Source organism: Choloepus didactylus, chromosome 2 (genome assembly GCF_015220235.1).
Source record: "Choloepus didactylus isolate mChoDid1 chromosome 2, mChoDid1.pri, whole genome shotgun sequence".
NCBI classification, from domain to species: Eukaryota; Metazoa; Chordata; class Mammalia; order Pilosa; family Megalonychidae; genus Choloepus; species Choloepus didactylus.
In genome coordinates, this window is record NC_051308.1 from 90,553,077 (window position 1) to 90,657,235 (window position 104,159).

At 37.8% G+C, this 104,159-nt stretch overlaps 2 protein-coding genes across 6 annotated transcripts; one reads left to right on the forward strand and one right to left on the reverse strand.

Annotated features, from left to right (window-relative positions):
* Positions 1-7,689: 7,689 nt before the first annotated feature.
* Positions 7,690-102,425, forward strand: ANKRD45 (ankyrin repeat domain 45). 5 transcript variants are annotated; one of them, XR_005215162.1, is made up of 7 exons: positions 7,690-7,726; positions 25,055-25,391; positions 35,574-35,741; positions 44,568-44,662; positions 95,040-95,178; positions 98,046-98,334; positions 100,342-102,425. XR_005215162.1 is itself a non-coding variant. In XM_037825326.1 (6 exons), exons 2-6 carry the CDS (start codon positions 25,070-25,072, stop codon positions 98,078-98,080), a joined length of 759 nt encoding a protein of 252 aa, XP_037681254.1. In that variant the 5' UTR covers positions 7,690-7,726; positions 25,055-25,069; the 3' UTR covers positions 98,081-102,425. The 5 variants fall into 5 exon arrangements, 2 of the variants coding, with proteins under 2 accessions (XP_037681254.1, XP_037681255.1); XR_005215163.1 differs by having other exon boundaries at positions 100,373-102,425; XR_005215164.1 differs by having other exon boundaries at positions 102,025-102,425.
* Positions 40,047-41,498, reverse strand: TEX50 (testis expressed 50). The gene is made up of 2 exons (XM_037825328.1): positions 41,175-41,498; positions 40,047-40,256 (listed from the first exon to the last, which is right to left on the reverse strand). Exons 1-2 carry the CDS (start codon positions 41,496-41,498, stop codon positions 40,047-40,049), a joined length of 534 nt encoding a protein of 177 aa, XP_037681256.1.
* Positions 102,426-104,159: the final 1,734 nt, after the last annotated feature.

Consider the following 104,159-nt stretch of genomic DNA (forward strand, 5'->3'; position numbering starts at 1 on the left):
CATAGAGAATATTGATAGGGAGATGGAAATTATGAAAAGGAACCAAGCAGAGCTGAAGACCACAGTAATAGAAATTAAAAATGCCCTAGAGGGGTTCAACAACAGAAATAATTAGCAAACCTGAAGATAAGACATTTGAAATTGTACAGTCTGAGGAGAAGGAGGAGGAAAGAATGATGAAAAGTGCATACAGCCTAAGGAACCTGTGGGACACCATCAAGCATACTAATACATGCATTGTAAAAGTCCCAGAAGGAGAAGAAAGGTGCAGAGAGAACACTGAAAGAAATAATGGCTGAAAATGACTGAAATTTGGTGAAAGACAGGAATATACACACCCAAGATGCTTAACAAACTCTGAATAGGATAATCACAAACAGTTCCATGCTGCCCTAAGTTGTAATCCAACTGTGAAATGCCAAAGATAGAGAGAGAATTCAGAAAGCCACAAGAGAGAAGCAACATGCACATATAAGGGAGTCTAAATAAGATTAAATGCTGAATTCTCTCCAGAAACCATGGAGGCAACAAGGCAGTGGGAAAATATCTCTGGTAAAGATAAAGACATGGGCAAGTATAAATACCAAAACTACAGTATTTTTGATTTGTAATTCCACTTTTTATTTCCTACAGGATCTAAAAGGCCAATGCATAAAATGTAATGATAAGTTAATGGTTTTTGACTCTTAATGTATAAATATGTAAGAAGAACTACATAAAGGTTGGGTGACAGAGGGATATAGGAACATAATTTATGTATGCTATTGAAGTTAAGTTGGTATCAAATCAAATGTGATTGTTATAGATTTAGGATGATAAAAATAAACCCCATGGTAACCACAAAATATAAACAATATGCAAACTCATAGGGACAGCAAATAGAGTACAGATTATCAGGAGTGGGTGGAAAGGGCAATAAGGAGTTACTGCAAAATGAATATTGAGTTTCTGTTTGGGGTGGAGAGAAAATTATAGTAATGGATGGTGGTGAGGGTATGATAATGTTGTGAATGTGATTAATCCCACTGAATGGTATGCTTGGAAGGGATTGGGATGGAAAGATTTATGCTGTATGTATGTTTCCACAATTAAAAAAGAAAGAAAGAAAGAGAAACTAAAGAGATAATAACAATTAAATGCAATACATGATACTGGATGGGATCTAAGAATAGAGGAGAAAAGGCTGAAAAGGACATTATTGGGATGTAAGAAAAATTGGAATATAGAATGTAAGCTTTATATCAATGTTAAATTTCTTGAACTTGATAACTGCACATAAGGTGATCACATAAGTGAATATCCCTGTTATGGTTTCCTTGGCTGCTCAAACAAATGTCATGCAATGGATTGGCATAAACAATGGGAATTTATTAGTTCACAGTTTTGAGGTTAGAAGAAGGTTCAAGTCAATGCATCATTAAAGTGATGCTTTCTTCCTGAAGACTGGCATTCTGTGCCTGTTGAACCTTGTTCATGGACTTCTCTGTCACATGACAAATGCATACAGCAGTCTCTTTCCCTTCTCTTCTGAGTTCTGTTGACCTTCAGTTTCTTGCTTCCTGTGGCTTTCTCTCTATCTGTCTAAGTTTCATTCTGCTTATAAAGGGGCAGATCATAACTGAAATAACCTCATCAAAACATCTTACAATGGGTTCACATACCCAGGAATGGATTAAGTTTAAGGACATGTTTTCTAGGGGTATGTGCAGCTCCAAACCACCACAGCTTAGGAAATGTACATGGAAGTATTATGTATTCAAGGAGTATGATGTGTGCTCTCAAATGTTCATAAAATAGATAGATGATAGGATGACATGGCAAAGGTTGCAAAATGTTAACATTGGTGGATCAGGGTATCTGGGGTCTGGTGGTGAGGGTATGTTGTAATTCTCTGTATTGGGTTTTCACAATAACACAGTCACACTGCAGAAGCTATATAATTATACAATTATCTTCAAGAATCAAGGATACTGAATTGCAGTTCAACAGTTTCAGGTATTTCCTTCTAGCTATTCTAGTACACTAAAAACTAAAATGGGATATCTATATAACACATAAGAATATCCTCCAGAATGTTCTCTGGACTCCATTTGAGATCTCTCAGCCACTGAAACTTTATTTTGTTTGATTTCTCTTCCCCCTTTTTGGTCAGGAAGCTTTCTCAATCCCATGATGCCAGATCAAGGTTCATCCCTGGGGTCATGTTACATGTTGCCAGGGAGATTTACATCCCTGGGAGTCATGTCTCACACGGGGGGGAGGGCAGTGAGTTCACTTGCCAAGTGGGCTTAGAGAGAGGCTGCATCTGAGCAACAAAATAGATTCTCTGGGGGTGACTCTAAGTCACCATTATAAGTAGGCTTAGCCTCTCCTTTGCAGTAACAAGCTTCATAAGGGCAAGCCCAAAGATTGAGGACTTGGCCTACTACAATGATAGTCCCCATTGCTTCTAAGAATATCAGGAATTCCCCAGGCGGGGAAGTTTAATGTCTCCATGTTTTTCTCAGGCCCTCAAGGGGGTCCTACAAATATTCCTTACTCTCTGTCCAAATTACTCTGGGACGTATTGGGGTTTCATGCTAACCTGTACAAATCAACCAGATCTCACCCCCATTCAAGGTTCCATTGTAATTATGGTGTTTGAATAAACTGACATACAAGTTAAATTATATAGCATGCTACAGAAAGTACAGATTTTGCACCAAATAAACATCTCTTCCTTGTCTCATACAGAAGTTGAGGTTTTAAAGCACAGTCAATATCACCCTTTATATTTTAGTCTGGTTTACCTTAGTTCTAATCAAGCCCATATCATTCATATCTCTAATTGAAGTCTGATCTCTTTTTCAGCTTTTTTTTTTTTTTAACATTTGCTGTATGGAGTAATGCTGACATTCATAGCTGCTGAACTCTGGCTTTGAGTCTCAGGTGTCACACGGATACCCAAAGTTACAGGGAGTGACCAGGTTGTACACAAACAGCTCAGCATCTCAGAATTTAGAGATAGCCACTACAAGTCATGAATAGATGCTATGCTGTAAGAGCTTACAATCTAGGAACCTTTACCGTAAGCCTTCCCCTGATAATCTGTGCTCTCAGATTCAATTCTCAGAGATTGCACATTGTAGTTAGTCCATATTAGTGAGGCATTATAATGTTTGTCTTTTTGATTCTGGCTTATTTCACCCAACATAATATCCTCAAGGTCCATTCACCTAGGTGTATACCTAACAACTGCATTTCTTCTTGCTGCTGCTTGATATTTGATTGTATGTATACACCACAATTCACCATTCCATTTATCAGTCAATGTACCCTCAGGCCACCTCCATCCTTTGTGAATCATGAATAAGGCTGCCATAAACACCAGTGTGCAATGTCCATTCATGTCCCTGCTCTCTGTTCTTCCAAGTATATACCCAATAACGAGGTTGCAGGACCATATAGCAAGCCCATTGTTAACTTCCTGTGGACCACCACACTGCCCTCCAGCTGGGATGCACCATCCTACTTCCCAACTAACAGGGAATAGGTACATCCTTCTCTCCACATTTTCTCCAGCACTTGTATCCCTCTGATAATTTCTTTTTATTGAGATTGTTCACATACCACACAATTATCCAAAGCTCCAAAGTATACAATCAATTGCCCACGGTACCATCATCCAGCTGTGCATCCATCACCACAATTAAAATTTTTTTTTCAAATTTTTAGAACATTTAATTACTCCAGAAAAGAAATAATGACAAAAAAAGGAAACTCAAATCCTCACATCCCTAACCACCCTCCTCCATTGTTGACTCATAGTATTGGTATAGTACATTTGTTACTGTTGGTGAAAGAATGTTAAAATACTACTAACTGTAGTACGTAGTTTGCAATAGGTATATATTTTTTCCCTATATAACCCTCTATTATTAACTTCTGGTTATAGTGTCATACATTTGTTCTAGTTCATGAAAGAGATTTCTAATATTTGTATAGTTAATCAAGGACATTGCCTACTACAAGATTCAAGATCTGTTCTTTTGTGTGTAGGATTTCAGATGTCCTGTTCTTCAGTTCATGAATCCTTTCTTCTGCCTCTTCAAACCTGTTGTTGTAAGTCTCCACTTTATTTTTCATCTCTTCTATCGTACCTTTCATTCCGATAAGTTCTGCCTATTGTTTTCTCAAACTTGTGAGTTCTTCATTATGTTTGCCCAATGTCCTTGTTGTATCCTTCATCTATTTTGCCGTATCTTCCCTCAACTTGTTGATTTGATTTTTGAATTGATTTTGGTTTGTTTCATTAATAATCAGCTGTTTCAATTCCTGTTTCTCAGTTGAAGTGCAAGTTTCTTCCTTTGACTGGGCCATAGCTTCACTCTTCCTAGTATGATCTGTAATTTTCTGTTGTCTAGGCATCTTGTTTCCTTGATTATCACAATCAGATTTTCCCAGACCAGATGGGCCCAGGTCTCAGGAGGAGGCTGTATTCAGTATCAGGTTTCCCTGAGGGTGGATCTACAGAATGTCAGACTTTCTTTCCTGTGAGGCCTCTAGACCCTGTGCTTTTCCTTTCCTGCCCAGCAGGTGGCACTTGTCAGCCTGCAGCTCCCCACTGGTGTAAAGAGGTGAGGTGTATTTAATTCTTAGTGGACTCTTTCCTGGCCAGGGACTGAGGGTGTCAGAAGCCAAACTTAAACTGTTTCTGTTTTTTTTTTCTTCCCCCCAGGCCCTGGGGTATGAGTTCTCTGAGGGAGAACTTGAGCTGGGCCATGCCCACCCCTTTTCTTAGGGAATTTAAGCCTCTTAGGGAATTGTCTTCTACACTTGAGGTTTTCCTTTGACTCTCTATCTTAACTCCAGCCTTTCCTGATTCAGTGCTGACAACTGAAAATGTCTGAGGCTTTCTCTAATGAGCTACTTAGAATGAGAGAGAAAAAAAAAATAGAAAAAAACAAGAAGTCCCCCTTTCAGAGCCAGTCCCCAGCACTCCAGTTTACCAGGCAACAACCACAGTTGGTACCCAGTTCTGTGTTCCCCTTTTCTTGGGACACAGCACTTTTCCAGTATTCTGAAATCAGTGCACTCCAAAAGCCTCTGTTTTTATTTATTTATGTATTTTTTTTTTCATCAGCCCCATCTCCTTTCTGTCAGGATAAACCTCTGGGTTCCTTTCCTGCTTGCTCTGGGTTTATCTGTGCTCATAGCATGTTTTGAGTAGTCCAAGTTTGTTAAGTAAAACTGCAATTGGAGCTTGGTTGAGCTACATTCCCTTGCTCCTGGCAGGGACTGTTTCTTTTGCCCACAGCAATGTTTTGCAACTCAGCCTGCCATGCCAGTTGGGGAGGGGTGCCAGCTCCACAGTTTGGGGAGATTTACTTACAGTTCTATGCTGTGATGTCAGCCTTTCCACCCAGTCCTGACTGGTATATGATGTCCAGTCATGGATATCAGCCCATCAGTTTTTTCCAGACTATTTTCTGATAGTTCCTGGCTATTTACCAGTTGCTAAAGGGGACTAACTAAATTCCACACCTCCTTATGCCACCATCTTGCCCTGCCTCAAATCTGGAAACATCTTTTTACTCCTTCTATGTTTGTACTGCAGCTAGGAATTTCATCTTTTTAGACCCTCTAAGAACAGGGAAGATGAAAACTCAAGATACTTTAGCATGCAACTTCCTGGAGGATTTATTGGAGCTAATGGATGAGGAACTGTCCAAGAGCCAAGAAACAAGTTTGTTTTCTGCTCCTTTTGCCCTAAGGGCTTATGGCCATGTTCTAGTTTGCTAATGCTGCTGGAATGCAAAACACCAGAAATGGATTGGCTTTTATAAAGGGGGTTTATCTGGTTACACAGTTACAGTCTTAAGGTCATAAAGTGTCCAAGGTAACACATCAACAATCAGGTACCTTCACTGGAGGATGGCCAATGGCATCTGGAAAAACTCTGTTAGTCCTTTATATGCTGCAATTTTATCAGTCATTTGAAACATAAATGTTTATTATTACAAGAATAATAAACATTATTATGCTGTTAATTTAATGAATAAAAATAAGTATGAATTTTCAAACAGCTAAAGAGGGAAATAGATTGAGAGTTAATACCATAATTAAGAGGGATTTCATTAGCTACATAAATTTAAGGAAACTCATTGTATCCCTTTTGAGCTTGCAAATGTTATCTTAACATATACTATAAGGCAGCACAAGAAATTATGACTCTAATAGTTGTAAAGTTGATATCACATTTAGAATATTAAAAACAATCCTTTAAGATTTAAGATTAAATAATTTGTAGTAGATTAATTCCATTTATGATTTTCAATAAACAGTTATATTTGAGAATTCTTCACATCTTATGAAGATTAACTAAAAACATAATCATGTACAGTCAGGTACAATTATCCATCATAAGTCATCTTCCATACAGACATAATAAAACACACACACACACCCCATTAAAAAAAAGTACTGGAAATGAATTACCTAAAATAAGTCTTGTTCTTCCACCAACTTCAGTAGAAAATGAGGGTTTATTAGAGCAAATGTGTTGTATAGTGAACATTTTTTAAAAACTTTCAAATTTATTCTTGTATTCCAGAAATTCAGATTATGATGGTGATATTTTGCTTGGGGTTTTGGCCAAATATTTATTTTAAAACTGGGCTATTCAGCCTTCAGCCCCAATATCCAGAGGTCCTCTAAAATATTACCTCCTCCTTAACAATTTCTTTGTAGAAATAATAAAGTAATGAATGCTTTCCTTCATACTTGCCTTCAGTACAAAAACTTCTGGGGCTTCACTCTGATGTAAGCACAGCTTGGCCCTTATCCATTGCTTTCTTTTGGTGGCTCCCTCACATCTTTTTTTTTTCTTTCAACTATAACACATTTTTACTAAAGGAGCACGTAGGGTTAAAGGAACAAGTTTACAATGTAAAAATAAATTGATAAATTACCAAGCCTTGGTACTTCTGCCTCTTCCAGAGGCAGCTGGATATGAGATCAGAGGGTTTCCTCCTAAGTTGCAGAGTATTTATAGAACTTTTGATTTAGGATACATTCAATTAAATCATATTCCATTTTTATATCAACCAGGGGTGATGAACTACAGGTGCACTCCTTTTTTATTTGTTGTCTGCTTTAGATCTTAAATTCCTGAATCAGGAGGAATATGGTTTAAAAGTTCCTTTGTCTCATGCCACGGCTGGCACTTGTGGGGGTACCTGTGAGTGAGGAAACTGCGGGCAGGTGACTATGACCATAAACCACAAGAAAAAAATGACCATAGGCTAGAAAAATAAGCAAGCTGTCCGTTAAAATTACTATCTTTTGTAGTTTTTAGAATGCATCCTCGTATTTCTGGAAAATTCTTTGGTTTAAAGGCCTACGATAAGACTAAGAAGGGCCATGCAACCACTGTATACATCTTATTTTCAAAACATTATTTTTTTAAATTTAAAATAAATATAAACCATATTACAGAATATTACAAAAATAAAGACAAAGCAGCTCGCCGCCGCCGTCTGAATGGAACGTCTTTAACCATCTTGAAGAGCTGCTCTCGGCTTTCTCCCTTTGCTTCCCGCGCCTTTCTTTGCAGCACCTTTGACCTTGGCGCGCAACCGGAATCGCGGCGCCTGGCTAGTGCTGCAGCTCACTGCGTGCGACGTCGCCATGGTAACCGCGGAAGCCCGCGGCCCCGGGAGCTGGGAGTCGGCAGTCGTGGCGCTGGGTAGGCGGTGGGCTGGGTTGGGGTTCGGGTGGCGGGCGGGCATCCATCTGTCGGGCGTCTCGGGCAGCGGCTGGGGGTGGTGAGGCCGACTGGGCTCCAATCGCGGCGTCCTCGGGCTCTGCGTCCGCCGCGAGCCTTGCATACGCGGTCAAGCCTCGCGGCCACCGTCTGGGCTCTCGGAAGGTTCCCCGGGGATTTAGGCCTTAAGGGCGAAGTCCGGAGCCCAGAAGTGACCAGTAACTTCCCCCGCAGGGCTCCCCACGGCCTCCTGGGTCGCACCGCCGGGCTGCTACTATCCGCATCCTTTCCTCAGGCCTTCTCTTTCTGTAACCCTGGAAGCCCAGGACTGCCTTTGGGGGCCTTCTCTTTGAGCTGGGACGTAGATCTTTAAGGGACTACATTTTTTGAAGATAAAATTCAGTTGACTTAAAAGGCCCTTTAGGATTTTATTACTGCTCCTCCACCGCAACTTCAGGCTGCTTTGTCTAGCTCCTTGCCTTTTATTTATTCTTTTCCCATTACCTGGATTTCCCCTCTCTTCTGTTTTAAAAAAATCCTTTTACTCTTCAGTACTCAAATGTCATCTCTTCTGGGAAGCCTTTCCCCGACTTTCCTACCCCCAGTCCATCCTCTTTACTCTCAAAGCACTCTTATTTACTTGACTGCGAAGGCCTGTAGGTCAGGGAACATGCCTTGCAGCTTCAAAAGATTTCACACTTTATAGTTAAAAAGAAAAGTTTATAGACTTGTTTTCCCACACCAATTCAGAAGGGCAGAGCAGTTGGTATCCTCCTTTCATAAATGCGACTGAATTCAGAAACGTTGCATAGTTAATAAATCACAGAGTCAGGACTAAAGCAAGAGTCTTTGGACTCATAGTTCAATATGCCTTCTTGCCTTCATAGTTCCATCCCTCTGTGTCCCTTCCCCATGCTCATATTCTGCATGAAATTCCTGGTTATAAATGGAATATTTTCCTTAATTTCTGATAGCTGGGTTACAATTTTGAGTCATGTTATAATTTATGGGTAAAGAAAATATAATGTATTTTTGTCTATGATCTAATTGCTTTCATGAACACTTACTTATTAGTTATCAGGAAAAAAAACTAAATGTCTAGTCCATTTTAAAATTCAGCTAAATCTGTAATTTGTCTCTTTGGTTGGTGTTTACTCTCTCTTATATAAAAATTTTTAGTTCTCAGATAGTTTCTCCCCTTTTTCTCTCCTTGAGGTGGCATTCTGGATATGGGGATAGGTGTGGATGACTCATGTAATCAGTTTGTGGGGAAGTATCTGGGATCCCTTGGCTGTCTCTGGGCTCTGGAGAAAGGTTACTTGTTCACTGGGCACTCCTGTCTTTATGTCATTCTTGGCTGTAGTTCTGTGGCTCTGATAATTTGAACAGGTCTTTCTGGGTTTGGTGAGGGTTTCGGGAGTTCTCGCAGGCTCTGGTGCTCTCTGCTCCCTCAGCTTACTGAGCTCCTGCCTGATTCAGTGCTGACTGGAGTGTGGTTTTCCCCACAGCCCTCCCTATAGTTTCCTCACACCACAGTAGCAACCTTATGGGACAAGCCCCCCAGCAAGACTCTCTGCTACTGCTACTTCAGTGACTCATATGTCCTAAAGTAGTGGTCCTCAGACTTTTTTGGTCTCAAGGTTCTATTACACTCTTATGTAATGGATCCCAAAAGAGGATCCCAAAGAGCTTTCCTTTATATGGGTTGTAACTATTGATATAGTAAATATTAGAAATATTAGGAATTAAAAAAGAAATTTTGAAATGTTTATTAATTCATTTAAAAATAGCAAAAATAAACCCATTACATGTTAACACAAATAACATATTTCTCATGGAAAATATTTTCTAAAACTAAAAAAAGTTAGCGGGAAAGTGGTATTATTTTTAGATCTCTAATTTCTGGCTTAGTAGGAGACATTCTCGTTGATGTTTCTGCATTCATTTTGTTGTAATATGTTGCTTTGGTTGAAATATATAAAGAAAATTTAGCCTCACATAAATATGTAGTTGGAAAAAGGAGTATTTTAATAGCTTTTTAAAGATAATTGCGTATATATTTCTTATCGACCACACCAAAACTTGGCAAGTGGTAATTTCTTAAAGGCTAGTTGCAATGTGGAATCTGAAAGTGTATCAATGAACTTTTCATACTCTGTTACGTTAAAATCTGTCTGTCTGTCCTAGACTTTGAATGGATCATTGCCCATTTCTGATTTTGTAACATCAAACATTGGTCACTGGAAAAATACCGGTTCATTAAATTATACAGCTCTTCCAATTGTTAACATGTTTCGTGATCTACTATTAAAAAAAACCAGTCATTAATATCATAACTGATTCATCAGAAAAGTATTAGAAGTTGTCAAGTTCACAACGATCCATATATAGCCAATCAGGTTTTCTAAAATATTAATAGTTGCTTGAAATCTTGGATTGGTAGCATATACTGTCAGTTGTTTTCTTTGAAATGACAGGCTCGCTTCATTCATTTTCAAGAAAATGTTTGCCAGATATCGAAGTCTGGGTAGCCAGTTTGTCAATTCTTTCAAGTAAAACTGATGTTTTTTGAGAAAAATGGCTAGTTCAACTCTTAACCCAACAATCAAATACTTTTCCTTTAGACAGTTGCTGTGTTTTGCTACACAGAAGTGCTTGATGTATATTTCCTGTTTTGTCATGCAAAATCTTAAGATGTGTACTTGAGAATTGAGATTTAGTGAAATTAATTTATACTGCTTCGTTGAGAACGTTCTTAAGTGAGACTGACATTTTTTACTGCAAGTATGTGGCGGTGATGAATACAGTCACTACTAGTCAGTTTGGTGCCACTGTCTTTTTTTTAAATGCAATTTTATTGATATGTATTCACATACCAGATAATCATCCAGAGTGTATAATCAGTGGTTCGTGGTATCATCATATAGCTGTGCATTAATCACCACAATTTTTGAACACTTTCATTACTCCCCCAAAAAATAAGAATAAAAAATTAAAAAGAATACCCCAAATATCCCATACCCCTTATCCCCTATTATTTATTTATTTTTGTCTTTGTTTTCTTACTCATCTGCCCATATACTGGATGAAGGGAGTGTCAGCCACAAGGTTTTCACAATTACACAGTCACACCATAAAAGCTATACAGTTATACAATCATCTTCAAGAATCAGGGCTACTGGATTATAGTTCAACAGATTCAGATATTTTCTTCTAGCTATTCCAATACTCTAACAACTAAAAAGGGATATCTATATAATGCATAAGAATAACCTCCAGAATGACCTCTTCTCTATTTGAAATCTCTTTGCTAGTGAAACTCTATTTTGTTTCGTTTCTCTTCCCCCTTTTGGTCCAAGAGGCTTTCTCAATTCTACAATTCCGGAGCCAGGCTCAACCCTGGGAGTCATGCCCCGCATTGCCAGCGAGATTTACACCCCTGGGAGTCATGTCCCACATAGGTGGGGGAGGGCAGTGAGTTTATTGGCAGAGTTGTCTAAGAGAGAGAGGCCACATCTGAGTAACAAAAGAGGTTCTCTGGGGGTGACCCTTAGGCGTAACTGTAAGTAGACCCAGCTTCTCCTTTGCGGGAATAAGTTTCTTAAGGGCAAGCCCCAAGATTGAGTGCTTGGGTGCCACTGTCTTGATTAATGCCAAAGTGCCAACAGTTTTACCCATCCTTGTCCTTGTACCATTGATATTGTCTTGTCACTGTGCTCTTCACCGTGATTTTGGACAATTCAGTTGACCTATCTGAACCTTACCTGTGAAAGAGGGATACTGTCTACCCCACAGAATGGTTCTGAGAGAACAAGTATGAAGTGTTAGCACTTTACAGTTTTCATAGTATTAAAATCATGTAGATCATTACTTTGGGCAAGGTCATGACAGTATTACCTTTTCCATTTTACAATTGATTAGATGGTAGTGTATTACTGATTATTTAACACTTTATCTAGTGTGCAGGAGCTTGGTGAAGCACAGGGTCTGAAGACAGATGTTCTGCTTTTGTCCAAGCCATGTGACTCTCTGAACCTTAATTTTCTTTTCCATAAAATAAGAATTTTAAACTAAACCATATCTAATTGGTTATTTATTATATTTGGTTCTTTGTTATTGTTATATTGTTTGTTGTTGTTATGTTGTTCTCAGGAATGTCAGGAATATCTCTTCATGTTCTGGTCTCTTGAGTTAAGTTTTTTCAATATATAGAAAATAGAAGGAATAAGGGAAAAATTACATTATTATGATTATCCCATTCGTATTTATAGTCACAGTAAAATACTTTAAATATTCAAAAACTTCTGTGTTACAAGAAAAGAAAAATAAAAGAATTTTTGTCCTGTCTTCAAAAGATAGATGATGAAGAGCATAATCAGTAATAGACCACTAAACACATGACAGGAAAGTTTAATTTTATTCTCCTAATCAGATATACTCTTTTAAAAGTCAGGCCTAAGGATAAATGCCCTGGAAGATTTCATTTTGTTCTTTTATTCAAAAAGGCTGATCCTAGTTTGGTCTACATTTGGACTGGGGCAATCTTGAGGGTTTGACTATAGACTAGATTGGCTTGGGTGTTATCCCTAGTCTAGTAGTTCTCAAAGTGTGGTCTAGGGACCTCTGGAGATTCCCCAAATCCTTTCAGGGAGTCTGGCAGTCAAAACTGTTTTCATTATTAATAGTAAGTTGTTATTTGCCTTTGTAACCTCATACTTTCACGTGTGTACAGTGAAGTTTTCTAGAGGCTGCATGATATATGACATCGTAATATCACACATCATTGTAGATTGAATGCAGAGGCACATATGAGAATACATTTCTCTTCCATCAAGCAAGACATTAGACACATAAAGAGATTAGCAATGCTACTTGTTCTAGTTTGCTAATGCTGCCAGAATGCAAAACGCCAGAAATGGATTGGCTTTTATAAAAGGGGGTTTATTTGGTTACACAGTTACGGTTTTAAGGCCACAAAGTGTCCAGGGTAATGCATCAACAATCAAGTACCTTCACTGGAGAAAGGCCTTTGGCATCCGGAAAACCTCTGTTAGCTGGGAAGGCACATGGCTGGCATCTGCTTGCTCCTAGGTTGTGTTTCAAAATGGTGTTCTCCAAAATGTGTGCATCAGCTTCCAACGGCTGTCTTCAAAATGTCTGTCTCAGCTCCAGCTCGCTATGAGCTCCTTCTGTCTGAGCTTATATAGTGTTCCAGTAAACTAAACAAGGCCCACGCTGAATGGGCAGGGCCACGCCTCTGTGGAAATTATCCAATCAGTTGGGTGGGGTGCATCTCCATGGACACTGAACCAATAGGTTGCAACCCAGTCCACACTAATACATCTGCCCTCACAAGAATGCATTAAAAAATATGGCTTTTTCTGGAGGACATAAGTATACAAACTGGCATGTTACTCTTCTCATTTTTTTTGCTTCGGAAAGTATAGTTGTATTTTATAAGGTATTTTTTATGTTAACGTAATTATTTTAAGATAAATACTTGTAAGATTTCTCAGTTTTAATTTCTAATATGGTAAATATTGATTGATGTAATCCACATAAATAAAAGTTCTTTGGTGTTCTCAATTTTTAAGTGTGTAAAGGAGTCCAGAGATCAGAATTCAAGGACTACAGCCCTAATTATGTTAGTTCTGGGCTGACATGGAAATTAAACACTGTTCAAGGATGTACATATGGTAGCTGTGAGTATTCTGGCCTGATTCATAGTTTGGCCTCAAACCTCTGAATTAACCTCAAATCAGACTATCTCTAAATGCAGGAGAATCTTATCTATAATCAAGCATCTGTTGGTAGAGTAGACAATCATTTAGTCAGGCCCCAAGTAAGAATGCCGCATATTCAAAAAATAATACCATTGTCCTCTTTTCTTTATGCTTCCTGGGTGATTTTGCTGGAGGGATGATGATGATGGTGATTGGTTCCTTTTATTAAGTGCTCACTATGTGCCTGGCATATGCATCATCTAATTTATTTTAATTCTCAGAATGATAATATAAGTGAGGTTCTAATGTTATTCCATTAGAGATTAGGTAAATTGCCCAGTATTATGCAGCTAACGAGTTGCAGAATTGGATTGTGAACTAAAGTCTGTCTGACTCCAAAACCAGTTGTCCTTGGCTGTGAAGAAAAGCTGAGCACATTGTAAGCCTGCTTTAAGAGTTTTTGACCACATAGGGCCTACCTGTCAAGAATTGTGATACATCTAAAAGTGATGCAAAATAACATAATGCTTGATCCCTGATCCCAGCAAATTTGTGATCTAATTAGGCAGATATCTTACATACTTGAAGCAATTAGAAAATAATATAATACCATAATTTTGTTGTATAGACTACCTTTAGAGTTAGTCAGGAAAGGTGCTACAAGAGTACATTTTATGGGGGCATCATGAAAACATTTAGGAGGAAGGTGGGTTTATAGCTTGGCCTAAATAGCTGGCTGTTTGGAAGGGAAGAGAAAGATGCTTTGCTAGTCCTAGTAGCAGCAGGAATCTGTATGAAATGCAAATATGATTTTTCTCTATATCTTTAAGTCTTATGTCTGGGCTCCCCAAGGTTTGACTGTGTATGTCGTTAACAGAAATGTTCCAGAAGACTACAACTGATATTACTACAGTGACCACATAAATTTATTTTCCAGTAGTAATGGACACTTTAGAGAGTTAAAGATGAATTAAATGAAAATCTATTTAAATGAAATTAAGTTAAAGTCTCTTAAAATCACAACAAGGGAACAGATGTAACTGGAACTGTCCGGGGTACATTGGGCCATAGGTTACCCAAGCTGTTAACCATAAGCAAATGCTAACATCTTTTAGATTCACTCTTGTTGCCTTCCTGCTATAGTCTCTATAATGGTTATTCAAGACTAATGTTTTTTCAGACTGTGGGTTACAATCCATTAGTGGGTCGTGAAATCAGTTTAGTGAGTGACACCCAGCTTAGTAAAAAAAAAAAGACAGCATGTTACATAGGATAAATATTATTTTTTTCTTTGAAATAAATTCAAACTTACAGTAACAGTTGCAAAAATTATATAAATCCCATACACAGAGCTCCAGCATACCCCATCCCCTCTCCACCAATACCCCAATCTACCATCTTTAATATTTTGTCACTTTACCATTTCTTTCTTTCCCTCCCTTCCTCCGTCCCTCCCTGTCTATCATCCATCATCTATTGCTCTGTCGTCTGAACATATGAGAGCAAGTTGCACACATCCTTGAACAAATAATATAATTCACATATACATTTCCTATGAACAAGAATATTCATTTATGTAATCACATTAAGTGTAGTTAAGAAGCACAAGAAGTTTAGCATTGTTATAAAGCATACATTCTATATTTCATTTTTTTCTTATGTACAAATTGTGTTCTTTTGAGCCTTTTCTCCTCTATTCTTAGATCTCATCCAGGATCATCTATGGCATTTAATTGTCTTTATCTATTTAGACTGTCTTTTTTTTCAATTGTGGAAACATATATACAGCATAAATCTTCCCATTCCAACCCCTCCCAAGCTTTCATTTAGTGGGATTAATCACATTCACAATTTTGCAAAACCATCACCTTCCCACCATCCATTACTAGAAATTTCCCTTCACCCCAAACAGAAACCCTGTACTCCCTTATTATTAACTCCCCATTGCCCCTTCCCCCACTTCTTGTAACCCATAATCTACTTTTCATCTCTATGATCATATTCTCTGATACTTTCTTTGTGTTTACCATGGGGCTTAAATTTAACATCTTAAATCTGTAACAATCTTGTTTTTCTTTGATACCAACTTAACTTTAACAGGACACATAAACTGTGTTCCTATACTCCCTCATTCCCCCACCTTTATGTAGTTCTTGTCAAAAATTACATATTTTACATTGAGTCCAAAACGACTAATTTATCATTACAGTTTATGTATTTTAGATCCTGTAGGAAGTAAATAGTGGAGTTACAAATCAAAAATACAGTAGTATTGGTATTTATATTTACCATGTGATCTTTACTGGAAATCTTTATTTCTTCATGTGGTTTTAGTCAATTGTTTAGTGTCCCTTCCTTTCAGCCTGCACAATTCCCTTTAACATTTCTTATAGGACTGATCTACTGATGACGAAGTCCCTCAGCGTCTGATTATCTGGGAATGTTTTCATCTCCCCCTCATTTTTAACCTCTAGGTGTTTGTGAATTTTCTAAGTCTCTGATGGTTATTGACTTCTATTTGTATTCCATTGTGGTCAGAGAATGTGCTTTGAATAATTTCAATTTTTTAAAAAAATTTATTGATGCTTATTTTATGTCCCAGCCTATGGTCTATTCTAGAGAAAGTTCCGTGGTCACTAGAGAAGAATGTGTATCCTGGTGATTTGGGATGTAATGTTCCATATATGTCTGTTAAATTTCTCTATATCTCTCTCTCCTTCATTTGTTTTTCTGTCAGTAGGGCTCTCTTTAGTATCTGAAGTAGGGCAGGTCTTTTATTAGCAAAATCTGTGAGCATTTGTTTGTCTGTGAAACATTTAAGTTCTCCCTCAAATTTGAAGGAGAGTTTGCTGGATAAAGTTATTCTTGGTTGGAAATTTTTCTCTCTCAGAATTTTAAATATGTCATGCCACTGCCTTCTTGCCTCCATGGTGGCCGCTGAGTAGTCACTACTTAGTCTTATGTTGTTTGTTTGTGGTGAATTGCTTTTCTCTTGCTGCTTTCAGAACTTGCTCCTTCTCTTCAGTATTTGAGAGTCTGATCAGAATATGTCTTGGGGTGGGTTTATTTGGATTTATTCTATTTGGAGTTTGCTGGGCATTTGTGCTATGTGTATTTATATTGTGTAGAAGGTTTGGGAAGTTTTCCCCAATAATTTCTTTGAATACTCTTTCTAGACCTTTACCCTTCTCTTCCCTTTCTGGGACACCAATGAGTCTTAAATTTGGACATTTTATTTTATCTATCATATCCCTGAGATCCATTTCAATTTTTTCATTTTTTTCCCCATTCTTTCTTTTGTTCTTTCATTTTCCATTCTGTGATTCTTGAGGTTGCTGAGTCATCATTCAGCTTCCTCTGGTCTTGTACTATGAGTATCCAGAATCTTTTTAATTTGGCCAGCCATTTCTTTTATTTCCATAAGATCATCTATTTTTTTATTTACTCTCGCAGTTTCTTCTTTATGCTCTTCTAGGGTCTTCTTCATGTCCTTTATATCCTGTGCCATGCTCTCATTGTTTGTCTTTAGTGCTTTGATTAATTGCTCCAAGTACTGTGTCTCCTCTGATCTTTTGATTTGGGTGTTTGGGTTTGGGTTATCCATATCGTCTGGTTTTATCATATTCTTTAAAATTTTCTGTTGTTTTTGGGCTCTTGGCATTTACTTTACTTGATAGGATTTTTTTAGGATATGAAGGATTATTCAGACACCAGTCTCTAATTTGTCAGATCTACAGCTTGGTGGCGTACAATTTCTCTAACTAACCGGCAGATGGCATCCATGAGTCACCTATTCCCCTCAAGTCAGTTCTCCCCAACTTTGTCTTTGTGGTGTGTGGGGGTCTGGTTCTTGTGGGGTCCAGTTTGTGCACCAAGTTTGGGTGTGTTGTTGGTGCTGTTCACCCTGGATGTGGGGCATGTGTCTGAGTGGTTAGGGAGGCAGGCAGCTTTAATAATCAAACCTCCCAGGTGTTCTTGGAGTTTTAAGGCTGTTGCAAGAGTCTAAACCTTCATTTCAGTCTCGCCACAGATTGTCTCTGCCGCTGACCCACAAGTCCTTGGTATTGGGTTAGGGTCCCTGGGATTTCCAGGTGGGTTCCTCTTCCCAGCCATGCCGTTCTAGGGCCTCTGCCCTGGCAAACAGATGCACCAGTGTGTCCCTCTGGCTCATTTTCTCTCCCGTGTGTCCTCCAGGTGCTGAGGCAGGACACAGATTCGGCCACCCGCTAAGACCTGTGGCTTTGGTCTCAGACTAGAGACCACAGCGGCCCAGGGACCACAAGGAGAGCGAGCAGAAACACAGCTGCAGTAAGCAGCCCCTCATAATGGCGCTCTAGCCATGCTGCCTTGTATTCTAGCTCGGTGCTCCTCCTAGAGCCTCTATTTTGTTTAATTATATAAATGCAAATATAACCTTATATGCAGTGTATCTAGAACAAAGTGTCCATTGTTACTAGACAATAAATTATTATTTATTAATAGAAGTTATATGTTTGTATATATAATTAAAAACAAAATCATAAAATAATATATAGAGTATATTATAATATAAATAGACATCCACCTAATAGTCTAAATTAGTTTTGCAAGTTCTGGCCATCATGTCTGCAGTCCAGTGAGAAAGAATTATACTTCCTACAAGTTGCCTACTACACATCTATTAACATCTTTTTGGCCACTACTTGGACATATGGCCACACCATATTGCCAGGGAGACTGGGAAATAGTCTTACTCCATCATTAAAATTGGTAAAATAAAATGCCTGGTGTTTGAAAAAAAAGGGGGGAGATTTGATTTTGGGGAAGATAACTAGTAGTCGCTGTTTCAGTACTATATCAAGGGCCCATATAATCATTGGAGGACTGGAGATGAGACAGAACCAGGGGAACCACAGCATATTCTGGCAGGAAGTTTGAGCTTCATACTGCTGCTGTCACGTGTGATGAGACCTTCTACTAACCGCATATTCTTGTGTTTCTTGTTCAGGATTCAAGATCCTGAGAGTAAACAGCTGATTGATTGAGCCTAACTCATGTTTCTGTCCAGAGGCTTGTGCTCAGATGGAGATATCTTGCCTCTTTGACTCTTGTAGAGGGAAGTTAGCTTTACCTTCCATTATAAGAATTCTCCAAAAGGGAGATTGGGATTCTTTAAGTGTGTATGTTGGTGTGAATGTGTATGTTGGGAGGGTGGGAAGTGGGATGCTGGAAACCCAAAAGTTTTGTTTCTTCTTTATTTCTAAAATGAAGGAATTTGACTAAATAATCTCAAAGATAAAATTTGGACCAAATCTTTTGATGGTAGTTGTCTTAGTTTGCTAATGCTGCAGAATGCAAAACACCAGAGATGGATAGGCTTTTATAAAACGGGGGTTTATTTCACTACACAGTTACAGTCTTAAGGCCACAGAACGTCCAAGGTAACACCTCAGCAATCGGGTACCTTCACCGGAGGATGGCCAATGGCGTCTGGAAAACCTCTGCCAGCTAGGAAGGCAGCTGGCGTCTGCTCCAAAGCTCCGGCCTCAAAACGGCTTTCTCCCAGGACATTCCTTTCTAGCAAGCTTACTTCTCTTCAAAACATCACTCCCAGCTGCACTCTGTTTCCTCTCTTTGAGTCAGCTCATTTATATAGCTCCACTGATCAAGGCACACCCTGAATGGGCAGGGCCACACCTCCTTGGGAACATCTCATCAGAATCATCTCCCACAGCTGGGTGGGGCACATTCCAAGCAAATCCAACCAGCACCAAAAATGTCTGTCCCACAAGACCACAAAGATAATGGCATTTGGGGGACACAGTACATTCAAACCGGCACATTCCACCCCCTGGACCCCAAAATGACATCATCTTTCCAAATACAAAATACCACAGTATAAATCATTTCAGTAACAAAAGTTAAGTACAAAATCCCATCAAAATCAATTTAGGCCTGGTCAGTCCTGAGGCATAATTCCCCTCTAGCTGTGGATCTGTGAACTTAGAACAAGTTATGTGCTCCCAATGTACAAAGGAGAGACATTCATAGGATAAACATTTCCATTGCCATAAGGAGAAAGAGTAAGGAAAACAGGGTTAACAAGAGCAAAACAGTTCCTAAAACCCACAGGACAAACTCCATTAGATTTCAAAGTCCGAGAGTCATTTACAGAACAATGTTGCATCCTTTGGGCTTGAGAGAGCGGGAGCCTAACCCTTCCCAAGGGCCTTTTTGGCAGCTGTTTCCTCTCCAAATGCTTGGGTGAGTGCTCCAACATATCCACACATTGGGGAGACCACCTTCTCGGCCCCACCCTCCTCAAACATTGGGGCAGCTCCCGGATTCCTTTCCATCTCCGGGGCACACGCTCAACCCCTTCAGAACAGTGGGGTGGCAGCCAGGCTCTCCCCAATTCCCTGGAAATGTGCTCCACCCTCTTTGGGACCTGAGGTGGCAAAACTCTTCCAGAGCATCAAGGCGGAAAGCCCACCCTCGACCTCCAGGGCAAACTCACCCTTTCCATGCATGTGGGCTGCTCTGCTCTCCCAGCCTGAGACCTCTTGACTCCAGACCTCAACCTCCATGGCTCTGTCTTTGAAGAAATTTTTCCTTTAATTTTTTCCTTGTCTGTCTCCTCCAGTCCAGACCGGCAATGGCTCTGTCTATAAAGATCTTGCAAAAATTCTGTTGGCTTTGCATGAAGCACACAGGGGTCAAAGCCATCAGACAATTGGACTTTCCACAAATCCCTTCTGGATAATTCCATCTCCAATCTTGGCTTGCACTGAAACGGCGGCTGGGCTCCACGTTTGGTTACATCCTCATGTTGGGCTGTAGCTTCTGGGATTCCACCCCCTGGAAGCCTGTAATTTTCCAAGCCATTAACTTCTGGTTTCTTTGAACCCAAGAGTTCAGTTCTAAGTTTATCTCTCTCCGCTCGCCTTTTACTATAAGCTGCAAGGAGAAGCCAGGGTACGTCCTCCACATGTAGTCTGGAGATCTCCTCAGCTAAGTATTCCAGGTTGTCACTTTCAAATTCTTCCTTCCATCCAACACCAGGACTCAATTTTGCCAAATTCTTTGCCACTTTAAAACAAGGATCACCTTTCTTCCAGTTTGCAACAACACATTCATCATTTCTGCTTAAGTCCTTATCAGAAGTATCTTTAGACTCCATATTTCCATAAACAGTCTCTTTAAAGCAGTTTTGGCCTTTTCTATCAAGCTCCTCACAATTCTTCCAGAATCTTCCCCTTATCCACTTAAAAAGCCGTTCCAACATGTTTGGTATTTGCAAAGTCAGCAGCAAAAGCACCCCACTCCTGGTACCAAAATCTGTCTTAGTTTGCTAATGCTGCAGAATGCAAAACACCTGAGATGGATAGGCTTTTATAAAACGGGGGTTTATTTCACTACACAGTTACAGTCTTAAGGCCACAAAACGTCCAAGGTAACACCTCAGCAATCGGGTACCTTCACCGGAGGATGGCCAATGGTGTCCAGAAGACCTCTGCCAGCTAGGAAGGCAGCTGGCGTCTGCTCCAAAGCTCCGGCCTCAAAGCAGCTTTCTCCCAGGACATTCCTTTCCAGCAAGCTTGCTTCTCTTCAAAACATCACTCCCAGCTGCACTCCGTTTCCTCTCTTTGAGTCAGCTCATTTATATAGCTCCACCGATCAAGGCCCACCCTGAATGGGCAGGGCCACACCTCCTTGGGAACATCTCATCAGAATCATCTCCCACAGCTGGGTGGGGCACATTCCAAGCAAATCCAACCAGCACCAAAAATGTCTGTCCCACAAGACCACAAAGATAATGGCATTTGGGGGACACAATACATTCAAACCGGCACAGTAGTCATGGTTGATTGGCTAGCCCAACACCCATTGCCAATCCTCATCTTCCTTGTTTGCTTCCTTTATAGAAGCTGGAAAGTTGAGATACTTGGTTTTTTGGCTCTTTTAAAGATAGGGGTAGCCACACGGCACAGTTCTAGCCTTTGACATATGAGTAAAGTTGCTGGTTCTTGTTAGGAAAGCTTTCATTTTGCTTTTGTCTTAAAAGGGATGGATGTCACTGGTATGGAGGATCCTCCCTTCTTCCTGCCTTGAATGCAGACATGATGCTAGGAGTTATGATATTTATGTTGTTACCATGAGGCAACAACCATTTAGGTGAAAGGTTTATGCAATAAGTATGATGGAATAGAAAGAAAAAAGAGGTTGGGTCTTCAATTATATTTTTCAGCTGTTGAACCATCTCTACCTTTAGATTTCTTTTATGTGAGAATATAATCTCCTACTTTTTAAAGCCAGTCTTATTTGGCTTTTCTATTATTTGCAATCTGAGAATTCCTAACTTCAATACCTTACAAATATTATATACATATAGAGAAGATTCTAACATTCTGTCAGTTTTAAAATGCATACCACAATTATCTTTCCTCTATTATCTTATTTCTTTTCTTTACTTCACCATGGAATTACATGATAGTTTTTTCAGCACTTTATTCTGTTCCTTGAGAACTTGGTATGAAAACTATGGCCTGCCAGCTGGCTGCCTATTTGTAGTGTTTTATTTCAACACAGGTATGTCCATTCATTTATGTATTGTCTACAACTGCTTTCAGGTTATAATGGCAGAGGCGAGTAGTTACAATAGAGATGGTATATCCTACAAGCGTAAATTATTTATTCTTTGGCCCTTTACAGAAAAAGTTTGCTGACTCCACTTTAGAATGTTGTTCCATTGTCCTCTGACCTTCATTGTCCTTTTCATCCTCTAAAATGTTGCCTCAATGTCATCTTCTTGGAGAAGGCTTCCTTGACCTCCTTATTCAAGATATTTCTCTTTAATCTCCTCTTACTCCCTAATACTTCATCTAAAATTATTTTATTTTGTTTTATTGTCTATGTCCAATCACTAGAGTACAAGCTTTATGATAGCAGAAACCTTTTCTATCTTGTTGACTCCCCAGGCAGGGCCTAACACAGTGCCTAGCATATAGGAAAGTATTCAATAAATATTTATTGAATTACATGAGTGAGTAATTTGAGCCCTTGCTCTCACTAATTCAGACTATTGTAATAACTATTGTAATAACTGCCTCCTTGGTCTTTTTTTTTCCTTTTGCCTCTAGTCTCTTATTCCTCTAACGTATCAGATAAATCTTCTTGAACCACACCTCTCACCATTTTAGTTCCTGCACAAAAACCTTCCAGTGGCTTCCCAGTTATCTACAGAATAAAGTTCACACTTACTGATGTAATCTCAACCTACTTTAAGAGTATACATCCTACTTATCTTGAATGACCTGTGCTTCACCAAATTGACCAATTTGCTCACTTCCAAATATACCTTGTGTTTTTTGTTTTGGTATTTTTTTTTACTTACGTTATTCCACCTGTAGTAGGTTGAGTTATGTAGCCCAGAAAAAAATATGTTCTTAATCTTAATCATTTCTGTGGGTGGAAACCCATTGTAAATAGGATCTTTTGGAGATGTTATTTTTGGTTCATGTGTAGTCCAACTGAATGAGGTTGTGCGTTAATCCCACTGAATGAGGTTATGCGTTAATCCTAAAACTGGAGACTTTAAGAAGACACAGCCACATGAAGGAGAAAGAGTCTGGAAGTCAGTGGAACTGGAAGAGAAAGAAGAGGCTACTACGTGCATTGCCATGTGAGGGGAAAAACAAGGACTTTCTTGCAGGAAGCCACCCCCTGAATGCCACAGTTTTCAGAGAGAAAGCACTGCCTTGCTAATGTCTTGATTTTGGACTTCCCCTAGCCTCAAAACCATTAGCCAATAAGTTCTGTTGTTTAAGCCAATGCACTGTATTATATTTGTTTTAGTGGCCAGGGAAGTAAGACACCAAGTATCTAGAATTCCCTTCCCTCTGACTTCTGAATGACCAAGTCTTTCCCAATCCTTTATGGCCCAGCTTAAATGCTATTTCTTTACTGAATATATGATTCCCTTCTCATCCCATTTCCTGCCTCTGCCCTTCTTCCCCTACCCCTGGTAAACATTTGAATCTTGAATCTTCTGTTCAATCTTGCTTTTCTTCTTCTCCTCCTGCTCCTCCTCCTCCTTTTTAAATAATGTTATTGCATCTACATATATTCCTAAAAGGTCTAATTTTAATTGCTTTTAACTTTATTCAAAGTTTATCTTGAAATCTTTTGGATTTACTTTTTTCAATTAATATTATATTGCTAAGATTTATCCATATTGTTGATGTCTTAGTTATCTATTGCTGTGTAACAAATTACCCCCAAATTTAGTTTTAAAACAACATACATTTGTTATCTCACAATTTGGGTGGAACTGGAATCCGGACAAGATTTAGCTGAGTCTTCCTATTCATGGTCTCTCATGAGGCTGCAATCAAGGAGTTGCTTGGAACCACAGTCTTCTCAAGGTTCAAGTGGGGCAGAGCCACTTCCAGGCTCACTCAATGTTTATTGGCAGAATTAAGTCCTTCAGGTCTTTGCTGGCTGTTGGGCAGAGGTTACTGGTTCCTTGACAGGTGGTTCTCTCCATCAGAGCACATGAGAAAACACCAGCGAGGCAAAAGTCACAGTCTACTGTAAGCGAATCATGGATGTGATATCCCTTCACTGTTCCTGTATTCTCTTGTAAGATAGTCCACACTTAAGGAGAGAGGATTATGTAAGAGTGTGAATGCCTACCACATTGTATATCACAATAATTTGTTCATTTTAACTGCTATATACAATTTTGTGTGAATATATGACAGTTTATGCACCTGTTCATGGGCGTCCACCCCCGCCTCGCCCCAGGTTTTTGCGACTGTGAGCAGTAATACCACAAAACCTTCTTGTACATATGAGGGAGCATGCTACTCTTCTCGGAACCATTCCCAATTTAATGTGTTCTGGCAGAACACACACTATTGAGACTTTCTTGATTAACTCTACCTGGAATTGATCTTGTTCCTTCTAAATGCCTGTAATCTCTTATGATACTTACCACTTGTCACCTTTTATTACACTTATTTTGTGCATACCACATTTTCCTCCTTGAAATATAATTCTTCTTCTAATTTACATGATGCCTACACAGCATTTAGTATATTAGTAATATTTCAGTAAGTATTACTAAATGAATGAATTCTGTCTCATAATTTACATGATGCTTACACAGCATTTAGTATATTAGTAATATTTCAGTAAGTATTACTAAATGAATTAATTCTGTCTCAACATCCCTGCCTGATTTTTATGGTTTTCATTATCTGGCTCAAGTGACCCAACTATATTTCTCACTTCTCCCCAACATGGACCTCTGTTTAGGCAGGTAGGTCTCTTTAACATATTCTTTCAATCTTTTCCTAAACAATCTAGCCCACATTGATTTCTTTATTCTCCTGTTCCTATTGAATTTGCTGTTTATATCACATTTTTAGCACTTTATATTTTCAGGCAATATATTTACTCTTAGTAGTTGCATGAAGTATCTTATTTTATAATTCCTTTCAACCAGTTAAGTATTTTCTTCCCACTTATATTGTTAGTCCACTGAGCAAATAAATAAATACCTATTTGTTTGAGTAGATTTCTACTACCTTTTTTTTGATCTCAGGTATTTCTGGAGTTAATGGAGTCAGAAGGTCCCCCAGAGTCAGAAAGTTCAGAAAAATCAGTAGTTTTTTCACAGCAAGAAGAAGCAGCTGAAGAACTTGAGGTAACAGACACTGTAAACCCCCTCTTACAGCCTGCTCTCACAGGGGATGTAGAAGGTCTGCAGAAGATTTTTGAAGATCCTGAGAATCCTCATCACGAACAGGCCATGGAGCTACTCTTGGAAGAAGACATTGTTGGGAGAAATTTGTTGTATGCAGCCTGCATGGCTGGGCAAAGTGACGTGATTAGATCTTTGGCAAAATATGGTGTGAATCTGAATGAAAAAACTGCCAGAGGTATTTTGTTTTTTTCTCTCATTATTACTGCTTAAGAATAGCTATAACTTACTAAAGATGCCATGTGCTACCTTTGGAGTTGGATAAAATTGATGTGCCTGCTTAATATTTTGCATGTACTGTTTTACATATGTATACATATATATGAATATATGTGTATGCATGCATTTGTATCTATGTTAATGCAATATAACATAGATATAATATAGCATACTCTTAAGAATACAGACTTCCCTATTTATTAGTTGTGTGACTTGGGGATGTTTCTTCCTGGGCAAAATGGGGATAATAATTGCATTTTCCTTATAGGTGTTAAGAAGATTGAATAAAATAACATATAACTATCTTATACAATGCTTGGTACACAGTAAGTTGGTACATAGGAAATGCTCAATAGTATTACTGTTCTTCTTGGAGACTTATTAGTTTTAGTAGACATTATCTGATCGGCTCTTTAATTCAGTAATTTGGTTTTTTCAGATTGCAAATATATGATCATTGTAGAAAGTAATGATTTCCAGTAAGTAAAGAATATCCATTCTCTTTGTGCTCATGTGAAACATTTTAAAAAATTGACCATAAAGAAAGGTTCGGTAAATACCAAAGAATCTACAGCATGCAGTTCATAGTCTCTGACTGCAATAAAATAAAATTTTATTCTATTTTAAAATAAATAATTTATTTTTAAATAAATTTAAAATAAATAATTTATTTTTAAATAAATTTAAAATAAATAATTTATTTTTAAATAAATTTAAAATAAATAAAAATTTATTTTTAAACACAATAAAATTATTATAAAATTAACGAAAAGATAACATCAGTGGGTCACAGATGGTATAATGGTAATTATGAAATAGTTAAGTGGCAAGTGTGTAATTCACTGGCATTTAGTGCATTCTCATTGTGACACCTCTTTCTAGTTAAATAACTTCAAAATGTAAAAATTTTAAATTTCTGAAAAAGTAAATAGAGTATTGTTATATTCTTGAGGTATCATGGGATTTCTTAACATGATACACAGAACACAAATTATTAAGGGAAAAGATTAATATATTATTTTTTTAATTTAAAATACCATAAGCAAAGTGAACGGGAAAGCCACTGAAGATATTTGTAATATCTTCTCAAGTGACAAAGGGTGTATCTATATAAAGACTACTAATATATCTATATAAATACAGATACATTGATATATCTGTATCTATATAAGGACAGCCTATTAATAAATAAGAATTCAACCCAATAGGAAAATAGGCAAAGGATATGAATGAGCAGTGCATGGAAGAGAAACCTCGTGGCCAATAAATATATGAAAATATGCTCAACTTCACTATTAAAATGCAAATATAAACAGTGAATTACCACTACTCATCAGATTGGCAAAAATGTAAATATCTGGCACTGTCTGACAGCATTAAATATTGGTAAGATATGGGATTTGGAAACTCTTGTGCTTTGCTGGAGGGAGTGTAAATAGTAACAACCACTTTGGAGAACTTATACAAAGTTGCAAATGGACATAAGCTATGATCTAGCTAGGGTTAGAAGAGAGTCCATAGAAGTCAGAGAGATTTGAAGGGTGAGAAGAGCTCATGTTGCTTGTCTGAAGACAGAAGAGACAATGTGATAAGGGATGTAGGCAACATTAGGAAGATGAGAGAGGCTCCCAGCTGAGACCCAATAAGGAAATGGGGATCTTGGGAATACAACTGCAAGGGACAAAACTGTGCCAACAATCTGAATGGGCTTGGAAGCAAGATTCTCCCCCCAAGTCTTCAGATAAAAACCCAGGCTTGCTGGCACCTTGATTTTGGCCCTTTGAGTCTCTAGGCAGAGGACCAGCTGAGCTATGCTGTATCTGCACTCCCACAGAACTGTGACATGATCAACAGATGTTGTTTTTAGCTGGTAAATTTGTGGTCATTTGTTTCGGCAGCAGTAGAGAATTAATACAGAAATCTCCTCAGCTATACTTCTGATACTGTTTGTTTCTGGTATAGAGTTTCTTATAGGAAATGGAATATGTTAAGCGGTATTCTGGGCATGAGATGTAATGACTTGGCATTCCATGAAGATGATTCTGCAGTGGAAAGTGTGCCTGAACTGGTCAGTCTATTTATACCAGTCAACTTAGCAGTTATCATTATAAAATAATAAAGTACATTAAGGTTGACCAGTCAATTTCTTGTTTAATTGGTATGATTCAGTTTCCATGATGTTATTCACCTGAGAGAATGAATCAAATCAAGTTCTTTTTTTTTATCTTCATTTTATTGAGATATATTCACATACCACACAGTCATACAAAACAAATCGTACATTCGATTGTTCACAGTACCATTACATAGTTGTACATTCATCACCTAAATCACTCCCTGACACCTTCATTAGCACACACACAAAAATAACAAGAATAATAATTAAAGTGAAAAAGAGCAATTAAAGTAAAAAAGAACACTGGGTACCTTTGTCTGTTTGTTTGTTTCCTTCCCCTATTTTTCTACTCATCCATCCATAAACTAGACAAAGTGGAGTGTGGTCCTTTTGGCTTTCCCAATCCCATTGTCACCCCTCATAAGCTACATTTTTATACAATTGTCTTCGAGATTCATGGGTTCTGGGTTGTAGTTTGATAGTTTCAGGTATCCACCACCAGCTACCCCAATTCTTTAGAACCTAAAAAGGGTTGTCTAAATTGTGCATAAGAGTGCCCACCAGAGTGACCTCTCAGCTTCTTTTGGAATCTCTCTGCCACTGAAGCTTATTTCATTTTCTTTCACATCCCCCTTTTGGTCAAGAAGATGTTCTCCGTCCCACGATGCCAGGTCTACATTCCTCCCCGGGAGTCATGAAGTCAAGTTCTTAAACATGCAAATTTGGGACCAGATCCTCTGTTTGCATTCATTAAAGTGTAGATTGGTACTCTGACAGACATAAGGTGAAGTGATTTTGACATCGCCAAGCCATATAAATACTTCCATATTTACTTGCATAATTACCATTTGGTGCTTAAAGTATAAGTGAGAGATTCGTACAAATCTCTGGATTCTTAACACCTAAACCTCTTGACATAGAACAGAGATTCTTAATCTTGTCCAGGTGTGGAAAAATCCAGAAAATGTAATTCTCTTTAGAGAGGAGCTTATAGTTTTTGGAACAATGTGAAATATTTTCTTCTCTCATATAAATAGATTATACAGAACTTGATAATAGAAATTTTTGATACTAGAAAACAACTATTGTTTGTATAGATAACAAAAATCACAAAATGAGCACCTCTCCATAAAAGGGCTTCCTTTCCTTTTAAATACTAGTTTTAGGGAATTGAATACTTGATCCAAAGAAGGAGGATGAAACCGCTCTTATAGCACCAGTTCTCTGTACTGCTGACCTTTGGCCTGTTTGGAAGTGCCTTGTTTTTTGATTGAGCCAAGGACAGGACTCTGTAGACTGAAGCTTACTGATAATGGAACCCACTCTGGCCCTGGCAAGGCTTTGGTCCAAACCTGACCACACCCACAGGGGCATAATCAGACCTAATTACCATTTCCAATTCTATCTTTCTTTATGATCAGCGAAGTGAATGTTTGTTAAGGGTGAAGGAATAGCCAGGCCTTGTGTGGAAAATGGGGAAATAAAGATGAATCAGTTCAGCCTTTGAGGAGTTCACAGTTTAGCAGAAAACAGATATGTAAACAAACAGTTTTATATATATATATATATATATATATATATATATATATGATAAGTACAGTGGTATCTCAGAGAGATAAGTCAGCTTTATCTGAAAGTGTTGGACTTGGTCAGGAAAAGTTTCACAGAGGAGTCAATATTTATGTCCATTCTTGAAGAATGACTAAGAATGAGTGCTGTGCAGAGAATGAGAGTTGTTGGAGGCAGGCTGTAGTGATTGTATTATCAGGTCTTAGTGTTGCAGTATTTTTGGGATTTTGTTATACTTACTATTTTAAAGACTGAAATACTAGTCTTTTTTAAAATAAGTATAATAGTATTTGGCACTTAAAAAAATCTGAAATCCCAATCATTCAAGGATTGAGCACTAGAGCAAGAATTTAATTATTCGACATATACAAAAAGACAAACTGAAGTCTCCAAATTAGATGGGCCATATTGGAGTATTACAAAGTTAGTGCTATAAGAATAATTCTTAAAATTCAAAACTTCCCAGTCAATTAGAATATGAAACGGATGGTTTTGAAATTGATCAGATAACTGAAATGGAATCTCTCTCTGTACATGATGAAACTAAAAATGCCAAAGATGAGCCAGTAGTGTTTTTGGGGGGTGTGGGTGGGAGGGAAATACACCTTACTCTCAATAAAAGGGATTGCAGCACTAGCAAAAATCCCAAAAAGCTGTTCAAAAAGAGCTCTCTCTTTTCAAAGTAGAGATGGGATAATTTGAAGATAATCTGAAGGGAAAAAATTGATGTTTTTACTTACGTTCTAACCATACTGCCCAACTAATGATGAGTCAGAAAAATTTCAGTAACTGAAAAAATTTGTATAAAAATATCTTTGTGATACCATTAACACATTTAAAAGATCAAATATTTCATTTGAAATTTCATGATTAGTTACATTTTCTTCATTTTTAGAATTAGTTGTTTTTTCAATCCTTAATTTTTGTTTCATCTGGCAATTAATATTGCTAATAGAATGATAATATAAACTTAACATTTATATTTTATAAATTATGCTTTTGTTTTTGTAATTTTTATATATTTTCATATTTAAAAATATATTCTAATTAAATGAATTCTGAACCCTATTTTATAACATGCCAGTATTAATATTAAGTAAACATAAAATATACACTAGTATTATTTTATTCCTCTACTTTAATCACTCTTCTATGCAGAGAAAACAGTCTATACAAAGTTATGGAGGCATGAAACAACATGATTTGGGGAATTCGAAGAGTCTGGTACATCTGGTAGCAGGCAAGTTGTGAGAAATGTTATAGATAGGTAAATGTTTGCTCCATTGCCTACTACTTGTTCACAAGTGTCATTTCACTTCTTGGATTTTGACCTTATCATTGCACACTTGTTAGTTTATAGCAACCTTGAGAAAACTACTGATCTTCTCTGTGGTTCTGTTTCCTCATCTGTAATGGGAACAATACTAGTTACCTTCCTCATAGATCATTGTGAGGCTTAAATGAGCCAATAGTGGTGGAACACACAGAACAGTGCCTGCATAGAGGGAAAGATTCCTTTTCTTCTTGTCGGATTTTTGCTCACTGAATTATCTGCTCAATTGACTCTTTTCCAAAAAGGATTTTTTTTTTTTCTTATTAGAGTAAACCTCAATCCTCCCCAGTTCCATTAATGGTCCCTTTCTTCCAGGTAGGGTTTCCATCATGCAACTTTATGCAGATCTTTCCTGGGAGCCAACACTCATTATTAATATTATGGAAAAATCCCTCTGGTCTGGATGCAGCCTGACAGCATCTTATTTAAATGGTTTCTTTCTCCTGGGAAGCTGAAGAGGTTAATATACCACAAGGATCTATGTGCTTCCTTCTAGAAGACAGTGTCCAACAAGGGAAAAAACATAAAGATTGTAAATTCCTTGGTAAAAGCCTCTCTTTGTTTAGAAAGCTTGTCTTCTTGCTTTTTAAAATATTTATATTTTAAAAAATAGGGGAAAAAACACTGCCTTTCAGTATTAAATGAATTCAAAGCATTGTGATTAGATGTTACCACTGACCTATACTTCAGCCTTGAGGAATGCCAGGCAAGGAGCTAGACCATCTCCCCATTTGCAGTGGTCTCCTACTAGCAGTGTTTTGTCTGTACATAGTGTCCCAGCAAATCAGGGGCCCTGGACTGTTTGGCTGATTGAAGATTTCCATCTTCAGGCAGAAGGCAGGAACAACAAGGGGAGTATCTGGGAATTTCTTGGCTTTACATTTTGTAAGGAATAAAGGCACAGAAATATTCTTGAGCCAGTCTCTGTGTTAGGTGTTTTGAAATTTCTTGTTTGTTGTGATACAAAAAATAAAATTAGGTTGGCCCAAAGAGGGGAAACAATTGTATTTTGGCTGTTCCTAAAGAAGTTCACATTATGTTCTTTCTGATTCCTTTTTAACCCTTTATTAATCCCTTCTGATTATGATATCCTCAAGACAAAGACAGTTCACAACTTGGCCCAAGACAGGCCCAAGATTGTAGGAATGTGGCACACAAATAGTGAGCCAAGGAGAGGTTTCTGGAAGAAAGTAGAGGAATCATTATTCTCTCTCCTCTTTCGTCATCATAGACAGAGGCAAAAGTTTGGGTGCTGTTTTCTGCTCCTTAGAAATCCTCTATCTGGCAACAGACCTGGGTTTGAATCTTGCTCTGGCTACTTTATACCATTGTGGTCTTGGGCAAGGTATAACCTCTCTGACCTTCAGTTTCCATTGTATCCTTTATTGGGGCTAATAGTATGTACCTCATAGGGTTACTGGAAGGATTAAAAGAACTAATCCAAAGTGCCTAGTACTCAATAGATTCAATTAATTGTTAGTTTATTCTCTTGCTCATCTCTTCTTAAAGTGCTAGGACTTGCCTCTTTGGCTAGTTTGGTTAGTCATAATAGTGAATATAATGATATCCTTAAGTTAAGCTAATCTTTTGACTTGATTTTTTTTAAACCAGTGTGAAAAAAATGTAAAAATGCCTCCCATATTTTTCGCCCTTATAATTATATCTGATGGTAGTCATTTCGCTAAATCTGTAAGAAATAACTTTACAATGTGATAAGTAATAATTTCGGTTTTAATTCAAATGATTAATTTTTTAATGATTAATTTCCAAAGCAAAGGCATATGCAGTTATAGTAGTTTATATGACTGTATTAACAATAAGGCTAGAGAATTGGATGGAAATTCCCTACATTAAAATCATGGTTTCAGTTGTATTTCAAAATAGATAACTGCTGGGGAGATTGCTGTCTTCTTTAGAAAATGTTGAAGAGTTCAGACTGTTCAGACCTTAGACTGCCTGTTTTGGTAAATTGGGGCAGGTTTTTTAACCTCTCTGGACCTCAGTTTCTTCATCTGTAAAATAGAGATGATAAAAATTCTGATCTAATAGGGATTTTTTTTTATTAGAGAAGTTGTAGAAGAATCATGCATAAAATACAGGATTCACGTATACCACCCTATTATTAACAACTTGCATTGACGTGGAGCATGTTACAATTGATGAAAGTGCATTTTTGTTATGTACTATTACATAACATGGTTTATAAACCATGTTATGTCCATGGTTTAACCTAAGATTCACTGTTTGTGTTGTGCAATAAAAGATTTTATTTTAGTAATATATATACAACCTAAAATTTCCCTTTTTAGCCACATTCAAATGTATAATTCAGTACTGTTAATTATATTCACAATGTTGTGTTACCATTACCACCATATATTACCAAAATTTTTCCATCATTTTAAATAGAAAGTCAGTATATTTCAAGCCTTAACTCCCTATTCCCTACCCTCACCCCATTCCCTGGTAATCTATATTCTAGATTCTGATGCTATGAGTTTGCTTATTCTATTTATTTCATATCAGTGGGATCATACACTATTTGTGCTTTTCTGCCTGGCTTATTTCACTCAAAATGATGTCTTCAAGGTTATTCCATGTCATCACATGTATCAGAACTTCCTTTCTTTTTAAAGCTGAATAATATTTCATTTTGTGTATGTACCACATTTTGTTTATCCATTCATTGATTGTTGGAGACTTGGGTTGCTTCCTTTTTTTTTTGGCAGTTGTGAATAATATTCACAATGTAAAATGTGAACATTGGTATGCGAGTCCCTCATATCACATCTTTTGGGTATATACCTAGAATTGGAATTGCCTAGTTATATGTTAATTCTGTACTTTCTGAGGTACCGCCAAACTGTCTTCTCCAGAGGCTGTACCATTTTACATTCCCAACAACAATGAATGAGTGTTCTTATTTCTCCACATCCTCTCCAACACTTGTAATTTTCTGTTTATTTTTTTAAATAGTAGCCATTCTAGTGGGTGTGAAATGGTATCTCATTGTGGTTTTGATTTGCATTTCCCTAGTAGCTAGTGATGTTGAGCATCCTTTCACGTGCTTTGGGCTATTTGTATATCTTCTTTGCAGAAATGTCTATTCAGATTTTTGCCCATTTTTAAATTGGGTTGTTTATCTTGTTGAGAAACCTCCCAACAAAAAAAGCCCTGGACCAGATGGCTTCACAGGGGAATTTTACCAAGCATTCCAAGAACAGTTAATACCAATCCTGATCAAACTCTTCCAAAAAACTGAAGAGGAGAGAACACTTCTTAATTCATTCTGTAAGGCCAACACCATCCTCATACCAATGCTAGATAAAGATACAAGAAAAGAAAACTACAGACCAATATCTCTTATGAATATGGATGTAAAAATCCTCAACATAATTCTAGGAAACAGAATCCGAAAGCACATTAAAAAAATTTTACACCATGATCAAGTGGAATTTATCCCAAATATGCAAAGGTGATTCAACATAAGAAAATCAATTAATGTAATACACCACATTAACCAAAGGAAGGAAGAACCCACATGATCATCTCAATTGATACAGAAAAGGGCATTTGACAAAATAGCACCATTTCTTGATTAAAAAAAAGTACTTAGAACACTAGGAATAGAAGTAAACTTTCTCAACATGATAAAGGGTATATATGAAAAACCAACAGCTAACATCATACTCAATGGTGATAGACTAAAACTTTTCCTTCTAAGATCAGGAACAAGACAAGTATGCCCACTGTCACTTCTGTTATTCAACATGGTACTGTAATTTGTAGCCAGAGCATTTAGGTAAGATAAAGAAATGAGACATCCAAGTTGGAAATAAAACTTTCCCTATTTGCAGATGACATGGTCCTATATACAGAAAATCCTAAAAAATCCACAGCAAAGCTCCTAGAGCTAACACATGATTCAGCAAAGTGGCAGGGTATAAGATCAACACCCACAAATTCAGTAGTATTTCTATATGCAAGCAATGCAGAATTGGAAGAAGAAATCAAGAAAAAAAATCCATTCATAATAGCAACTAAAAGAATCTAATATCTAAGAATAAATCTAACCAAGGATGTAAAGGACTTGTACACAGAAAACTATAAAATATTGCTAAATCAAAGAAGATTTACATAAAAGGAAGGCCATTCCGTGCTCATAGACTGGAAGACTAAATATTGTTAAGGTGTCATTTCTACCCAAAGTGATTTACAGGTTCAATGCTATCCCAGTCAAAATTCCAACATCCTTCTTTGTGAAATGGAAAAGCCAATTATCCAGTTTTGAGGGTTGAGGGGCCCGGAATAGCCAAAGCCATCTTGAAAAAGAAGTATGAAGTTGGAGGAATCACACTTCCCAATCTTAAAACTTATTACAAAGCCACAGTAATCAAAACAGCCTACTGGCACAAGGACAGACATACAGACTAATGGAAATGAATTGAGAGTTCAGAAGTCAACCCTCACATTTATGGTCAACTGATTTTTGACAAGGAGACAAAGCCCAATCAATTGGGAAAAAATAGTCTTTTCAACAAATGGTGCTGGGAAAACTGGATGTCCATCTGCAAAAGATTGAAGGTGGGCCCCTACCTCACACCAAACGCAAAAAATTAAAAATGGATCAAAGGCCTAAATGTACAGGTCAGAGCTATAATACTCCTGGAAGAAAACATAGGGAAGCATCTTCAGGACTTTGTGTTAGGCAATGGTTTCTTAAACTTTATATCCAAAACACAAGGGACTTTGTGTTAGGCAATGGTTTCTTAAACTTTATATCCAAAACACAGTGACAAAGGAAAAAATGGATAAATGGCTCCTCATCAAAATAAAAAAACTTTTGTTCCTCAAAGGACTTTTCATGAGAGTAAAATGACATCCTACAGAACGAGAGAAAATATTGGGAAACAACATATTATCTGAAAAGGGTTTAATATCCAGAATATGTAAAGAAATCCTAATGGTTTTTATGTAACTAAATGAGTTTAATGTGTATAAAGCACTTAGAATAGTGCCTGGCACACAATAATTGTTCAGTACTTACCGCTATTATGATCTACTGCTTAAAATAGTCTAAAAACAATATAGTGTGTTTGACTTGATCATCTTTGTTTTGTTAGGCTACACACTCTTACACTGTGCTGCAGCCTGGGGTCGGTTGGAAACTTTGAAAGCACTAGTGGACTTGGATGTTGATATAGAGGCTCTGAACTTCCGGGAAGAAAGAGCTCGGGATGTTGCTGCTCGGTATTCCCAGACCGAGTGTGTTGAATTCCTGGACTGGGCAGGTAAGAAAAGCTCACGGGTATTAACAAACTGGTTGATGTGATGGATTCTTTCCTATGAATTGTAGACTATGTCTTCAGCAAAGCAAAGGTATGATTGACGTTTTCACCTTACATCAAGATGTTTTATTTGTAGATAAAATCAATTGCTGTTTGTGTTAATATATGAAATCTGCCTCTTCTCTTCGTATTTCACTGTTGGCCTTAAACAATGTACTTAATAGGAACTGTACATATTGGAAACTGGCTTATTTATCAACTTTTAAGAATTTCACCAACAGTTTCTTTAAGATTTATATAATATGTATGTTCAAGGCCATTTTCTGAGAGACTGAGTCAGAGTGGACGATTCCTCAAATGTTTGAACAGTTAAATACTGGAATAATACATTTGATTTCTCTAGGTAGGAACATTTGCAATAATAATTGTAAAATTGTTCCTCAGACAAAGTTAATCTTTGAAGTTAGAAATCCAAATAGTAGTTGTGGTATGAGAGGGACAAGTGGGGTGTAATGTTCTTTTACTTGATCTGGTTGCTGGTTGCATGAGTGGGTTCATTTGTTAAAATTTATGGAGCAGTGCACTTATGACTTTGATGTTTTTTTGTAAGAAAGACATCAAAGTCATAAGTGTACTGCTCAATAAATTGTTATATTTCAAAACAAAATTCAAAAACCTATTTGCTTTTGAGTTTTGCTAATATTTTCCTTAAGTGCTATAGAATGTAGCTGAAAAAGACTTCAAGAGATATACTTTTGTAACTGTATGTGTATAAACTTTTGTTACTGATGTGCTCACAGACATTGGGGACTGGCGGTTTGATGGGCTGAGCCCTCTATCACGGGACTTGCCCTTGGGAAAACTGTTACCGCAAAGGAGAGGCTAGGCCTGCTTATAATTGCGCCTAAGTGTCTCCTCCTGAATGCCTCCTTGTTGCTCAGATGTGGCCCTCTCTCTCTAGCTAAGACAACTTGGCAGGTGAAATCACTGCCCTCCCCCATATATGGGATCTGACTCCCAGGGGTGTAAATCTCCTTGGCAACGTGGAATATGACTCCCGGGGAGGAATCTAGACCCAGCATCGTGGGATGGAGAACATCTTCTTGACCAAAAGGGGGATGTGAAATGAAATGCAGTAAGTTTCAGTGGCTGAGAGACTCTTCAAAAGGAGCTGAGAGGTCACTCTGGTGGGCACTCTTACGCACAATATAGATAACCCTTTTTAGGTTTTAATGAATTGGAATCACTAGCAGTAAATATCTGAAACTATCAGACTACAACCCAGAACCCTTGAATCTTGAAGACGATTGTATAACAATGTAGCTTATGAGGGGTGACAATGTGATTGGGAAAGCTATATGGACCACACTCCCCTTTGTCCAGTGTGTGGATGGATGAGTAGAAAAACGGGGGCAAAAAACAAAACAAAACAAAACAAAAAACTAAAGGAAGACTGGAGGGGGGCACAATTTGGGTGTTCTGTTTTTACTCTTGTTTTTTTTTATTCTTGCTTTCACTTTTTCTGGTACAAGGAAAATGTTAAAAGATTGATTGGGGTGGTGGATGAAAAACTATATGATAGTAATGTGATCAGTGGATTTGTACTTTGGATGATTGTATGGTATGTGAATAAATCTTAATAAAAAAAGGAAAAAATAAACAGCAAAAAAAATTAATGCTTATCAAGTTTGCAGCATTTATTTTAAAAGCATGTTTTTCTGCATTCATATGTTTAGCAAGCATTTAGCAAGCACTATGAGTATAGCATTGTTGTATGCATAATTGATTGTCTCTGCTCTTTGGATATTTTTTAGTAAGGGGGTGATAAGTTGTAGACACATTCAATATCTAACAATATCAAAAAGACTATGATTAAGTGTTAAAATAGGCAGAGCAGGCAACATGTGCTATAGGGTGGTCAGAGAACATGAAGTTAGAATATGTTGGGGTTGAGCTGGGCCTTGAAGAATGGATGGGATTTAAATACACAATAGAAGGAGGAAAGGCATGAGCAAAATCTGGGAATGGAAGTGATTATGTTGTGGGATAGTGACAAGATTGCCTGACTGGAGCATGCGTCATTGTTTGCACAGGTAGGTTACAGCACAGATGGAATAATAAAAGGGTTAAGTGCATGGGCTCTAGAATCAGACTGCCCGTGTTTAAATACTGGTGTCTCCACTTGTAACCTATGTGACCTTGGATAAGGTACTTAAATTCTCTATGTCTCAATTTTGTTTTCTGAAAGGGGGGGATAATAATAGTTCCTACCTCTTAGGGTTGATGTGAAAATTAGATGAGATAGTGTAAAATACTTAGCACAATGTCTGTCATGTCGTCTATACTTGAAAAATGATGCTGTTATTATTACAGCCGGATTGTACCCTTAAATACCAGGCAAAGGAATTTTCATTTAATTGTGTAGCCACTGAAAATTTTATGTAGAAGAGGAAGAGGATGAAAGTGATTTTTAAGAAGATTCATCTGGTAGCAATAAGGAGCTTTTGCTCATCAGTAAAATGAGAAAGAGACTAGAAACGCTGGTAGAAATAAGGCAATTGAGATAAAGAAGCACATTTGGGCAGAAAGAGATGAGAAGGACTTTGTAGATTATTGTATAGATGATTGGCCACTTGGAGTAAATGCTTTCTAGAAGCAATCTTTCTAGATGTCTTCAATTTTATGATTAGCTCTATAAGTGAAAGAAAACAAAAGAACAAAAAACTACTCATGAATAGTTACTGCAGGTGAAATTCACATTCTTTAATTTAAAATCCATTTTTTGAAGAATGAATGACTCTGGCACTTAAAAATCATAGTCTTGGGACAAAGTTTGCTCAAGATTTTTGAAAAGAAACAGTTTGAGGCTTATAGGTTTAAGGTTTCATTGGTGGTTTCCTTTCCCAGAATATCCATCCGTTTCATTTGGGTCCTTAAGTTTTTGGAAGAATTGTGCTTAACATGTCCTCATGATGAAGGTAATAGAATACTATCAAAAGTAACCTAATTTTTGTTTCCAGATATGGAATTGGGAGAATTGGAGCTTCATGGTAATGCATTTGTCATGTAATATTGTCAGAAACACAAACTGCACAACATGAAATTTAACATTTAATTCAGACTTGACAGGAATACAAATCACTTCCATTCTAGTTCTAGCAATTAGTGTAGGCACCTGCTGATGAGATTTAAGGGGTTGAGGACTCCCTACTTCAACCTCCAGACTGCTGAAACTCCCACTGTTAGAGATAAATTTCTTTGGATTTTAGAGATTTGGGAACTACCCCGCCACCTCAAGTCTTCAAGAGTTCTCCATAAAAATAAATCTGTATCTGTGTTGTCTTAGAGGTGATCAGTTGACAGCTCAGAACTCTGAAGGGATGGATCGGAATATTTATGGAAATATGGGGTGGGTTGTGCTAAGGAGGGGTGGAGCAGGGTAAGGACAGTCTGGAAAGTGAAACCAGAAGTAGACTTTTAATAATCCATAATGGTCCAGGGCGGCCACTGTTCTTTTCCATTCCTTGTAAAGACTGTAAAGTTATCAATTATTCTTTTAAAGATTGTTTCTGAAGTTTTTTCCTTATAGATATGGCATGTTGTTTTGTAAGAATTTTCAAGATATTTAAAATCAAATCTGTCCTACTCTCAGACAGGTCTTGCAGTTTTTGTTTGGAAAATATGCTAACCATACATTTTAAAATTGAGGTGACTGATCAACAAAAGCCTGAAATACTTTTTTTTAAAAATTGAGGTTTCTTACCAACAAAAGCCTAAAATTTAAAAAAGGTTAATATGTAATTCACCATTTATTACATGAAGACTGAAAAACGTATATAGTATTTTTATTAATCCACTTCTAGTATTTCCATGTTATCTTAGCAATTTGAAATTGGAAATTAAGTCTCCTTGTGGCCGTAAAATTTGCTTAGGAAAATAAAAAAAAAAAATCCACTAATATTATTTAAATTAGATTTATTAAAACGCTAAATTAAAATTCTAGTCTACAGATTGGATAATGCTTGGTAGTCTAACACATTAAAAAGAACAGAATACTTGAACATGTAGCAGTGATAGTATACAATCTTTTTCCTAGTACTTTAGTAAGTATGGACTCCTTTTTTAGATGAATGGAAGAAAAATTTTCCAATCCAGATTTTGAAGAATTTCTGTAAAGTATATGACAAAAAAAAAAAAAAAAATCACAAAGGCTCCCAAAGAATAATTTTTATCCTTAGATGAGTCCTCTCAGTAGATTTCTTTTGTAATCTCCATATTAGACTGAGCTACATTTGTGTATGCATACATTTAGTATCCTCTGGCTCCTCCTCCTTCATTCTTCTTCCTCTTTAATTTGCGGTGCTTAACTTTGTTAGAGGAAGGATGGTGGGATACCTGCTTCAGGTACTCAGTCATCAGTGATGTTGTGGCTACCAGTCTGCAGAGTATTTGGTCAATGTCATAGACAGACTGGCTTTCTAGATTACCAGAGGTATCCAAAGAGGCTTTTTTTTTCAGCTGAAACAAGAAAAACAAAAAAATATGTATTTTTTGAGGTTCAAATTAAATTTGTTTTCTGAATATATCAGCATAAACTCTATTAAAACACCCTACATCAATTATTTCTACAAGAAAAAGGTTACTAGAGAAGAAAGAAGTACAGAAGAAATGCTCTTCTGTATATTCCTAAATAAGATTACAGTGATCATTATTGTCATCATCAGTAAACAGTTAATATTTTTCTGTGGTTAGTGCATTCTGCTGGGAGAAAGTATTTGAATATTAGCAAAATATTTTCTTTTACTAAACAACCTCAAGGTATAATAAAATCACAGTCATTTTAAAAATAAGAAAACATATGTAAACATATAATTGTTCTGGATGTCAGTGAGCTTTTAAGATTGCTGCAAACTATGGTGTTGCCTCTTGGCAAAGGTGAGAAATTAGTTTAAGAACTCCATTTCCCAGAAAGTTACCCTAACATTGGAAATTAGGTTATAATGTATTTTAAAAAAGCATGCCAATTTTTGTATGCTTTTTAAAGATAGATCTCAAAGGGATCTGAGAGATATTTTGTTCCAGGTTCTTTATTTTATGGATGAGGCAGCCGAGAAAAGATTAAATAACTTATGTAAGGGTACAGACAGATGACTTCATTTCCTATACCTTTCACTCACCATAGCTCACCATTTTCTTGATGTGTTTTATCACTTGAAATGGGTGGGTTAGAACAGATGGTTTTAAGGACCTTCTAATTTAATAGACGTTTCTTGAGCACCTAGAATGTGCAAGGCACTGTGCTAGATGCTGGGAATGAATGGGGAAAGGTGAAGGTTACAAAGATAAAGAAGACATGGTACCTGTCCTCCAAGAAGCTAATAATCTTATGTTCTAAACTCTTTGAAATCTATGATTATTACTATTTGCCTAATTTACCTTTTTTTTGTGTTTCTTCCATTTCATCCACAGGTAATGCACAGATAAAACAGACAGGATTAAAAAGAGAGCTTGTACTGAAATATAAAAGATTTGTAAAAAACCCTGAAATATATCCATGTTAGCTAAATTGCAGCATAGTTTGTCCAGAGGATAGGGTAGACAGTGAGATGGAGAAAGTTTAAATTTCAGATAGTGCACTTCTTCTGGAAAAATCTCCCATCCAACTTTTGTCCAGGTAGTTCCATCACAAATACAGAAGCCCTCTCTGAAGAAGCAGATAAGTAAAAGAGGAAAAATCAGAGATAGTCTATGGGTAGACATCTTTCTCAATTGGAAAAAAAAAAAAATCTAGAGCCAAAAAATTTATCAAACAGAGCAGAAAAATGCCCTGAGTTTTAGTTAATATAGTGCTTCTGTCAAGGCATTTCAGATAATCTTGCTAGTCATCAGAATATACACTGATGATTAATGTAACATCATCAGTCATACTGATTCAGGGATAAGTTTAGTGACATCATAAAGAACCACATTGGAATTAAAAGATGTCACCTAGCAACCTTGGGTTTCTTAGGGATGCTTTTTGTTAGTTTTTGCCAGAATGGTTTGAGTGTCTTCAATTTTCTGAAAGAATGAAGACTTAACTAGTATTTTTCCAGCTAATACATTCAAACTGTAATCATATTAATTGAATATGATGGAGACACTTTACGCGTATCCCTCCAATTTTTCTTCTGAAATATGGCAGTTTTACATCTTCTTGAAAAATAGCCATTCCATTTTCACACAGCCTAGCATCTATGTCTTCTATTTTCGCACTCTGAAATGCCTTCCTTTCAAATAATTAAACTAAACATTGAGTGCCTCTCCCCTTTATAACTTATGTTCCTTTGGTGGTGGTGTGGTTACTAAGAAGTGGAGGAGGGGTGGTGAGTTGACATGGTGTGAAAAACAGATAAGACATAGACCTTGCCTTTAAAGAGCTTACAATCTAGAGGTAGAAGCAAAGAACATGATAGTAATAAAAATTACAGGATAGAGCAACATGAGAGCTAAATCAAATTATAATCATGTAACAGTTGATAGAGCAATGAATTTTATTTGTGGGAACTGGAAAGTTTCACAAAGTGTATTTGAGCTGGGCCTTGAAGAATGAGTAGAATTTTTATAAGTGGCACATGCAGAAAGGGGCATCTCAGATTGAGGAAACATGATAAGCAAAGACGTGCTGTGTAAACATTAATAAGACAAATATTTATTAAGCAGCTATTATGTGCTAAATACTGTTCTAGAAGCTGAGGATACACAACTGGACAAAAACCGTTGTGGAGCATATTTTCTAGTAGGGAGACACAGACAATAATTATATCTATATAAATTTATATATCACATCTATAGAATGTTATGGAGAAAAAAAGAGTATTAAGGGGTTAGGAGATTTTTAGTGAGCAGTGTGTGTGTGTGTCATAGAGGGCAGTCAAGAAAGGCCTCTCTAATACGGTGACGCTTGAGCAGAGACCTGAAGGAGCTGAAGGCATGAGCTCTGTTGGTATCTGGGGGCAGAGGAAACAGGAAGTGAATTATGGGTAGAGTCTATGGATGAATGTTGGAGTAGATGAAGCTGGAAAGATAGTTTGTGGCTAGATAGCTCTCGGAAGGCCCCTTATTTTATGTGCTAGGCAATAGGGAGTTATTTATACAGAAGTCATTTATGAGAAGAGAAAAGATATATTAAACATTTATTGAGTACTTTACCATGTGTCAGGAATTGTGCCAAGATATTTGCATGAATTATAATATATTTTGTTTAATCCTCACAACCACCCTATGAGGACTGTACTACTTCCATTTTATAGGTGGGGGACCTGAGATTAGAGCGTTTAAATAACTTAAGGTATGGTAGCATTAAAGGGATGCTTGGAGTAAGCTCCCTCCTCTGCCAAGCTACACAAAGTAAATATGTGTTCTCAGGTAAAAACAGTGTGCTTGTTATGAAAATGAAGTTTCAAGAGAAGCCCCTTAATCTCTCGCTTCCAACTGACTCCTCTCATATGCCTCCTCCTCTATTGAAATTCTGAACCACCATTCAATCCAAGTTACCCAGTTATTGGAGTCAAGGCCTAAACCTTGGATTCCAGTTTAGGAAATTAATTCTGCTTGCAACAAGAATTATGGGGTTTGAAGCCATGAAGAGTTGGAAGCAGGAAAACCAGTCAGCTGGTCCGTGTACATTAATCCCATTTCAGACATGAGTGACTATTTTTATTATTTCCACTTTGCAGATAGGCAAATGAGGCCTAGAAATATTGATTTAGTTGCTAAAGGAGACTTAATTGGGTTTTAGAGTGATTTCATCAAGTCTCTCAAAAATTCCTGTTTGGAGTTTTAGGAGAATGTATATATCAACTATGGTAGTCTGAAAAATGGCCTCCATAATCCCTGGAACCTCTACATGTTACTTTATTTAGCAAAAGGGCTTTTGCAGATGGAGAGATTATCCTGGATTATCTGGGTGGACCCTAAATTGAATCACAACTATCCTTTAAGACGGAAGCAGAGGAAGATGATGCTGAAGAAGAGAAGGCATTGTGATAATAGAAAGATAGATTGGAGTGTTGTGTTTTGAAGATGGACCAAGGAATACAGGCTGCCTTTAGAAGCTGAAATAGGCAAGAAAATGGATTCTTCCCTCAGAGCCTCCGGAAAAAATCAGTACTGCCCATACCTTGACTTTAGCCCAGTAAAGCTGATTTCAGACTTCTAGCCTCCAGAATTGTAAGATAAAAAATTTGTGGTAATTTGTTATAGGATCCATAGGAAACTAATACACAAACTTTTAAATTAATTTTGGATCATTTGTCTCATCTAGGAATTTGTTATGTATCTCCATTTGTCTTCTGTTTTTCTCAGCAAAGTAGTTTAATGTTATTAAAACAGTTCTTGCATATTTTTTGATAATATTATTATGGATGCTATGATGAAAGGAGTTATTTTAAACACTGTTTTTTACAAAAAGGAAAGTTGTTTTTAAAATTTATTTTGAAGGATCAAGAAGGGTAAAACAAGTGGCAGTTTGTCTACTGGAAATATTTTTTGGTGTTCTTTGGCTCCAGAATAGACATTTTAATAGAATATGGTCCTTTGGGAACAGGTAGCATGTTTGATACTTCATTTGCTCTTCAAAAATTTTAGCTCAATCCTAGGAACACAGTGAATGCTCCCAAGTGCTGTTTTAATTGTTATCTTTGTTGGGATTCGATGAAAACAGCCAAAACAAATCTCCTACACACAGTGTTTATAAAGCTCTGGATATATAATAGTATATTACAAACAGTTGAGCATATTTTTTGATCTTTTCTTACCATTGTATGTTTTACTGTCCTCTTTTTTCAGATGCAAGGCTGGCTCTGAAAAAATACATTGCAAAGGCCTATGCAGCCATTACAGACTCAGAAAAGGGACCAGGAAAGCTCCTTAAGGAAGACAGGGTATTGTATTATGCTTATTCTTATTCTAAAGTCTTTTGAGATTTTTGCCTTATATCTTTAATTTCTACATTGATGCTCTAGAGGTAGGTGGTGGTCCTTCTGTTTCCTGTCCTCCCTTCTGCCTGCCCCCCTCCTTCCCTTTCCTTCTTTCCTTCTGATAAGGGATAGATTTTTTTAAATTAATTAAGTTCAATGAAATTAGGTGAAATGATATTAAAGAGTGACATAGAGATATATTAATATCATATCTAACAACGTGAATGAGTCTTAGAAGTGTAATATTGAGTGAGAAAAATAAATCACTGAAAACTACATAGATTTTTATGAAGCTAATGAACTAGCAAATTAAACAGTGTATTATTTAGGGATGCCTGCATATGGCGTAAACCTATTTTAAAAGCAAAGCAAAGGGAAGAGCACAGATCATGTTATCTCTTGTGGGCAGGTAGAGAGATGGTATAGAAGAGGGGCACAGAAGTTTTAATAGTGTTGGCGATGCTCTAGTTCTGTTGGGAGGTGTGGTCCTTGGATTTTTATTGCATTATTTTGCTTCCATACATGACATATTTTAGTATCTATGTGTTATACATATAAATTACGTATTTTTCATGTATCAAATTTTATATAATGGGAAAAAAAGGTGCAAAGATATACAGATAGCTGATTGTAAAGCCAGGTTGCCACATTTACTATACACTAATTATGCATATGGCCTGGTTTATTGCTTTGGTTGTACAATTTAAGAAAAGATATGCCCAAGATGTCTGAGATGTGTTTTGTTTTAATTATTTCCTGCATTTCTATGCAGGATGCTCTGTGAATTTCCTGTGATTTATAATTCTGATGAAAAAGAATTAGCTATTGCTAAAAGTGTAAGACATCACCAAGTCTGAGAACATGACAAGTTATACATTGCACTTGTGGTTTGTAAAACACTCTACAAAACCTCTTGTGAAATACAAAATATAAGCAAAATTTTATTAGAATAGACATTTCAGCCATTAGATCTGAAAAACAAATTTTTTTTCCTGGCACAAAAAAGTACCTTGTCAATCTAATTACTATAAAATTTCAATTTTCAAATATTTTGATTATTTGAACTAGAAAATATTATGTACTCTAGTAATAATTAGAACAAACTTGAAATGTCTAAAGCAAACTTAATAGTTTTCCCTTTTCCATTTCCATTTCCATTCTCATTCACCTTTGGTTCTGATAACAATTTTGCATTCATTTTTCCATACTTTTCTCTTCACTTTTGTAAATATGTATACACACATATGGGGGTTTTATAAGAAAGGTTTTGTTTTTATAAAAATGGGACCATACTGTACATATTATTCTCTAATTTTCTTTTTTCCTCTTAATATATTATGAACATCTTTCTAAATCCTTTCTACATATTTTTGCATATTCTAGTTTTTGTTATTTATGGTATGGACATATCATAAACTTTATTCTTTTCCTTTGTTATTACTAACCACAGTAAATAAACATCCATAAGTGTTTAATTTTGTTTACTTATCCTCTACATTTTTCTATTTTCTTAAATTCCAGGAGTAAGAATGCTGAATCATAGAATATGTACATTTTTTTTCAGGATTGAAAGAAAACATTTATTGAGTTAAAATCAATAAATTAAAATTAAAATAAATTATTAAATATTAATAAATTAATAAATATTTTATTAAATAAAATAAAAAATAAATTAAAATCTTTTTAATATCTACAAGCTGACACTGATCTTATTCAAGAATGAATACAATGTACAAAAAAGTATGCTTATATTATAAAAATATATCAATTTTATCTTCTGGGCACTGAGCAGATGTCATTTGAAAGAAAATCAAGGAAGACTTGATCTCTGTAATGTAACTTAATAACAAAAGTGAAAGCTAATGAACTCACAAAGTATTTTTAATGTCCCACAGATAATGCTGCATTGGGAATGCCAAACCCAAATCACTACAGTTAACATTATGCTTTATGTATTGGTACCGCTTCACACCTGTGTCATGGAAAAGGACCTCTGTTAACAAGAATCCATGTGATTAGTTAAATCTTTATTCAGTTCCTCTTGCTTATCAGTTGTTAACATGTATTTCAGCAAAGTTTTAATAGCCTAATAAATTTTGAGTAGGAAAATCCTATTTGTTTAATTAGCTTTCATTTAAAAACAAGATACATTGCTGTAAGGGGGAAAATGATCTCCTAAGATTTATAATCCACATTATGAATGTGGGAAAGCTGCTTCCCCTTTGTACTCTCAAATATCCTCACGCTTCCTTAAAAATATATGCCCAAGATTAATATCTTATCTTTTTTTTTTTGTCATTTTCTTCTTTCTTGCATTGATGGCACCTTCCCAGGAGCCCTTCACAGGTGCTCTTGTGTAGAGTGTAGTTGCCATGCCTGTGAAGTTGGTGGCAGCTGCAGAACAGTTACAGGCTGAATAGTCCAGCCTTTTACTTTACCATGGAGATAATACTTCATCACTCATGAGGATATATGGTCCTTGGAGAAGCAGAAAGGATAGCAAAATAATCAAATCAAATCATAAATTGGGAGAAAGGGACCATAGCCCCTTTATCATTGTTGCAGGAGTTATGTGAGAAGTACAAAAATTGCACTAATTTTAAATGTCAAAATAGAAGTAGGCTAAATAGTATCAGTACTGACAATGCCAATAAAATGCAGTCTGTCTTTTAAAGAGGTTACACACAGAACTGTTACTGGCAGGAAACTGATTCTGGCTGGGCAGAATGACAATAGTACTTGGGCAAATTCCAGAGTACAAGGCCCACACGGTGAGTTAGTGACAACAGATGAATTAAAGTGTAGAAGTTACTGAACAAATTGCAAAATGCCTATTTTGACCAATAAGGATGTGATTCCTGAGAGTCCAAATGTTTTCTCTAGACTGGTTCTGTCTGTGTTTAGGACTGACACCTCTGAAGGCTGAAAGCTGCAGAAACACAAGGGTAGAGTAATCTGGATCCCCACTGTACTGGGTTAATTGACTTCAAAAGAACTGAAGGAGAAATCCTTTCATGTTTTGCCTACATAAAACATTACATTTGTTCAGTTACCTGTCTCATCGGGGCATGGCATTAAGGTGAGGGGAAAAGGGCAAAAGGAGGCAAAAGAGAAAATGAGCACTGTTTTTTTATTCAATTACTTGATTCCTTAAAGCTCTCTAAATAAGTTTTCAACTAAGCCCAGTTTGCTATGTGAAATGTTAATCTCATCTAGTTAGATATGGCTGAATTGGACATATGATTTAAACATTTTAGTGAGAACATAAACCACTGCCTGTTTTAATACTACCCTTATGGAAAAGGAGAAACATTTCCAGAAATATTTGAACAGGTATAATATTAAAATACACTGTTCACAATTTGTGGAAGAATAAGCATATTTTGGAACCTGAGCAAAGGCTTCTCACCAATACCATAAAAAGTGACTATATAGGTTGTTTTCACTGGCAATGATTTAGCCAGGTCAGTGTGTTGTTCTTGGCAACTTCCACAGCCCCCCAAATATGTAGAATACAGAAAGGCCAACGACTGTGGAGGTCTACAGTTAGTAGTAGTGACCAGAAGTTCAACACACTGCCACTGTCAACAAGTAGATACCATAATATTAAAGAAAAATAAAATCAAATTACAATAAGAGAATGAGTCCAGAAAGAAATAAACAGTTAATAAGATGATGTCATTCAGAATCAGGCTGGATGAGAGGATTACCACAACATTCAGATATATAACCATGCCTGTCTACAATTATAGATCCTTACTCTCAAATTAAATATATTGAACATTTACAACAGAATGAACACATTATGAATGCAAGCATTTTTCTGTAATTCAAATCAAACAGACCCAATACTCATACTTCTAAAATAATGAAGCTGCAGTTTCTTTTCCTTTGAAACTCATGTGACTTGGAACCATAGTTAAACCGTCTCTATCTAATAGCAGTATAATCAGCCTATGGCAGCAAAGAAATGTTAATTTCTTACACCCCATGGGCTCCCATACAAAGCAACTTCATGGAGCAGATGGTTTTCTACTCTGTTAAAGTTCCAAATGAATAAAAATAATCATCAAACTGTAGGTTTCATACCTTCCAAAATATATGTAAATGATGACAAGTTAACAATAATAGGTCCTCGCTTACCAATAAAGTCATGAGGCAAAGAGTGGAAGGTGGAGAGAAATGTTTAAAATGAAAAAAAAATTCAAAATGATGCTAGCATTCATGGAAAAGGTCAATTTAAAAATCAAATATTAAGCTGGAATCCAAAGAATTCTGTCTTATGAGTCCAAAGGCACGCATGCCAGCTGAAGAAAATTCAATATTCACCTGACAATAGCTCCCTCAGAGCAGAACAGTAATGTCTCACTGGAGTAATCATAAATGGGTGAATAAGTGGCCATCACACTTTGAAGAAGGGCCCCTGGGGCTTTCCTCCCTTGGTGTCCATGAACTGCACACATTCCACCTCCCTAGCCTCCCTTGAACTGCATTTGATTCTGAATGGAGCTAACTGAACTCATTCCACTCAACAGGTCTCATCATCCTACAGGAGCCACATGTACAAAGTCTGTTGGCTCTTGGTACATACTTTGGTCAATCTGCCATTGCCTTTAAGGCTGAAGCTGTTGTGTAATCCAGCAGTTGAAATATAGCCAGAATTCACTCATGCTTGTAGTTCAAGGTATAAATGAGACCAACTGTATTAGTCACTGTTCTCTAGGGAAACAGAACCGACAGGAGATAACTGTAAATATTATAATATTTTTGTAAGAATTGTCTCACATGACTGTGGGGATGAGCAAGTCCAAATTCTGTAGGATAGGCTGCAAACTGGGAATGCTGATGAAGGTTTTTGATGAATACCTGAGGAAAAGCTGGCTGGCTGAAATGGAGGTGGAAATTCTGTCTTCTAACTGCAGAAATCATCACTTCTTTTAAAACCTTCAACTGTTTGGATGAGGGACTTCTCTCATTGTTGAAGACATTCTCTTCAGTTGATTGTAGATGGAATCAGCCATAGATGCAATCAACCTACTGATGATTTAAGTCCACAAAATATCCTCACAGTAATAGTCAAGCCAGTGCTTGCTTTACCAAACAACTGGACACTGTAAGCTAGCCAAATTGACATGTGAACTTAATCATCACACCGATAAAGTTCCAAATCAGGAATCTCCACAGAGCAGCATCCTCAATATGGTCCTATGGAGAGTCATTTCTGAACCACCAGGAAGGTATGGTATAAAAATTGTCTTGTAGTGAAATCATCAACATGGTGAAGTAAGCAGCTACTGAAAACCTCCCCTCACTAAAATTCAGTTATAAAAGGGAAATTCTCACTTGTTCAGAACTCTGGAGAAAGGTATAGACTGGAGAATGATCCCACAAATGCTGAATCAAAGAAAGGGAAAATTATCAGGTAGGAAATTTCCATCCCAGACTGCCTGGTCCTCTTCTCCCCCTCACTGTGTCTCACACACTTCAGAAAGTGCATAGAGGCAGCAGCCCAGAAACCTCCCACCTCCCACCAAGGACACAGGCTATAAAATCTCTCACAGCAGTGAGACAGATCCCCACCTAAATCCAGAAACAGAGACCCAAGCACATGGGAATGCATGGCAGGAATTAAGCCATGGGGGAGGGTGGAATACAAAAGGGCAGCTAGGAAGAGCTTCCGAAAAGGTGGATCAGGGAGCTGAACACAAAATCTTGCCCAAAGCAGCAAATAGCCAGGCAGAAACTACCCAAATCAACTATTTAGGGACCTCAGGGACAAGGGGACACATTTCAAGGCACAGGTCAGTGTGAGATGAAGAGTCTGAGAAAACATGGACAGAGACGGTGTTTCCAGCCTTGGTTCCTGGTGCCTATCCCCCACCCTTGAGGATGACAGCAGCTGGAGAACTGATCCTTACCTGGGGGATTGCTGCAGACTGGGGCAGCTGGGGAAGTCCTCTGCTAAAGTACAGTGGGGGACACAGCCCCACACTGAGCCAGACTTTGGCTGGCAAAGTCAGAGCACAGGAACCCCATAGTTTCAGTCCCACCAAGTCAGATACTCCCAGGGCTCCAGGAGGTAAACAGCTTCTGAGGATGATTAAGTCACCATACAGACCATCTTCTGGGCAGGCTGGAAAGTGCAGGGAAACTACAGGGTTTTTCAGAGCCTCTCCAGACCCTATCCCAGGCCCACTGGAGCTGCAAGTGTACCTGGCCTAGTTTTGGATGAGAAATACAGATAACCCGACTGTTAAAGCAGTGCCCTAAAACAAACCCAGGCAACAACCAAACCCTAGACAGGAGAGAGAAGTTAACTTTCAGAATAGACCCATCAAGATAATCAGATGACCAGGTATCAGCAAAAAATCACAAGGCATACAAAAACTCATAAAGAAATGGTCTAGTTGAAGGAACAGAACAAGAAGTTGGAGGAGATACAGAATCTGGAACAACTAATTGAAGATGTGCAAATAGATCTCCTAAATCAATTCAAAGAAATGAAGGAAATCTGTATAAAGAGATAAATGATATTAAGAAGACACTAGAAGAGCATAAAGAAGAATTTGAAAAATAACAGATATTATGGAAATAGAAGACACTGTAGATGAAATAAGAAATATACTGGAGACACACAATAGCAGATTTGAAGAGGTAGAAGAAAGAATCAGTGAGCTAGAAGACAGATCAACTGAATTTGAACAGACAAAAGAACAAATGGAAAAATAATGGAAAAATTTGGGCAGGGTCTCAGAGAAATGAGACACACAAAACCACAGAAATAGATGCATTATGTGTGTCCCAGAAGGAGAAGAGAAGGGAAAAGACCAGGAAAGGAAGAATATTTGAAGAAATAATGACTGAAAATTTCCCAACCCTTATAAGAGACATAAATATGCAAAGCTAAGAAGCTCAGTGTACTCCAAACAGAATAAATCTGAATAGACCCACTCCAAGACACATAGTAATCAGACTGTCAAATGCTGAAGAGAAGGAGAAAATTCTGAAAGCAGCAAGAGAAAAGTGATTCACTGCATACAACGGAAGCCAAATAAGACTAAGTGCTGATTTCTCATTAGACCCATGGAGGCGAGAAGGCAGCGGTATGATTTATTTAAGACACTGAACAGAAAAATTGCCAGCCAAGAATTCTCTGTGCAGCAGAGCTGTTCTTAAAAAATGAGGGAGAGTTTAAAATATTCACAGATAAACAGAAGCTGAGAGACTTCATTAATAAGAGACTGGCCCTATGAGAACTACTAAAGGGAGCCCTGCTGGATGAAAAGAAAAGACAGGAGAGAAGTCTGGAGAAGGGTACAGAATTGAGGACTATTAGTAAAGGTAACTTAAAGTATAAAAAGAGAGAAAAATTAGATCTGACAAATAAAAACTAATGGACAAGATGGTTGAATCACCTGCCTTTTGTGTAATAACTTTGAATGTTAATGGATTAAACTCCCCAATCAAAAGACACAGATTGACAGAATTGATTAGAAAATATGATCCCTCTATATGCTGTTTACAAGAGGTATAAGATGATGCAAATAGGTTGAAAGTGAAAGGATGGAAAAAGATTTTCCATGCAAGTAGTAAAGACAAAATAGACTTCAAATGCAAAAATGTTATAAGAGATAAAGAAGGATATCATATAGTAATAAACGGTGCAATGCAACAAGAAGAAATAACAATCATAAATAGCTGTGCTGCTTATCAAGGTGCCCCAAAGTACATCAGGCAAACACTGGTAAAACTGGAGGGAGTAACTGATGACTCTACTATAATAGTGGGAGACTTCAACACACCTCACTTTCCAATAGATAGAACAACTAAACAGAGGATCAATAAGGAAACAGAGAACTTAAATAATACGATAAATGAACTAGACCTAACAGATATATATAGTATATGACATCCCAAAACATCAGGATACACATTCTTCTCAAGTGCTCATGGGACATTCTCAAGGATAGACCATGTGCTGAGGCACAAACAGGTTTTAAAAAATTTAAAGAGATTGAAATTATACAAAGTACTTTCTCTAATCATAATGTAATGAAGCTGGAAGTCAATAAGAAATGGAGAACTGGAAAATACACAAATATGTGGAGGTTAAACAACACATTCTTAAACAATCAGTGGGTCAAAGAAGAAATTACAAGAGAAATCAGTAAATATCTTGAGACAAAATGAGAACACAAAGTGTCAGAACTTATGGGGTGAAGCAAGGGCATTGCTAAGAGGGAAATTTATAGCCCTAAATGCCTACATTAAAAAGGAGGAAAGAGCTAAAATCAATGACCTAACTGAACAACTGGAGAAACTGAAGAAAGAACAGCAAACTAATCCCAAAGCAAGCAGAAGGAAAGAAATAACTAAGATTAGAGCAGAAATTAATGAAATGGAGAATAAAAAAAATAGAATCAATAAAACCGAGAGTTGCTTCTTTGAGAAAATCAATAAAATAGACAAACCCTTGGCTAGACTGAGAAAGACAAAAAGAGAAAAGCTGCAAATGAAGAAAATCAGAAACGTGTGGTGGAGGTGGGGGTGGGGGAATTACCGTGGACCCAGAAGAAATAAAAAAGAGCATAAGTGGTTACTATGAACAACTGTATGCCTACAAACTGGACAACTTATATGAAATGGACAACTTCCTACAAACACACAAACAACCTACACTGATTCAAGAAGAAATAGAAGACCTCAGCAATCCAATCACAAGTAAAGAGATCAAATCAGTTATAAAAACCTATCAACAAATGAAAGCCCAGGACCGGATGGCTTCACAGGTGAGTTTTACCAAGCATTCCAAGAAGAACTAATACCATTCCTGCTCAAACTCTTCCAAAAAATTGAAGAATAGGGAACACAATCTAACTCATTCTATGAAGCCAACATTACCCTAATACCAAAGCCAGATAAAGTTACTATAAGATCAATCTCTCTAATGGATATAGATGTAAAAATCCTCAGAAAATATTTGCAAATAGACTCCAACAGCATATTAAAAGAATTATATACCATGACCAAGTGGGTTTCATTCCAGGTATTCAAGGGTGGATCAACACAAGAAAATCAATTAATGTAATACACCACAATAATATGTTAAAAGGGAAAAACCGCATAATCATCTCAATTGAAGCAGAAAAGGCATTTGACAAAATTCAGCTTCCTTTCATGATAAAAACTCTTCAAAAGGTGAGAATCAAAGGAAACTTCCTCAACATGTTAAAGGGCATATATGAAAAAATCCACAGCTAATATATTCAATGATGAGTGACTGAAAGCTTTCCCTATAAGATCAGGAACAAGACAGAGATGCCCACTGTAACAACTGATATTCAACTACAGCAATTTGGCAAGAAAAAGAAATAAAAGGCATCAAAATTGGAAAGGAAAAAGTAAAACTGTCACTATTTGCAGACAACATGATCCTGTATTTAGAAAATCCTGAAAAAACAGCAACAAAACTACTTGAACTAATAAGCAATTTCAGCAAAGTGATGGTGTACCAGTTTGGATGTATTATGTCCCCCCAAACGCCATGTTTTTTGATGCAGTCTTATGGGGGTGGACGTATTAGTGTTGATTAAATTGGAATCCTTTGATTGAGTGTTTCCATGGAGATGTGACTCAATTCAACTGTTAGTGAAACATTTGATTGGATTATTTCCGTGGAGATATGGACCATGCCCATTCAGGATGGGTCTTGATTTAATCACTGGAGTTCTGTAGAAGAGCTCTCAAACAGAAGGACCTCAGAGCAGCTGAGAGTGACATTTTGGAGACAGCCATTGAAAGCAGACTTTTGCTGACACCTTGGAGATGCTAGCCCAGAGTTTGCTCTGGAGAAGCGAATAGAGGACGAAACACCCCAAGAGTAACATTTTGAAGAATGCACAGGAGCTGAAAGAGGAGCTGGAACACAACCCAGGATCAGCAGATGCCAGATACATGCCTTCCCAGCTAACAGAGGTTTTCCGGATGCCATTGGCCTTCCTTTGGTGAAGGTATACTCGTGTTGATGCCTTAATTTGGACATTTTCATGGCCTTCATATCATAAATTTGTAACCAAATAAACCCCGTTTATAAAAGCCAATCCATTTCTGGTATTTTGCCTAACAGCAGCGTTAACAAACCAGAACAGACGGTATACGAGATCAACATGCAAAACTTAATGGTGTTTCTATACACTAATAATGAGCTATCTGAGGAGGTAATCAAGAAAAAATTCCATTTACTATAGCAACTAAAAGATTCAAATATCTAGAAATAAACCTAACCAAGGATATAAAGACTTGTACAAAGAAAACTATAAAACATTGCTAAAAGAAATTAAAGACCTGAATAAATGGAAAGACATCCTGTGTTTATTCATTGGAAGGCTAAATGTCATTAAGATGTCAGTTTTACTCAAATTGATCTATAGATTCAATGCAATACCAATCAAAATTCCAACAAACTACTTTGCAGAAATGGAGAAGCTAATTATCAATTTTATTTGGAAGGGTAAGGGGCCTCGAATAGCCAGAATCATCTTGAAAAAGAAGAATGAAGTGGGAGGTATCATAATTCCTGACTTTAAAGCATATTGTAAAGCCACAGTGGTCAAAACAGCATGGTACTGGCATGAAAATCAGTGGAATCGAATTGAGAGCTCAGAAATAGACCCTCAGATCTATGGTCAGTTGATTTTTTTTACAATTAAATTCAGTTTTGTTGAGATATATTCACATACCATACAATCATCAATGGTGTACAATCAGCTGTTCACAGTACTGTCATATGGTTATGAATTGATCACCCCAGTCCATCTTCGAACATTTTCCTTACACCAGAAAGAATCAGAATAAGAATAATGGTCAATTGATTTTTTGATAAGGTTCCCAAGCCCACTCAACTGGAACAGAACAGTCTCTTCAATAAATGGTGTTGGGAGAACTGGATATCCTTAACCAAAAGAATGAAAGAGGACCCCTATCTCACACCCTATTCAAAAATTAACTCAAAATGGATCAAAGACCTAAATATAAGAACCAGTACCATAAAACTCCTAGAAGAAAATATAGCGAAACATCTTCAAGTTCCAGTGATAGTGGTAGTTTCTTAGACTTTACACCCAAAGCACAAGCAGGCACTTTGGGAAGTCCTCAAAATCAAATACTTCAGTGCTTCAAAAGACTTTGTCAAAAAGATAAAAAGGCAACTGACTCAGTGGGAGAAAATATTTGGAAACCACATATTTGGTAAGGATTTAATATCTAGTAGATATAAAAAAACCCTACAAATCAGCAATAAAAAGACAGCCCATTTTAAAAATAGGCAAAAGGCTTGACTAGACATTTCTCCAAGGAAGACATACAAATCACCTAAAGGCATGTGAAAAGATGTTCAGTGTCACTAGCTATTAGGGAAATGCAAATCAAAACCACAATGAGATAACATCTTCGGTCTACTAGAATGGCTGCTATTAAACAAACTGGCAACTGCACATGTTGGAGAGGATGTAGAAAAGTTGGAACACTTATTCATTGCTGGTGGAAATGTAAAATGGTACGGCTAGATCATTTTACATTTTTTAGGTGCTATTGAAAATGGTATCTTTTTCTTGAGTGTCTCTTCAGTTTATTCATTTCTAGTATATAGAAACATTACTGACTTATATGCATTAATCTTGTATCCCGCTACTTTGCTAAATTTTTTTATTAGCTCTAGTAGCTGTATCGTCGATTTCTCAGGGTTTTCTAGATATAAGATAATATCATCTGCAAACAATGACAGTTTTACTTCTTCTTTTCCAATTTGGATGCCATTTATTTCTTTGTCTTGCCGGATTGCCGTGGCTAGCACTTCGAGCACAATGTTGAATAACAGTGGTGATAGCGGGCATCCTTGTCTTGTTCCTGATCTTAGAGGGAAGGCTTTCAGTCTCTCACCATTGAGTACTATGCTGGCTGTGGGTTTTTCATATATGCTCTTTATCATATTGAGGAAGTTTCCTTCAATTCCTACCTTTTGAAGTGTTTTTATCAAAAACGGATGTTGGATTTTATCAAATGCTTTTTCAGCATCTATTGAGATGATCATTTGATTTTTCCATTTCGAATTTTTAATGTGTTGTAATACATTGATTTTCTTATGTTGAACCATCCTTGCATGCCTGGAATGAACCCCACTTTGTCATGGTGTATGATTTTTTTAATGTGTCTTTGGATTCGTTTTGCAAGTATTTTGTTGAGGATTTTTGCATCTATATTCATTAGGGAGATTGGCCGGTAGTTTTCCTTTTGTGTAGCATCTTTGCCTGGTTTTGGTATTAGATTGATGTTAGCTTCATAAAATGAGTTAGGTAGTGTTCCATTTTCTTCAATGTTTTGAAAGGTTTGAGTAAGATTGGTATCAGATCTTTCTGGAAAGTTTGGTAGAATTCCCCTGTGAAGCCATCTGGCCCTGGGCATTTATTTGTGGGAAGATTTTTGATGACTGATTGGATTTCTTTGCTTGTGATGGGTTGGTTGAAGTCTTCTATTTCTTCTCTGGTCAGTCTAGGTTGTCCACATGTTTCCAGGAAATTGTCCATTTCTTCTACATTATCCAGTTTGTTGCCGTACAGTTGTTCATAGTATCCTCTTATATTTTTTTTAATTTCTTCAGGATCTGCAGTTATGTCACCTTTTTCATTCATTATTTTGTTTATATGGGTCTTCTCTCTTTTTGATTTTGTCAGTCTAGCTAGGGGCTTGTCAATCTTGTCAAAGAACCAACTTTTGGTGATATTTATCCTCTCTATTGTTTTTTTGTTCTCTTTGTCGTTTATTTCTGCTTTAATCCTTGTTATTTCTTTTCTTCTACTTGGTTTAGGATTAGTTTGCTGTTCATTTTCTAGCTTCTTCAGTTGATCCATTAGTTCTTTGATTTTGGCTTTTTCTTCCTTTTTAATATATGCGTTTAGTGCTATAAATTTCCCCCTCAGTACTGCTTTTGTTGCATCCCATAGGTTTTGGTATGTTGTGTTCTCATTTTCATTCGTCTCTATATATTTAGCAATTTCTCTTGCTATTTCTTCTTTAACCCACTGTGTTTAGGAGTGTGTTGTTTAACCTCCAGGTATTTGTGAATTTTCTAAGTTTCTGATGGTTATTGACTTCTAATTGTATTCCATTGTGGTCAGAGAATGTGCTTTGAATAATTTCAATCTTTTTAAATTTATTGAGGCTTGTTTTATGTCCCAGCATATGATCTATTTTGGAGAAAGTTCCGTGAGCATTAGAGAAGTATGTGTATCCTGGTGATTTGGGATGTAATGTCCTATATATGTCTGTTAAATCTAATTCATTTATCAGATCGTTTAGGTTTTCAATTTCCTTATTGGTCTTCTGTCTGGTTGATCTATCTATAGGAGAGAGTGATGTGTTGAAGTCTCCCACATTTATTGTGGAAACATCAATTGCTTCCTTTAGTTTTGCCAGTGTTTCTCTCATGTATTTTGTGGCATCTTGATTGGGTGCGTAAACATTTATGATTGTTATTTCATCTTGTTGAATTGCCCCTTTTTTTAGTATGTAGTGGCCTTCTTTGTCTCTCAAAACATCCCTGCATTTAAAGTCTATTTTATCTGAGATTAATATTGCTAACCTGCTTTCTTTTGGCTGTAGCTTGCATGAAATATTTTTTTCCATCCTTTCACTTTCAATTTCTTTGTGTCCCTGTGTCTAAGATGAGTCTCTTGTATGCAACATATTGATGGTTCATTTTTTTAAATCCATTCTGCAAATCTATATCTTTTAATTGGGGAGTTTAATCCATTTACATTCAATGTTATAACCGTGAAGGCATTTCTTGAATCAGCTTTCTTATCCTTTGGTTTATGTTCGTCATATATATTTTTCCCCTCTCTCTATTAATATCCTTTAATGTACCCTACCGAATCTCTTTAGTACTGAACCTTTCTCCAAGTCTGTCTCTCCTTTCTTTGTTTCTCTCTCTGTAGGGCTCCTTTAGTATCTCCAGTAGGGCAGGTCTCTTGTTAGCAAATTCTCTCAGCATTTGTTTGTCTGTGAAAAATTTAAGCTCTCCCTCAAATTTGAAGGAGAGCTTTGCTGGATAAAGTATTCTTGGTTGAAAATTGTTCTCACTCAGAATTTTAAATATATCGTGCCACTGCCTTCTCGCATCCATGGTGGCTGCTGAGTAGTCACTACTTAATCTTATGCTGTTTCCTTTGTATGTAGTGAATTGCTTTCCTCTTGCTGCTTTCAGAACTTGCTCCTTCTCTTCCATGTTTGACAGTGTGATCAGAATATGTCTCGGAGTGAGTTTATTTGGATTGATTCTATTTGGAGTTCACTGGGCATTTATGATTTGTGTATTTATGGTGTTTAGAAGATTTGGGACTTTGGCGCCCAGGCCTCCACCGACGGCGCAGGTAAAGGCCCCTAGGCTGCAGAAGTGGCGGTGGGGAGTAGCCAAGCTCTGGAGACCCGGTTACTCCTCCAGGAAAGTAGGTAAAAAGCCAGGAACTGCGTGGACTGGACACCACAGAGCAATCTGTCTTTGGGCATACTTCATACAACACTCATGAAAACGTGGAACTGCTGAGATCAGCGAAATCTGTAAGTTTTTGCGGCCAGGGGACCCGCGCCCCTCCCTGCCAGGCTCAGTCCCGGGGGAGGAGGGGCTGTCAGCTCCAGGAAGGAGAAGGGAGAATTGCAGTGGCTGCTCTTACCGGAAACTCATTCTACTGATTCAAACTCCAACCATAGATAGACTGAGGCCAGACACCAGAGACTCTGAGAGCAGCCAGCCCAGCAGAGAGGAGACAGGCATAGAAAAAAAACAACACGAAAAACTCCAAAATAAAAGCAGAGGATTTTTGGAGTTCTGGTGAACACAGAAAGGGGAAGGGCGGAGATCAGGCCTTGAGGCGCATATGCAAATCCCGAAGCAAGGCTGATCTCTCTGCCCTGGGCACCTTTCCTTAATGGCCCTGGTTGCTTTGTCTATTAGCATTTCAATAACCCATTAGATCTCTGAGGAGGGCCGTTTTTTTTTTTTTTTTTTAAATCCTTTTTGCTTTTTCTAAAACAATTACTCTAAGAAGCTCAATACAGAAAGCTTCAAAGAATTGAAATTTGGGCACGTCAAGTCAAGAGCAGAACTAAGAGAGCTCTGAGACAAAAGGCAATAATCCAGTGGCTGAGAAAATTCACTAAACAACACAACTTCCCAAGAAAAGGGGGGTGTCCGCTCACAGCCACCATCCTGGTGGACAGGAAACACTCCTGCCCATCGCCAGCCCCATAGCCCAGAGCTGCCCCAGACAACCCAGTGTGACGGAAGTGCTTCAAATAACAGGCACACACCACAAAACTGGGCGTGGACATTAGCCTTCCCTGCAACCTCAGCTGAATGTCCCAGAGCTGGGAAGGGGGAGCAGTGTGAATTAACAGAGCCCCATTCAGCCATCATTTGAGCAGACTGGGAGCCTCCCAACACAGCCCAGCAGCCCAGAACTGCCCTGGGGGGACGGCACTCACCTGCGACATAGCACAGTCATCCCTCAACAGAGGACCCGGGGTGCACAGCCTGGAAGAGGGGCCCACTTGCAAGTCTCAGGAGCCATACGCCAATACCAAAGACTTGTGGGTCAGTGGCAGAGACAAACTGTGGCAGGACTGAACTGAAGGATTAGACTATTGCAGTAGCTTTAAAACTCTAGGATCATCAGGGAGATTTGATTGTTAGGGCCACCCCCCCTCCCCGACTGCCCAGAAACACGCCCCACATACAGGGCAGGCAACACCAACTACACACGCAAGCTTGGGACACCAATTGGGCCCCACAAGACTCACTCCCCCACTCACCAAAAAGGCTAAGCAGGGGAGATCTGGCTTGTGGAGAACAGGTGGCTCGTGGACGCCACCTGCTGGTTAGTTAGAGAAAGTGTACTCCACGAAGCTGTAGATCTGATAAATTAGAGATAAGGACTTCAACTGGTCTACAAACCCTAAAAGAACCCTATCAAGGTCAGCAAATGCCACGAGGCCAAAAACAACAGAAAATTATAAAGCATATGAAAAAACCAGACGATATGGATAACCCAAGCCCAAGCACCCAAATCAAAAGACCAGAAGAGACACACCTAGAGCAGCTACTCAAAGAACTAAAGATGAACAATGAGACCCTAGTACGGGATATGAAGGAAATCAAGAAGACCCTAGAAGAGCATAAAGAAGACATTGCAAGACTAAATAAAAAAATGGATGATCTTATGGAAATTAAAGAAACTGTTGACCAAATTAAAAAGATTCTGGACACTCATAGTACAAGATTAGAGGAAGTTGAACAACGAATCAGTGACCTGGAAGATGACAGAATGGAAAATGAAAACATAAAAGAAAGAATGGGGAAAAAAATTGAAAAACTCGAAATGGACCTCAGGGATATGATAGATAATATGAAACGTCCGAATATAAGACTCATTGGTGTCCCAGAAGGGGAAGAAAAGGGTAAAGGTCTAGGAAGAGTATTCAAAGAAATTGTTGGGGAAAACTTCCCAAATCTTCTAAACAACATAAATACACAAATCATAAATGCTCAGCGAACTCCAAATAGAATAAATCCAAAAAAACCCACTCCGAGACATATACTGATCACACTGTCAAACATAGAAGAGAAGGAGCAAGTTCTGAAAGCAGCAAGAGAAAAGCAATTCACCACATACAAATAAACAGCATAAGACTAAGTAGTGACTACTCAGCAGCCACCATGGAGGCGAGAAGGCAGTGGCACGATATATTTAAAATTCTGAGTGAGAGGAATTTCCAGCCAAGAATACTTTATCCAGCAAAGCTCTCCTTCAAATTTGAGGGAGAGCTTAAATTTTTCACAGACAAAGAAATGCTGAGAGAATTTGCTAACAAGAGACCTGCCCTACTGGAGATACTAAAGGGAGCCCTACAGACAGAGAAACAAAGACAGGACAGAGAGACTTGGAGAAAGGTTCAGTACTAAAGAGATTCGGTATGGGTACAATAAAGGATATTAATAGAGAGAGGGAAAAATATGGCAAACATAATCCAAAGGATAAGATGGCCGATTCAAGAAATGCCTTCACGGTTTTAACGTTGAATGTAAATGGATTAAACTCCCCAATTAAAAGATATAGATTCGCAGAATGGATCAAAAAAAATGAACCATCAATATGTTGCATACAAGAGACTCATCTTAGACACAGGGACACAAAGAAACTGAAAGTGAAAGGATGGAAAAAAATATTTCATGCAAGCTACAGCCAAAAGAAAGCAGGTGTAGCAATATTAATCTCAGATAAAATAGACTTCAAATGCAGGGATGTTTTGAGAGACAAAGAAGGCCACTACATACTAATAAAAGGGGCAATTCAGCAAGAAGAAATAACAATCGTAAATGTCTATGCACCCAATCAAGGTGCCACAAAATACATGAGAGAAACATTGGCAAAACTAAAGGAAGCAATTGATGTTTCCACAATAATTGTGGGAGACTTCAACACATCACTCTCTCCTATAGATAGATCAACCAGACAGAAGACCAATAAGGAAATTGAAAACCTAAACAATCTGATAAATGAATTAGATTTAACAGACATCTACAGAACATTACATCCCAAATCACCAGGATACACATACTTTTCTAGTGCTCACGGAACTTTCTCCAGAATAGATCATATGCTGGGACATAAAACAAGCCTCAATAAATTTAAAAAGATTGAAATTATTCAAAGCACATTCTCTGACCACAATGGAATACAATTAGAAGTCAATAACCATCAGAGACTTAGAAAATTCACAAATACCTGGAGGTTAAACAACACACTCCTAAACAATCAGTGGGTTAAAGAAGAAATAGCAAGAGAAATTGCTAAATATATAGAGACGAATGAAAATGAGAACACAACATACCAAAACCTATGGGATGCAGCAAAAGCAGTGCTAAGGGGGAAATTTATAGCACTAAACGCATATATTAAAAAGGAAGAAAGAGCCAAAATCAAAGAACTAATGGATCAACTGAAGAAGCTAGAAAATGAACAGCAAACCAATCCTAAACCAAGTACAAGAAAAGAAATAACAAGGATTAAAGCAGAAATAAATGACATAGAGAACAAAAAAACAATAGAAAGGATAAATATCACCAAAAGTTGGTTCTTTGAGAAGATCAACAAGATTGACAAGCCCCTAGCTAGACTGACAAAATCAAAAAGAGAGAAGACCCATATAAACAAAATAATGAATGAAAAAGGTGACATAACTGCAGATCCTGAAGAAATTAAAAAAATTATAAGAGGATATTATGAACAACTGTATGGCAACAAACTGGATAATGTAGAAGAAATGGACAATTTCCTGGAAACATATGAACAACCTAGACTGACCAGAGAAGAAATAGAAGACCTCAACCAACCCATCACAAGCAAAGAAATCCAATCAGTCATCAAAAATCTTCCCACAAATAAATGCCCAGGGCCAGATGGCTTCACAGGGGAATTCTACCAAACTTTCCAGAAAGAACTGACACCAATCTTACTCAAACTCTTTCAAAACATTGAAAAAAATGGAACACTACCTAACTCATTTTATGAAGCTAACATCAATCTAATACCAAAACCAGGCAAAGATGCTACAAAAAAGGAAAACTACCGGCCAATCTCCCTAATGAATATAGATGCAAAAATCCTCAACAAAATACTTGCAAATCGAATCCAAAGACACATTAAAAAAATCATACACCATGACCAAGTGGGGTTCATTCCAGGCATGCAAGGATGGTTCAACATAAGAAAAACAATCAATGTATTACAACACATTAAAAACTCGAAAGGGAAAAATCAATTGATCATCTCAATAGATGCTGAAAAAGCATTTGACAAAATCCAACATCCGTTTTTGATAAAAACACTTCAAAAGGTAGGAATTGAAGGAAACTTCCTCAACATGATAAAGAGCATATATGAAAAACCCACAGCCAGCATAGTACTCAATGGTGAGAGACTGAAAGCCTTCCCACTAAGATCAGGAACAAGACAAGGATGCCCGCTGTCACCACTGTTATTCAACATTGTGCTGGAAGTGCTAGCCAGGGCAATCCGGCAAGACAAAGAAATAAAAGGCATCCAAATTGGAAAAGAAGAAGTAAAACTGTCATTGTTTGCAGATGATATGATCTTATATCTAGAAAACCCTGAGAAATCGACGATACACCTACTAGAGCTAATAAACAAATTTAGCAAAGTAGCGGGATACAAGATTAATGCACATAAGTCAGTAATGTTTCTATATGCTAGAAATGAACAAACTGAAGAGACACTCAAGAAAAAGATACCATTTTCAATAGCAACTAAAAAAATCAAGTACCTAGGAATAAACTTAACCAAAGATGTAAAAGACCTATACAAAGAAAACTACATAACTCTACTAAAAGAAATAGAAGGGGACCTTAAAAGATGGAAAAATATTCCATGTTCATGGATAGGAAGGCTAAATGTCATTAAGATGTCAATTCTACCCAAACTCATCTACAGATTCAATGCAATCCCAATCAAAATTCCAACAACCTACTTTGCAGACTTGGAAAAGCTAGTTATCAAATTTATTTGGAAAGGGAAGATGCCTCGAATTGCTAAAGACACTTTAAAAAAGAAAAACGAAGTGGGAGGACTTACACTCCCTGACTTTGAAGCTTATTATAAAGCCACAGTTGCCAAAACAGCATGGTACTGGCACAAAGACAGACATATAGATCAATGGAATCGAATTGAGAATTCAGAGATAGACCCTCAGATCTATGGCCGACTGATCTTTGATAAGGCCCCCAAAGTCACCGAACTGAGTCATAATGGTCTTTTCAACAAATGGGGCTGGGAGAGTTGGATATCCATATCCAAAAGAATGAAAGAGGACCCCTACCTCACCCCCTACACAAAAATTAACTCAAAATGGACCAAAGATCTCAATATAAAAGAAAGTACCATTAAACTCCTAGAAGATAATGTAGGAAAACATCTTCAAGACCTTGTATTAGGAGGCCACTTCCTAGACTTTACACCCAAAGCACAAGCAACAAAAGAGAAAATAGATAAATGGGAACTCCTCAAGCTTAGAAGTTTCTGCACCTCAAAGGAATTTCTCAAAAAGGTAAAGAGGCAGCCAACTCAATGGGAAAAAATTTTTGGAAACCATGTATCTGACAAAAGACTGATATCTTGCATATACAAAGAAATCCTACAACTCAATGACAATAGTACAGACAGCCCAATTATAAAATGGGCAAAAGATATGAAAAGACAGTTCTCTGAAGAGGAAATACAAATGGCCAAGAAACACATGAAAAAATGTTCAGCTTCACTAGCTATTAGAGAGATGCAAATTAAGACCACAATGAGATACCATCTAACACCGGTTAGAATGGCTGCCATTAAACAAACAGGAAACTACAAATGCTGGAGGGGATGTGGAGAAATTGGAACTCTTATTCATTGTTGGTGGGACTGTATAATGGTTCAGCCACTCTGGAAGTCAGTCTGGCAGCTCCTTAGAAAACTAGAGATAGAGCTACCATTCGATCCAGCGATTGCACTTCTCGGGATATACCCGGAAGATCGGAAAGCAGTGACACGAACAGATATCTGCACGCCAATGTTCATAGCAGCATTATTCACAATTGCCAAGAGATGGAAACAACCCAAATGTCCATCAACAGATGAGTGGATAACTAAAATGTGGTATATACACACGATGGAATACTACGCGGCAGTAAGAAGGAACGATCTGGTGAAACATATGACAACATGGATGAACCTTGAAGACATAATGCTGAGCGAAATAAGCCAGGCACAAAAAGAGAAATATTATATGCTACCACTAATGTGAACTTTGAAAAATGTAAAACAAATGGTTTATAATGTAGAATGTAGGGGAACTAGCAGTAGAGAGCAATTAAGGAAGGGGGAACAATAATCCAAGAAGAACAGATAAGCTATTTAACGTTCTGGGGATGCCCAGAAATGACTATGGTCTGTTAATTTCTGATGGATGTAGTAGGAACAAGTTCACTGAAATGTTGCTATAGTATGTAACTTTCTTGGGGTAAAGTAGGAACATGTTGGAAGTTAAGCAGTTATCTTAGGTTAGTTGTCTTTTTCTTACTCCCTTGGTATGGTCTCTTTGAAATGTTCTTTTATTGTATGTTTGTTTTCTTTTTAACTTTTTTTTTCATACAGTTGATTTGAAAAAAGAAGGGAAAGTTAAAAAAAAAAAAAAAAGAAAAAAGACAAACAAGGAAAAAAAAAAAAAAAACAAAACGATGTAGTGCCCCCTTGAGGAGCCTGTGGAGAATGCAGGGGTATTCGCCTACCCCACCTCCATGGTTGCTAACATGACCACAGACATAGGGGACTGGTGGTTTGATGGGTTGAGCCCTCTACCATAAGTTTTACCCTTGGGAAGACGGTTGCTGCAAAGGAGAGGCTAGGCCTCCCTGTATTTGTGCCTAAGAGTCTCCTCCTGAATGCCTCTTTGTTGCTCAGATGTGGCCCTCTCTCTCTGGCTAAGCCAACTTGAAAGGTGAAATCACTGCCCTCCCCCCTACGTGGGATCAGACACCCAGGGAAGTGAATCTCCCTGGCAACGTGGAATATGACTCCCGGGGAGGAATGTAGACCCGGCATCGTGGGATGGAGAACATCTTCTTGACCAAAAGGGGGATGTGAAAGGAAATGAAATAAGCTTCAGTGGCAGAGAGATTCCAAAACGAGCCGAGAGATCACTCTGGTGGGCACTCTTACGCACACTTTAGACAACCTTTTTTAGGTTCTAAAGAATTGGGGTAGCTGGTGGTGGATACCTGAAACTATTAAACTACAACCCAGAACCCATGAATCTCGAAGACAGTTGTATAAAAATGTAGCTTATGAGGGGTGACAGTGGGATTGGGAATGCCATAAGGACCAAACTCCACTTTGTCTAGTTTATGGATGGATGTGTAGAAAAGTAGGGGAAGCAAACAAACAGACAAAGGTACCTAGTGTTCTTTTTTACTTCAATTGCTCTTTTTCACTCTAATTATTATTCTTGTTATTTTTGTGTGTGTGCTAATGAAGGTGTCAGGGATTGATTTAGGTGATGAATGTACAACTATGTAATGGTACTGTAAACAATCGAAAGTACAATTTGTTTTGTATGACTGCGTGGTATGTGAATATATCTCAATAAAATGATGATTAAAAAAAAAAAAAAAAAAAAAAGAAGATTTGGGAAGTTTTCCCCAACAATTTCTTTGAATACTCTTCCTAGACCTTTACCCTTTTCTTCCCCTTCTGGAACACCAATGAGTCTTATATTCGGATGGTTTATATTATCTATCATATCCCTGAGGTCCATTTCGATTTTTTCGATTTTTTTCCCCATTCTTTCTTTTGTGCTTTCATTTTCCATTCTGTCATCTTCCAGGTCACTGATTTGTTATTCAACTTCCTCTAGTCTTGTACTATGAGTATCCAGAATCTTTCTAATTTGGTCAATAGTTTCTTTAATTTCCATAAGATCATCTATTTTTTTATTTAGTCTTGCAATGTCTTCTTTATGCTCTTCTAGGGTCTTCTTGATATCCTTTGTATCCTGTACTATGGTCTCGTTGTTCATCTTTAGTTCTTTGGTTAGTTGCTCTAGGTACTGTGTCTCTTCTGATCTTTTGATTTGGGTGCTTGGGCTTGGGTTATCCATGTCATCTGGTTTTTTCATATGCTTTATAATTTTCTGTTGTTTTTGGCCTCGTGGCATTTGCTGAACTTGATAGGGTTCTTTTAGGATTTGTAGACCAATTGAAGTCCTTATCTCTAATTTATCAGATCTACAGCTTCGTGGAGTACACTTTCTCTAACTAACCAGCAGGTGGCGTCCACGAGCCACCTGTTCTCCACAAGCCAGTTCTCCCCTACTTTACGTTTGTGTTGAGTGGGGGAGTGAGTCTTGTGGGGTCCAGTTGGTGTACCAAGCTTGCGTGTGTAGTTGGTGTTGCCTGCCCTGTGTATGGGGCGTGTGTCTGAGCGGTCAGGGAGGGGGGGTGGCTCTAACAATCAAATCTCCCTGGTGTTCCTGGAGTTTTAAAGCTGCTGCAATAGTCTAATCCTTCAGTTCAGTCCTGCCAAAGTTTGTCTCTGCCACTGACCCCCAAGTCCTTGGTATTGGCGTATGGCTCCTGAGACTTGCGTTTGGGTTCCTCTTCCAGGCCGTGCACCCCTTGGTCCTCTGTTGAGGGATGACTGTGCTATGTCACAGGTGAGTGCCATCTGCCGAGGGCAGTTCTGGGCTGCTGGGCTGTGTAGGGAGGCTCCCACTCTGCTGAACTGATGGCTGAATGGGGCTTTGTTGATTCACACTGCTCCACCTTCCCAACTCTAGGACAATCAGCTGAGGTTGCAGGGAAGGCTAATGTCCATGCCCAGTTTTGTGGTGTGTGCATGTTATTTGAAGCACTTCCGTCACACTGGGTTGTCTGGGGCAGCTCTGGGCTATGGGGCTGGCGATGGGCAGGAGTGTTTCCTGTCCACCAGGATGATGGCTGTGAGCAGACAGCCCCCTTTTCTTTGGAAGTTGTGATGTTTAGTGAATTTTCTCAGCCACTGGATTATTGCCTTTTGTCCCAGAGCTCTCTTAGCTCTGCTCTTGTCTTGACCTGCCCAAATTGCAAATCTTTGAGGCTTTCTGTATTGGGCTTCTTACAGTAGTTGTTTTAGAAACAGAAAAAAAAAAAAAAGATTAAAAGAAAAAAAGAAAAGCCCTCCTGGCAGATCTAATGGGTTATTGAAATGCTAAGAGACAAAGCAATTAGGGCCATTAAGGAAAGATCCAGGGGGCAGGGAGTCAGTTTTTCTTCAGGATTTGCATATGGGCCTCAGGGCCTGAGTTCTGCCCTAACCCTTTCTATGTTCACCAGAACTCCAAAAATCCTCTGCTTTTATTTTGGAGTTTTTTTTTGCTGTTTTTTTGCTATGCCTGTCTCCTCTCTGCTGGTCTGGCTGCTCTCAGATTCTCTGATGTTTGGTCTCAGTCTATCTATGGGTGGAGTTTGGATCAGTAGAATGAGTTTCTGATAAGAGCTGCCACTGCAGTTCTCCCTTCTCCTTCCCAGTGCTGACAGCCCCTCCTCCCACGGGACTGAGCCTGGCAGGGAGGGGTGCGGTTCCCCTGGCCGCAGAAACTTACAGATTTCGCTAATCTCAGCAGTTCGATGTGTTCATGAGTGTTGTATGAAGTATGCCCGAAGTCCAATTGCTCTGTGGTGTCCAGTCCACGCAGTTCCTGGCTTTCTACCTACTTTACTGGAGGAGTAACTAAAACATACACCTCACCAATCCGCCATCTTGCCCTGCCTCGCGTAATACTTGTCTTTTGACTTTGTTTTTTATCTCTTTTACCATACATAGATTTGTAAACTGTTATATAATCAAATATAGCTTTGGGGTTTCATATCTTGCTGTAAGGGACTTTGCAGTCTCAAGGTAAATCACCATTTTTTCTGGATTTTCTTTTATTGCTCTTATGGTTTTGTTTTTTACATTTAAGTTTTAATTTAAATTTAATTTATGTAGATTCTGCTTTTCTATAATGAAGGAATTATCTAACTTTATTTTATTCCAGTTGATTGTCTGCTTTCCCACCCCTATTTTTTTTGTTGTTATTCATCCATTTCCCACTGACTTATATTGCCATGTTTATGGTATATTAAATTCCTTCAAATACTTGTCTTTTGCTATGTCACTAATACACTTTTTATTATAAATTTTTAATGGATAGTAGGATAGTGTCCTCAGAGGAGTCTTCTTTTCAAGATTTTCTCATCAATTTCTATGTATTTATTCTTCCAAATGAACTTTAGAATCATTATGTAGAGTTAGCCCGCCCCCAATCTTACTGAATTCTGATTTGAATTGCATTACATTTCTATATTTATTTGGAAAGAGTTAACATTTTAAATAAAAATTTTCTCCAGCAGTTTTAAGACTCTCCATTGAATAAAGATTTGCTTTATATCCTGCAATAAGTATTTATAGGTCTCTTCAAATAGGATTTGTTCCTTTTTAGAAAGGTAAAGTTATTCTTAGGATTACGTTTTAGTCGTTATTGTGACTGGTGTTTTAAATTTTGTTTTTGTCTACTTGTTTATTACTGATATATATAAAAACTATGATTTTAAAAAATTATTTTTCTTCTAATTTTAAGCATTTGAATTAATTTTGTAGTTCTTAGTTGATTCACTTAGGGTTTCTAAGTATAAAATCGTAACTAGAAATGACAAAAATTTTTCTACTCTTTTCTAATATATATCACATTTCTTTGTATTGGTTCCCTTGTGGGAGAATAGTATAGTGGTTAAGAGCATAGACTCTGGCACCAGACTGCCTGATTCAAACACAATCAGCTCTTAGAACAATGCCTGCACAAATTTAGCTCATTAAGTGATGATAATTAGGGATAATAGCTAATAACATTAGCTCCCTCCATAACATTTATTGAGCACTTAATACCTTCCTGATACAGTTATAAATATTTTACCTATTTTAATTAAGTTAATCGTCAAAACAACCCTATGAGTTAGGTACTGATATTATTTCCTTTTTACAGATGAGGAAAATGAGACTAGGAGAGATTAAAGAATTTTCCAAAAATCACACAGTTGGAAAGTGGAAGAATCAGGATTTGGATATAATAAGACTCAAGAGTACATGCTAACAATAAAGCTACAGGAACAAAGAAATGAACTCAGCAAAGTGGCAAGGTACAAGATCAACATGAAAAAATCAGTAGTGTTTCTATATATTAGTAATGAATAACCTGAAGAAGAAATCAAGAAACTCTTCTGTTTACAGTAGCAACTAAAAGAATGAAATGCCTAGGAATAAATCTAACCAAGAATGTAAAGGACTTATACACAAAAAAACTATAAGTCATTGCTAAATGAAATCAAAGAAAACCTAAATAAATGGAATGATCCTCCATTTTCATAGATTGGAAGACTAAATATTGTTAAGATGTCAGTTTTACCCAAGTTGATTTACAGATTCAATGCAATCCCAGTCAGAATTCCAATAACTTTCTTTGCAGAAATAGAAAAGCTAGTGATCAGATTGATATGGAAGGATAAGGGGCCCAAATAGCCAAAGCCATCTTGAAAAAGAAGAATGAAGTAGGAGGACTCGTGCTTCTCAATCTTAAACCTTTTTACAAAGCCACAGTAAGCAAAACAGCATACTGGCATAAAGACAGACATATAGACCAATGGATTCAAATTGAGAGTTCAGAAATCAGTTCTCACATTTATGATCAATTGATTTTTTAAAAAATTCAGTTTTATTGAGATATAGTCACATACCATACAGTCATCCAAAGTGTACAGCCATTTGTTCACAGTACCATAATATAGCTGTACATTCATCACCCCAATCTATTTTTTGAACATTTTCCTTGTGCCAGAAAAAGTAAAAATAAGAATAAAAAATAAAAGTAAAAAAGAACACCCAAATCATCTCTCCCTCCTCCCCTATTTTTCATTTAGTTTTTTGTCCCCATTTTTCTACTCATCCATTCATACACTGGATAAAGGGAGTGTGATCCACAAGGCTTTCACAATCACACTGTCATCCCTTGTAAGCTACACTGCTATACAGTCATCTTCAAGAGTCAAGTCTACTGGGTTGCAGTTTGATAGTTTCAAGTATTAACTTCTAGCTATTCCAATGCATTAAACCCTAAAAAGTGTTATCTGTATAGTGCATAAGAATGTCCACCAGAGTGACCTCTCAACTCCATTTGGAATCTCTCAGCCACTGAAACTTTATTTTGTTTCATTTCGCATACCCCTTTTGGTCAAGGAGATGTTCTTAATCCCACGATGTCGGGTCCAGCCTCATCCCCGGGAGTCATATCCCACATTGCCAGGGAGATTTACACTCCTGGGAATCAGGTCCCACGTAGTGGAGAGGGCAGTGAGTTTACCTGCCGAGTTGGCTTAGCTAGAGGGAGAGGATCTCATCTGAGCAACAAAGAGGTACTCAGGAGGAGACTCTTAGGCACAATTATAAGCAGGTTTAGCCTCTCCTTTGCAGTAGTGAGCTTCATAAGGGCAAGTCCCAAAATAGAGGGCTCAGCACACCAAACCTCCAGTCCTCAATGTTTGTGAGAACATCAGCAACAATCCAGGTGAGGAAGCCCAGCACCTCTGCATTTTCCCCATTCATATCTGCCAAGTTGTAGCTCTGAGTTTCAGGCATCACACAGATACCCAAAGTTCCAGGGATCGATCAGGTTATACACAAAGGAATCAGCATCTCAGAATTTGGAGGTAGCCATTACAATTCAGGAATAGATGTGACTGCTATAAGAGCTTATAATCTAGGGACTGTTTACAATAAGTATTCCCCTGATAAGCTGTGCTCTAAGATTCAATTCTGAGTTTACACATTGTAGTTAGTCCATATTGGTGAGGCACTGTAGTGTTTGCCTTTGTTTCTGGTGTAGTTCACTCAAAATGCTATATGGCCAACTGACTTTTAACAAGAGTGCCAAGTCCACTCAATGGGGAAAGAACAGTCTCTAACAAATGGTGCTGGGAAAACTGGATGTCCATATATAAAAGATTGAAGGTGGACCCATACCTCACACCATATACAAAAATCAACACAAAATGGATTGTACAGCTAAATATAAGAACCAGAACTATAAAACTCCTAGAAGAAAATGTAGGGAAGCATCTTCAGGATCTTGTGTTGGGCAGTGGTTTCTTAGACTTTACACCCAAAGCACAAACTACAAAAGAAAAAAGTAAATAAATAATAAATAAATGGGGAAAATGCAGAGGTGCTGGGCTTCCTCACCTGGATTGTTGCTGATGTTCTCATCAAAATTAAAAAAAAAACTTTTGTGTATCAAATGACTTTAACATAAAAGTAGAAAAGACAACCTACGGAATCAGAGAAAATATTTGGAAGTCACATATCCGATAAGGTTTTATGGTGTTTAGAAGATTTGGGAAGTTTTCCCCAATAATTTCTTTGAATACTTTTCCTAGACCTTTATGCTTCTCTTCCCCTTCTGTAACACCAGTGAGTCTTATGTTTGGATGTTTTATATTATCTATCATATCCCTGAGGTCCATTTTGATTTTTTCAATTTTTTTCCCCATTCTTTTTTTTGTTCTTTCATTTTCCATTCTGTCATCCTCTAGGTCACTGATTCACTATTCAGCTTCCTCTAGTCTTGTACTGTGAATATCCAGAATCTTTTTAATTTGGTCAGCAGTTTCTTTGATTTCCATAAGATCGTCTATTTTTTTATTTACTCTTACAATTTCTTCTTTATGCTCTTCTAGGGTCTTCTTCATGTCCTTTATATCCTGTACCATGCTCTTCTTCATGTCTTTTATATCCTGTGCCATGCTCTCATTGTTTGTCTTTAGTTCTTTGATTAATTGCTCCAAGTACTGTGTCTCCTCTGATCTTTTGATTTGGGTGTTTGGGCTTGGGTTATCCATATCGTCTGGTTTTTTCATATGTTTTAAAATTTTCTGTTGTTTTTGGCCTCTTGGCTTTTGCCTAACTTGATAGGGTTCTTTTAGGCTACATGGACCGATTCAATCCCTTATCTCTAATTTGTCAGATCTACAGCTTCGTGGAGTACACTTTCTCTAACTAACCAGCGGGTGGCATCTGTAAGTCACCTATTCCCCTCAAGCCAGTTCTCCCCAACTTTGTCTTAGTGGTGAGTGGGGGTGTGAGTCTTGTGGGGTCCAATTGGTGCACCAAGCTTGTGTGTGTAGTTGGTGTTGCCCACCCTGCATATGGGGCATGTGTCTGAGCGGTTAGGGAGGGAGGCAGCTTTAATAATCAAATCTCCCAGGTGTTCTTGGAGATTTAAAGCTGTTGCAATAGTCTAATCCTTCAGTTCAGTCTTGCCACAGTTTGCCTCTTCCTCTGACGCACAAGTCCTTGGTGTTGGCGTATGGTGCCTGGGACTTGTGAGTGGGTCCCTCTTCCAACTCATGCCCTCCTAGGTCCTCTGCTGAGGGACGACTGTGCTACGTCACAGGTGAGCACCATCCGCCAAGGGAGGTTCTGGGATGCAGGGCTGTGTAGGGGTGTTCCCTGTCTGCTGAAAGCGTGGCTGAATGGGGTGTGTTAATTTTCCCCTTTTCACACAGCTCCGCCTTCCCAGCTCTGGGACAATTAGCTGAGGGTGCGGGAAAGGCTGTTTTCCATGCCCGATATTGAGATGTGTGCATGTGTTGTTGGAAACACTTCCTGTCACACTGGGTTTTTGGGGGCAACTCTGGGCTGTGGCACTGGCACCAGGCAGGAGCGTTCTCAGCCCACCAGGAAGATGCTATAAGGGGCCATCCCCCCTTTTCTTGAGAATTCGTGGTGTTTAGCAAATTTTCTTAGCCACTGTACTTATTGCTTTGTGTCTCAGAGCTGTCTTAGTTCTGCTCTTGTCTGGGCCCCAACTGCAAGTCTTTGAGGCTTTCTGTAATGGGCTTCTTAGAGTAATTGTTTTAGGAAAAGAGAAAATGATAAAAAAAAAGGGGGGGGCCCTCCTTGCAGATCTAATGGGCTATTGAAATGCTAAGAGACAAGGAGATTAGGACCATTAAGGAACAATCAAGAAAGCAGAGAAACTGGCTCTTCAGACAAGGAAACTCACCCTCTGGATTAGCATATGAGCCTGACTCTGTTTGAGCCCTGCCCTTCTCCATTCTATGTTCGCCAGAACTCTAAAAAGTCTCTGTTTTTATTTTTGGGTTTTTTTTTGCTGTTTTTGCTAGCCCTATCTCCTCTCCGCGGGCTGACTGCTCCCAGATTCTCTGATGTCTGGTCTCAGTCTGTCTGTGGAGTTTGGATCAGCAGTCTGAGTTTTCAATGAGAGCCGCAACTGCAGTTCTCCCTCCTCATTCTCAGCACCGATGGCCCCTCCTCCCACGAGACTGAGCCTGACACGGGTCCCCTGGCCACGAGAACTTACTGATTTCGCTGATCTCAGCTGTTCCACGCATTTCTGAGTGTTGTATGAAGTATGCCCAAAGTCAAATTGCTCTCCGGTGTCTGGTCCACACAGTTCCTGGCTTTCTACCTACTCCCAATAAGGTTTTAATATCTGGAGTATATAAAGAAATTCTACAATTCAACAATAAAAAGACAAACCATTTAAAAAATAGGCAAAAGACTTGAATGGACATTTATCCAAAGAAGACATACAAATCACCAAAAAAACATGTGAAAAGATGTTGTGTCACTAGCTGTTAGGGAAATGCAAATCAAAACCACAATGAGATATCATTTCACACCCACTAGAATGGCTACTATTAAAAAAACAAAATTGTTGGAGAGGATGTGGAGAAGTAGGAACACTTATTCATTGTTGGTGGGAATTTCAAATGGTGCAGCTGCTATGGAAGACAGTTTAGCAGTTCCTCAGAAAGTTAAGTATAGAATCACCATATGACCTGGCAATCCCTATGTATATACCCAAAAGATTTGAAAGCAGGGACTTGAACAGGTATTTGCGCAACAGTGTTCATAGTGGCATTATTCACAATTGATGGAAGTAACCCAGGTGTCCATCAACTGATGAATGGATAAATAAAATGTGGTATATGCATATGATGGAATATTTTTCAGCCATAAAAAGGAATGCAGTTCTGATACATGTGACAACATGGATGAACCTCGAAGACATCATGTTGAGTGAAATAAGCCAGGTACCAAAGGACAAATAGTGTATGGTCTCATTTATATGAAATAATTAGAATAAGCAAACTCGTAGAGTCAAAATATAGAATATGGTTTACTGAGGGATGGGATGGCAGTAGGGAATGAGGCATTAAATTGTACGAAGTTTTTACTTGGGTTGATCATAAAGTTTTGATATTGGACCGTGGTGATGATAGCACAGTATTGTGAATGTAATTTTAACAACACTGAATAATATATTTGAATGTGATTAAAAGGGAAAATTTTAGGTTGAATGTATGTTACTGGAATAAAAATACACATGGGACTGTATAACACAAGCAGTGAACCCTATTGTAAACAATGGACTGTAGTTGATAGTACAATTATATAAATGTTCTTTCATGAATTGTACCAAATGTATCACACTAATGAAAGGTGTTAATAATAGGGTGGTATATGGGAACCCTGTACGGGAACCTGTGTTTTATGCATGATTTTTCTGTAAACCTACAACTTCTCTAATAAAAAAGGTAAAGATAAATCTTGAGATCAATGAAACAAAATGCTTGGCATCATCTGTGCCACTCTCATTGCCACTGATATCTGCAATAAAAATTGTATAATGATTTTAAAGACACATAGAGATCAATAGATGTTAGGCACATGAATTAAATTATTTTATGGCATTCATAAAAAATGAGTCCACGCTATGAATAACTGCTGAATTTCATTAAAGCTTTTAAGGCGTCTATTAATGTTGTTGTATGGATTTTTCCCTTACTTATTAATAGAATGAATTTTATAGCTAGATTTCCTGATGTACTATCCCTGCAATCCTGAAATGAACTCTGTTCCATCAAGATGTATTATTCTTTTGATATGCCATTTGGTTTCCTAGTATTTAATATGTAGTTTTCTTTTTAAGTGTAATGAGTCCATAGTCGTATATAGTTTCCTTTTTCTTGTCTGCCAGTCCTATCAGATTTTGGTATTGGAATAATGTTGGCTTCATATAAAGATGAGTTGGAAACTTTTCATCTTTTTCTGTACTGAAATAGATTAAAATATATTAGGTATTAATTGGTTCTTGAAAGAGATAGATGGGAATTTCAAGTAAAACTCTCTTGGCCTGCCGTCTTTTTAACAGTGTTTGTTCTTTAATGAACATTTTATTTTCTTTAATTATGAGTTTGTTCAAGTTTTCTACCTTATCTGGGGTTAATATTGAGAATTTGAATTTCTCTGTAATAAATTATCGATTTCCTTTATATTTAAAAATCTCTTGCTGTAAGTTTACACACTATATTTTCTTATACTTCTTTCTTATATGTATATTTCTCTTCTTTCTCATACCTATTGTTATTTTTTAGTTTGTCTGGGTTTACTTAGGCCTATGAAGAATCTATCATTTTCATGTGTCTTTTCAAAAGCAGCTTTTGGTTTATCTATCATTCCTAATGTTTTATTGTTTTATTCCATTTCATTAATTTCAGCTTTTTATTAATTTTGTCATCTTCTTTTGGTTTATTTTATTCTTTTTCTAGTTTTTTAAATTGGAAACTAAGTTTATTTTTTTACTTTAAGTGAAAAAACCATTAAAGCTACAAATTTTCCTCTGAGTGCAGTTTTAACTTTATCCTACAGCTTTTTATATGAAATAATATTTGATATTTATTTCTATATAATTTGTCATTAAAATATTTTTTAAGTTTTAAAAACTTTTTACAAATCCATATTCCCTGTTCCCCATTGCCTCCTCCTTCATTAACTGCTAATCTGCTTTATATCTCTGTGAATTTGCTATTTCTAGTCATGTCTTATAAGTGATTTCATATAATTTTTGTCATGTGTGTCTTGCTTATTCCACTGAGCATAAAGTTTTCAAGATTTTTCCATGTTCAGCGGGTCTCATATTTTCATTGTTTTAATGGCTGACTAATATTCCCTTGTGTGTATGTGCCACACTTTGTTTATCCATTAATTTGTTGATAGACACTTGGGTTGTTTCCAGCTTTTGGCTCTTGTGAATCATGCTGCTATAAACATTGATGTAAAAGTATCTGTTTATGACTCTGTTTCCACTCCCTTGTGGTATATACTAGAAATGGATTGCTGGGTCCATGAAACTGCACTACACAAACAGTGAACCCTATTGTGAATGATGGGACTCTAGTTAATAGTACAGTTCTGAAAATGTGCTTTCATCTTTTGTAACAAATGTACCACCCCAATGCAAGGTATTAATAATAAGGTGGTATATAGGAGTCCTGTATTTTCTTCATGATTGTTCTATAAACTCACAACTACTCTAATAAAAAAAATGGTAATTCTATTTTGAAATTTTTGAAGAACTTCCATATTGCTTTCCACAGTGGCTGCACCATGTTTTACATTCTCACCAAAAATGCAGAATTCCAGTTTCTCTGCATCCTTTTCCAACTCTTACTGTTTCCATTTTTAAAATAATAGCTGTCCTTGCGGGTGTGATGTGGTATCTTGCTGTTTTAATATCCATTTTCCCAACACTGTTTGTTGAAGAAACTGTTTTTTCCCCATTGCATGTACTTAGCACCCTCGGCAAAAATCAGTTGGCCATAGATATGTGGATCTATTTCTGGACTTTCAATTTTGTTCCTGAGATCTATTTGTCTATCTTTGTCTAGGACCACACCCTTTTGATTACTGTTACTTGGTTATACAATTTGGAATCAGAAAGTGTGAGTCCTCCAACCCTGTTCTTTTTCAAGTTTATTTTGGCTATTCATGCCTCTTGCAGTTCCATATAAATTTGAGTATTGATTTCCCCATGTCTGCAAAAAAGGCTGCTTGAATTTTAATAGGGATGTATTGAATTTGCATATTGCTTTGGATAATAATTGACATTAACAATGTTAACTCTTCCAATACATGTACATGAGATGTCTTGCCATTTATTTAGGTCTTCTTTAATTTATTTCAGCAGTATTTTGTAGTTTCAGTATATGTCTTTTGTATCCTTAGTAAACATTTTTACATATAAAATTGTGAATATATACAGTTACATATTTATAACATCATATACATATATAATTGTACTTGCATATACAGTATATAAAATTGTATCTCAAATGTATTCCTAGATTTTGATTCTTTTAGTTACTATTGTAGATGGAATTTTCTTAATTTCCTCTTCAATTGTTCAATGCTAGTAACACAATTGTTTTTTGTGTGTTGATCCTGTACTCTGCCACATCACTGAATTCATATTAGCTCTGATAGTTTTCTTGTGGATTCCTTTGAATATTCTCTATATAAGATCCTGTCATCTGCAAATAGAGATAGTTCAGCACTCTCCTTTCCAATTTGGATACCTTTTATTATTTCTTGCCTAATTGCTCTGGCAAGAACTTCTAGTACAATATTGACTAACAGTGGTGAAAGGAGGCATCCTTGTCTTGTTCCTGATTTTAGGGGGAAATCTTTAAGTCTTTCACCATTGAGTATTACGTTAGCTGCCGGGTTTTCATAAATGACCTTTATCATGTTGAGAAAGTTCATTTTATTCCTACTTTTCTGAATTCTTTTATCAAGAAGTGGTGCTGGATTTTATGGCTTTTCTGCATCTATGGAGATAATTATGTAGTTTTTCCTTCTTTCTATAATGTATTAAATTGATTTTTGCATGTGGAATCACCCTGGCATTTCTAGGATGAATCAACGTTGATCATGGGGTATAATCTTCTTAATATACTATTGGATTTGCTTTGCTTAGTATTTTGTTAAGGATTTTGTATTTATATTCACAAGGGAAATTGGTCTGTAATTTTCTTGTCTTGAAATGTCTTTACCAGACTTTGGTATCAGAGTAATGCTGGCCTCATAGAATGAATTAGGAAGTGTTCTCTTCTCTTGAATTCTTTGAAAGAATTTTAGAAGGATTGGTATGATTTTTTCTTTGAATGTTTGGTAGAATTCACCAGTGAAGCTGTCTGGTCTTGGACTTTTCTTTGGTGGAAGGGTTTTTTGTTTGTTTGTTTGTTTTTGTTTTTAACTTTATATTTTGAAATACTTTCAAACTTACAGGGCACTTACAGAAATAATACAAACTTCATATAGAGAACTTCAAAAATACCTCTCCCCCCCTGAGATACCCAGATCCACCAATTTTAACATTTTGCCCATAATTGCCATATAATATCAGTCTATCTATCCATTTATCCATTCATCCCTTCATCCATCCATGCATCCATGACTGAAGATTGTATACATCATGCTGTGTGAGCACTTAGTACTGTCATGTACATTTCCTAAGAAAAGGATATTCACTTATGTAACCACCTTAAGTGCAGTTACCAAGTCCAAGAAATTTAACATTTATTTAAAGCTATCTATATTCCAATTTGTTCATCTGTCCCCATAATGTTCCTTTGAGCTTTTTCTCCTTCCTTGATCCCATCTAAGATCAAGTATTGCATTTAATTGTCATTGTCTCTTTTGTTGCTCTTTATTTTGGGATTTTGGTGTGGAGAAGATATATACAACATAAAACTTTCCCATCTCAACTACTCCTAATACTACCGGATGGGATTAATCCCATTCACAATACCCTCACTACCTTCCATTACTAAAACTTTCCAATCTACCCATATAGGAACCCACACCCATTATGCAATAACCCCCCATTCCACCTACCCCCAGCCCCTGATAAACTGTACTCTAATTTCTATCTCTATAAGTTTGTATATTTTCTGATATTTTCTTACTGTTGGGTTTAAATTTAATATTCTGAATGTGTAACATTCTCATTTGCTTTGATAACAACTTAATTTTAATAGTATGTGCAGGGTGATGTCATCAACATGGCAAAGTAAATAGCTACTGAAAACTTCTCTCCAGAGATGCAATGAAAAAAAAGGACAATTCCAAATTATTTGAAACTCTGGAAGAGGATATAGACTGGAGAAGGACCCTGCAAGTGCTGAATTGAAGAAAGAGAAGAATATCAGGTAGGAATCTTCTGTCCTGGACCAGCCAGTCCTCTCCCTGCCTCCTCACTCGGTCTCATGTGGGAAAGGCGTAGGATCAACAGATGGGACCCCTCCCACCACAGACACAGACTACAAAATCTCTAACAGCAGTGAGACATACCCCCATGGTTTGAAGACCTGGGAGACAGGGGAGGGCATTTCAAGGCCCAGGTCAGTGAGGGACAAACAGACTGAGAAAATGTGGACAGATACTGTGTTTCCAGCCCTGGGTTTGAAAGCCCTTCCTCCACCCTTGAGGGAATGAGCAGCCAGTGGCCATTTCCTTACCTGGGGGAAAGCTGGAGTACTGGGTCAGCTGAGGGAGTACTTTGCCATGGGTGGACCCCCACATTGAGCCAGATTTTGGCTGGCAAAGTGAGGGCATAGGAATCCCACAGTTTCAGCTCACCTATGTAGACACAGCCTGTGTCTGGAGGCAAAGCAACTTGGGAGGACAATTAAGTTACCGAACAATGCCATCTCCTGGACAGTCCAGAAGGTGCAGGGAATTGAAAAACTTTTAAAAAGATGCTCCAGACCCTTTCTTAAGATGACAGGAGATGGCCTACATGCCCTGTATGGAAACCTGACCCTGTTTTGGCTGATAAATATGGAAGACCCAACTATTAAAGCAAGGCTCTAAAACAAACCCAGGTCTTGCTGGCCAGCGGAAAGCAGAGCACCACTGGAATCCAGCAGATTTGTATTACCAAACACAGTGAACTTGCTGGGTTGTCCAGTGCCTACCTTCCATCCCTGTGGCAGACCACAGTGGCGCCTGATTCTAGGGGGAAGACTGGGTGGTGGAGCTAATCTGACAACTGGCCAGGGAGAGAAACAAAGAAAAGACAGAGCAAAGAAAACCTGAGAAAAAGAGAGAAAACCACCTCCAGAATAAACTAATGAAGAAAATCAGATGCCTAGACAGCAAAAACCATTAGCTACACCAAGAAACATGAAGATATGGTCCATTCAAAGAAACAAACTAACACCTCAACTGAAATTCAGGAGTTGAAACAACTAATTAAATATGTTCAAATAAATCTTCTGAATCAAATCAATGAGTTGAAAGAAAATGTGATAAAAGAGATGAAGTATGTAAAGAAGACACTGTGTGACCATAAGGAAGAGTTCGTAAACTTGAAAAAACAAATGGCAGAACTTACGGGAATGAAAGGCACAATAGAAGAGATGAAAATCATGATGGAGACATACAACAGCAGACTTGGAGAGGCAGAAGAAAGGATCAGTGAACTAGAAGACAGAACATCTGAAATCCTACACACAAAAGAACAGATAGGAAGAAGAAGGGTCTCAGGGATCTGAAAGACATGAAGCTCATGAATATATGTGTTATAGGTGTCTCAGAAGGAGAAGAGAGTAGAAAGGAGGCAGAAAGCATAACAGAGGAAACAATCAATGAAAATTTCCCAACTCTTATGAAAGACATAAAGTTACAAGTCCAAGAAGTACAGCATTCCCCAAGCAGAATTGATCCAAATAGACCTACTCCAGGACACTTAATAATTGTATTTTCAAATGTCAAAGACAAGAGGGAATTCTGAAAGCAGCAAGAGTGAAACAATACATCACATACAAGAGAAGGTCAATAAGACTAAGTGTGTATCTCTCAGCAGCAACCATGGAGGGAGAATGCAGTGGCATGATATATTCAAGATACTGAAAGAGGAAAAACTGCCAACCAAGAATCCTTTATCTGGCAAAACTGTCCTTCAAAAATGAGGGAGAGTTTTAAATATTTACAGATAAACAGATACTGAGAGAATTCATGAACAGGAGACCTCCTCTACAATAAATTCTAAAGGGTGTGCTACAGACAGAGAGGAAAAGATAGGAAAGAGAGATTTGGAGAAGAGTGTAGAAATGAAGATATCAGGAGATAGGAAGATGATAGAGATTGGGCATTTGATGCTGAAGGAGTATAGAATGTTCAAGAGGACTGATTGCATAGATCCAGAAATGGATAGCACAATACTCTGTGATAGTAGCACAATATTGTAAGTATACTGAACAAAGATGACTGTGAGTATCATTGAAAGAGGAAGGTTAGGAGAAGGTATGACACTGGAAGGAAAGATGGAAGATGAAGACTGGAATTGTGTGACTTAGTGAAACCTAGAGTGGTCAATGGTTGCGATTAGATGTACAAACATGAGAATGTTTTTGCATGGAGAGAACAAATGAATGTCAACTTTGTAAAATGTTGGAAATGGGATGGTATTTGGGAAAATAAAATCAATGCAAACCAGAGTCTATAGTGAACAGTGACATTTTAATATGCTTCCATTAATTGTAATGGAGGCAACATACCAAAGCTGGGTATCTGTGAGAGAGGGATATAGGGGAGAGGTATGGGACTCTTGACATTGGTGTTGTCTGAACTTTTAATTTAGTTTAATTTTTCTTTTATTTATTTTTTTAGTCATCTTTTTTTTTTTTCCTCCTTTTCCTCTTTCTTTGCAGAAGAAATGGAAATGTCCTCATTTATATTGTGGGTGGTGAATACATAACTATGTGATTATATCGGGAAAGGTGTTTTGAAACTTCAACTTCTGTGTGAAACCAAAGGAAGAGGTGTTTGGTGCAAAGTCTGTATTTTCTGTAGCACACTATATGATTGAACTTGTATGGTCAGTTCATTCAAACATCATAATTACATGAAACTTTGAATAGGGAATGAGATCTGGTTGGATTGTATAGGTTAATGTTACTCTGATACAACCCAGAGTAATTTGGCAGAGAATAAAATATATTTACAAAGCCCCCTTGAGGGACTGAGGAAAAATGTGAAAATATTAAACTTCCCCACCTGGGGAATTACCAATATTCTCACAAGCATTGGGGACTACCAGTTTAGAAGGCTGAGCCCTCAATTTTGGGGCTTGCCCTTATGAGACTTGTTGCTGCAGAGGAGAGGCTAAGCCTTCTTATAAATATATAAAAGGACCTCTTTTGTTGCTCAGATGTGGCCTCTCTCTCTAAGCTAACTCTGCAGGTAAACTCACTGCCCTCCCCACTACATAGGGCATGACTCCCAGGGGTGTAAATCTCCCTGGCAACGTGGGATATGACTCCAGGAGATGAACCTGGACCCAGCATTGAGGGATTGAGAAAGCATTCTTGACCAAAGGGCGAAGAGAAATGAAACAAAATAAAGTTTCAGTGGCTGAGAGATTTCAAATGGAGTCGAGGATATTCTGGAGGTTATTCTTATGTGTTATATAGATAACTGTTTTTAGTTTTTAGTGTATTGGAATAGCTAGAAGAAAATGCCTGAAACTGTTGAACTGCAACCCAGTAGCCTTTATTCTTGAAGATGATTGTGTAACTATGTAGCTTACACTGTGTGAACGTGTGATTGTGAAAACCTTGTGGCTCACACTCCCTTTATCCAGTATATGGACAAATGAGTAGAGAAATGGGGACAAAAAGTGAATGAATAATAGGGAGGGATGGGGGAGATGGGATGTTTTGGGTGTTCTTTTTTACTTTAATTTTTATTCTTGTTCTTTTTTTGTGTGGTAATGAAAATGTTCAAAAATTATTTGTGGTAATGAATGCACAAATATATAATGATACTGTGAACAACTGATTGTACACTTTGGATGGTTGTATGGTATTTGAATATATCTCAATAAAATTGAATTTAAAAATAGTATGTACAATCTATGTTCTATACTCCTCCATCCCCCTTCCTTTATGTAATTCTTGTCACAAATTATGTTTATGTGATATGAGTTCCAGACCACTGATTTGCTATTGTATTTCATGCATTTGCCTTTTAAATATTGTAGGAAGTAAAAAGTGGAGTTACAAACCAAAAATACAACAGTAGTGGCATTTATATTAACCGATATTATCACCCTCACTAGAAATCTTTATTTCTTCAAGCAGCTTTGATCTAATGTCTATTGTCCTCTCTTTTCAACCTGCAGAATTCTCTTTAGCATCTCTTTTAGGACCAGTCTAATGATGATGAACTCCCTCAGCTTTTGTTTATGTGGGAATGTGTTAATCTCTCCCTCATTTTTGAAAGACAGTTTTGCCAGATATAGAATTCTTGGTTGGCAGTTTTGTGTCTTTAGCATATTAAATATGTCATCACACTAACTTCTTGCCTCCATGGTTTCTGATGAGAAATTGGAGCTTAATCTTGCTGTGATTCCCTTGTATGTGATGTGTTGCTCATCTCTTGCAGCTTTCAGAAATCTCCCTTCATTGTTGGCATTTGACAGTTTGATTATAATATGCCATAGTGTGTGTCTGTTTGGACTTATCTTATTTGGAGTTCGTTGAGCATTTTGGATTTGTATATACATCTTTCATTAAATTTGGTAAATCTTCAGCCATTATTTTTCTGAATTTTCTCTCTGTCCTTTTCTCTCCGTCATGGAGGGTTTTTGATTATTGATTCAGTCTCAGAATTTGCTATAGGTTTGCTGATGTATTCTATTTCTTCTTGAATCAATTTGGGTAATTGTATTTCTAGGAATTTTCCATTTCATCTAGATTATCTAGTTTATTGGCATACAATTGTTCATAGTATTCTCCTATAATCTTTTTATTGCTGTAATGTCAGTAGTGATATGACCATTTTCCTTTCTGATTTTAGTTATTTGCATCTATTCTCTTTTTTCTTTGTCAGTTTAGCTAAAGGTTTGTGAGTTGTTTTAGTTTTTTTTTTCCTAACAACCAACTTTTGGTTTATTTTTCAATTGTTTATCTCTTCCTCATTTCATTTATTTCTGCTCTAATCTTTATTTGTTTTTGTTTTTTTCTGGTTTCCTTCACTTAGCATATTGTTTTTTGAAAAATTATGGTTATATATATTTTTAAATTAGAGATATTGTAGGTTTACAGAACAGTCATATAAAAAAATACAACATTCCCATATACCCCCCTATTACTGACTTTTCATTAGTGTGGTACCTTTGTTACAATTAATGAGAGAATATTAAAATATTACTGTTAACTATAGTCCATAGTTTACATTAGGTTTATATTTTTCCGCATACCACCCTATCATTAATACCTATTAATAGTGTACATTTGTTATAATTCATGAAAGAACATTCTTATAGTTATGCTATTACCACAGCCCATTTTCCACTACAGGGTTAACTGTGTTTTATCTTCTAACATTCCCAAGTTTTATCTTCTAACTTTCCTTCTAGTAACACACACAGCCCAAACTTTTCCATTAAATGACATTAACCAACATAATTCAGTGCTGTTATTAACACTTCCCCATGATATGCTACTGTCACCATTATCCATTTCTAATCATTTACAATATACCTAAATAGAAATTCTGCACAAATTAAGCATCAGCTCCCCTTTCTCTACCCTCAGTCTATCCCATGGTAACCTACATTCTAGATTCTAGCTCTGTCTGCTCTCATCATAATTATTTTCCTTTTTCCCCTAACTTTGAGCTTACTTTGCTCTAGTTTTTCTAGTTTCTCAAGATGTAAAGTTAGGTCATTAATTTGAGGTCTTTCTTATTTTTTAATATAGGCATTTATAGTTATAAATTTCCCTCTGAGCACTGCCTTTGCTGCATCACATATGCTTTGGTATGCTGTGTCTTTGTTTTCATTTGTCTCTATGTATTTTCAAATTTTCCATATCATTTCTTCTTTAACCCATTGGTCAGTCATTTAAGAACATGCTGTTTAATTTCCACATATTTGTAAATTTTCTAATTTTTCTGAATTCTAGTTTCATTCTGTTGTGGTCAGAGAGGTTAATATTTATAATTTCAATAGTTTAAAATTTATTCAGACTTCTCTTGTGCCCTAAATTATGTCCTTTCCTAGAGAATGATCCATATGCATTTGAAAAGAATGTGTATTCTACTATCTATATGTTGGTTAGATTAGTTGGTGTATAGTTTTCAGCTTTATTTCCTTATTGATCTTCTGTTTAGGTGTTTTATCCAGTATTGACAGTGATGTGCTAAAATTTCCAACTATTACAGTAGAACTGTCTATTTCTCCTTTTAATTCTGTCAGTGTTTGCTTCATATATTTTGGTGCTCTGCTGTTAGTGCATATTTGTTTATAATTGTTAGGTTTTCCTGTGGAATTGACCCTTTTATAAGTATATAATGTCTTTCTTTGTCTCTTGTAACAGTTTTTGACTTCCTATTTTGTCTGATATTAATATAGCTACCCCCCTTCTTTTGATTGCTATTTGCAGGAAATATTTTTTTCCACCCTTTCACTTTCAACCTATTTGTATCTATAGATTTAAGATGGGTCTCTTGTAAACAGCATATAGTTGGGTCATGTTTCTTTATCCATTTTGCCAATCTCTTCCTTTTTATTGGAGAGTTTAATCCATTTACATTTAAAGAAATTAATGGTATGGCAAAATTTACTTCTCCCATTTTGTTAATTGTTTTTGTAAGTCTTATACCTTTTTGTCCCACTTTTCCTCCATTACAGCTTTCCTTTTTATTTAGATGATCTTTTATAATGAGGCATTTTGAATCACATATCATTTCCTTTTGTGTCAGTTTTTTAGATATTTTCTTTCTGGTTTCCATGGGGATTACATTTAGCAAATTAAATCTATTCCAATTTAGTTTGTATTGATTACAACTTGACTTCAGTAGCCTACACATACATATTACTTGTGTCTATCTCTCCCTCCCTTTTATGTTGTTCTTGTCACAAATTACATCTTTATGCATTGTGTGCCCAGTAACAAAGATTTATGCTTGTTTTTAATGCTTTTAAATTTTAAGCCTTTTAACAAGTAAAAAATTCAGCATTACAAATGAAAAATAAACCATACTGTCTTTTATATTTACCCATGTTGTTACTTAACTCTGGAGATCTTTAATTCTTCATCCAGCACCGAGATACTAGCTAGTGTCCTTTCCTCTCCACATGGAGGACTACCTTTAGCATTTCCTGTAAAATAGTCCTAGTGGTAATGACCGCCCCCGGTTTTTTTTTTTTTTTTTTGTCCAGAAGTGTTTTATTTTCTCCCTCATTTTTGACAGACAGCTTGACAGATATATTATTCTTGGGTAATAGGTTTTTTCTTTTAGCACTTTAAATATGTCCTCCCACTGCCTTCTGGCCTCTGTGATTTCTATTGAGAAATCAGATGTTAATCTTATTAAGGATCACTTACATGTGACATGTCACTTCTTTCTTGCTGTTATAGGATTCTGTCTTTTTCCTTGGCATTGGACAGTTTGACAATAATGTGACTCAGTGAAGAGCTGCTCGGGCTCATCATGCTTGGCATTCATTGAGCATCTTGGGTTTGTACATTCATATCTTTCATCAGACTTGGGAAGTTTTCTGCCAGTATTTCTTCAAACATTTTGTATGGCCCTTTCTGTCTCTTCTCATTCTGTGACACCTATGATACACAATCTTGGTACACTTTATGGTGTCCCCCAGTTTCCTCAGGCTCTGTTCATTTTTTTTTTTTTCCCATTCTTTTTTCTTTCTGCTCCTCAGCCTGAGCAATTTCAATAGTTTCATCTCTGAGTTTTTTTTATCCTTTCTTCTGGCCCCTCCAACCTGCTCTTGAACCACTCTATCGACTTTTTCACTTCAGTTATTTTACTTTTGAATTCTAGAATTTCCATTTGGTGCTTCTTTATAATTTCTGTTATATTATTGAAATTCTCATTTGTTTGCATATTGCTTTCCTGATTTCCTTTAGTTCTTTGTCCATGTTTTCCTTTAGTTCATTGATCCTATTTATGAGAGTTGTTCTAAGGTCTTTGATTAGTAATTCCAGAGACTACACTTCCTCCAGAACATTTTCTGTCAGATTCTTTTTTTCCCTCTGACTGCTCCCTACTTCCATTTATCCTTGTATATTTTGTAATTTTTTTGTGAGAACTCGATGTTTTGAGTATTATGTTGTGGTCATTCTGGAAATTTAATTCTCTATCTTATCAGCCTGCTAGACTAAGAATAAGAAGGAAAAAAAGAAGGAAAGCTAAAGGAAGGAATGAAAGAGACGGAGAGAGAGAGGGAAAAAAAGAGAAAAAAGTACAAACTGACAAAGCGCCCCCCTCTCACACACACACCAAGAAAAAAGGAAAGTATACACCTCTTCAGATCTCTTGTTATGTGCTGGTGGGAAGTCAGAAGCTGTTGCTTTTGAGACTGATATCTTGTCCAGCACCCCTGTTCATCTCTTAGGGATCCACCACAGCCAAAAATATAAAACAAAGAAAAAGAAAAAACCATCCAACTGAAAAACAAAACCAAAAACAGAAAGTTCTTTTTGTCCCCGTACATGCTATTGTAAGGCCAGAAGACTTCTGAGAAAAACTGAGGCTAGCATCTGCCCTGGTCCCTCTGGGATAAGCCAGACTTAACAACACAAGAAAGAGGAAGAAGAAACCAGCCAATGAAAAAGTGCACTAGATCTTTAAGTCCTGTTAGATGCTGTGTGAGGCCAGAAGCTTCTGTGGAGAGGGCTTAATCCAAAGCCAGGATCTATTCTGTGCCCTCAGGGATTTACCAGACTAGGAAATGCCCCTCTGGCCCTCCTATAGTTTTTCTCAATGTTCTTTCTGGTTTCAGGGTTACCACTTAGTTAGTACCATTCTCTTTTTTCCACTTTTTTCATATCTGTAGTAGAGGGAATGATTTGTACACTTTCCTACTCTGCTATTTTGTACCCGCACTCTCTGTTTTAATTTCCATTTTGACCTTGGTGTGCTTTTTACTTCCAGATAGTCAAATATTTGTTAGTAATTTCTAATTCCACTAAATTTTCTGTCAGAGAATATATGATTTATAAATCTATAATATTGAAATTATTACAATTTTGATAGTGACCAAGAAAATTCTTTTTAAAGTACAAAGTTCTCTAAGCTTAAGCTTGTTGACTTACATATTCAAATCTTCTATGTTCTTAACAATTTGTGGCTTACCTAATCTATCAAATTCTGAAAGAGGCATATTAAAGTTCCCTACTATGATTGTAGTTTTATCAGTAATCCAATTTTTAGGATTTTTTTTGTTTTATATATTTCACTGCAATTAATCTATTCAATAAATGTTTCCTTTGAATCCATTTATATATCCCAACAAAGCTGGGATGAATGAAAAGCTCAATTATGTGCTGTTTGCATTTAAAATGGTGAGGAAAAAGTTAAGCTACACCTGAGCTCCAGCCAGCTTTTCTGTCCTGCCAATAATTATTTTTCAACTGACCTTGCGTCTACCTACCTTAGAGATACTAACAATTCCTGGTAAAAAACCACTGGCTACCAACTAATCAACCAAACTCAGGTAAAGAAGAAATATATGCAGAAAAAAGTTTAATTCTATATATGTTCATCTTCTCTTTTACTGAGTATGTATTAATTTTTTTTCATTATAGAAAATTTATTCCTAGCTCCTATTACTGGGAATGTTATATCTATCCTCATGAATAGAGAAATCTTTAAATGCTATATAATGGCCATAAAGAGGTAAAAGGACGACAGTCACTTAGTTTTGAAGTCAGCAAGTTGGAATGGAAAGAACATTTGTTTAGGAAGCAAAAATCGAGGTTATAGTCCTAGTTCTGCATTGATCAGAAGTAGGGCCTTGGCAAATTGCTTAATCTCTTACTTTCAGTTTTTCTGAGTTTCAAAGTGGTCAGAAATATGAATACTCCCAAGGACAGTCTTGTAATTCTTCTTTCCTCTTTTGCTTTTGATCTCCTTCACCTTCACTCTTACTTTCCCACTCCTTTTGTGGTGAGGAGGATGGGTGTCCGGCGCCCTCCGATCTGTCCCGCGCGTCCTGTCCTCGGCCGGCGAGGAGAACAGAGGGAGAGAGAGAGAGACACAGACAAACTAACACTCGAGGCACACAATGGCTGTGAGCGCAAGCCTTTTACTGGAGTCAGGAAGAAACTTTCTCTGTTACATTTCCCACACGAGGCCTCATACCCCGTGGGAGAACAACCTCTGTGCGGCCGTCAGGCACGGCTCCTTGTGGGCTGTCTCCCCGAGGCTAGCCCGGGTAATCTCTTATATACAATAGTCACAACCAATAAGCTGGCACTACGTAAGCGTGTACAATAGGCTAGCAGCAACCGCTGCCTCATGCGTCATATGCGGAAGCAGGATGTGAGCGCCATCTTGGCTCACTCGATGGGAGGGGTGTACTCTAGAGCAGGCTGCAGCGTGTCCACTAGGCCCTAACCCGGAAAGCGGCTCTCCACATCTCCCCCTTTTTATTTATTTCAACCCAGTGTCTCCATTGATGAGTGTACTCCCGTGGGCCTGAGTGACCCACTACATGTTTTGGTGCTTTGGGGAGTCTGGACTAGGCCCCTGCCATTTTACGGCGGAACCTCTGGCACCGACCAGAATGCTTACCTCATATAGAGACCGGAGAGCCCGTGAGCTGGAAACAACGTGACTCTCCGTGCAGTACTTTACCTCGCAACTGGGGAAAGACGGTTGGGGCAGGAGAGTGGCAATCAGCGTCAAGGACGTCACTAGGCGTCTCTGTGCAATGGCCAGAGTCCAGTCTGGCCACAACTGGAACTCCACCTAAGAGACTCGCCTGAGACAAAATTTAAGACTGCTGGAGTCATATGCTATATCCGGGATACGGCCATGGACTTTGCTGCGAACCTAGCCCCAGAGCGCCCCACCCCGAGTGGTTGGGATGGGGATTGATCAATATAGAAGCTACTGTCAGGAGTATTATGGGTTGAAGACATAGCCATCATAGCGGTAACGCGCAGTCGCTGCTGTGCTTGAAACAAACGTTCTAACAGGCATTTAACGATTACTAAACCCACCAACAATCCTATAGCGAGGAGAACCCAAGAAGTCAGATTGGGCCATGAAAACCAAGAGGTGACTTGGTCCCACAGATTTTTTACAGTCTCGCCCAGTGTGGAAAGGTCGAAACTAACAGGCTTCAATTTCCTAATGTTCTCAAGTCCCTGAAGGTCGGATTTCACTTGGTCGGAGAGATTGGTGAAGTTGGGGAGATAAGTGTCCTTGAGCCACTCGGCGACATCTTGCTGCTCCTCTGTCAAGTTCACCCTAACCGGGGTGACACAAAGCCTCCCGAATAACCATCGGGTATCACACGTCTGCTGGAGAACTCTCCAGAGTCCATCTATTTCTAGTCCAAGTTCATCTATCTCCGCTAGGAGTTTCTGAATGGCCTGGAAATTTAAGTTCAGCATCTGATTGTGGCGGCGTAGCACGTCTCGGGTAAGGTATGCCTCTTGGACGCCTAGACGATCCTCTTTTTGGGCAACCGCGGGGTGGTCAGTCCTACTATTATCGTCTTGTCGGTCGTCGCCATCATCAGCAGGGTCGGAGGCTTGGTCTAATGGTTCAGGTTGTATATTCGTTGGCGTTTCTGACAGCTGTTCCTTGGCTTCTTCAGGTGATGTCACGGTTCTCACCAGTCTTTCCGGAACCCACACTGGTTGACGTCCTGGTTCCTGGGGAAAAACACAAACAGAGCCTCTGGCCCAGCTGAGCACCGGGTCAGGGCCTTTGTGGCAACGGCCACACGGCCTGGTTACTGCACCTGGTTCGCCAAACCGTTGAGTGGCAGGGGGCTGACGTCTATTGGGACAATCTCTCTTAAAGTGCCCTGATTGGCCACAGCCATAGCACCCGTTAGACTTTGCCCCTAAGGTTCTCGGGCCTTTTGTAGCCACCTGTAGGGAGCTAGCTAGCATGGCAGCTAGACCTGCATTAGTTAAAGGGCTGCCAGTATCTCTACAGAGCCTGACCCACTCTGTCAAATTTTTTGCTCTGTTTTGTGCCAGGATAACTTTGCACTCCTTGTTGCACTGCTCAAAAATCATTTGCTTAACCACAGTCTCTGCTACTCCTGGATCTGAGAAGATTCTCTCAGCTGCGGTTTGCATCCTGGCTACAAAATCCGCAAATGGTTCTGTGGGGCCTTGGTGTATATTGCTGAGTGAGGCCTGAGCCTCTCCCTTACCTGTTAGCTTTTTCCAGGCACCCACAAAACAGCGGAAGATCTGGGCGTAGACCTCTTGTGGGAAACCCGTTTGGTTCTGGGCATGGGCGCCTCTCCCCAACAGCATGTCAGCATTCCACCCGCCACGTCTCCCCGCCGCATTCCTTGCGGCCTGCTCTTCAGCTAACTCCTCAAACCATGCTTTCCAATCTATGAATCGGCCTGACGGCAAGCAAGCACGGGCTAGCTGAAAAATATCTGCGGGTGTATGATTTAGAGCAGAGAGGTTCTCGATCATGTTCAAGGTATAAGGGGCATTGGGACCGTACTGATGAACGGCCTGCCTCAGCTCCTTCAAGAGTTTGTAATCATATGCCTCATATTGGTTGTTGCCTTGGTGGCTAATAATGACCGGGAACATTTCTGTGGTTGATTCAGGCTTAAGCGGTTGATACCCACCTAGTACACCGAAAGGTCTAAAGGTTAAAGAGGGGACCCATTTCCAGAAATGCCTCCTCCCATCTTTTATTGATATGGGGTCTAAGGGGCCTGGGTACTCTGGTGGGGGAAGCAGTTGTGGATACCCCTCCCCCGGCCCGTCTGCAAGGGGTTCCTGGCTCCGCAAAGGCGGATCAGCGAAATTACCGGATTCGGGCACTAGGGGGAGCCCCCGGTAGGAGCCTTTAGCGGGGCCGCTCAACCCGCCCACCGGAAGCTGCGGCGTTTTTTGTGACGCGGCGACAGATGCCGGCGGGGCGGAAGGCCTCGTGGGTGGGGCGGAAGGCTCCTCCCAATCAATTAATGGAGGCGCTTCCGCTCCCTCACTGTCATCGCTATCCGATTCTGAGGCAGAGGTGTCCGAGCTACCACCACTCAACTCTGGCTGCTTGCCTTTATGGGAGCCAGCCGCAGATGACACCGACTGGGCTTCCTGGAGAGCGTGCCGCGCCTCTTGCAAGGCGGAAGACGGAGTTAGGCCTGTAGCTGACTCCAGTTCAAGGACCGCGCGGACGGTCTCCCATATAGGGACTAGAATCGGATCTAAGCAAATGCCCGTCTGACGCGCCCGGTCTATATCGCGACCAAGCTTCATCCAAGAGGGTAGACTGAGGCCGCCGGTGGAGGGAAACCAGGGGGCAAAAGTTTCAATATCATCAAGAAACCTCTGTAGGGAGTTTTTCTTAACTGAGATACCCCTCTGCTTCAGGAGGGTTTTTAAAGGAGCTAACAGAGGTGAACTTCCAGACTGCCCCATGCTTGCAGTCGGCACTGTACTTTAACCACTCGGAGAGCTCTTCCGAGTCCCCGGGATCGCCTGAGAACCCACGGGCCCTGACCCTCACGTAAAAGAAACACACCCTCTCACGCTGATCAGGCGCGGGAAGTCCGCTGGTGCCGAGGTCCCCGTACGGGCCACCACTTGTCCGGCGCCCTCCGATCTGTCCCGCGCGTCCTGTCCTCGGCCGGCGAGGAGAACAGAGGGAGAGAGAGAGAGACACAGACAAACTAACACTCGAGGCACACAATGGCTGTGAGCGCAAGCCTTTTACTGGAGTCAGGAAGAAACTTTCTCTGTTACATTTCCCACACGAGGCCTCATACCCCGTGGGAGAACAACCTCTGTGCGGCCGTCAGGCACGGCTCCTTGTGGGCTGTCTCCCCGAGGCTAGCCCGGGTAATCTCTTATATACAATAGTCACAACCAATAAGCTGGCACTACGTAAGCGTGTACAATAGGCTAGCAGCAACCGCTGCCTCATGCGTCATATGCGGAAGCAGGATGTGAGCGCCATCTTGGCTCACTCGATGGGAGGGGTGTACTCTAGAGCAGGCTGCAGCGTGTCCACTAGGCCCTAACCCGGAAAGCGGCTCTCCACAGATGGGGAGGGCCTGGAAGGGGAATTGGAAAGTCTATCTTGGACAAAAGAAGACCAGTTTGGACTGGGGAGAGCAGGAAAAAAATTAGGTGTAAGGTTTTCCAGATTAGTCCTGATCTTAAATCAGACATCAGTAATATACTGCATGTGTGCAATGAGATGGTTTTATAATATAGATTGTGAGGTTTTCAGTGATGTGGAGCTCTTTTTCCATTTCTTGCACTTCTTCCTCCTATGAACCATCTGAGAGGAAATAAAATATCCAGAATCAGCATTGTCTGAGTTGTACTCAACTCATATCATCCACCTCTTCTTTTACAACCTTTGCAAACACTAATCTTCTTCATAGGGCTCAGTGAAAATAAAGACTTATATAGAGAGCTTAGACTGGCACAAGGCTTGATGACTTAGATTGTGATAAAGTTTATTATTTTAACATTCTACTAATGTTAGAGCTGCATGGTCCAATTTGGTAGCCACTAGCCAAATATGACGATTTAAATTTGAGTAAATTAAAATTAAATAAAATTTAAGATTCAGTTCCTTAGTCATACTAGCTACATTTCAAGTATTCCATAGCTATATATAGCTAATGACTACTGTATCGGACAGTGTAGATATAGAACATTTCCATCATCGTGGTAAGTTCTGTTGGACAGTGCTGGCTTTTAGAGATACTATAGAATTTTGATTTTCAGTAAATAAGTGGAAAGTAAGTTCTCTATTTCTGTTTCTAGAATACCATCATCACTGCATGCCGTGCAAAAAATGAGTGGCTGGAAACCCATTTGGATGCTTCCATTAATGAGCTTTTAGAACAGAAAGAACAACTGGAAATTATTATGACTCCCATTTTCACAAAAATGGCTACACCACGTAAGTTTTGCATAAAATGGTTTGGATGTCAGAAAAGATGAAAGTTAGATTCAATGTTGCTGTTGCTGAGATACTCTGATTTTAACAATCTCTATAAAATCTTCATTAAGTGTTACAAGCACTAATGCATGACATAGCTCCCTAGTTTCATATTAGTTTCAATATTAGCAATATAATAATAGCTGAATTCTTTCTATAGGGAATGTCTACTACTAATCTTAATATTAGAACCATCATCAGTCATTTAATTTTGTAAAATTTACTGTCCCTTTGATTTTGACCAGTGAATCTCAACTAGGGAGATATATCCTCCTCAGAGATAGGATGACAGTATTTGAAAAAAGCCTTTTCAGTACCCTAATTCTATATTTGGGGAAAAAAACCTATTATGGAAATACTGTCCTGTTAATGGGAAGGTACATGTATCAGAAGCTTGGTAGTGAGGATACCTGAGATTTTTTTTAATAACAGCTTTTTTGGGATACACTTCTCATACCAAAAAATTCACCCCTTTAAAGAGTAGTTCATTGGTTTTTAGTATATTCATAGAGTTGTACAACTATTACCATTCTCTAATTTTAGAACATTTCATTACCCTGAAAAGAAACCCTATATCCATTAGCAGACTATCCCATTCCTCCCTCCTCCCAGCTCCTGGTCACACTAATCTACTCTCTTCTTCTTTGGATTTGCCTGTTCTGTACATTTCACATAAATAGAATAATACAATTTTTGTGGCCTTCTGTGTCTAGCTTCTTTCGCTTACTATGTTTCTGAGATTCATCCATGTTGTAGCATATATCCATACTTCATTACCTTATATGGTTGAATAGTATGACATTGTAAGGGTACAGATTTTATTTGTCATTTTTCTGTTGATGGACATTTGGGTTGGTTCTCCTTGTTTGGCTATCATGAATAATCCTGCTAAGAACATTTGTGTACAACTTTTTGCGTGGTCATATATTTTAATTTCTTTTGGGTTTACACCTAGGAGTAAGATTGCTAGGTCATATGGTAATTCTATGTTTAACCTTTTGAGGAACTGCCAAACTGTTTTCTAAAGTGGCTGCACCATTTTGCATTCCCACTAGCAGTGTATAAGGGTTCTATTTCTCCACATCCTTTCCAACATTTATTATTGTCTGTCTTTTTTGTTTTAGCCACCCCAGTGAGTGTGACATGGTATCTCATTGTAATTCTGGTTTGCATTTCCGTAATGACTAATAATGTTAGACATCTTTTCATGTGATTACTGGGCATTTGTAAATCTTCTCTGGAGAAATGTCTATTCAAATCCTTTGCCATTTTAAAATTGAGCTATCTTTTTATTGTTGACTTGTAAACGATTCTTTATGTACTCTGGCACAAGTCCCTGATTAGATACATGATTTGCAAATATTTTCTCCCATTTTTTGGATTTTTCTTTTCATTTTCTTAATCATGTCCTTTGAAACACAAAAGTTTTTAATTTGATGAAGTCCAGTTTATCTATTTTTTTCTTTTGTGGCTTGGGCTTTTGGGTCATATCTAAGAAACCATTGTCTAATCCAAGGTCAAAGATGTATCCTTATGTACTTTTATGTTTTCTTCTAAGAATTTTATAGTTTCAGTTCTCTTACATTTAGTTCTGTGATAACATTTTGAGTTAAATTTTCATGTATGGTGTGAGGTAGGGGTCCAACTTCATTCTTTTTCATATAGATAACCAGATACTGAGGATTTTTTTGTTTATCAAAAAGAGCTGTGGGCTTTAAAAGCGTAATACATTTAACCTGGTCTAGGTATTGTGACGGACGATCCTTTGCCATCTATAAATGTTATCTACTGAGCATATGCATAGCACTCTGCTAAGTACCATTGGGGAGACAGAGGCTTGACACCACCTTTGTCTTTAAGGAACCTACCATCCAATTGTTAAGGAAAATATGCAGACCCTAAAAGATAAACTAAGTGCTGTATATTTTCAGAGAAACCTAAGTGGAAAGTTTCATAGAAGAAGAGGAATTGCCCAGAAGGATGGGTAACTAAGGTTCAGTGGGAAGGAAATTCCAGAATGGGAGCATAGTATGATGATGAAAGGTTCAAATGTGGGAATAAGGAAATGGTCAGTACCCACCCCCAACCCCCATTGATTATAGTTGAGTCTGTGTAAAATAAGATTGGGAAGTAGAAAATAAGGTAACTTACGATCATTTTATGAAAAGTACTGAAATGTAAGCTTAGGAATTTGGGTTTTATTTTTGGGGCAATGGGTACCATTAAAGACTTTGAGGTAGGAGAGGAGAGGGATTAATTAGTAATAAACTGGCTTTCCTTTTAAAATGGATTGGAGGGAGAGGAGGTGTAAGGAAAAGGAGACCAATATAGGACATGAGTGAGAAGATAAACTGAATTATTCCCATCTTCCTCCTCTACTCCACCCCTACCATTAGACTGGCCCAACAATCCTGCCACTCTCACTTCTCACCTTTGAGGAAGAATTGCCTCTTTCTCCAGGTCTTCTATGTTATATCCCCTCCACCTGCTCTAGCATCTTGAACCTTCATATTGTAGAATGCTAGATCTAGGTGGAACCTTTGAAATGATCCATCCTTGTACAGATGGAAAAGGTGAAGACAAGGAGGTTAGGCACTTTATTCAAAGTTTGTCAGTGGCAGAACTAGGAACAATAATATTGATTATAAGGGAAATGTGACTTTACAGCTTTAGATTTTAAAAAAAGAAGACAAGCCCAGGATTTAATTAATGGCTGATTTAGTCTAGGACTACTGATTTTTTCTGTACCCACTGTTTTAAAAACTGTTTTCATTTTGTTTCATATTGCAAGCTTATTAAATGTAATTTAAAAATCTGCTTCTTTTCAGGTCAGGTGAAAAGTGCCAAATCTGTGCTAACCTAAGCCATGGTCAGAAAAGAAGTGAAGACATACCTTCTACTGAATATATATATTTTGTAAAAAGCCACATTTTCTTCTAGTGTCCATAAAGAAAAACCTATTCATGCCAATTGAAGTTAATAAATAGATGTGGGTTTTACAAAAATGTTTAATATGAAATCACATCACCCTTGTTTTGTTATATTCTGTTCGGGATGTTTATGTCCAGACTCTGTCCTTGCCTCTGCAACACCAAAGGCAACCCACGTGATTTCCAGGTACTACTTCTAGAGAACACATGGATGTGACTCCCTCACAAAGACCGCATGGAGACTATTTAGAGAATCTAATAATTTTCTGTGTAATTGAGGCAAGAAATTTCCATTTAATTGAGGAATTTCATGATAAAAGACACATTTGGTTATTTTCAGAGGACACATTTGTTTTCCCTATCTTAAAAAGAAAGCTTATGGAATAACATTCTGGAGCAAGAAAGTAATAAGAATCATTTGGATCAGGGTCCTCTGGTTATACAACTATTACTTCTTATGTCCGAATTATAATTCACCTGTAAGGTGGGATGTGGTATTTAAGTAAATACCCTTATTTCTTTATAGTCTATATTTAAATTAATGAACACAACTCTGTTTAGTTTTATATTTAGAAGATTTACCCTATTCTGTAGTTTTGGCAATTTAGATATCATAACTGTACTCCGTGCTGTTTTTTTCTCCTCTTATGTTTTTCTTACGTTTAAAAAATCATAGTTGGTTTCACATCGGTGATTTGGAAACAAGTCTTTTTTCCTTTCTACTTTAATAAAGTCCCTGAACCTTCTACTACTCTATGACTTTCTGGGGCAGTTTTATAGAAAATTTCTTTTTTAAGAAAGGCTTTTATCCCAGAGAATATGATGGAATTAAGGGTTCCATCTCAGTGGTCCCATAAGTGTGCAGTGCGTATGTTTCTAATTCTCACTCACCACTGGATAAATTTTAAAAGCTGAGTCATAAAAATCATTTTTCAATAAATTTAGGAGACATACTAATTTTTAAAGTAAAATATTTTTACTTCGGAAGTATCTTTTCTCCTCCTGATTCTACTCCCCAGTTTTATCTGTTTTTGGGGTTTTCTGCCCATTCTTTTGGGTTGTGTTCATAAATAATATGCAAGTAGTGTTTTGGGGGAATCATAGATTATTTTCTCTTTTAACCCTTTCTTGAGCCCCTTGTTCTAATTTGGTTGTATAGCTTTACCTCTGTTGGTAAAAGAGATGTAAATTTATTGATTACACATTCTTCCTTAATAGATCTTTGTATTTGCTACAGAGTTTCTCTGCAATGAATATGCGTCTATGTAAATTATTTTAAATTTGTCCCACTACTTTATTGGGACATTTCCTGTTAATTGAAACTTCCGGGGCAAAAGAAAAGGAAAATATGCATTTTGAGTGAAAATTCAGAATTCCACTAAATGTAAGGCAGTCGTCATCAGTTCACTTACCCATTGTTTGTGAATGAGCAATTCCTCTTTTGTAGAACTGTACAAATATTATGTTTTGTATTTTTAATCTTTGATGTAATATTTCAAAGAACATCAAGTTTGATCATCATCACATTAATAGTCATTTGTATTTCTCCTCCATGTTCTCATTTTTCTTAGAATGTTTTTATTTCTCCTGAAATAATAATTACTCTGTACTAATTTCTCAGGGCTCATTTATGTTGAAGAGTGTCAGTCTTCTGATTTTCATGCATTGCACGTGAAATAGCATATTTCTTCCCATTTATTTCATTCTGCTGTTTTATTTTTGGTTGTACAGAAGTTATGTATTCAAGTATAATCATTTTATGTTGCAAAAAAAAAGCTTTTATTCCCTGTTCTTCATGACTTATTTCTCTTCATTATCCTGCCCTGAAAACTCATATTTCATAGGGGGTTTGGAGATGCACAATTTAATAGTATCTTGTCAATTCACATTTTCTCGACCATGGTTTTGAGATACTAGTATAATTTGTCTCCCAAATTTTTAAGTTTTGAGATCTTTTTGTGTATGAGTAGTTCAGTGTCGGTTGCCTTAAGCAAAAGAATAGGGCAGTAACTCTCACTCCTTTCTCTGGTAGATCCGGTGGATGTTTATGAAGTAGTACAAAGAAGATCTGTGTTTGCTCCATTCTCTTTATGCAGTATATTGCTAGAAGTCCAGTGCTCTTAAGCACTGCAATAATTTGGGGAAGGCCAGGTGCGATTTTTACTGTTTCTACTCTATGTGTGTATTTTCCCAGCCCTGATCTTGAATATGATACTGCTTTCCAGTGATACAATCCTGGTGGTCAGTGAGGGATTCCTGGATTTCATTTCAAAGATTCCTGGATAAGACCAAGGTATTTCTGGAGACCCTTTTGTATAAAATGAAACTTTCTTCCTCTTTATTCATCTCTCAGTCTTTAACCTTAGACTTTTTGTAGCTTCTGTTCCATTGCTAATGCTGTCTTCTTAAGACTCCATATATTGGCAAATCTGTGCCTTCATAGTTCCTGTACTATCTCATCAACTGCTTTTCTGACTCCTTGACCATCTCCTCTTTTTCATCTTGCCCCTAAGTGTGGGAACTCAAAATTCAATCCTGACCCTTAGTGAAGTAATCTTTAATTCCCGACTCCACAGCTTTTCCTTTGCCCCATGTTAGAACTAATCCTTCTTTCTATGGAATGCCTATAGTGCTAATAATCTCATACTATATTCAATTGTTTACATGTTTGTCTCCCCATGGGAAGTGTGAGCTTTTTGAGAGTAGGGACTTTGTCTTGGTCTTTTTCATATCTTAAGAGCCTGTAAGATAGTAAGTATTCAGTAAATAATAGTGGAATGAACTTTCTTTTGGGACTACCATATTTATAGAACTCATTACCTCCTCACTCATTTATTCAGCTTGTTCATCTTTATAAATAACTCCTGAATCCTTATCTCCTTATTTTGCTTGTACCCCATTTTAACTTCTACCCCTCCAGCAGATAAGCAGCAGATAAGCTGCATACAACCAACATTATGACTCTATTTATAATTTCTCCTCTAACCTTTTCATTTCCAAGCCTTCGTCTTGAATACCACATTATTTTTCAAGCATGTGAACCTGGTGATTACCAAGGTATTCCTGGATCTCACTTGAAAGATTCCTGTGATGTGAGGCTCTGAACATTTTTTTATATCTATAGATCTATAACTTTAGTCCATCTGGAGAGACATAGTACCTCTTGTTACCTATTGTTGCATTGAAATTATACATATATTCACAGGAGATTTAAAATGCCTTTATGGTATGAATTTGAGCTGTAACACAGGTAGCTGCATGACTTTTTCTTAATATCCACACAGTAATTACTGTTTAAGAGTTTATATTAGTAATTCAGGAAAGTTTCCACGTTATTTGAGAGATTGTCAAGCAAAGGCTAAATTCAGTGTTATGATAACTTCTAGACAATGGTTCTTTAGATTTTTGTATTTCATTGATTAGAAAAGTGTAAAAAAACTAAAGGAAGGGAATTGATGAGACATCATTAAGAAAACAGCAATCTACCACCACTATATTTAATAAAATACAAGACATTTTGACAAGAGAAAAGAGGAGAGGTTATAATCTCAGTGTAAGGCTCTACCCTTTAGGTTGAATTCCTTAAACTTTATATAGGCCTATATGCTAAATTTATTTTTCTCATTTTACCATGTATGATGGAACTTGTGTCAGGAGCTAGAACTAGCCTGTGGTCCAGCCTTTGAGAACTTCTGCTCTAGACTCTGCTAAAACAGGCAAACTGCCTAGTTAGGTTAACATGATAATCATGAATTGTAAAAGTCTGACCATCACCCTGATGTTTGATCTAATATATGATAGATTGAATTTTCCAAGATGGCACATCTCCCATCCCCCATGCTCTTCTTACAATGTGGTTTTGATATTCCTCCCAAAGACAGGTGAAGTCACTGTTCTCTCCCCATGAATCTGGGCAGGCCTATGACTACAGTGGAAGTTATACTATGTGAAAAGGCTAGATCATGAATGACGGTGCAGCTTCTACCTAGTTCTCTTGAGATGCTCGCTCTTGGGAACCAGCCGTATGGAAGGCAAAGCAGCCTATGGAGGGGCCCATGTGGAAAGGAACTGAGGCCCCAACCCCGCAGCTCTGCCTGAGTTGTCAGTTAGCTGGCGTCATCAACTTGCCAGTCATGTGAGTGAGTCATCTTGGAAGTGGATCCTCCAGTCGAGTCACTCCAGCTGATCTATGTGGAGCAGACACAAGCCTTCTTTGCTGAGTCTTGCCAAAACTTCAAATTTGTGAGCCAAATAAATGACAGTTGATGTTTTAAGCTACTCAGTTTTGTGTTTATTTGTTTTACAACAATAGATAAGGTACACATTTTGGAACCTGGAAGCGAGAAATATGTGGCATTGCCTTTAGGACTGGGTAGTAAGCAGACACTGCCAAAAGGGCCTAGAGGAGAATGTTAGTGAAAGCCACAGGGCCTCAAATAGAGTATTAGCAGAAGCCCTAAGAGCCTCTATGAGGCTTTTAGTGGGAGATTGCAGAAAAGACAGGAATACGTTATTGAAAACTACAGAAAAAAGATTCTTGTTATGTGGTGGTGGTAATGTTATGCAATGTAAGGTAACATTATGTAATTATTATGTTGCCTGTGTAGGTAATTAACTCTGTGATCCTGCTCAGGATATTTCTAGGCAGAGTGCTCAAGTGCCACCTGGCTCTTTCTAGTAAAATGTGAGAGGAGAGAGAGGTGCTGCAAAAGAACAGTTCAGTTTTCAAACACAGTTTAAAATAAATATAAAGGAGCCAGCATTTGATGGATTTGAAAAGAAAATTGTTTCTCATTCCTAACCTCTCTTGACAGTAAAATATTTTCGAACTAGGGACTGGCTTCTGGGAAAAGATCAAATCCAGGATGGGATTGTAAGGTTGTTTAAGACCTCGGAAATATCTAAGGTGGTGCTATATACAATCTTTCAGACTGTAGGTGGGTTTTCTCCATGCTCCTGAGAAGATGGCCTCTAGCTGCTTTAGGCAGTCATCATAGTGTATCAGCCAACTGGAAAGAGAACAGCTCTTTCTCAATAATGGCATGTATCAACCTGAGAAATCATTCTTTTGGTCCTGTCTGAGTCAGATGCCCACCCCTAAATAATAATCACAGTGTTAGGGGAGTGGAGAACTATGACTATAGTTATGTGTCTATCTCAGTCAGTAGAATCTGTTTTCAGAAGACCGGGTTGGAAGGATATATACCAGGCAGCACCCTGTCCCTCAACTCCCCAAAGCTGCCAAAGTCTACTTCATCTGACTTTATCCAAAATGGTGAAATATAAAATTATTGCTTCTTTTTTTTTTTTTTTTTAGCTCTATGGCAAAGGTTGTAAGGTAGAGGAATTTGATCGTCTCTTTATTTTGTTTTTCTCTAGCTCTAGCTCACAGAACTATATATGTAATCTACAGCTGACTCTTAGTGAATTTTTTCCAAGTTTTCCTAAAGTATGAGGATTTTACTAAAGGCTATGGAGGATCTGAATTTTGAGATTTAACACTGCTTGAATCACCCCTGTAGGGCCTAGGTAAATCAGATGAGCCTGAGGAGACAGCAGTAGAATAGGAACTAGACAGACATAGGAAGCGTAACGGTCAAAATGATTTGAGGCAGAACTCTTGAGAACACAACCAAACTTAATGTTGAGAAAAATCAAGATGACAACCAGGATGGATAAGGTGAAGATGAAAATGGGAGAAAGGGTAATGTATAGTAACTGGGAGAGTTAAATAAGGGTGGGATGGAAAAGAGTAAGGAGAGAGCCTATGGATAAGTTCTAACACAACTTTCGTGTTTTGTTTTTTTTTTTTAAATATCATCCCTAGCATTTATGGTAGGGATGGGCCCAGTGGCTTTAAAAAAAAAAAAAAAAAAAAGCAAACAAAAAACACACCAAGCTATTCAAAAAACCAAGTCCTATAGGTGTAAAGCAAATATTTTAGGGGATTGTGTTTGGGTGCTGATGGTGAGTGTTGCAGTCAAGGGCAGACATGGAGCTGTCAACCGAAAC

Bases quoted from the DNA above. Each gene is read 5' to 3' on its own strand.
- ANKRD45 (XM_037825326.1), top strand. From the start codon at position 25,070: ATGGAGTCAGAAGGTCCCCCAGAGTCAGAAAGTTCAGAAAAATCAGTA. The intron at 25,392-35,573 runs GTATTTTGTTTT...TTGTTTTGTTAG, and splicing joins GAATGAAAAAACTGCCAGAG to GCTACACACTCTTACACTGT. The intron at 44,663-95,039 runs GTATTGTATTAT...TTCTGTTTCTAG, and splicing joins AGCTCCTTAAGGAAGACAGG to AATACCATCATCACTGCATG.
- TEX50 (XM_037825328.1), bottom strand. From the start codon at position 41,498: ATGTCTACCCATAGACTATCTCTGATTTTTCCTCTTTTACTTATCTGC. The intron at 40,257-41,174 runs GTAAATTAGGCA...TTCTTGTTTCAG, and splicing joins GGAAGAAACACAAAAAAAAG to CTGAAAAAAAAAGCCTCTTT.